This window comes from Mugil cephalus, chromosome 3 (assembly GCF_022458985.1).
Source record: "Mugil cephalus isolate CIBA_MC_2020 chromosome 3, CIBA_Mcephalus_1.1, whole genome shotgun sequence".
Lineage (NCBI taxonomy): Eukaryota > Metazoa > Chordata > Actinopteri > Mugiliformes > Mugilidae > Mugil > Mugil cephalus.
The window spans coordinates 5,357,415-5,477,442 of record NC_061772.1 but is presented as its reverse complement, the minus strand read 5'-3'; the positions used below and the strand labels follow the sequence as shown (position 1 = coordinate 5,477,442).

General features: G+C 40.0%; 2 protein-coding genes across 4 annotated transcripts; one reads left to right on the top strand and one right to left on the bottom strand.

The window, feature by feature from the left end:
• The first annotated feature begins 7,302 nt into the window (after window positions 1-7,302).
• syt7b (synaptotagmin VIIb) lies at window positions 7,303-98,993 on the top strand. 3 transcript variants are annotated; one of them, XM_047581041.1, is made up of 13 exons: window positions 7,304-8,212; window positions 54,476-54,579; window positions 61,013-61,092; window positions 61,983-62,117; window positions 65,800-65,994; window positions 70,158-70,505; window positions 75,024-75,146; window positions 89,396-89,519; window positions 92,471-92,738; window positions 92,851-93,020; window positions 93,331-93,445; window positions 93,643-93,842; window positions 95,478-98,993. In XM_047581041.1, exons 1-13 carry the CDS (start codon window positions 8,164-8,166, stop codon window positions 95,580-95,582), a joined length of 2,016 nt encoding a protein of 671 aa, XP_047436997.1. In that variant the 5' UTR covers window positions 7,304-8,163; the 3' UTR covers window positions 95,583-98,993. The 3 variants fall into 3 exon arrangements, with proteins under 3 accessions (XP_047436998.1, XP_047436997.1, XP_047436999.1); XM_047581042.1 differs by lacking the exon at window positions 75,024-75,146 and having other exon boundaries at window positions 7,303-8,212; XM_047581043.1 differs by lacking the exon at window positions 65,800-65,994 and having other exon boundaries at window positions 7,306-8,212.
• Window positions 98,994-103,515: 4,522 nt separating this feature from the next.
• Window positions 103,516-107,072, bottom strand: sdhaf2 (succinate dehydrogenase complex assembly factor 2). Its single transcript, XM_047581513.1, has 4 exons — window positions 106,904-107,072; window positions 106,222-106,445; window positions 105,365-105,474; window positions 103,516-104,408 (listed from the first exon to the last, which is right to left on the bottom strand). The coding sequence occupies exons 1-4, from the start codon at window positions 106,928-106,930 to the stop codon at window positions 104,278-104,280; spliced, it is 492 nt and encodes a 163-aa protein (XP_047437469.1). The 5' UTR covers window positions 106,931-107,072; the 3' UTR covers window positions 103,516-104,277.
• Between the last annotated feature and the right edge of the window lie 12,956 nt (window positions 107,073-120,028).

Sequence of the window (120,028 nt, the reverse complement as noted above, 5' to 3'; positions counted from 1 at the left end):
TAGAGGCCCCCTCAACCCATAGGACCCAAAGACCCCACTAAGAACATTCTGTTGTCAGACACCACAGGACGCCCTCAGAAGACCCATGTCCATTCTCTGATGAGTCACAACTGTTTTGGAGACACAAGGGAGACCTACACAATATTAGTACGGTGGTCATAATGTTAAGCCTGATTGGTAGCTGGAAGTGATTTCTCTTTGAACTAGTTCTGTATTGTGCAAGAAACATGTTTTGATTGGAAAAATACAAAAATAGACCACCTCTTCTTGTCCTTACCTTCACCTCTCACAGCTTCATTCGTTAGCCTGATTAGACTGTCCTTTGTTTGGCTGCCACACAGCTGAGAAGAACACGTTCATCAGTGAATGCCACTGGTGAATCACATACCTCCGCACGGATAAGATGTATAATCAACCATAACAATAGATAACACATTTGAGTCTTTAAAGAACAAAGAAAACGGGTGTATGAAAATCATTTCAGGTGCTCAGATCACTTACTGTAAATATTATATATATTTTTTTAAATTTCAACAGCAACTTGTTATTCTATTAAAAGTTCATTTTTACAGTTTGTTTTGTAGAAATGAGTCCAAATGATTTTATTGGTTTCATTTTGAGAATAATTGTAATTGCAATCCTTACGCCGATCACAGCTACAAACTTAATCAGCCTCAATAGATATGCATCAAGCTTTGTTGTGTTATCCACGCTAAGATAAAAATGGAAAGAATCCTCAGAAAAATTGATTTTCTACAGAGCCATCTGCTTCAGATTTCAGGCGGAAGCGAGCACTGCCACCAAGTGTCCAAATCTCAGCATTACTGCCGGAGCACTGCCAAGAGCTCAATCACAGATGGGCACGCTGAAATCTGTCACATAAAATAAAATAAAATAAAAATGACATTAAATTAACAGATGCAGTGGAAACCAAGCTTTTATAACTCCAAGCCAGTAAATAGTCCAATATTCCCTAAAATATCACAGAATATGTTGAGATTTCTGAAGGATGGGCCGCCCATATTTGTGGTCAGATGTAAAAAATGTGAGAAACATACACTGAGGACATCCCTCAGTGTATATAAATAAATAATTATTTTTATATAAATAAATATAAAGTTATATGTATATATATATATATATTACTTTTTTGCATGTCAGAAAAATGTATTTGCATTGCATAGAAAAATATTCAAACCTTTATTTTAGTGTTTTACTGAAGCAACTATAGCGAGTCTCACTTGAAACGGTTATATCTAATCACTGCATAGATATTCTATGACAGGACTTTGGCTTTCAAGGATAGCCAGGGATGTACAAAATCCATTCCCGCATTGTCTCGGCTTTATGCTTCAGGTCAATGTCATGCTGAAAGGTCATCTGCAACCCCGGCCTCAATTCTTGTACACTCTAGGTCCATTTGTTTGAAGGGCCTGTGTGTATTTCCCCTCCCTTCTATTCTCTCTATCCTATCCTATAGTATCCCCCGTGTCGCATGATGCTCTCATCATGCTTTATCATAGTAGATTTGACAAATTTGGTTTGGAAATTCTGGTGGGGACATCTTATAATCCAATCCAGACTGGACTGGAACTGGAGACCTTCAAGCTAGGAGGCATCAGTGCTAACCACCATAGCACTGTGCCAACCTACCGTAGGTCAATAGCATCACCATACGACAGTGTTCAAAATCTTGCTTTATCAGATACTCAAAATCAAAAAAATAAAATACACAATGCATGCCGTGAACGGCGCACACCCAACACACAGTAATCAATATACAAAGTCACCACGCACATATGTATGTATACATATATACCACAGCCAAAAAGCCAAAAAGTCAACAGCTCCATGAGGTTGTGTACTCCACACACATGTATTTCCAGTTACATGTAACTGTATGTAAACAACATTATAAATTCCATTTAGATTAAAGATAAATTAGACTCGCTAAGCACCTTTTTGATGAGCTCCCTAATAACCAAGTTTTCTGCTAAAACCACTCCTGGTTGAATGTCACAATTTTGTCTTGATGTTATGTCAATGTGGTCTCAAACCTCCAACTTCTGCTCAAGTGGTAAAGTCCTGAATCTCACACTAGCCAGGGAGTGAAATCCATTTATGATGCAATGAATGAATGAAATGTGAATTAGCTACTGGTATGTTACCTAGTCGTGCTAGCAAGACCTGTGCAGTCCCCACCCCTTACTTCAAATCAGCCAATCAGAAGTGCTCTGTGGCCCTGAACTAAAGGCTCCACTGTCCAAACTGAAGTGTGCGCAGTACACAAGCATTCATGCACAGCAGTTTACCAGTCCACAACACTGCAGGCTAAGGCCATCTCAGCTGTGCCCCACCGAGCGGAAACAGAGGACACAGAGCATCAGGCACAACAAACCATTCCCACACAACTACACTACGAAATGTGTCTACAGAGAAAATGCGTTCATCAAATGAAAACTCCAGACAAGGGTTATCATTTGTTAACTTACACACAACAACATTTTTGAGACATGAAAACAGGAGCACCCTCTGACCGGCCCCTAATGCAAAGATGCCACTGAATAGAAGTAACCACGAGCCCCTTTTTGGAGTTTTTGTGAGTGGTTTCCTGATTGGTGGTGCTGCTGAGATGGCTGTTTTCCTCATTTCTGTTTCGGTCCTCTCCCTGACCATGGAGCTCTTTTTTGGTTACTTACTTGGCGATCAACCAACTTCAGTTTTCAAGGGTCCTAATCATTGTAAAACATCTCTGCTAAGACATAAGACGTCATTTTTTTATCCCACACATGGGAACATGTTTACTTTTAGAAATAGCTTAATCTGTGACCCATCTTAATCTGTGACACATCTCAGTGTTGCTCCAGTGGTCTCAAGAGAGGTCCTTAGATTTCATAACAAGTTGTAACTTGAAGTGTGAACAGTGTTACCTTATATACACGTAGCAATTGAGTGTCTTGTTAAAGTTCCTTTACTTCAGTTTGCTACAGGTGGACTTGACACATTTCATGATAATTAAAGCAAACGAGTCACGTGACCAAGTTATTTCTGGGGGGCTTCTGTGACTTTTATAGGACAAATCAGCAGAGAACTGGATGTGAGAGAAGTGCTGACATGAAGAAAACAGCACAGTCTGTACTCAAACTAGAGCCACTGATTTGAAAAATAGTCAACTCCCACTCAGCTCCTAATTTCTGTTTTCTAATAATCTGCAAATTCATATGTTCATTTAGTCATTATGAGTATTTATCCATTTAATTAAATCTCAATTCAATTTATATAGTGACAGTAACAATTCAAATTGTCTCAAGGTGCTTTACAAAAACCAGAAACCTCCAGGGCAAGTCTGAAGGTAATGGTAGCAAGGAAAAACTCCCTTTAACAGGAAGAAACCTTGAGCAGAACCCAGCTCATATGAAGGGACCCAACTGCCTAAGGCCAGATGGTAGAAGCACAGAAGAGAGGAAAGAAGAGCAGGAGAAACAAGATAAACAAAATTTAAAATTTAATTAATCAGTCATTCAGTATTTGAACAACATGACGGGGTCTGCATAGGTTCTCTTTCTACTGTATGTTTTTCCATTGCATTGCAAGTTGTCATTTGACTTGACATTTCTGAAATAAATGTGCCCTTTTAACAGTAATGTTGACGATTGTGATCTAAGGCTCTAAAATTAACCTGGAATCTGAGGGCTGTCATAGCTTGAAATAAACTAGCGTCCCACAGACTGAGCAAAGTCTGAGGAGTCTTTTTGAAGAAATCTCCCAACATCCATGAAAAGCCCTGAAGGATTAAAGCATGACTTGAGTTGTGTTGATGAATGTGTTGTTTGACTTCAGAGAAGACCTGCGACAGGCTAATAAATATTCATCACAAAGATAGCGGGAGAAAACCTGAAGGTGTGAGGGTGAGGCAGAGAGCTGATGCAATGAGAAGTTTAGAGGAGGAAAAGCTGCATGTGTCTAAAGTCTGATACACATAGGCACCATCTTTTTTTTTATTATCTTTTTTTAAGATATGATTTCATTGGGCATATCCACCAGATTTAATGCAATCCACGTTTCTAACAACTGAGTGGTAGAACGAGGGAATAAAGGTGTAGCAGAGCACTGAAGCAGCATTGAGCTCTTAAAGATATAGACTTATGAGTCACTATCAGTAAGGGCTGTAAAAACTTAAGCTATTAGAGAGTTGCTTAGTGTCATTATAAAATTTAGAATCTAAACGATTAAAAATGGAGAATCTATCATTTAAATTTAATGTTAAACCAATTATTTTTCTTCAAGACATTGCCAGCCAATTTACCAAGATGCTTTCTGAGCTAAATGAGGTGAAGCAAATGTCACGGTACATTCAATTTAAAAAACAAAACAAAAAACAAATTACTAATTTCACCATGAATGTTCGTGGAGCTGGATCAGAGTAACGGAAAGAAGAAGACTTCCCCATTGTGCTGAGGAGCAGTTTGATGAGGCTGAAGCTGCAGTGAAGGAGGAAATAGTCCGTCAAAAAATGGTGAACAAATTTTACACCAAGCTTTCTTATCTATACATTAAAGCTTTTAATCGTTTATGCATTTGCAAGTAATCTTTTAAAGTCATTACATCACATGCATATTTCCAGTTTTTGCCTTTCAAAATTGTATATATTGTTTTTTCTTCTTCTGCTGACTTTTGGTTAATGTTATGTGGTGCTGATACACCTGGTAAAATTCCTGTGTATATTGTACATTTGATTCTGAACATTTATCGTTTGAAATCTAAGGGTATGTAATGTCTGGAATTGTAGCAGTGGAGACGTTGCAATTCATTTTCAATTGGACGTTTATTTGGCAAAAACATATTGGGAAAATAGTCGATCTACAAGTTCAACGTCTCACAATGTGGGATATTTCTTTCTTAGTCAATATTAGACTTTTTTTAAGCCAATGACTGCCAATTTGTTTCATTTCACTGCTCCTTTAGTTTTGATACAGTGATGGTCTCATTTCTTGGATGTAATTGAAGGTCTTAAAATTTATTAAATGTGTACTTTAAAAATGAGCAGTTTAAAGTTTGTTTTGACATAGCACACTGTATACTTCATCACACTAACCATTTTCTCTCTAATATGTTAAGATTGTCCATCTGGCCCTAGTCAGAGGGACCTCCTCTAAGTCTCAATGATCCGGCGAATTCAAGATTCAACAAGATTCAAGGTCACTTTATTGATCCCCACAGAGAAATTGTTTTGTCCAAGAGTCCAAAGATAACAAAGAACATATATGAACCAGACATAAGAATAAGAATAAGAGTTAAATATAATAAAATACAATAAAATGATATTAAAAATAGAATAAGAATGAGATAAGAATTACAAATACAGTCCAATCTAGAGTCCAATTTACATGGGATATACAAGAATTTATGTACAGACATGAGATATACAGACATTTTAAAGTATCTCAGTCCCAAAGTGTCTCAGTGTGAGGTTATAGAAAATGTCTTGTGTGCTGATGCGCAACAGACGGAGCAATCAGCCAAGCCATTAACCATTAGACCACTAACAGTTAGAGTTGTGTATTCTGATGGCTGTGAGGATGAATGACCTCCTGAAGCGCTCCGTCCTGCAGCTCAGTGACAGGAGCCGCAACTGACGACAGCATACAGCACAGCACTCTCAACAACAGTGTGGAACCTGTGGAAATCAATGACCATTTTCTTGGTCTTGGTGGTGTTCAGTTGCAGGTGGTTCACTTGCTGAAGGCCGCTACCAGGTCCCTGTACTCTCCATCAGTCTCTCCAGGTTCTTAATCAGATGGGAGGTGAGGGCCACCGGCCTGTAGTCATTTATCTCAGCTGGCCGCCTAACTTTAGGGAGTGGTACAAGACATGAGGTCTTCCACAGAACTGGTACCCTCCCCAGCTGGAGGCTGGATGATATCCTCTACCATGAATAATCATCTGGCCTGCATCTTTAACTGGGTGAGAAAGGGACCAAAAAGGGCCTTTGTGTACACGCTGTTGCAGGACTGCATGTTTGATGTGAGGCACCTCAAAATACTAGGCTACTTTTAGAATCAGAATGGGTTAACAGCCACATACTTTACAATACAAGGAATTTGCTTTCACGATGTTGTTGCGCAAACGGGAAACAGTAAAATAATGAAATATATAAAATGAGCAGAGAAATATCATTCAGGAACCTGAGAGCAGAAAGGATTTTTTTCTGTGAGACACAGAGCGAGTAGACAGAAATGATGGCATTTGTTATAAGCATTAGTGGATCAATTATATGAAGGCAGGGTTTAAAATAGGTGAAGTGCTCCTTCAAAGCCACTGAAAACCCTAGCACACTAAAAGAGCACACACTGGACATTTAAGTCTCTTTGGATCTGCAGCTTTGTTTTTCTAACAGTATATTGAGTCTGTTTTGGTTTTTCCTTTCTTCAGCGACTGCTTGTCAGTTTGACTAAAATTTGACAGAGCTGCAATATAGTGAATCGGTGCAGAAGTGGCTGCGGTATGCTCCAGAGAGATATGGCAAGAAGAGAAAAGTCAAGTCATTAGAAGGTCAAATGGTGTTGGAGATCTGTCTGCACATGATATTTTGACTTTCAGTTTAAGTCCTGTTGTTTCATCAGTGATTTTACCAATTTGTTTGTGTTTTACAAACTTTTTTAAGTGGTTGTGAGGCTTATTTTTATAGTTTGTCTTATAGCCAGTTGATTTATTTGTTTAAAAAAATAAATAAATACATCTGTAATGGACTCTTTTTTCTGTTCAACGTTGATCATATCATATTGAATCAACGTTAATTCAATCTACAGCCTGACCATATTTCAATGTTGATTCAATGTCTTTTTGCTTTCTGGGACTGCTACATGTGGCAAATCATATTTCTTTAAATTAAATAATCTTTTATTGTTTGTGACCAACCCAAAAAGGTTGTCAATTTATTACATTTAATACATACAGATAAAGGCATATACATAACAGAGACTTGCAAGGTTATGTGGTTGGGCAAAGAATCATTAACACCGTTTATGGAAGACAGCGGTTTCACTTGTTATATTAAGCAAATGTTGAATGATATTAAAACTAAGCCGGACCATAGATTATTTTAAATATCTAATAGAGGAAAGATAGATACTCCTTATCAGCAACCAGACTACCGCCACTGATTGATGTGTAACACTAGAGACCGCCAGTGAGCCATGTTTGTCTCATGGCTCCGGGCGAACGTGAACGGTGAGTAAATGCACTTTACCGACTGTACAGGCCCATTGGCTCTAATGACAGGACGATGATAATGAAAGCGCACCGACTGCTCATGACACCGACACTAATGAAAAGCTTTTTAGAAGCGTAACACGTGAGGAAGAGGTGCAACCTGGACTACAACGTCGACAGGCTGTGCGTAAAAGGCATCTGTATTCTCACTGACTATAGATGCCACAGTGTAACCACCGGTACAAGGAGGACCAGGACCGATTTTCAAAAGCAGCATTTGTTCTGTCTACTACTTCAGCCTTTGTACTCTCACTGAGTGGTGGCAGAGTATAGTAGCCTATACTGATAATTAGAATCGGCTTGTCAGATTAACCACTATTACCAGAAGGAGAACTGATACTAGCCGCACTTCACGACCATGCAGTTGTCTTTGTAAAGACAAGCGATAGTGGCTCATTAAAAATACGAAATATCTCCAGGATTTCAGTTTAATTGGGGTCCAATTCATCCAGGAGGAGGGAAAGCTGTGCTGTGACGGAGACCTCCGATGAAATGGTCAACAGCACTGAGGGCGCACGGATTCCTCGCCTCAGCTCTGAGTAGACGACCTCCTACCGACTTATTTCACGTCACCCCGCCCGTCTGCCTGCCGTCTCCTCCCTAAAACCTTCGCTGCGACCAGCCCTTTGAGCGACTCCGAGGAAATCCAGTCTGAGGAGGGAAAGTGAGAGAGCCAAAACACACATACTCCCAACATCACCTAGACTACCTGCTCCAGCACAACAAGGGGAGGAGGACGCACAAGTGCAGGCGCGTCCATGCGTGCCAGCCGAACAAGACATTAAGCGGGCAGAGGACCACAAATAATAAATTGGAATAATAGTTTACCTTGAGAACTCTTTGGAAAAGCGCACAGCTTTGCTACCAGAACAAGACAGCCTAAATGAGTACATGGTAAGAAGAGTCATGCATCTCAACAGAGAAGAAGATACCAGCAAAGGTGAGTAAAAGATTTAAACTGAGCGTCATTTTAATACGGGCTCCCCAGTTCAACGCTCTCGCGTTGGTTTCCAGATGCCCTTGAGTGTGTAATGTTGATGTCAAGTAATGATGTTGAGGGTCATTCCAAGAAGCTAATGGTAACTGCTGTGATGGTTCTGTCACTGTCTGTCTGCCTTCAAAAGGCAAAGAAAAGCCTGACATGGCTGGAAGGGCTGTTGCATATACACCCAAGGTGGCAATATAGTGACTGTTTGAGAGACGGACACTTGGGCACTTGTTGTGCTCGATTCGTATCCGCTGTGGATGATCGCATCCACGGTGGTTTTTGCACGAGGTGACCCGAGCATGAAAACACAAGGTCATATTGATGGGCAGCCCGCCGTGTCCGTGTAGCTTCGCGGTGCATATGTTTGTATTGTAGTCTGTAATTGAGACGCCACGGATGTATGCCCTCCGTTGTGGTCGGAGGGAAGAATTAGAGAGCAGACGGTGTGTAATGACACGAACCCCTCCATCAGGATAAGTAGCGATGAAGTAAATGGCTTATGGTACCTGTGCCAGAGGCATGCAGGGTAATTTTACTGTCAATCTTTGAGCCGAGGTCGAGGTCACTGACTAACACCTGATGCTGAAGGAGATTTGCCTCTGTCTGTCTGTCGCCGTGACGCAGCCTCTGTGTTAGTATGCATTGTCAAATAAACACCAATAGGACTTGTCTCGTGTCCACCACACCCACGCTGAGTAAGTTAAGCATGATTTTAATGCAAGATATGCAGTACATGCAACATGACTATCAGATGCACTGTTGTCTCAGCAATCTACTGCATGTACGTACCATTACAATACTGCAAATGCAAGTGAGACATCAACAGTGTAGTTCTGTCCCGATGTCATTTTCTTAGTTAAAATATCAAGCGTCCCACCACACTCAAAGTGTTTGAAATCTCTTTATAAAGTCTCGTTTCCTCACATCTGGCAGCCCACTCATGATGATATGATGATGCTGGCAGTGGAATTACAACATTTCATTTCTTATTTGCAAAAGACAAGCTTTATGGGAGGCTTATATCTTTGTTTTTGCCATCTGTAAAGCATGCTGTTTAGTGAGGAGTTCCCCATGTGGTGAGTGGCTCCCTGCACAGTGGCATACTGCATCACCCCTCATCTAAAATGTCTTACGACCTCATTGCCAGATACCATTTCTCCGGGGACAAAAGATGAGTCACCATCTGCAACTAGAAGTGATTTCATGATTACATGACAGGCATGTGTGTATGTGTTCTTGTGTTACTCAGGCTGTGGGGACATAAATTGACTTGCACACTCACAATGTGGGGACCCGTTTCCCTTCCAGAGAGAAAACTGAAGTCCCCACAACTTAAATCGTTCCATTTTAGTAGATACACTTGGTCAGGCTTGGATAGGGTTAGGTTTGGTCACCAGAAAATGTATGCGAGTCAACATTATGTCTTCTGAAGTGATGGCACCATGGCTCTGTGTGTGTGCCTGCCTGTGTGAGACAAAGTGTGTGTGTCTGTGACAGTGTCTGTATATCTGAAAGTGAGAGGGAATGTGTCAGAGAGTTTTGCAAGTCAAAAGGTACTAATGAAAATGCTAAAAATAACAGCAGGGCTTAGCCTGAAAGACAGCAATTTACATATGGAGAAAGCTGGTGTAATACATATTATGAATGCCGTTGCATAACATTGATGATGGCTCTGACTCCACTACTGATATAATAACAAAGCAATTTTAAGACAGAGCAGTCACATAAATCTTAATATAATCCATGCTGAATATATATTGTATAAAAAGTGAATAGTGACAGCTAGTTTGCTGTTTATATATATATGTATTTTGATATTTCTATGGAGATCTAAAAAAGAAAACGTTACCATAACCTGTTTAAATTCAGTTAACAGTATTCATGCTTTCGATCAAACTATCACGCGTTGACAAAGCGCAAATAAAAAACAAATCTTTTTTTTTTTTTTTTTCATTTGTTCAAGGAAACTGTTCATGTGTTACCAAGCTATTCTAATAGTGTACCTTACTCCAGGTGACATATTCTGTCCCGGTTTCTAATGTTTACTGTGACTGGGCCGTTCAACACTTAAACTCTATGCTAAAACAGATGGTGTTTTGTGCTTATAAGCTGCCTGCTGTGTCAAAATGAATCAAATCAATAGCTCAGATTCATTACAAAAAAAGTTATAGCCCAGCCTCCAGCTTTAATTGTCAGGTTGCATTACCTTGAATAGTCTAGACGACACAGAAAAACATTTTTCCTGCAGACAGTCTATTTCAAGTTCAATTTCAGGAAAGTGTCCATTCATTAAAGCATTTGTAATTCATGGTAAAGCAAAAGTGACAGTTCAGTTTATGAAAATATGAATCTGCAAGTCCACAAAGACAACAGTGTAAAGCCATCTCAATATGTCCCTTAGTGAACGTAGAATATGTTATACAGCCAGATCAGTGCATTTGTTTAGGTTTTAAGTGGTGAGCGCAATATTTATTTTGTTGGCATTGCTCCACGCTTTCTTGAAGTGACGCATTCGGAATCGCAAATACATGTCATGCAAATTGAGATAATTAATTAATTAAACACAATCACAGGTAATCATGTGACTATATCACAGAGAATGCAACTACTATGAGATGCAACCATAAGCGTTATTTTCATTAATTTTCATTTCATTTGAATAATTTTTATTTTTTTTTAATGGTAAGGTGAGGTCAAGGTTGTCCATTGTTGCCAGCAGTTCTTTGAAAAGTTCCTGCCTTTGAATCCGCCTTCAAACTGGGGAATGGTTTTGGCATCCCTGCGTGACTTGGTCCAGTTAATTCCTGGAATTAATTGTTTGTGAGAGTCACAAGGAAATGTGAATATGGAAGAACAATTAGCATTCTCTGTGTGTTAGCTCTGTTACAGACTGGTGACCTCTTCAAAGTGTATTCTGCTTCTCACCTCATGTGAGCTTCAGGCTCCAGCTCCCTGCAACCTGGCACAGCGTAAGCAGAATAGAGGACGGCAGTCATGCAAAGTAGTACTGTACTTAATTTGAAAGTACTTGTGCTTTGCAAAAGTCATTCCATAAATACACCAACTATACTACATTGGTTGTTTTTATCTGCTTTGCATTTTGTCATCAAATCACTTTATAAAATATGTTGTAATATTGTTTCACATAACACCTGGCAGTGAATAATAATTGTAGCAGAAGTCTGTGATTATCTTCATAATGGATTAGTCTGTCAATGGCCTCAATTAGTGTCTGAATTGTCTAGTCAATAAACTGTCACAAAAACGCCAGTCACAATTTCACAGTGCCGCTCGCACAATAATACATTAGCAGTGATAATTAAGTAACACAATATGTTACATATAAACACTGACAGCTCCTTCTGGTGCCCAGTAAGTATTTTTGCTGATGATACTATGTATTCTGTTCAAGTCAGATTTTCAACACAGAATTTTTACTTATAAACTTGATTGTATTACTTTAAGACACCTAAATACTTTTTGACCCACTGGAGGATGAATGAGCGTCAATAGTTTGTGATTTATTTTCCTTTTTCTAAGTTTGGGTATATTCTGACAGTCTTACTATTATTCTATTTACTTTACAGTCTTTATACTATAACCTTATTTTAATGATTGAACTAAGTAACCCTGAATTGATCAGCACTCGGGACGTGTTGAAGTTTGTGGTGGGCTGACAGCTTTGCGTAGCTTTTGTAGTTTGTTGAAATCTTTCTGCAGTGTTGTGTTAATTTCACTACACAACAAGGCACATGTAAATGTCAAATATTGGGCCGCTGTCGTGGAAAAGTGTCAAAGAAACTCTTTATTAATCCAGCACGTGGTCAGTTACAGATAACGGCTTCAGTGGTAAATGTTTAATTAATAATAGTGTTCAAAATTAATGAACCAGAATCTTATTAGTGGTTTGAGACAAACTGTGTAAGAGAAGAGAGAGAGACAGAGCAGCAATTAATAGACTTTCAAACAATGGTATTTTTATTCCCTGTTTAACTCTACCAGAGTGTTGGGAGGCAAGCCACTTAGATTTACAGACATAAGAGACCAGACGGCGAAGACATGAAAGAGGAAATATCTCTCTCTTCTTCTTTGCTTCACACATATTTATAACCAAAGAAGAATATAATACAGGACTCCATCAAAACGATGTCTTAATTGAAAAGTCAGACGGAGGAGGGCTTAGAAATATACACAAGCGTTGCAGATAGTCATAGACAGGTTTGTGTGTGGTGACTAGACAAACTGATTTACAGTTAGAAATAAAGGACTTGGAAATAAAGGACCCAGACCTACCTAGGTCTGGGTTCAGGTCCGGCTCCACCCTTTCTGAGTGGAGTTTGCATATTCTCCCTGCGTCTCCAGGTACCCCGGTTTCCTCCCACCCTCCAAAGACATGCTTATTATGTTAATTGGTGATTCTAAATTGCCTATATGTGTCAGTGTGAGTGTGAATAGCTGTTTGTCTGTGTGCTGGCCTGCGATAGACTGGCGACCTGAAAAGGGTGTACGCAGTCTCTCGCCCAGTCACCTGGGATAGACTCCAGCGACCCCCGTGACCCTAGTGACAATAAGCAGTAGTAGAAAATGAGATGAGATGAGATAATGACTACTGTAAGGATAGTGGATTTCATATAACTCCACTGAATTCACACCAAGACAAACATTTTTGTGTTATTAAGGGCATGACAATGACAGGTGGGACTCAGCTTCTGTCACCCTCCACCTCTTTCCCGATTTTTGAATTAGGCAGGAGTTATACTAAGCTCAAATTAACAGTGATTGAGTAGCAAGCTACAATACAATTTCAAAGGAAGCTGACAAAACGCAGAAACAGGCTGACGCTTGACACTTGTTGCGATGTGACCGGGAGTATGTGTGTTGCTGTCAACACTGACAAAATTGCAGCTTTTATTGCTCGTTGCGCAAACTCACCATTAGTTTCACTGCTTTACCACACATGGAATCTTCACATCGTGTCTGCGCGTCTTTAAATACACCCGAACCCTAATCCTTGCTATGTATAAAATTCAATGAAATAACACACTAAAATCACAAAATGTGTTGTGTAAGCATGCATTGTGAGTTGCCGTGTTACTCACAGACTGGTAGATGATACCAGGCTAGTTTATTACATCAGAATTGGTTTCTGGTGACGGTCCATCACCATCATCACTGTCTGGATTTAGCTGGGTACCTCACAATTATTGTTGTAGGCAAAGAATTTGGAATTTGGTTAAGGTTGCATCAAGAACATACCACTGTACCAGCAGTGTGGGTTGAAAATGTTGCTGGCAGATACAGGAGGCTGGTGGAGGAAGACAGAAATAGATAATTGGAGACAGAGGCAGAGAGGATGGGAGAGAGGTGGTGTAGATTTTGAGTGAATATCTATGTTACTCATCCCAGAAGTGAGTACTTCTGAGAAGCAAAAGACAGAAAGAGACATACCCTATGCCTTTAATCAGTGAACTCATTGAAGCAACACTGGTCTCCGAACACTGCAGACAGGAAAGAGGAGGACTTCAGGGGAAAGAATCAAGAATCTGGATGTGCACTATTTTTTGCAGATTTATGGTTACACATTGTGAGACAGAAGATATCCTGTATTTAGTGAAATGCTGAGAACAATAACAGTACATTTAAGTGTCATTTGCATCAGTTTGTTCAACTAAATATAGTCTCTGAGCAGCTGGATTCCTCAGTTAGAATCCTGGGTTCAGACTGAAGGATGCTGGATCTCCGCATGACGCACAACTTTTTTCTGGCTAAAAAAGTTGCATACATGTCCAGGGTATACCCTGCCTCTCGCCCCAATGACAGCTGGGATAGGCTGCCAGTGTAATATAGTGTGTATTTGATGCACATCATTTTCTGTAACTGCTTATCCTCTGTCCGTCTGTGTTTTCTTCTGCGTCTCTGCACTCTCCACACAATGAATGATAAATAAAGTATATCCACGCACACTTTTTCACAGTCTCCACTCCAAGGCATTAATGGAGCCATGCTCCATTGTATTTATGAAAAGGGCAAGTCTTGCTTTCCAATTATGCTTAGGTGCCATGCCATCTCTTGCTGCATTCAATCCAGAGGAAACATTTAGTTTGGATTGAATGAAGTGCAACATTTGTGAAGCACATTGGAGGTGGCAGGTGGTGTTTGCGGTGGATGGCAGGCACACAAAGCCAACAAGTCTCACAGAGCAGACTGTGAGAGCCCAAACTGAGGTAAGCTTTAGGCACCAGACAAAGTGAAATCTCAAGTCACTGTGGACTGTTTTGCTGATATGTTCATCCACCCTCCATACGGGGCTTTGCCAGCTCATATCAATATCAAAACAGCCTCTTTCATTACCATCCTTATTACTGTGGGTTTTGGTGGGCTTTGTCTTTGCATTGAAGCCTATGGCTTGGGGCTCTTGCTGAAGAGACTACTGCTTTTGAGTCTCCTGTAAAAAAATAAATATATATATATATATATATATATATGTATATAATGAAAGAGAAGATTGATATGATTTATCTTATCACCTACAGATCCCACCTAACTCGATAACAGGTGCCCCAATCAGTAGGAGTTGCTTGTGCTGTGACAAAGACGTGACCTGCAAACACTGCCAATTGTTTGTTGGACTGCTGCAGGCGTCGTGCCTTTCTCACAGCTGAATTAACAGTGAGGCTCCTTGAATAAGGGCGAGCTTCTTGCAGGCCCTCTTTTTGATGATCTTTAAGGTACTGAACAATAGGCCAAGCTGCCTAGAAACCCACTGTGAAGTGGTGATTCTTTTAGTTTTGCATCAATGTAGGATAGGACAGATATAGTTTGGGATTCCTGTCTCAACCCACAGTGACCTTGTGTGACTCTGAAAGGCTCTCAGGATGAGTAAGGCAAAGGGACTATTTGTGGTTTGTTCTTCTGCCCAGAATGGAGGCTTGAGTGAGGGAGCCCTATTGCATCAACAGTAAACGTGAAACTTGGCTCTCTCTGTGTTATTGAGCTGCACACAAAATTAATTGTTTAAGTGGAGGATTGAAGCCCAGCTGGATGTTTGGATGGATGGATGGATGGATGGATGGATGACGAAGAATACAAGAATATAAAACGTGTGCACCCCACCTAGAGAGACAGAGAGGCGAACAGGATATTATAAGAAAAGATATCAGCAGTCTAGCCAGGAACAGATGGTGTGACTGAGCTACGCACAGACAGGATCTTCCTGCCAATACAGCGCTGACAGAGAACAGTGTCAGCATGTACATGCAGACACATATAAACACAGTCCTCGACTTGTAAAAGTCTTGATGAGGGATCATCAATGATCTAAAAAGCCGACATTGCTGTCACCGTCACACCCCCAGTCCTTAATTTCCTCTCTCCTCTTTTATTCAGTTTCCTCTCCTTTCTTTCCACTGTTACTGTACCAACCCTCATCTTCTTCCACTAAAACTCTATTGACTCTCCAGAACTAAAATGATAGCATAATGTGACTGAATACTAACAAACCCTGATGCCTGATGATGAAGCAAGCTTTTGGTTGATTCAGTTTTAGGAAACAGTTCCCAGAAAGAAACACTTAGAGTATGTTGGACTCGTACATTATTCATCGCAGGTAGTAGAGATGCAATGTAATTAAATAGGCTAATGCAAAGAGGAGCTTAGGGACTATTAAATGTACCACAAATGTTTAGTTCACAGTTAATTTGATTTATAATTTGTCTGGTGTATATCAGACATCCTAGTAAGTATCGCCCTGGGCTGGAGCAGACATCAGCTCGGGCCCAGGCTGTATGTGGAGTCCTGAGAGTCCTGGAGGCCTGTTTTAGACAAAAGGTGTAGACCAGGCACAGAGAGATGAGATGCAACTCTGATGAACACACACTGACCACAATGGTGGGTATGGCACACTGCTGTAAATGAGTATGGTTTACTTTTCTTGCAAACCTTTACTCAAGTTCTTGTGAGACCTTGCATGTATTTGCTTCTTTTTTTCATTTTCTTTTGAAGGAGAATGTTTACAAAAACGATCGAGACGTTTTCTCCTCAGGTGAAAAGTGAGCATTTACCTTTCTTGCACAAGACTGGAGAAATCACTGGGCGTTCAAAGGTCTTGTTCAGGGTAGCTGTTATGAGAACTCTTAGATTATTCACCAAAACTGGTTTCTCTTAAATCCAGGGTGAAATACAACCCATGTAATTACTGAAACATACCTGACTATACAGTATGAGAGTGAGTCACACCATCACCTAAATCACTACTGCCTTTACACTGCCTGGGTCAGTACATGAAGTCAATGCGATGCAAACTAATCTATAAATATACCTTATATTTGCTATCCATTGTTTTCATTATCAATCTATTGCTTATTTTTTATGTTAGAAAATAGTGACAAATACCCATGATCAGATCTTCAGATTTCTTGTTTTGTCCAAACAACCATCCAAAAATCAGTCCTTCAGTTTTACTAATGTAAAACAGAAAAGCATTACAAATCAGTAAATATTTGACATTTTAAGGAAAACTAATGACTTGGTTGCAGGAATGATAATTGGCTGGTTGGAACTGGTTGGCTTTTCAGTTATATAGTACCTTCTAAAGATCAGCACTGTCGTTGCCAACATGCCAAACTTGGCATGTGTCCCAAAGCACTGCTGTGTCATTAATTGGTGCAGACTCTCAATTTATATGCTTAATTCGTGACATAGATTCTAAAACAAATATGAAAATAGTTGCTGATATATTTCTGCTGAAGAATGCCCAAACCTCCTTCCCCTTTCTTTTTCAAGCAGAAGCCTGACCTGACAATTCCCACTCAGTCATGCAGTTATTATTTTAGTGAGCTAGTTTCCACTGTCAGCCTTCGTCTGCCAGTTTTTCCTCTGCTCTCAGGGCTGGTGATCAGATTTTGGTTTCTCCTCAGTCAATGAAAGTAGCGGTCTGCATTGCTGCACACTGTGGCTTGCACTGGAGCCCCATTACAGCCCTCAGCAACTGGTTATTGTGCTGCCGCTGTGTCCTTCTCGAGGCGGTTGAACAGCAACTGAAGATGTGCAGCAGCGTTCTTCTCCTGAGGCGCTGAGGGCATGGAGGTGACTCAGCCTCACTCCTGAAGTACAGACCTGACAGGCTGTTCCACAGGCAGTGAATTATTTTAAGAAAATTTTGAGCAGGATACTTTCTGTTTTCCCATCTCAGTCTTCAGTTTCCTTGTACATTTTCTTCTGAATACACAGAATATTGCTTTCCCCACTGGTACACAATATGTTTTATTTGTATGATACCAGCATGTGTACTGTACATGTAGTGAATATATCCTTGGTTTGCTGTTGGCTGCAAATATTCTCTCCTCTCCTCACTCATCAGCAATCTCCTCACTCTATATAATGTAATGTATAAATGCATAAATAAAATATAAAGTGCTTTTAAAAGCCTGGCAAGACCTGCACAACCTCCCAATTGAAGCCGCCCTTATTTTCCATTACGACTACAACGCCCACCACCTGCACACTGCCTCTGATGATTACAATTGCCATATTCTTGTTATGAGGTATCTATACAGTGTTCTCTCCCCAGGGGAATGAGATGGAGAAATATGAGTGTGTTTGTTTACAGGTTAGCATAATGGAAGGTCCCATCCGTTTGTAGATGAGGGTGTTTGCTCATGCATACGTGAGCCTGTGTTTGCAATGATGTGCGACGACGTCCACATCAATATTGGTATCAATGTCAATCTGAAGTTCTCCTGCTTTTCCTTCCCTTTGCTCGAAATGGATTGTTTTTATTTTGCCTGCGTACCTAAAAACATCATACATTATATTCCCTAATTTATAGTGATGGAACGTGGCCAAGAATGGAGGTAGGGACATGAGGAGGGTGGAGAGCAGCGCAGAAAGTCAACTGAGGATTTTGGAGCCAGAATAGGGTGGGATATCAAGAGTATGAAGAGATGCACTGAAGAAACTGGGTAGCTCACATAGCTACATTTTTTTAAATCTGAAAATGTTGAAAGGAAAATCAACTCAGACAGACACAGCAATGGCTTTCTGACCAACAAGAGATAACTTTGGTTTCCATTTGAGCAGGTTGGGTTCTACTGGTTCCCGGTAAGAACCAGATTGCAGTCAGACGAGCAAGAGTCACAACATGGGCATAAACTGAATTCCTGAAAACAAACAGGCAAAATGCAGGAGAGCTGTTTTGTCAAGCTGCAGTAAATACACTTGTATCAACAAGGACATTGCAGAAGAAAACTATATTTTGAAAAGCAAAATATATAAACACACGCAAGAGTTGTTGAAATATTGGTTGGGTTTGGGCAAATTAAAAATTGAGTGTAAAGCTGGTGCTGTGGTTGAAATGTGTCAGAAAGTCTGTGGATCAATTGACCTGGAGCAGTTTGGCTGAAAAACAAAGTAAAACTGTGATCAGAGCAGTTACAGTCAACTCGTTATTTCATCATATTAATTACTGGCAGCTTTGGGATGTTCACCTCCACCTTCTGTGCCAATTAATTAACCAGGGCACCCGGATGTTCATTATTGTGTACATATATTACAGCTAGTGTCACTGTTTCATAGAAGGCAGACCCAGTGAATGAGCAGTGAATGACCTGTACACATGCATGTGTAAACTTGTCATGTAATATAAAGTCTGCCTTTACACTGGATGCATTTGAACACAAAGGGGGAAATTAATTTGAGAACAAGAGAGAGACAGCAATACCTGGTAATACCTGAAGCTGAACGCTAATGACAGTATGTGCCTTTCTTACAGAGCCAGTGCCAAAATGCATCTTAGTGTGTTAACATGCAACATTTGCTTAAGTGCAGCCGAAGCATATAGGAATACCATTAGTATTTGGTCATTATACTGTGAGAAATATTTTATACACACACACATGAGTTTGCCCAGCTGTGAACTTCTTCTTAGTGCTGCCTCCCCAGCACACCACAGCTTAGAAGACGGCACTCTTCTAAGCCCTTAGACCTTAGATTGGTGAGGAAATGGAGATGGTCTGATCTTTTTTGTATACTGAGTCTATGTTAGTTGACCAGTCCAGTTTGTGATCCAGATGCAAACCCAGGTACATCTAGGTCTGAACCACCTCTACACATTCCTCATTGATGGTTACAGGCTGCAGGTGAGGCCTGGACTTCTGGAAATCCTCTGCCCTCTCCTTGTATTTACTTGTATTGATGATGGTTCTGTCCACACCATGAGATGACATTTTTCACAGTGTCCTCTGAGGACCTCTGCAGGTGACACAACACGACTGTGTTGTGCCTGAAGTCTGAGATGTAAAAATGCATGTAAATAAGGAAGGAGATGCATAGACAGTCAGATTTATGGTGAGGCACAGAGTAGTAAACAGGACCTTAAAAGAAATCCTGAGGATGGTTGGATATTGTGGTTGTTTACTTGACTACATCGACTGGTGACAGAGTTACAGAAGAGACAACTACACAGCTGGGCCAGTCAGTGTTTATTTATAAATAATAGCTTTGAATAATTTAGAGGAACCATCAAGAGACCATGTGGGTTATTCCCAAGTTGTATGGGCAGAGAATGAAAAACAGTCTTGAATTTCGAGTGAGCTTCATCATGTCCTCAGAAAAGATCCAGGTCTCGTTCCCTCAACAAAATATCTGAACATCTGATGTTAACTACAAATTCAGACACAAACACACTGTCCTTCTAAAATAATTCAAGCCATAAATAAATTAAAAAAAAAAATCTCTCCTTCTCCATGTTGCAATTTCTCTATTCATCAGTTCACATCTGTCTCTTTGTGTCTCACCATGTGTGCGACTGTATTTGCACTGTCTGCTCCTTGTGATGCTGTCCTAGATTGTTGTGGCACTAGGGGCCCAGAATCATAAAACATTGGTGTGCTGCATGGATCACAGGAGCGCAAATCAGACACACAGAGGCAGAGATAAATAGCAAAAAATAGCAAAGGAGAGTATGTGACAGTGAAAGTGTGCCTCTGGATTTGTGTGTATAAGTGGAACAGATGTGTGTGTGTGTGGTGTGTGAGAACGGAGGATAAAGAGGAGACTGGAAACTGAGAGACGGACAAAAGGTAAAGAGGCTGGTGTTTGTTTTCTGCTCCTTTAGATGCACTGCTTCTCATCCATGCTGCCAGATGGATAGAATACAGTTTGTGGCCCTGATTCAATTATGTAGATTTCCAAGGTTAGTAGCAAATGTAATGCTCCACTGTACATCTCTAAGTACTGTTGGGTTCTGAAAACAAAAAGCAAACAAAAAGCATCTTCTACATTGATGCACACTCAGTTCCATATAACTGGCCACCCATAATCTAAAGTTCTTTTTGTTCAGTCCTCTACACCCCCAAAACAACTTACATCTTGTTACATCATCCATCCAGAAGCTTTGATTCACTTGAGTTTCATGCTCATTTATCATATCGTTAGCTTTCAATTCTCATATACACTTGAGAAGTCCCCTGTTGGCTCACAGTATGCTGATACATTAGCAAATTGGTAGAGAGATCTACAGTAGAAGCTCACTTATTTTTGCCCTCTCTGCTGTGGAAAGAGCAATGCACCCATATTCAGTAGTTACGCAGATTAGCATTATAATGTGATGGACGGCACTTGGTAGGCAGATAAAGAATGTTTATTCTACTGTCAAGAATGGAAATAAAAACATTAAATGTTATATTTTCATTATACATTAGTAAAGGCAATTGTCAGGGTTATGTTGACTGGTTTTGTAATGTGCTACCAAACTGAAATTTGGTGATTGTGGACTCAATGCAGAGGTGGGGTTGAGCTCACACACAGAAAGAGTTATGATTACATTTTACTAAAAACAGCAGTTTCAAACTTGCAGAAATGTATTCAAGCATTACTGCTGCAGAGGCTCTTCCATCCACAGCCTGTTTGTTCATGCTAATAGGATAGTGCTATGAACGTGCAATGAATAATTAGCTAATTACATGTGGTTCTTAATTAGCTTTATATACTATGTATTGTATCATATGTAGATTTTAGTAGATTCAAGGATGACAGAATATAAGAAAAATTATGACACGGGGAGCTTAGTCAGTTTCCTAAGTCAGATAGTTTACGGGGAAAAAAAATTGGTTATCAATTATTATATATCACTGTATAACTCTATCTTATTACTTGTGAATATGTTAAAGGCTCCTTTGACCTAATTTTGGTGTTGGATATTGTAACTAACAGGACACAGAGAGTAAGGGTCAACGGGATACTGTCTGACCAACAGTGCTCCTCTACTCGCTCTCCTCAAGGCTGTGTGTTGTCACCACTGCTCATCTTGTACACAAATGTGTGTCAGAGCAGACAGGAAAACAGAGTCATTATAAAGAATGCTAACGATTCAGTAATTTTTAACCTCCTTCAGGATGGTGGGAGCAGCCACGGCCCAGTCATTGAGGATTTTGTTCACTGGTGTGATGACATCTGTTGCTAAACACAACAAACACCAAAGGCATGCTGATTGATATCAGGAGGAAACCTTACAGGCATGACGTCACTTTAATGAAAGGTCAGACAATCGAGTGTGTGCATTCATATAAATATCTTGGGACTGTTGTTGGACACTTGTGAAGTGGTGTATAAAAAGGGGCAACAATGTCTACACTGTCTTAAGAAGTTGGCTCATTGAACAAACCATTATGACCATGTTTTATCATGCTTTTATTGAATCCATTGTGTCTTTTCCTTTAGTGTCATGGTTTGGTCAAACAACTTTAAACAGAGGAAGTCCTTAGACCAGACAGTTAAATGGTCTAGTCATCTGCTTGGGGAGTCTCAGCCATGTCCAACATCCTCTGTACCAGCAAGCAGGTACAGAGGATAACTACATACATTTTAAGGATGTATTCACACCAGGAAAGTCCTATAGTTGAGTTGCTTTGGTCTGAGCCTTTAAAAAATAAAAAACTTGTTTTGGTTATATTGGTTGTATTCACATTGCATTTTTTTCATAAACAGACCAACATTGTAAACAAACCCACATGTGTCCTGTAGCCGCTCACTTACTGGATAAAAATTATCGGGGAGATCTTTGACGAGGTTTTTCACTTTAAGCTTATACTGCGTCAGAGTCCCGTTAAAGCCTGCCTCACACATTCTCTTGGCGATTTGGCCGTAGTCGTCAGTATTTTTGTGTGTCAACCAGATGATAGTCTATATGCTCATCAAATATATATCAAGGAGGCAGCGCATCTCTTCTGTGCTCCACGTTGACCCATGGCTCATTCTTGGTATAAAATAGAAACAAATGAATGAATGAATGAAACGACTGATGACCGATCACAGCATTTTTAGTAACTTTTTTGTTCCTGGTATACCAGTTAGTGATCAATCTACACATTTGATTTTTTTCTTCTTTTTGCGGATGAAACTGTCGCTTATTTTTCCTTTGGACACCTGCGGCGAATGGATTATATTAAGTTTGTTTAACTTTAAACAAACTTAAAATAATTTAAACATTAAACATTTAAGAGTGGGTTGAATGGGGCAAATTTAATTTTTTTTTGTTAGATTTGGAATTATTCTGGATTTACATAATCTAAAAAAGGACATTATTTCTGTTAATTAAATGCAGGACGCCCTACATGTGTCAGACTTTTGTGTGTTGTACTGGTGGTTTCAAAGGCGGGTCAGTTTTTACGTAAGATATTAATGAATTAATTAATATTATTAATTCATTAATCACATTAAAATGGTAAACTGTAGTCCTAAAAATTGAGTTGTTACAAACAGAAGCCCGTTTAATCCAAAAAGGCGCTCAGATGTTGCATTTGGTTAGGAAAAGATTCAGATTACATTCACAGCACAAACGAAGAGTACCAGGATTCGTTACGGACCAAACAAGTGAACTGAGTTCCAGCTGCAGAGGTGGTCTCGGTTCACTTGTTTGGTCGGCACCAGAGTCCGCTGATTTGTATTGACACCTACCCAAAAGGTCCGCACCAGAGAAAAGATCTGTTTCAAGCGGACTAAACGAGCCTGGTGTGAATACGACCTAAAAGATCACTCCCACCCACCACAGGTTTTCAAGCCCAAGGTGTAAAACAAAAACAGCTTTGTCCCTGTTGCTCTCACACAGTTGAATAAGCTGTGATAACTTTTTTTTATCTATTTATATTTTTATTTGTAAAGTCATTACACTTATAAAGGTAGTGATTGGGTTTTTCATTTCTTTTTACTTGTGTTTTAAATTTCTTTTACCACAGCCATTCCTTTACATATTTTATTGATCTTTTATATACTTATTGGTGGATCCTGTGTAATATTTTTTCTAGTCAGGTCGGACTTCATTTCACATTTTATGTTACATGTCTGTGAGCTTTGTATTTGTGTCAGTGTAAAAGGATGTCATCACCTGACTGCAAAACAAATCTACCTACAGGTACATATGAAGTGACCTGAACACACATTTTAATATTTTAATATATATTAAACGTTCATGTTTACTTGCAGCTGGGGCAGGCTTCCGTCCCCTTGTAACCCTCAAGAGGTTAGAAGATGAGAATGAGAGAATCAGTTTACTTGCTGTCAGATTTTGCTATGCTGCTGCATTTGCTGGTGTGTTACCTGTAGATCCATGAAACCACTCTCAGGAATTATATGAAATCAGAGACGTACAATGTCTGTCTCAAACCACACAAGATGCATGTTTCATTTAGTTACCCAGACTAGACTTTCCCAAACAGGGTTTACTTGGAACTCTGAGGATCCACAAACAGATTTCAGGGGGAGAATGGAATTATTTGACAATTTATTTACAAGATGATAAGAAAATATTTGCAGCCCTTTCTTAAGTCCATTATTAAATTCGGTTATTCGGGTGCCACAACTAGTTCCCTCTCTCGAGATATAAACTGTGACACAACATGGCAACACCTGACAAAACAAACAGATAAAGACAACAACTAATGGGCTATACATCCAGAGAAATGTCAGCCAGCTCAATCACTTCTGGTGTCATCAACAGTTTAATGTCCAATAGGCCTGTGTTCTAGGCTGAGTTTAGTATAGAACATATAGTAAGTAGGGGGTCCCTGCTTAATCTCTTCCTCAGTTTGGGGGTCCTTGGCCTGAAAAAATGATGAACCCATAAAACAAACTTCATTAGGAACATAAGGCGCAATATGGACATGGTTGTCTTTGTCTTTAGGTTGTCCATCTGTCTGTAATCGGCAGACGTCCCATTCTTGTGAGTGTGACATGTCGAGGACACCTAATAGATATTTCTTGAAGTTTTGCAGAAGTGTTCACTATGTACTGTTGACTGTAATTTGCTGGTCAAATGTCACTGTGAGGTCACACAACACATTCCGCACAAACACTATTAGATTCATACAAGGTGCATATATTCAATATGCATCTGAGTAGACATGGGAACTTCAATTTCACCAGTACAAACGGTTAAAGGACACAGACATATAGCATCTACATACAGTATAACTCACTAAGCTACTAAAGGAGTTCCAAGAGTTTTTCCATCTGTGGAGCTGTCAGACATTTCAAACTTTTTTGTGGTTCTTTGTTTGCATTCTCATTTGGCAACGACTTCTGGGTCATCATTTATATTCTCTTCCCTCAAACCTTCCTCCGGCTCGTCTTTTTAGGCCTCCGTCGCTTCTCTTTACTCGCTTTCTCTTTATTTCTCGCTATCTCTCCCGGCTCTCTCGTGACTCATTTTGCATGTCTGAGTAATTATACACATCCACAGGCGCACACATACACAACAATACAGACAGAAAATTAGCACACAACATAGACTTATTTATAGTGATGGGAAAAAGGGATCCAAATTGTAAATAGAAGCTGCACGACTATAAGGAGAAGTGTATAAATGTAGAATGCACCAAGGTTGGTGTTTATTCTGAAGAAGGATCACAGTGTGTGCATTAGCCTGCAAAACAGCCCTGAGTTAAAGGGGAAAGTGGGTGCGTTGGTGTGTTATTTCAGGTATAGTGAGACAGTATAAATATGACTCAGGGAGGTTTTGGTAGTACATACATGACTTTGAAGGCTTATTAAATGTCAAAACACAGTGTAGGAGCTCCTAGTGTTTTGAGACAAATTTTCATTAAAGTGGAAAGGTTTCACCGTGAGTCATTTTATCCTCTGTTATGATGATCTCCGGGTTGAAATTTGCCATTCACCTTCTACAGTAATATTCCAGAACTGTACTTGTCTCAGATACAAAATTCAAATTTGCTCTAAATGAAATCTGGTGCCTCTTTGCTGCCCATTTAAAATTTGCATGAAATGAAAACGTGTAAAAGCAGTGCTCTCAGTGATATTATAATAGAGATATTTAATGAATACCTTTTAAACTCCTATACGTCCAATGTCAGTTGTACGGCGTGTCTGAATTCAGCTAACTCTGTCCTTGAATCCTCACCGACACGCCCACAGCTCTAAAGAACAGAAACAATCATACTCATCCAGCAGCTCTGCACGCTTAATGACAAGGTGGATTAGGTTACTCTTGCCATGGCCCCTGGCTGTTGAAAAGTAGAGCTCAGTGAGGAGATCTGGGCATTTCTTTTGAATTAGATATGACATATTAGAGAGACCATTAAATTAATCATGACAAAAGATTCCAGCTCAATTTCAATATTAAAACAGTCTGTCTTTAATAATGACTAATTATTTATGCGGCTGTGACTTTACACAGCCAAAATTTGATGAGCAAGTGGCAAAATGAAACTCTGCTCTGCATTGTGGCTTTGCATTCTGTGCTTTAGAAAACAGACTTTTTGTCTGTAAGACACAATGTTATAAAGCAACTTAACCCCTAAACATGTGGCTTTCCAATTTGTGTCTCCTCCCAAGTTACGTTAAGGTTGTTAGTATCCTATTCCTCTCTCAGTTTCATTTTATAGAATTCTGAATGAGATCGGGAACTTCAGGAAGCATGATGCAGCAAATGAATTACTCAACAGAAATTAAGAAAACAAAGTAATGCACAATTATGTGACTCTCTGGCAAAAAAAAAAAAAAAAAAAAAAAACAGACTGGGGGAAAATAGAAGTTTAAACTCACTCTTGCTATTCCCTAATGAAGACTTGCCATCACAATGACACATACAACATTTTATAATTACACTTCTGCAACAAATGAGGTCAGGGTGGCTGGGCTTGGAGATGAGAAATGAGCGTCTCGCTTCAGCATCAGCATGACTGTCTGGTTCTGTATATAGCCTGATATCCTCTGGGTAACCAGTTGCTTGTAGATCCCTGTCGACAATGAACATGTCGCCACCCCAGTCAATCAGACCACAGTCTGCAGACGGTCGATACACAACAGCGATTCTCACAGAATACATGGCACATTTTTACTTCCTGGTACAGAGTGTAAAATGTGTGCAGCACAAAGTTAAGCAGTCTGTTTGACCACAGTTTTCGTGAAGTTTCGGTAAGCTATCTCAGCTCTGCCATAACCATAACGTCTCTTGCATGATGCATTCACTGACATCAAGGTCAAAAAACACACTAACTGGTAGTGATGCATTTTATATTAACCAGCCACGATTGTTAGGATAGAGCAACCATAGATGTAGACAGAGGTGTGATGGAGAAACAGGAGTTAGGAATCTAAATAGATTTCTATAACTTACTGTCTCTGATGCCAAGTAAAAATAAAAAAGAACCAGTTAAGCATCTAAGAAAAGTGTCTTACGCTCCAGAGAAAAAAGAGGGGTTACACAAGAAACAAGGGGATTGAAGACTGATGGACTGTAAACTGTAGGCACACTTCAACAGTGTCTGTGTAACAGCTGTCACTGCCAGACAAATTTCCCACACTAAAACAACAATGACAAGGTTAAAGATCCCTCAGAAAACAACCAAACAAATTGCTTCAGTTGGAGGCCTGAAAATATTTAATTTGCAGTGACTAAGTCCTCTAGTGGCAGCAATAATTATAAAAGTAGCAAATCAAAATGCCAGGATTAATATATCTCAGTTGGGTGGAGTTTGGAGTGGATTGAATTTTCAATAAAACATTAAACTTTAACATGGGTAACTACTGTTTATTTTCTGTTTCCATCTAGCTATCAGCTTAGTTTTATGTTGTTTTCTCAGAAACCAACCTCTGGTTTATTATTATTGTTAAACCATGATGACAGTGTAGGTAAATTTAATATGAATCCCAGGATGTGCTTAACCTTAAATAAGTCCACACTTATTATATAAGTCCAACACCCCAGTGTTGTCAGTAAATAAGATGACTGTAGCACTAATTCCGAACAGGTTTGGAAATAATACACAAATTATGTCCTACAACAGCTAGAGTCATCAAATCTGGAAACGCTTGTACAGGTCGTGTATTTCCAGATGGTATGGACAAACTGATGCTGTTGCATAACCTGTAGAATGTATTGGTTATGTCTCAAATAGCTTCTCATTGTTTAAGACGACTCCAACAAACAAATTCTAATTAAAGTTTAAAATTGACCTGACTTATAACTTTCAAGATGATGTCACAAGGGGTCTCTCTACATAGCAATATACGATGCTGGTGTTGAGCAGTTCTGTGCACTCAACAATAATTAATGAATGATTAAAGCTTGAACTGTCAAGGTCAGCGCATCAGTATTTCTCTCCAGTGTCCAGTGCCCATGTGGTGCTCGGCAAACAACCCGGACCTACACACAAACGAAACAAAAGAACTGATTATAGACTTCAGGAAGACCAGGGACGACCATCTGCCCCTACTCATTAAAGATGACAGTGTGGAAATCACCCAAAGTCATAAATTCCTCAGCATGCACATCACAAACACACTTTCCTGGGCAATACACACAACTGCTGTTATCAAGAAGGCATTGCAACGCTTTAACTTCACTCTCCATGTCTTAAGGAAAAATCATCACAGCAGAGCAGTGATGGTGGCCTTCTACCATGCAGTCATCATTAACACTTTGACATACGGACTCACAGTCTGTCTAACGTGTATGTATGCTGCTGTGCCACTGTGATGAGCCCCCTGCAATTTCGTTGTATTACTTATACAATGACAATAAAAGCATATTCTATTCAGTGTAAAGTTAATATTAAAATCCATCCCTACTTTCATTCTGTTTCATTACCAGCTTATTAGAGTCCATGCTGGAATACATCTCTCCATGCACCGGGCAAAAGCATTGATACAACTTAAACAGACTGCCAACATAGTCACGGGGCTCACACTAACACATTCACACATTCATATTCACACCTACTGTTTTTGCGGTTTGTGACGTTTCCAGTTCTCCAAGTGACATATACACAGATCAGCAGGTGGGTTAGACCTGTGAATTAATCAAATCATGTAAGTAAAATAGGTAAAAATTCTCACTCACTCAAAACCAAGTGAGTTTGATTATGAAAAAAAAAAAAAAAAAAAAAAATAGAATCACACGGACTCACCGGTTGCCGGGTGGATAATTGAGTGCTGAATCGGTTGATGCAGAACTAACACAGAGCCCCAAAGGGAAGCCCTCATAAACTCTCGGAACGTGGAAACTCTTCACATTTGACTTTTTTTTTTAACCACTGAGCCATTGCAAGCTCTAATACATATTAATCACAAAAACTAATGGGGCCTGTACCTCACTGTATTGTTTGAATTAGCCTAATAGGCAGCTCATGGCGCTTTGTTTCTGCAAAGTGTGGGATAAATGTTCTTGCATTTAGCGTGGAGGTTACTCATAGCAGAAAAAAAAATGTTATCAAGAAGACAGAATGTTAATTATTAAAATGTAGTTACAAGCTGAAAACAATAGAGGAAAACTATGGCTGATGGTCAGCAAATTACATGCTGTCGGCCTGATTAATGAAAAGTGACCACACTGGTGAGCAATTTCTCTTCAATGTGAGCATTCAGTTAACTGGTCTCTCTTAAAGCAGATGGAGATAAATTGAATATGTGTCTCAGTGTGCAAGTTTAAAAAATAAATTACAGGTATAAAATAATAGTGTATGCTTGCTCTGCACTCCCTCTATTGATGTTCCTGTAAAGTTTAAAAATGCTTAAAAGTGTGTATTAGACAGTTTATTTGTAGCAACAATAACATTTTCTTATAAGGAGCTTGACTTTCTTTCTTTGTTAAAGATGTATCTTTTAAACAAGTCAACTGGAAACAACATACAATCAGCCAGGGACAAGTTTTCCAGCCAACTCACTAACATAAGCTTAATTGGTTTTCTGTGTGCTGCTGTTCTTGTAGTCATCACAACAGATAATCAGGGAAAAATGAGGAGCCTCCTCTGACTGAATTTAAAGTGGTAAATCTGCCATTATCATAATCATGCAACAGTGCAAATTTTGACAGATGTAGCAACACTAAATGATTATCCGATCACACAAGTTAAGAGCCAACAACAGGGTAGAGAAGACATAACATGATAGTGTTGGTGTATAACTGCTTAAAATTCAAGACCATCTGACATAATATAACACATCGATGAATTGACAACGACATGGTATCATACAGTATTTAAGAACATCCCCCAACTCGGGATCAACCAAACATGATGTGGTACATTTCATCCTTATAAAAAAAAAGAAAGAAAACAGCCTCGAGCCAGAGTTATGTCACTTAAACTGTTCAAGCCTCTTTGGGGATTAGACAAGATTAAATAAGTTGGTATTGCTCATACATTCAGAGGGCATGTTTGAGGCAACAAGAAACCTATGACTGAGAAGAGTGAAGAGAGCCAGCTGGCTGCAAGGGAAGAGGGAAAGTGGGCAAGAATAAGAAAGATGTTTGGACTGCGGGCATCAAAAGAAGACTTCAGGGAAATTACATTTGCAAACATGAAATTGGTAAACTCCATCTGATGTCTTTTGGTAGTCTGTGAAGTTTCCAAGACTCGTGCAGTGCACCATCCTGTACTGGAAACACCTACTGATTTCCAAAAATACTTTAAGTTGGCAGTTCCAATAAAGCACATCTCAAATTGAACCCTCTTAGATATTTAAAGGGTTGTTTTTGTAAACACGTTCATACATTTCACCAATGATAACGAAACTGTTTCTGTGTAAGCCGACAAAGAAACCTGACTACACTGAAGGTACATAGAGATATATCACAGGGTTATGTATTACAAAAGCGAGCTGCTGCCATCACTAAGGTCACAGTGATTTTAGTCTTCCAACAGCAAACCTTATACCTGTTCTGCAGCACTGATAAGGTGGAATAGCTTCTGCCGGACTGCCACCATACTTATAATCTGTAGCAAGAAACCCCTATTTCTAAAATCAACTAAATTGCTCTCTACAATATTGGAGAAATGGTCGGTGTGACCTGGTGGACTTTAAACATCCCATCTTATACCATAACACACAGTCTGTTGATATGAACTGCATTTTCAGCATTTGGTTGGCTGCATGACGGGTACAAATTTGGAACTGTTAAAGGAAATCCTGAACTATCTTGATTTTATACAAAGGTTGGTACAGATATATACTGTTTTCAGGATATCACCCATTAATTTGTGTGAGTTTCTGATCTTCGGTGGGCTGATGATGGCATTAGTGATTCTTTATTAACAAAATGGTTGTGACAGGCTCTCTCAAACATATTAATTCCACTATAGCTCCTGTGGATAATTTTATATCCATTTTTTGTGTATGTCCCTGTGTCAGGCTGCATCCTGCTGGGGATGGCTGCTGCCATCAAGGAGTGTCATTGCTATGGGTCGGGGATGTCTGGTCTGCTACATGTCATCCACATGAATGCCAGTTCCCAGATGTTTCCCAGCAGAACACTGGATTGTCACAAGCTGGTTAATGCTATTTACTTCTCTGCAGTGGTCTTAATGTTGTGGCTGATTGATTTTGGTTGAATCTTAGTTGTGTTTTTATGACTACTACTTTTTGTTCATGTGTTTGTAAACATTTCTTTATGTATGTGTGTCTTTAAGTATTCTGTTGAATAGTTGCCCATTAAAAACCGTCTGTTGGCATTAATAAACACTATGTTCTGAGTGGGTGTGTGAAAGAGTTGCTTATGAGATTTGGGGTCTTTATTGTTCCTAGAATGTAGCTTGCGGATGAAACAAAGTAGTAGTTGAGCCATTCTTCTAATTTTACAGACCTTTCAGGTTGTCTACTGTCTAGTTTAATACAGTTTAATACACTCAGACAAATTTCCCTGGAGTTGGAGGAACTACATCCCTGTCCTACATGACACATGGCCTTTGGACTGTCATGACATTTACCACTGAAACAAGGAACAAGCTGTTCTTTTCCACTCAACAAAGTCTAACTGTAGGTTTTGGTACACATTTGTATGAAAGAGCATCGTGCTTTCATCTTCATGTTTGAAATTAAAAATATGGCTGTAATGTTTGTTTTCTATAACCTCTTGTCCTCTGGAAGGCTGCAGGGGGGCTGGAGCCTATCCCAGCTGACATTGGGCGAGAGGCGTGTACACCCTGGACAGGTCACTAGTCTATCACAGGGCCAACACAGAGAGACTGACAACCATTCACACTCACACCTAGGGCCAATGTAGAATCACCAATAAACCTAATGAGCATGTCTTTGGATGGTGGGAGGAAAACAGAGTACTGGGAGAGAAGCCACGCAGCCACAGGGAGAACATGCCAACGCCACACAGAAAGGCTTCAGTCGGCCTGGACTCTGACCCAGACCTTCTTGCTGTGAGGCTGTGGTGTACATTAATGCTAACGTATTAATCATGCAGTAGTGCAGTATGGAAGAGAGCCACCAGATCATGTCCACGTTTTCATTTATTTATTTATTTACTTTTTTAATTTACATTGCATTAAAGTTCTACAGTTAAGATAGAGGAATAGTTTGAGATTGAAACAGACAAGGGACTAAATGTTTTTTGTCCTCATCTGGGTTCATCTATCTCAAGCAGCAACGCTGTCTCCTAAATGCCTGCTGGCGTGTCTCCAAGTGGCTTTTAACCAAAGAATATCTCTGTGCAAGGGGGACGCAATAGAAATGCTAAACCTAAATGAAATGCCAGTAGGTGAGTCAACCGTGAAAGAGGTTGTCTGGTGTCTATTAAAATAATAACTTATAGACTTTTTCTACAGAAATAATCTATTCTACTCTGGAGATTAAATATTGAAATATCCGTGCACTATATATAAGAGTCTATTAGTGTATGAAGATTAGAGTTCTGATTATAAGCTACCACCTCAGATGGTGTTTGCTACAGTAAACCAAAAAAAATGGAAAATTATATTTATTTTAAATAAATCTGTGTGATGGACTGATGGCTCTTCTCCATCCTTTAAAAGCAACTTGGATGTGACTCCAGTGTCGTATTGGCACCAGCTTGGTAAAAAATACTCAGGGGAAAAGTGTTGTGAGCCTTTACAGTCGAGCACAGAGCAATTTACATAGCGGGACCGCTTCAAAGTTGATGTGTATCCGATGTTTGCTGAAACGACATGTGGCTTTGCTTCGTTGGCATTGCCTCTGCCTATGTACACAGAAAGAGGAGGATGTCTGAATCTGACTGACATGACAGAGCCATCTACTTACGGCACAAGTGGCTCAAATTTGAAGCAGCTCATTGAAGGACCACTTAAACAAACTGAATGCATGGCACATGCATAGTAAAACTATAGCCACTCAGTTTTCGACAGGAGGAGATAAATCTCCGTTATTAGCTGATATTATAAGCTTAATGACTGGACAAATCATTTTATACACTGAAATCCTGTGAGCTGTCACCTCACTGCCTGGCTGTGAAAACATCCACTTCATAAAACATCAACACCAAAAACCACAATATCACCACATGTCATGAAAATTATAAACTATTGGGGGTGTAGTGGTACATTCACTCCATAAATGCATTGAATAGAAATTACTTTGATTCACCTGCATTAATAGAACATCGATGAATGACACACCCTTCACATACAATCAGTATAAAACCCTTGAATGAAGTTACTCTTGATCCCTAAAAGAGCAGTCCACCATCTATATCGATGAGGACTGTGGGTTGTAGCAAAGCTTGGCTCGATGACTGTACATTTCTTTAGGCCTGCATTACAAACTGGGGCTGTGAAAGAATGAAAAATGTGGATGTTAACCAGGTGGGAAAGGTGTAAAGGAAGATGCTGTCAGGTTGCCTTAAAGTCATTTAGCAAACTTGGGATGAGGGATATCACAAAAACGGATTCTTCAGTATTTGGTCGATAACACTGGGTACGTGGCAGTACAAAAAATACTGTAATGGATATACTGGTCAACATGTGGAATGGTGGTGGTAAAACTAGTTGCAAACCTTTCAAATTAAATGAGGAAACATGTAAACTGAGGCTCAGAGACAACCATCCAGATCTGAGCACAGAATTCAAGAGGGAGTTTCAATTGTTAACAAGATGCTGTCAGATCCTCATATGATGAAATGTTACTGTTAGTGCTTGCAAACTGCAACAGTGTTCACAAGTGCTTGCCTAGTTTGGGCCAGCATGTCTGCTCTGGGCATTAGTAATCAACCTAAAATTAGAGTTTGTTCTTGGTTTGACAAGGACCTTTCAGATCATTGTTAGGATCCTAAACTCCTCGGGGATCTTTTTTTTTGGTGGGGAAAGATAGAAGTGTCTGATGCTATAATTCACAACAACAATACAAATTAAAGACAGCATCTAGGATTTGCTTGTGTGGAGGCATCAACTGTATTGCGATGACCAGAAAAATCTAACGATCCCCTACTGGGCTACTGCTTTGAGGTCTAACACATACTGTACTCTGAGGCGTGTTTACATTTAATTTCTATGAATTTAATGGACTGAACTCTGTTAGGTTAAGGATTTATGTCAGTCCTCCTCCCTGGTGACTCCAGTAGTCAGTATAGGTCCAGTCTTAAGCTCCTGAGTGACATGATTGTGGAGTCTGCCTTTCCATCAAGAGATTATTGCAGAACTGTAGACAAGAACAGTAGACAACAATAAAATACACTACAGTTATGTTAACTTTTGCCGAGGAAGAGTTTTTGTAAACTCTTCTGAGATGACAGAGCATTGGATAGAACTTTGTGGAGTTTTGTCTCTAACTGACAGATCATGTGTAACAGGAGTTATATAATAATTGCCCATTTTCACCAAATGTAAGAACCATTCCGTTTCTTTTTGGCTGCCACCTAAGCTAGTTTTATTTAAATTTTATTTAAACAATAGTTTAAAATACTAGATGTCTTTGGCACTTGGTAGTCTCTATCATTGTCTAATAAGCATGTTACAGCAATAATGATAGAGAGTCAGCACTAAACAATGGTGTAATCCTGTTCTAGTGTCTGATTCGGATCTTGAACTGGTGCCATCTCCAATCAGGACCATCTTTAAATGTGGTCCTGATGTGATGGATGATGAGGGCGTCCTGGGTGCTCGTTAATGGCTGCAGACTAGACCGTATGATGACAGTACAGCCCCTCCATGTGCAACACCTTTTTTGTCAGACAGATGGGACACAATTTGACTGGGGATCTGACTGATCCCAAGGCTGTTTATAGTCCACCACAGTCAGTACATCTAGAAACACATTCATCCAACCATATATCAAGTAGTACAACCCTAAACACTCACACCTACATTGGTTCTGATTACTGTGCTTTCTGCACAACTTATACTAATGTATCACAAGCCAAGTGTCAGCGTTTCTATTTTTCTCTGGCATCTGTCTGTCCTTCTCTTTCTATATGGCCTTCCTCAGTGGATAACAATACAAAAGTAGAGGCAGCCAGAGACTGCAAGTCACACAGGTCGAGGTAAAAAGAGCAGTGAGAGAACCACCTAGTAAGGTCCCACTGAAGAGATGTGGCTGAAGAAGGTGTGTCCATGTGGACTGCCCTGTCAAAGGCATTCAGCTGTGCAGTCCATCATAGTGCTGTGGGGCAGGGTTAACACTGTTCTCAGGTCTAAGTGCCAGTAATGAAGTCATAAAACCCCTCACCCAGGGCCCTGTAAGTGACACTGCCAGACTGTCTGCCATCGCCGGTTGTTATTACTGTAGGACTGAACTGATAAGGCGTCTGCTGCATGTCTTCATGAGGTGACTGGTGCCTTTTATGAACATGTGGTAGTTAAAAGGCTTCATGTGTTTGCATTTCACATGGAAAATCTCCTACGTCCATTGTAGCCATTTCAGATCTCTATCTGCTTATGTTGGCAGTAGGGAACAGGAATAACTTTTATTTATTCTGAAACTGTGTCTCCTTTTGCATCATTTGTCTATCCAAGTGCAGTAATAAATGGGTGACTATGGGTTGTTAATGTCCTCTAAAAAAAAAAACTGTGGAAACTTCCAGGTCTCTGACCTGTGTCGGTTTTGAATATACACAGTGAAAGTGCCACAAACTTCTGAAAGATTTGCAAAAGAAGTTTCTTTCTGTACATACAGTCCATGTGGTGGACTCTTGCAGACCAGTTCAGATGACAACATTTGCGTCACCCTTTCAGTCAATTTTATGAACTAATAATAAAATCAGGCTAATATTTGATCATGTGGTTGCTATAGTTGAATGTATGTAAACCTGAATGATCAGTATTTTCATAACTGTAGACACAAGCCACAACTTAAAGTCCCACACCAAGTGACACTAAAGCTTTTTGACCTGTTCCTTGGTGTCTGGTGTGAATGTTTTTATGCAATTAAGACAAATGTTCCCTCCAAATTACTCCAATGTATCTTTATTCCTAATTCATTTACAAGATTTTCTGAGTCATCCACTGATTTATGCCAAAGAAGGATGCAATCGTAATTTCTTTTCCTTTTGACAGATCTGCCCTCATTTGTTACTTATCTGCGTAGTTATGGAAACTGATGCTTTGGTTGCTAACAACACTGCTGGCAGGTACTAATGCGTGATAACTGCTAAAATTTGTGGTAAAATTCCCCTTGCTTATCTCTTTCATTATTTTTTTATCATTTGTCACCACTTGACTTAATTAACTTTTGCTGCTAGCTTATTAGACCCTAAGAAACACAAGTATCTATTGATGGTTTCATAAACTACTCAGGACGAAATTTATATTTGTCCAACACAAATGTTGTTCTTATTAATCCATATTTATTAGCCCTTTATTCTCCAGACCGATTACTATTTATATTGTTATCAGTTTCAACAGTACAGCATCAGTGAGGTTTTATTGTGTGTTCCCATTACTTAAACCAGCTTGCCTACACGGTTTGTATGACATCAGTCCTTACTCACCTCTACATTCTCCAAATCATAGGCAGAACAAAGAACATATCATGTGTATAATGCAACTTAAGAAAAGATTTTATATATTTTGTGGATTAAACTGTGGTGCAACTATACTTGCTGCTTGTGGGGTTTGTGTGTGAGTCGACTCTGTCTGCCTCTGTTCCTACCTTGTTGTGTTTATTTGATTAAGGTGACAGCTAGAGTGCACGGTTTAAAAATGCCAGTCACACTGCTCTAAGGCACGCGGTTGTAAGTATGCTGCTGAGCAGTTGTTGCTACGTTACCGTTGAAAATAACAGTGGGAGGGTGACACCAAGTTGACAGAGTTAAGCATGCTTTCTTAAGGCCTTTTCCAGCGAGACAACTTCTTAACAGACTTGTAGTGAGTTTAAGAGAGAGGCAGCATCGATCTAATGTACTATATTTATGGTTCGTAGCCTGCCGTTTGTTTTGGAGATGATTTTGGCAGATCTGTGTTGGTGTGCACAAGCCTACGTCAGACATATTTTGCCGTCAAGCTCCTTTTTCGAAGGGTTTTTTGTCATTTAACAACCACAGATGATGGACATGACATGAAATGAGACACCAAAACCATAAAATGTGTCATGAAAGTATGTGACATGACTTGGCATGTTAATCACATGCCATTAGATAATAACAGGCTGCATTAGAAGGTCCACATTTTTTAAATATCCTGTGAGATATTTCAATATCTGTTTGATGAGCATTAATGGTCCCCACTGCATACACTTAATCATAGTACTTTACAAGTTTGGATTTATATCTGCTGCCATCATTTTAATGTTGGGGCTGCAACTTTTCTTCAGTGTATCTGATATATTGTTTCCATAAATATGTCTACTTGTGTGGAATAAACTGACACATCACCATGTCTTTTAAAAATGAGAGTAGTAACTCCATAGAGAAGACCTCTGACTTAACATAGCTGCTTGATATTTTGACTTTGAGGGTATGCATTGACGTCACTGCCACCCGGCGCCATGCATGAACTAGTATGGATTTGGAATAGCGATTTGCCTCAGTTTCAGTTAGTTTTAAGTCATTTTTTAAGTCATTTGCCAATTAACTGTAGAATGAAGTCAACATGTTTCCTACTCAGACCTACACTTCATAAAATGAGCGGTATCAGTGGGTGAAAGTTTTGTACAATTCAGGTTAAAATATGTTATTACAAGAAAATGTTTGACTGGAAGATTACACAAAATAATCACTAGTTTAATGGATCATTTGAAGATAGCACAGCGTGAGAGAATTGTCACTGGTAGCATGATAGAATTTAGCTCAAAGTACCTCTGTGTTATTGATTAGTAGTATTGTGAAGACTCTATCCAGAAACCCATTTTGTTCTTTTGAAATATTGATTTTTTGTGTTTCAGAACCTTTTCTTATACACATAACATGGCAGAGGGAAATTACTCTAAGGCTAAGCTGTTGACTGTACACTGACCTTATTATATGGGCTCATAATGGGGCTGTCTGTGTTTGGAAAGAGAGGGTGTGGAGGGAAGGTGACTCTTCGTAACCTAATAAAAAAATCCACATTGTAACATTTACTGACGATTATTTAGTTAGCCACTGGTGTTGATGGTTGAGGGTGTAGCTTGATCTCTGCAGCCCTCAGCTCTTTGTTTACTGATCTTTTTACATGTGACATGAGGCTCTTTATGGAGATGCTGTCTTGATCTTCAGAATTCGTGTGAAAAGGGAAGTGTGTGGCGCAGGCCTTTTTGTGCATCTGTCTTTGAGAAAGAAGGCAAGATACAGAGAAAGAGACAGATCAGATAGGAAGGGCACAGACATCCGAAGAGCTGAGATGGAAGACTGATCTTATCGCTGCAGTGATGTTACACCGAGAAGATTAGAATTTGATTAGAATTTGAATCCTGGCAAAAGTCCACAGCTCTGAAATTAAGACAGTATATGGGAAAAGCTAATTATACTATATATTGGATTGGAAGATGGAGAAAATGTTTAATCTCAGAAATTTCAAAATGGTATTTTATTGATGTTAATAGTGCCACACATTGTTTCTAGTAATTTGCTGGGAAGTCGTCGATCAAAATAGCTTAAAACCTTTTTTTAACAAAGCAGAAGAGCGTTCTACTGCTGGATGCTCTCACGTCAAGCTGCTCCATCTGCTCTTAGGGATGACTGACAGCACATAGAACCATGTGCAACAATCCCTCAAAAAACAAGAAATCAGATTTATTTCAAGACAAGAAAAATTCAACTGTATTTTACATTCAGCAAGCGTGAGCATTGCGGAAAGATTTTCCAGCTTAACCCAGTGCAAACTCTCACTCTGTCTTTTTTTATTTCTGTGCCACAACCTTTCCCACATAAAGCATTTGTGCCTCAATCAATTTTCAATCTTGAAAATGTGGTGTTGTTGCACATTCTCTCTTGTTTTTGTGTGTGTGTTTTTTTCTTACGCTGTTTTAATCCACACACATAAAAGTTATGGTTATAATGACCAGGTCCAAAGCACATTTAGAAGTTCGGAGTAGTTCAGAGAATCGAGTTGTAGCCAGGATCTTTATCTGCTGTTTAGGTTTAAGTTTTAATCACTGTGTATCATTATCTGAAACAAAGTAATTTAGGACCATCAGTGGGTACGTAATCAAATTTTATTTTCCTTATAAAGCATGATAAACACATTACACAGATATAATATAAAAGAGAATAATTAATATCAGTTTAAAAGTGAAACCAAAATATAACAAAATATAAGTTCATAATACTTCTTTTCAACAACTCCTCCAGTCCTGCAGTGGAAGTTTGTTCCTGAACAGTGGGAACATTTTCTAAGTGGAGGTGTTCTCTCCCTGCGAGACAGTCAAACTCTTTCCATGCTTTTCCTGTGAAACATATTCATGTCTATGTGCCAGTCTCCAGGAACTTTCTCCACACTGGCTGTAACTGGATTTGTATTTTAAAAATGTGACCAAGGTCTGTTAGGTTTCCACAAAAACTGGTCACGGATGCAGACATCGACACAAACACAGGCAGTTAAAGTGTTTAATAATCAAAAAACACAAGATGTGGAAAATAGTTGAAGACTGTAGGTTGTGCACATGGAGCAAATTAAGGCTCAAGCTGCGGACAAAGAAAAGACGGAAAAGAAGGTCAGAAAGGCAGCCGGCAAGAATTAGAAAAACTCTAATGAGTCACAAAGGCTCTGTTGCAAAATCACCACTGAACAAAATGGAAATAACTGTCACAACTGGACTCTGAGAGTAGGTCTTTTATGGAAGCATGATGAGTAGATGAGAAGCAGGTGAGTTCAATCAACCCATGGAGAGGGCTGGAGAGACAATGAGATGCTCAGGGATCAGCTGCTAGAGAGCACAGAGGAGGAAGCAGAAAACGAAACCCTGAAAGGGTCACCTTTTATATCTGGCATGGATGTATACTATATTGTCAAAAGTATTCACTCACCCTTTCTTATAACTGAATTCAGATGTTCTAATTACGTCCATAAAATCAAGCACCTAGACATGCAGACTGCTTCTACAGACATTTGTCTGGCCATATAAAATGACAGACTCGGTAGATGCTGAGGAGCACAGAGGTCACCAACTTTCTACATAGTCAATCACTACAGACCTCCAAACTTCATGTGGCCTTCAGGTTAGCTCAAGAACAGTTACATCTGGAAGAATGGTCAAAGATTCCCATAAACACACTCCTAAACCTTGTGGAAAGCCTTCCCAGAAGAGTTGAAGCTGGTATAGCTGCAAAGGGTGGGCTGATGTCATATTAAACAGAACGGATTAAGAATGGGATGTCACTTAAATTCATATGCGTGTAAAGGCAGGTGAGCAAATACTTGTGGCGTTATAGTGTATTACAGAGTGCACAGAAAGAGTAGGTGGTGCACCTGTTTGCCAGTGGTTACCATGATAGGGGATACCAGTGTTTAATTACGTTTCTTTGTACATAAATGCGCCTTTCTTTAGGTTTTCTCTGTTTGCAACCCATGCAGCTTCACGGTGAGGTGCAAAGGTACTGTGTTGTCACCATGCCATTTTAACTTAAAGCTTGGTAATGGCTTTTTAATCCACAGATCTACAAATGGAAATTTCCTCCCTTGTGCTATCTTTTCCAATGTAGAAACTACTACATTGCTATTTCACAATTTACAGCATTGCCTGTGGTTTTTGCAGTTTCCTCTAGCATTTGTAGTCCAACAGATGGTTATTCACACATGATGTCCCAGTCAGAGAAAGCCTTGTCTGGCTAAAACTCACACCTTGTAAATAAGCCACAGTTACATGGCCTTTGTTGATTTTACAAACCACAAGAAGCGTGTGACCACTCCAGACTGGATTTGGGGAAACAAAAGGCTTCAGACAGTGTAGTGGTTGTATCAAATAGATGAAGTTTCTTGGAGAAATGGGGCAGGTCTAACGTATTCATTCTAGATTTTTCGGGCACCTGAACTGGGACACAGTAGGGGATTAATGAGAGTGAACTGGAGACAGAGGGGGGTGAGAGAAAAATAGATGTTTTGACATTATTGTGTGTTATTCTCTTGAAGTAAATATGCTTCTTTCTGTTCAGTCTAAAATATATTTAGGGAAATATATTTATAGGAAAGACTCACCTGGCTGGTTTTAAAAATCTTGTGAAGATTACAAGGGACATCAATAGTACATTTCATGAAGCTGAGGAGCTAAGTGTGATTTCTACGGGAAGCTTTTTATAGAATGTGGTAGTGTCCATTACAACCCTAATTTGGTGTCTTGTTTACATCAATGAGGACATCAATGAAAGGTTTTAGTGCTGAAACATTTCAACTGTGTTAGTAATTCATGATTTTTTCCTTAAATGAGCCACTATTCTTAAAATGACCACAGTCCATGAGGGTGTTGTTAGACCATTGTGACAATAGGAATTTTCAGAGCGAAGCCGTATGTGTGGAAAACACCCATGGGGCAGCTTTCCTTCATCACAAATGATAAGCTCAAGCTCAGGCTAGCCAAGTAGGTTGTAGCATGCCAGCTCACAAGTCTACATTTAAAAAGCTGGAAGAGTGAAGTCAGTGTCTCTTTCAGGCAAGGGTGCAACTGGGAATTGTACTCACACAAACGGCAGCTGTAGCAGATCAGGCCAGAATGAACAAACAAACAGCAATTCACCAGCCACGACAGTAACATTTACTCTGGGCTGGATGCAGCCAGTGTGACACAGATTCAAACTCACCAAACGGGAGCATGTTGTTGTTAAATGATGTGTGAAAAGGCAAAATTTCACATTACGCCTATTAGTTACAAAATATGGGTGAAAATAGGGCTTACACGGTTTGTAGTAAAATAAAAGGTGATAAAAATGACCTGACAAAAATGAGACGCCATGCTTTTAACATATGCTTTTTTTGTCAGTGTCATGCTGCATTGAGAATTAATTTTGAAAATGAAAGGGGATGTATCCAGGATTATTTTCACAGGATCAGGGGAAATTTTTTTGACTAACAACTGTGGAGATAATGCGGCTATTATCCACATCTTCTGAGTCCATGAAGTCAATCTTACTTATAGTAATTCCTGCTGATTCCAGCTCTACATTTGCATGATATCACAGATTGGAGGCTTGGTTATGTAATAATTTGTATTTATTTATGATTTATTTTTGCTTTAGGGAAGAGCAGTTCATGTACTGACTGTGCTATAGCCAAAAGAAAAAGGTTATGCGTACACAATTGAAATATTTCTCCTTTCCTCTCTGAATAAATAATCCAATAAGAATGCTTTACAGACATCTGTTATAGCCTCATATCTTAAACTCTCTAGTTGTATTGATTCATTTTGTGATTTGTGTTGATTTTGTCTTGCTGTGTGACTCATGGTGGCACAGTCTCAATGTCACATTTACACACTGGTTCACAGCACACAACTGGCAGTGCAGTTTTTTGTTCTTTGGCATGTGGTCCATGTGCTGGCAGGACACTGGTTGGGTCAGTCTGAGCAATACATTTCTATGGGTATGGGGTAGTCTTGAAGTTTCTTTTATTGATCCTGTTAGCTGTTGCAAATGCCAAAAATCTCAACTCCGCTGCCTTGATCGACAGCTGATCACCAGATTCAGAGAGAGGAAGATGAACCGCATCAATGAACTCTCAGTGGAGAGATGCAAGAAAATCAGATAACGTAATTTCAGCGATACTTACACAGCTGAGGTTAGGGCATCAAACAGAGGGGTAGTGGTTTGATAACCAGCACATGGACCTTGATCTCAATAAAGAGATGAATGATAGATGATAAAGAGATCACTACTCTTATATTCAGCGAAAAATGATGAAGATATTTTGCAATGTGCCCAAGTGCCCAAATATAAGGTTTTGAGTTTCTGAAATTTGAGTGAAACTTTTCATCAACTTTTCATCTGTAGTGCAATGGACTTCTAGCAAACTCCTGAAGAAGTAATTATTTCAAAAATAACTTTTGTAAACACTAACTGACTCAACCATTTTTTTGGTTTAGGAACAACTCAAAAAACATGAAGAGCAGTACAAGGTACAAGGGAGACCTACACAATATTAGGAAGGTGGTCATAAAGTTATGATGGTGTAGGTTTTCCAGCGTCCCCTGTTACATGCTCCAAGCTGCTGTTGCAGCATTTTTAAAGGACTTCGGTTGGATTCATCTTGCTTACTGCCTTTTTGACACAGCAGTGCTTATAGACGCACAATCTGGGCACCCACTGACTGTTCTATAATGACGTAGCCCAATGGGACACAGCCAGATATTCAGCTAATGTGTATAACTGCCATGTTTACAGTCAGACCAACTTTAGGTGCAAGAATGAAGTTGATATACAACTTGTATGATCGAACATTCTGTATTTAAAATCTTAAAACCTTACTAGCACAACTATGAACTGGTCAATTTCTGCAAAAATAATTGTCAGAAATGTTTTCATAGAGATTCATTTGCATGTCAGTCCTGTTTAGGTAACACCATAAAACACATCTCAAAGCCCATTATACACTAAAGTTTCCCCATATCTTCCCGGCCCTCCCTGCAACTCAAGGGTGCCTCCAAAGTCTGTAGAATCAGTCCCTGTAGACTTTCATGTGAAAATGCCAAACTTTACAGCAGAAATAAACGTGTTACCAGACTGGTAGAGAAATCAGCCTTGTTCTCTTTAGCTAATATTCCCATTTGTGACAATGGTAAGAACATTTTTATGCAACTCCCTCATTTGAATTATTTCAAAGCTTTAAATTCTAAAACATAATAGTTGATGTCCGTCACCTGCGGAATATTATACAGTCTGTCATCCTGACAGCAGCAGGGTGTAGTGATCTATTCAGTGTAGTTCTTACACAAGTTATTTTGGACATTATACAAAGAGAGTTACTCTGGTGGGACTCGAACACACAACCTTTGAATTACTTCTTTGGAAGTAACTTTATATTTGCTCTATGTCTCCTTACTTGTAAAAGCTGTTTTTGTGGGTGCTTGGCAACTTGCAAAACATCTTGATCTTTTTTCTCTGGATTTAAGCAGTGCTGTTACTTCCATCTCTTTATTGAGATCCTTATTGATTTTTGCTGAAGAACAAGATAGTGCTGAATGCTTGGGTTCACTGTCATGCTGCAAAATTAATTTGAGACCAATCAGACAGCTCCCTGATTGTATTGTGTGATGTATAAGATTCTGAGGATGTTTAAGCAAGTGCCTGAAAACATGCATCATATCAATGTGTGCGGCACCATGTCTGGGTTCATTATAATAAGGGAACATGCCATCGATGATTTAGACAACACTGACATTAGACATCATAATATATTTTGAATGGCAGGGTGTATATGAATGGGTAAATAATAAGAATAAACAGAACTGATTCTACTGTGTATATCCTCTCACTCTCAACTGTTTCAGGCTGGATTTTTCTTTGTGTTTCATACAGTCCTCCACCAGTTTATGAGAGGTTTTAACCCATCCTCTCGTACTCTTCAGCGTTTCTGTGTGGGTCATGATGACACTTCACTCGTGCCCATTCACCCGTAGACTGTCTTGTCGCACACAGTAAACTTCTGGATCCTCCTCATTAGAAACAACACAATACAGTTCTCACTGAAACAGGCTTTGATGGCTCTGCCTGCAGACTGTAACGATGTTTTGCCTGGATAAACGCACCTGCCAGTCAAGTATGTTAGGTTATGAGTCAGTCATGGGTCTGTGGTATCATGGCCCTCTGAGGGGGCAAACAGCAGCCTTCACATGCACTGAAACACAACACATGATGGTGTGTGTTCAGTCACTGTAGCGACTGAGAAAATGTGTGTGTTTTTGTCTGAGGACTCCCTTTGATTGATCACTGTGGTAGTCACACGTCTCTCCGATAGACTCACAGGTTAATAGTGAATTGAAATGAAACAAAAAAAATAAATAAAAAATACAGCTTAAACTGGAAAGTTGCCAGTGTTGTGGTTGCCCATCCCCTGTGGCGCTTGGCTTGGGTAAACAGGCAACGGAGCGAATTTTGCATTTGACGTTTCAGCTGAATGAGTAGCGGGGTTACAGAGTCACAGAGATGGTTTGGCAGGAGCGTAATGAAGTCAGCTGGCTTCCATTAGAGAATATATGGTTTTCTGAAAGAGAGAGCAACAAATAGCAGGTGCAATGGAAGCAGTGATGTACAGTGGAAAATGTGAATACAAGTGGGATTTGTCACACATATGCCTCTTTCCCAAACATGAGAAAAAAAGCTCAAATAGAACATAACACCCTACAGCTACGTTTCACTGTGGTAAGCGAGAAAGGTTGCCACCAGCCCACAGTTTTGTCATTTTCGGGCCACTAATGCCATTTAGATTTGGTCTGTTTTATGTCCAATTTACGTGGGATTGTTTGATTTTTAAGAAAACAGCTGGATATAAAATAACAGAAATTTCAGACTACCGCAACTTTTTCCATGTCGCTCCTCCTCCAACAGGCTCTGTCTCATTTCACCCACTTCTTCTCCTATGGAATAAGGGGGGATATACAAGTAAAGTCTGATTGATTGATTGATTGATTGATTGATTGATTGATTGATTGATTGATTGATTGATTGATTGGTAGTGGGGCAAAATGTGCCTCAAGATGCTCAACTTCATATACAGCTGAAGAAATGCAGCTGATGAGTACGGCTGACAAATGAGCATTTAATGAATGTTTGGCAAAGACAGTTACTTCGCACTTAATCATTTACTAAAATCTACGATATTTGATTATGACTATGTGTGTGTGACAATACTACCGTATAGGTTGAAACACATTAACTACTTTTCTGAAGTTTCTGAAGCAAGTAAAATAAATTTGTTCAAGATGTTTTAAGGTCTTGGAGCACTGTCCATTTGGAACTTTCTGACATAGTGTTGGCCTATTTATCTACCCCACCTCCTCGGTAATACCGTCAGCTGACTTCCGTCTTTGCTCTCATCATTGCAATGGCCGCTTCAGGGCTTTGTCACATAAACTTACTTCAAATGACTGACACCGTCGTTCTTCTCGGGAGGACATTCATTGGACAGTTTTGGTGATTGTCACTGGCACATGTGAAATGTAATTCCTGTGACAACAAGTCATCCTGCGCTTTCGCAAACCCTGTGACTTGGTGTCGCTTTTCAGATGTCTTTAAAAGCTGACATGTTTGAGCATTATTATTTAAGACTATACGCCATATGCCATTACTCATGCTATATGTCACGAGGAAAGAGGTGAAAAGCTAAATGAAAAGAGGCATCTTGTTTGGTGATTACACTGAAGGTCCCATTGTCCGTCATTGTTGAAATTAGGACTTGTTTGGTATGGTGCAGCCACAACGACCATCTTTTTTTTTTTTACATTTTTATGTTTCATAGAAATTCTGCGCATGTTTGCATGCATATGTGTTTCCATGGTTACCAAATTATGCCGCATGAATCCAGAGCGGAGGCTTCATTCCTGATGCAGATCCTTCCTTCACAGTTTATGACCCACAGGGAGAATTAATGTAAGTTTAGTTCTTGGAAAGTAAATGTGTTTTCTATCACAAATTGCTGACATTGGCCCACAGAGTTTTCTTTCATTTTTTAAATGATCTCTGACTGGTTGTTGGGCCTTTGAGAATTTCAATAGATAGATAGATAGATAGATAGATAGATAGATAGATAGATAGATAGATAGATAGATAGATAGATAGATAGATAGATAGATAGATAGATAGATGTAAGTTCCTTTTCTAGCAGTAAGAAGGGAAAGAACAAAGCACAGTGGAAAACAGCAATAAATGGACCAGTGACCTTGTTTAGCAAAGAGTTGCAGGCTGTGTACGGCATTTTGGAGAATATCCAGGATGTGATAAAACACTTACTTGGTGGCTGGTTCACATTTTGCAGTGTATTTGGAGTATGAGCTAATCAATATAAAGCTTTATTCTGGTTTTTCAAATGCACATGTACGTGATGTATTTAATAGTCCAAAGAAAACTGCTTTATCTTTCCCCACTTGTAAAACCCAGATTCTGCTTCACCCATACTTAAAAATGAGGCACACTGAGACTTTAATGTTATTGGGCAAAGTTTTGTAGAATAGCTGAGAACAAGTTCTTTTATAGTCGATGTAACTACAAGGCGAATCAAACTATTGATTTGTATTATTGATTTCATCTAATTGGCCAACCTGTGGTATGCTGGGAATTTGAGTATTTAGCTATTAATAGTAACGATGTCACAAATCTGTCATTGTTTAATGATACATAATTTTACTGACCTTTAAACACCACTCTTACACAGAAAGGTCCAATAAAACTGAATGTTACAATTTACTCATCGCATCTCAATCCGTCCGAGAAGCAGTCAAAAGAAGTGGGAGGCAACGTTTCTGTCTGATACGGTCATAGTCTTGCTTTTTTGTTACATACCTGTTTGGTTTTTCTGTATAATTGGCTGCCTGTCTTCCTCCCAGTGGTCCCCTCTCTTGTGGCACTACGTCTGTTGTGCCAACCATGGGTCACCTCCCTTAGTGGAGGCCCTCTCCGTGTTTTGCTGACCTGCAGCAAGAGATGCTCCTCGGGAGGTCTCCAGTGACTAATAGTGCTGATTCTCTGTGTCGTGCCAGGCTCAAACACCAGGGGCTGAGTGCACAGAGCACAAACAGATAAACACAGCAGGTAGAAGAAAAGGAAATGCAGAGGGAGTAAGGGGCACATTCGACAGAGACAGAGACACACATAGAGAGAGAGAGAGAGAGAGAGATACTGGTGCCCACAAGAGAAGACAGCACAGACAGAATTAGGACAGTGTAGGGGAATGTTTGAGGAAGAGAGAGGCAGAGAGGGTGAAACTCCCCAAACCTTGCCTTACTCCTGTTTATTAAAAGCTGCTATTATTTTCTTATCATTTTAGTCATCCTTTCTCATTGAGTTCAATGTTGGGATCTGGGAACAAAGAAATGTCAAAAACATCAGGAAGATCTTCAAGGAACAGCTCATTGGTTTGACAAACATACACATGAGTTTTCTCTCTGATAGAGTAACGCATATTTTTGCAAACATTTAATTACCATCAGGCTAGGTATTTTAAACTGAAGGTAAAAGGTAGCCTCTCCTCTGCAGGCTCTGTCCTATAACCTTTATTACATTTCTTATATGCAAATGATTACAAACACAAACATAATACCCAATATGTGTGGGATATGTGTGCATATTATCCAGTAAATTGTTTTGGAAAGTAATGAAACTTGCCATGGACTGCCAGTTGATATCTGGCATAATGTTGTCTATTTGCAGCTGAATGTATCCAAAACAAAAGACATGATATTTTAGGTTAGAACCAAAGTTCATTCTCTTAGCATACACACATCAACAGCCAGAATGTGTAGTGTGTATGTATGTATGAACAGTGTGATGTCTTGATATGTGTGATAGAAATATGAGACTACTGTAACATCACAGTGAAGCTGACTTTTGACCTTTTGAGTGTATGTCAAATGCCATCACTTTGTCATTTCATCCTACTTGACATTTATGTGAAATGTCGACATAATTAGATTATGGTTTGTTGAGTTGTGGGCATTAACATATTTTGTGAGGTCACACAGACCTTTGACCAACGTCCTGAAGTTCAAATGTGGAAATGTGTTGGAAGAAATTCCTTTAAGGCCTTCCTCTGATATTGCATTCACAGCAATGTGTGCGATATACAGGCAGCCTGAAAACATACTGCCTCTGGCCATGACTGAAACAGTTTGGAGGGAGGTGATTGGCGGCTGAATTGAGAAAATCAGTGTGACGTGCACCACTATGGTCCACAGCTGTGGAGCCACACTGTCTTACTACAATGAGCACACTCATAGCTACGACTACATGCCCAAATTCAGAGCCAGGTTCAAGTGGACAAAATACTTCTGATATAAACGCTAACAGCTAAGGCTATGCTGATGTGGACAAGGTTTTGGTAAACAATTACTTCCACATCCAGCATCCGGTATCATATCTGACTTGTATTTCTCATGATTCATGTGAGTCCAGTATTTCTTTTGAGTGTTTTTTCTTTACCAAATGCTCTTTAAGTTGAAAGACGTTCAAATTTCGACACCAGCTACTTTCGGTTACATTGCCTTCCTCTGCTTCTGGGCAGGTAGTAAAAATTCTATTTGTAAATGCCACAAGCAAATCTGATAATGCTAAATTCACATTGCTAACATCTATCCAAAACACCCAAGTGTGGCCAGTTGCTCCCAGTGCAACTGGCACAGGTGTGCGAATGTGTGTGTGCTTGTGTGAGCGAATGGGTGGATGTGTCTCTGACTGTAAAAGTGCTTTGAGTACCTTTAAGTAGGTAGAAAAGCGCTATATAAGAGCAAGACCATTTACTATTACATGCATGAATTTGAAATATTTACTGGTGAAACAAATGCATGATTGATTGATGTATTGATGTGTCACTGCTTTGTTTGAGTGTGAGTTGAAGACTTCATATTTCTGGCTTCAGTTGAAAAAGAATTGGATTTGTTGATTTTAAACTATGATGCCTTCATTTTATATTAGTCATCAGTAATTCGATTCATGACATAGCTTAGTTGCTAGCTACCTTACTGGAAGTGCATCATAAAGGTGTTTATAACTGCCAATTGACCCTTTATAGGGTGAGGAACTATATTTGGTAACCTCTTCACTCATTATAAATTTATGTTGAGGAGCATGTGGGTTTCATCCAGCCAAGGAGGAAAGATCAAGGCAACATTCTCAGGTCAAATCAGGGTCAAATGTGGTCTGCAATGTAGATCTCCGCATGAACGCTGAGGATGACTGCTTTATTAGGTACCATAAGGGGAAGGGGAAGAGCTGTTCTAATGTTGCCCAATGTCATAATCATGTTATCATATGTGTATGATGACATAGGAAATTTAGAAAATGAAAGGGATTAAATTAAGCATTTTCAATGAGTGCTGAGGAGTTTCACTCCACTGGTTGTAACTAAGGGCTCGTGGGTCATTTGAAGGCAGGACAAGTTACTTTAGCATGTATCATGTAGAGCGTCCCTCATTTTAAGTTTCATATTATTTTTGTTTTTCCAGTGAGACATTCCTTCCACATAAATGCACAAGAACAAAAACTTTAAGGCCGTTCAAAACGCAGCAAATAGAATGTGATGTGTGCATTAATATGCACACACAAGGCAGTAAAACCTGATGAGAGGGGAAGCAAAAGCAGGTTCATGAAGGCTATTATTTAGATGAGCAGTTCCAATCATTAGTGTAATAAATTCTAATTACCACAAGTAAAAATAATGCAATGTTGACTGAGACACTGCCAGCGGGAAGACGAGACAGGACTAACAATAAGATATTCTAAAGAATCACGGTGCACTGTACACTGTCAGTTTGTCCTTGGATTACATTTAGAAATTATGAGCTCAGACTATTCTGCAGACAAGTATGCAGTCACTTTAAAATACACAACACAGGGAACAAGAGAGGGAGACCTTTAGTTATGTAGTAGCAGACTCCCTTGTTTATACTTGGAGCCATGGGAGGTACCCAGTATGAGACACAAACACAGAACACCAGGTGCTTCGTCTTGAGGTAAATCACATTTGTTGAACCTCCCGTGACCTGATGTTACATCATTACAGCAGCACGGCACGCACTGTTCAAAAACAAGGCTTCAGCACGCTGTTATTTAGGCATACAAGGCCGTCCACCTCTGAAGAGAACACCATGTGAAGTTGTGCCTGTTTGTTGTTTCATTTGATGTGGACTTTCATCCTCCACTTACAGAGCTATTATTACTTGTTCATATCTAAAAATAAATATCAACAGAATGTAAATCTTATATTCTAAGTTTATAGTATAACAAGTGCTTCTTCAATAACCTTTTCTCTGATACACGTTTTGTTTTGTTTTCAGTTGTTGGGTTTGCCTTCTACAGTCATTCTTTCCGAATGTATCCAAATGACTATTGGTCCAACATGGCCCACTCTTCCCGTTAAAGTACTTTAAAATTAGCTTCCTAACAATCATTAGTACATTTTAATTAAGCCAGTTTCTGTAGCAGATGCTCAATAGGTCATTTTGTGAGAGAGGTCACAGTGAATGGTATGTTTTGGAGGGTATGAGCTCATCTCCTTGGCAAAGATCTTGTTCCCAAGTGAGGGTAACAGATATCATACATACTGTGAGTGGGGAGCAGAGGTCTGAGGTAAATAATACAACTGTTGAACTAAAGCGAGAGCTGAAGCACAATGCACTGTGCAACCCTCATTTGTAATCATAAGCCAGAAGAATGAGATCCTAACTGAGGTTTCTATGTAGGGCTGATGTCCTCTTTGTGTGATGGGACATGCACATTATTATCAATGTATTGAGACCATGTATTCTTGCTGCTCACTTGATACCTATTTCACAAAGAGACAACAACACAAAACAAAAACAGGCATCAACACACAATCATCTGTGGCAAATTGTAGAACTGAAGTATTTACTGCAGCTGAATCTGTAGTTACACAACCAGTTAGTCCCTTTACCTGGAGAGAATGCTAGAGGTTGGTCTGTGTTTACAACAGGTACAGCATAAACATCAATACAGGGAGAGACATTGTACCTGATGTCAGTATAATAATCTTTAAAAGAGATTAGAAATGAAAGGTAATGTTTGTGTTGTTTTATTGTGCAATTTCCTTACAAGTCCCATTTAAATGTCTGAAATCATGTAGTCTTTAAAATTGTGCGTCAGGATCAGGGAGATCCAATCATGTGTTACTTTGGAAAACTGTGATGTAAGTTTCATGGACTACCTGACCCTGAGTGGGAAAACACATAACTTTTCACATTTCACATGCTGGTATACAGATCTCAGATCAGTCTGCAGAGGGATGATCATTAGGGTTGGGTGCTCTCCATGGTGCTGAATTCTTGTATTACTGAGTTGTAACTGTTGCAGAAAACATTAGTTAATTATTACTCTCATTACTTTGGTGGTGTACGATCGCTCCAGACGTTCTCCTCTACCGAAAACTTGCAAGCAAAGGACAAGCAGAGGGGAATAATAGAGGGGCGAAATCGTTGTATGGATGTGGTTGACAGTGGGTTGGCAGAACAAAAGAGACGAGCAATCGAGGCGAGAAATCAAAGCCCACAAACAGGCAGGCCATCGAAACTGGGCAGATGATCAGACAGGAGAAATGACTGGAACACTGTAGGACAAATACATCATCGTGGACAGTCTGATGTGGAATGAATGAAAATGGACTGGTATGAGTACTAAGGCAGGTAATGGATGAATGGGGAACAGGTGAGTGGATATGTGGGAATATCGAGAATCGCTGAGAATTAGTGCAGGTTGAAGTGTTGGGGCCATAAATGACAGTGAATTTTAAATAAATGAGGCTGGGTCAACTGCTGTCATGTCCTTTAAGCAGGACCTTTTTACTACCTGGCATTAACATGGAGTCTGTGGCTGGACATGTGGCATTCTAATATTTACATTTATATCTGGTTTTATTAAAGGCTCTGCTTATTTCAATTCCACTCACGGACATAAGATCTGATTATGCAAATGAAGTGGGCATGGCTGGTGAATAAACAGGCGGGTCCCAGGTCCAGGAGGGACGTTACAGTATGGATCTTCTAATTTACTTGTTTTTTTTTTTTTCTCCTTTAATTTGATTTGATCCAGATGTGGTATGGCCAGTCCGGTCACACTGTGATTGCAGTGTGCTTTGCTTATGTTTAATCCTTGACTTAATATGGGGTTATCCCTATCCATAAAAAAACGATATATCCAAGAGTGCATGTTAATTCCAGCTTTTTCATTTGGTATACTTATTAGGAGTAGCACCCATAAAATTAAGTGTTATTACACGCTCCACTAAACACAGCTGAACAGTTTCAGGAAAGAAACCTGGCACACAAGACAGACGCTGGCAGCCGATTATCAAACAGTACATTTTCAATTTTTTCATTATTTTATTATTATTTTATTTTATTTTTTTACACACTCAGGGCTTCGAATATGCCTTAAGCTGCTATCAACAACTTAATGTGCATCAAAACACACTGTTCTCTGTAACAGGATTCATCATTTCATGCTGTTTTAATAATGAACACAGAAGATAATCAGTAATACGGCAACTTATGTGTGTGAATGTACTGGGTGTGATGTTTCTATGTAAATGTCATAAACTTGAAATTATTTTGTACTAAAAAGACAGACTACATTAAGAGCAATGCAATCTGTCAAATAGAGAAGCAAATACAGAATGTAAAGAATAAATGCAATAAAAGTGCTGCATCTTTACTATGGGTACACACATACGCACTGAGTTGGGTGTAATGTGTGGAATTATTTTTTTTATTGTGAGTTCCGAGTCTGGATTCTGTACGACGATCTATCTGCAAAGTCTAGCAGATCAAAAAGGTCATTCCTCTCTCCAGTGGGTTGTGTTTCCTCCAGATTAAGACAGTTTGAGGCACACTGGTAGTTTCTGTGGTGCTACCTCTCTGTGTTGCTTGTAACTGGCATAGAAATTAGACTTTGACTCTGTTCTCTTCCCTGTGAAGCACTGAAACACTTCTGAAGGCGAGCTTACTAAAACACACCCTCCGTTGCATGAGTGGAGGACTCAGAGCATAAAAAAATACAATCCTGCGATCTTCTAATCAAAGACTTAATATCTTATCAAACAGCTGAATAGACTTTAACTTTAATGAGGCTGGTGGGTAAAAAGCAGCTGACATTTTAATAATTGGAGGACCAAGCATAAGGTGCATAATACACCTGAAGGACATGAAGAAAGGAGGAGAGAGGACACATAAGAGTGATTAAGTTGATGTAGCTGGTGCTGGTGCACAAGATTTGGACCCAAATGAAATCAGGGGATCAGGTGAATATCCAGCAGTCTGATTAATTTTTCAGATAGAGGGAGAAACTGTGTGTGGAGGGAAAAGGGATGCAGCGGCTATGAGCTCTTTGTTTGCTGACGCTGTTTTGCCTTTGTGTTGTTGCATTTTGAATAACTTGGCAGAGAGCCGAATGAGCGGCATCGCTGCGAAGCGGTATGAGCAATAGGAAGCTCTGGAGAAACTTCATTCAGCAATAAAGGGAAGAAGGTTGCTGAAGGATTTACAAGATAGAAAAGAGAAAACGGAAGCTGGTAATTGTGCGGCTTCTGGCCTCGTGATATGATCTCTTCCTGACATGTGCGCGTCTCCCATTGATACGTGCAGGGAACATGAGCGTGAAGCTGTTTCAGTGCCTGTACTTCACTTCCTCCTCGCTTCTGTTATATTTCTCTCTCCCTCTGTCTTATTGGTGACAGATGCCAGATGACAAGGATGAATGGGGAAAGAGAGGGAGGATGGCACATTACAAGGCAGTGCTCCAGATTACACCTAAAGTATATGTTCCCTCAGCAGGTTCAACAATAAACTATAAACCCTGGGAAGCTCAACAGGAGAATTGTTGCACTGAACACACTAATGTCCTTTTCTCTAAGTGCCTCTCTCTGTTTTTGTCTCTCTCTCTCTCAGGCTCAGTGTCTCTTAGTGTGTTCCTGGTGTCTGTTGCGTTCCTAGTATGTGCTGTTTGGCTGGTAGCTCTATGTGGCGTTTGCACCTGGTGTCAACGGAAACTGGTAAGTTACTTATTATTCACATTTCAACAAGCATGTGTCAGTATTGACATTTGCTTTAAGTTAATAACCTGTGTTATGGTCATTGTTTCTTTTTGTTGGAAGTTAGTACAGTCAACATAACCTGACGTAGCCAGACTCATCATTAAACATGAGTGACACATTTTGGATTTCATTATGGGGCGTGTTTGAACCAATACAAGCAACAAATACGGAAACATACTGATAAAAGTAGAAGGGATCTTATATCCAGAAGTTCACCTTGAAAAAAAAAAGTTCATACATAAACTTTTCTTGAAGAATTTTTGACCAGATGATTGAACCATACAGACTCAAATAATTGTTCAAACCCCTTGAACTTTGTTCAAATTATTTTGGCAATTTTCTCTAAGTTGAATGAATAATAAAGAGAACAATGATGAGATAAACTCATAATGAGTTACACCAACACGCGGCTTTTTTACTATCTTGATAAAAAAAAAAATGTAGATATGTTTTCCCACAAATTGCTTTATTTTCCAGTTAGTAAAATTTCATATATTATATGTTGTCAAAGATAGTGAGCATAAGTGAAACTAACGTCATCAAGTCCTGTTTGATCAAAAATTAATCAGATGCAATTACTAAATATGATCAGAAAGTTGTTGAGACAGATCCACTAAAAAAGCTGCTGTGCAGTACCGAGCTGTGTGTCTGAAGTGCAAATCTGCCAGGAAAACACTTCCTCCCTCACGACTTCACATTCTACCTTCTATGTTCTTTTCATCATGTCTCTGAATAACGCTATAGAAGAGATGATATATTCCGGTTGTGTGGGCACTGTCGTCTTTTGATGTCGCTGTAAACTGCTTGAAGTGAATGTAAGCATATATGGATTTCTTGCTATGTGTTGTCACTGAATAGTTTTTCCTTCCTTGCTGGCTGAAAGAGAGGCTGCATGTTTTGCCATGACAGCGAACTCAGATCAGAAACCTTAGTGCTCTCTGTAAACCTGGCTTTGTGCGATCTGAGCTTTGTGCATCACTGCTGTTTGCCTCCGGCCTCCAGAACCATGCTAATGATTCATATGTTAATGAGTATCACTCCGAGCTCTTGGCTGCTGGAGCAACTGTAATTCCTCCTATACATTTTTCATCCGCTAGGATTTTTTACACTCTGCTTTCCTCCCTCCTGCTCACGTCTGTGTGTTTGAATAGTGACGGCAGCACAGCAGTTGTCACACAGAAGAAAATCCGCTAAATTAAATTAGATCACATTTAAAAGAGCTCACATCTGACAAACCCATTTCCTATCTTTGTTTACTTTCCAGTTATCTAATTCTCCTTTTTATACAAAATGGTCTGGTTTGTATTCGTCCTTTTGTCACTTTATCTCCACGTCCTTGTCAGAATGTTACTAATTCTTTTTTTCCAGGATCGTCTCTCTGGGTCTTTCTTGCCACTTTGGCTTCCTCCTCCTAGTCATCTCTGGTTTAAATCTTCCAAAACATTGCCTTCAGATTTGGATCTCACACTCCTGAATGTTAAAGTAATGTCTGGAGAAAAAAAAAAAAAAACATCTAGAGGACGTGCGGTTACAGAAAATGAAATGAATGAATGGAAGAAAACAAGATGTTATATTTGCCATCAAGAGACAGAGAACAACATTCACACTTCTCACATTTCAGAAGCTGGAGTTGAAAATGAAGTTAAATTAATTTCTCATCATATCTCCTGGATAGATTTTCTGCATCAACATTTAACTAAAAGCAATGGACTTTCCCCAAAGAGCTATTGCTGCCTAAATGTTTTCCTATACATATATATATATATATATGATTAGAATATGGTTAGTCACATTTTCAAATTTAAATTGAAAAAGATAAGAAAGCATTTTCTCCTCCTGGAATGATAAGGCAGACTGGTCTCATACCATTGGATGTTTAATGGGAGTGGAAAGGGGAGGAGAGTGGGAGGAGGAGGGAAGTGTGAGGCAGAGGCAGAATCAGCCACAGAGGCGTATCCAGACAGAGGCTGTTGGTCGGTGTTGAGCATCCAGGCTTGTGACAAACACGATGACAGCACGACTTCGGAGGACGTTCCAGGGGGAAGCAGAGCCACACTGCTCCAAACAGGGAATCACCCCCTGTCTCCTTCACATCTCCGACTCATCCCATGCTGCGTCTTTATCATCCTCTGCACAGCATCATTATTCAGGATTCTGTTTCAAGCCTCCTCTAGCCTGTCTCTTTCTGTTTCTCACTTGCCCCTCCGCTCTGCCGTCGTACTCGGTTGCTCCTGTTTCTCCCCGTCCTCTGGAGCATCCCTCCTGTTTCTCACATCCACCCACACACTCTCAACATTGTAACTACTCCACCTTCTCCTCTCCAGCCTGCTGAAGATTTCATGATTCTGTTTAATGATAGATGAGCCACACTTGGTAGCATAGTTTTGACTGGTAAAAATCTACCCTTCTCTCAGTCCCAGAATCTAGTATCATTCTGTCCCGCGTTAAAGCCCCGTATGCACCTGTGTTCACAGTATAGCAGCTGTATGGAGGTAGAGATCAGGTCCGGTCCCGGGGCTTCACTTGCCCCTTGAAATGTTTGTGGTGCTGAACTGGACATACGATGTGGCATGATAAATAATACAGTGTGTTGAGAGATAGATCTGGTAGAATACGCAAAGAGGTCACCTGTCTGTACGACACTAAAAGCTGTATTAATATAAACATTCAGCTCGCTCCCGTGCCGGAAAGCCTCCCCCGCCTGCAGGCTGCTTTACATCGTTCATTGAGTACAAGTATTGTTTCATCGTTCATCATCAGAAAGAAAATAAATCTTGTAAACAGTCTGGTGAATGTCAATAATGTAAAGATTTGCATTAGCAGCAGGATGTACACTTGTTTTCCCTTTTCAAGAATCTATTGGTGAAGGGGGAAAGGCAAAAAAAAAAAATCAAAATCTGAAATAATCCCTTTGTCTCAGCATGAGAACACATGCGTGTGTGTGAAAATCTGACAGCACTCTTCAGGAAGATTATTCACTTTCCTAAATAATTGAACGGACACAATTCCATTCAGCTCAGCAAATGGTGACGTCAAACTGGCCTCATTTTGAGACCTTATGTTGTCTCCTATGTGGCTGCAGAGTGGCCTGCCCGTCAGCACTGCCACTCGAAGTCTGTAATCCTGGATGTGATCCAACTGCTCTGCTGGGGCTTTTAAATTTGTGTGCGCTCATTGTATGTGTATGGGCCTCTGCAGTACTTTCCAGCAGTCAGAGGACGTACAGATAAGGTCAGCTGGATAAGTCTGAATTGCAATCAGGTGTTAATATAAAGCAGTCACATACTTGAGGTGCAGGCTCCCCAACCTTCAAGAAAAGTGTAGTAACAGGATGTGCACATTATAATATGTTTACAATGATAAAGGCAGATTTAGGCTTCGGCAAGTACAAGTGTAGCCCCATAGGCAATGGCACAGGGTAGTGACGAAGCCTCAGATGCACCTCCCCAGAAATGTAACCACAAATTTCAGTAGCATAGGCCACAATGACTGTGACTGGTCAGAAATGCATTTCTGTGTCCATGGTTCTCAGTGACCAGACAAACACAGAACATTCCGCTTCATTCTGCCTTCTACTGCCCATCTATTCAGACACATTAATTTCTTTCTCCTTTGCACTGATTTCCATGGAGCCATGGACTTCCATGGAATCGTTGACACAGTTTCTGTAACTCTGCAGTGGGTGAGCGTCAAAATATTACAATGTGTGTTTGTTCTGATGCAGAAAAACAGAGCTCATTCAAAAAATGGAAAAAAAGAAAAAGAAAACAAAGTTCCCCTTCAGCATACAATTATTATGGATTTATGAAATAAATGTTGTTACCAGTGGGTGTCAACACTTGAAGTAATATTTTTATTGTTAGGAAGGTCATAGGAGGATTAAATTACAGTATGTATGTTATGTTATACATAAGACTACCGTATTTAAAGCTCAGTCTAACTAATAAGTCAGATAAATAATTATTAACATGAATGGTTATTTATTTTTAAATGGGATGAAATCCAATTGTTCTTCTACTTTTTAGAGAAAAAAAAAAACTTGCAAATAGCATAGCTAATTTTGAACAGGTTCTGTCTGATTGGTGAACATTTTATGCCATATATGTGGTTCATGTCCTTGTTGTGAGGTACAATGCAAAAACATTATGTAATAGCAGAGGGTCTGTGTGACTCAGCGGGAAAGAGCACAGTGTTATCACCCTCAAGAGTTCAATAAATATGGAGTTCAATAAAACAAAGAGGTCAATAACTGCAACTACTGCATATTGCTCTGTGGAAAGCACCATCCATTAAGTGGTAAAAACTGCACAGAGCACATAAAGTAGGAACTCTGTAACGTATTAAAAATGAAATTCATGTATTTTGCTGCCTTTTGTCAGATGTCATATGTTTCTCCCCAAAAGCAACTCAGATTATAGACACTTGTCTAGTTTGAGAAGACTGAGTATCATTGATGTTCTGCTGTGAAACTTCTGGACCTGGCTTTGGATACACAAAAACAACTCAAAAAAGCATGAAGAACAGCAAAAAGTGTTGACCTGACCTCCAAATTCCCTAGGTTCAGTGAGTGCAAGGCCCCCACTAAGAACATTCTGTTACCAGACACCACAGGACACCCTCAAAAGACCCATGTTCATTCTCACAATATTAGGAAGGTGGTCATAATGTTATGCCTGATCAGTGTATATAAGAACTGTACATTTCAAACTCATGAAAGAAATGGTCATAATGTTACGCTTGATCGATGCATACACAGTAGGGGTATAACGATTTGTTTTAATGATTCGATACATTCACAATTCGTGGTTGCCGATACGATTCAAGGACGATTTTGGTTCATTTTGAAGATACGATCCGAAACGATTCAGTGACTTGAAATCGATTCAGTAACTTTTTAGCCAAAAATTAGTGTTACTGAAATAAATATCTACTCAGTGTTTCCTCTACATTCATTTAGGAGTGGCGGGCCGCCAACAGATAACTATCTTGCTCAGTATCTACTCTTTGGGGTTCTTAATCTACCGGTTACCTTCACCTTTTAAACTTCCTCAAGTGTCTCTATCTGCTGGACAGCGCTCGGTTTATCAATAAAGAGGAGGTTATTATGGCTCAGAAGTTTAACACCACGTGTCCGTTTCTGTTTATTATCTCTTCTTTTAAGCGCTGATGTTCTCATTACATGTTAGTCTGTTGACAATATCACATGATGGTGGTGACCGACGCTGCACGTTAAATTATCAGACGTTTCACGCGGCGGAGAAGCAAGGAGACGTGAAGGCGAATGTTAGCAGTAGCATATAAGTTCATTTTGCCATTGATGTTGAAAAATGGCAATGTTAACGCATATTTGTATAACGGTGTTTTCGATATATAAAACTAATTTGTAAATTTTGTTTGTCCAATTTTACAGTGTTTCTCAAGTAAATACACTAAGAGGATCCTCTGACGTGCTTAATCCAATGCGTTATTTCCTATCGATACAATTGACTGATTGCCTTTTAAATCGATATCAGATTGATGTATGTCGCCCGGAAGGCCAACTTGCCGAGCACAGATCAATGTAGCTGGATCGTAAGAAAATGAATCGATTCACCATTCATTAGTGGATGAATCGTTACACCCCTAATACACAACAAACTAAATGGGAAACTAATAGAAAGAAACAGGGATGACAATCTTTTCCAAGTAAAACACAAAGACAGTCGAACAGAATAAACCTTCTCAATAATAACAGAAACACATATAGCTAGAACCATAACATCAGAACATTTCAGCTTCTTTCAACCTATTTAATGTGATCTTCATTCATTCATCCTGGATCTGTTGTAGCCCCAACTTGTGGCTTTTGAAAAGGAGTCCATCACTACCTAGAAACTGTGTTAATGGTGATAATCCCTTAGCACACAAGTATGAATACAGCTTTCAGTGTAATGAGCCCTGCTATGGCAGCTCCGCAGGGTTTCATAGATGTTTAGTTTTACACAACTTCCTGCCTTGAATTCTCACATTTACCGTGTAGACATGTATCACATTCCCTTACCGTCTTAACGATTTCATTGCGAGTCTTTTGTTTGTGTGTAAAGACACGTTTGTGAATGTTTCATGCATGTGAGAGTGTGTTTTTGCATCTCATTGCAGTTAAGTGGCCCCTCATCATGTCTAAATCCTCAGAAGCCAGCTGCAGTCCTGGCATCAAACCAAATTGTTCCTCTTCCCTCATTTATCAAATTTTACAGCATGTGTTGAAACATGGCGCTGTTCTAGTGAATATACAGTAATAATATCACTTCACTTGCGAAAAACTGCTTTTGTAAACAACACTGAAGGGACCGCTCTGGGACCTGTCTCCGTGCTGCTCCTCTCCATCTCTTTCTCTCTCGTGTCTTTGCAGGGCAAGAGGAATAAACCGGGGGTGGAAGCTGCCAACTCTCCAGATTCTGTGAGAGGTCGAGGGGAAAATAAAGCCATCAAGTAGGTGTCAGGGAGAGTAGATGGAACCACATGGAAATGATCTATGATGTGGTGATAGTATCGCATTTTTTACAGCCATTTCCTGATTGCAAGGCTAATCTACTAGCTTCCTGCATGGTCTGAAATGTCCACCCTGAGACGATGCCCTCGAGATAGTGTTGTATGGGTGTACTTCTATTTCATTCTTTCATCAGTGAGGTGAATTTTACGATCTCTTAGGAACACACTGTAAGAGAGTTACTAGTATATTCGGTTTGTATAAATCAAAGTTTGAGTTATGGTTTCATTTTCTTTTTTAGATTGTTTCCATATTTTTTTATACATCATAACAGTCTAATGTCAGTTTGATCTGCATAAGTACATGTAGGACTCCAAGCTATAACTACCTTTTTAAAATTGCATTGTTATGTCTTTTTTTTTAGTGAAATATTAATATTAAGAACCTCAATTTCATACATGCAACATTTATTCTTGTAAATCATTCTTTACTACATTACTTTTAGCTTCCCAAATGTTATTGTTCTCAACGCATAACGAACATGTGTTTATTCAGTCGCCAGTTGCCTTTAATTTTAGAGTTTTTCTTCTGTTTTCTCACCCCTGATAGATGTCTTTATGCATAATGTCATGCTGTCAGGTTTTTGGACAGTTAACTGACTGTTAAATGAACGTTAAACTCAGCCGACTTCTTCTTTTTGTTTAAAGAATTGCATGCGTGTGTCCTATTTATTAACTGTCTTTCTCTCCCTTTAGATTTATGACAGGTTTAATTTTAACTTCTCTCTTTTTCTTATGTTTTCTCTGCCTTGTTTCTCCACACTTTCTCTCTCCTGTCATGATTTGGTTCTTGTTGATTGTCTCGTGTCTCACCTTTCACTCTCTCTCTGCAGTGATTTAGACAGAGACTTTTGGAATAACAATGACAGCAGCAATGTGCAACAGAGGTGGAGCTCCTACCCCCCCAAGGAGTTCCTGTTAAACATGTCTCCATATGCTCCCTATGGAGACCCTCGCCTCACGCCCAAGTGAGTCTCAGTCGTGGCTGGTAAGGGACCCCTCTATCTGGGCAGGGCTGTATTGAACAGGGGCTTGTGTACACCTTGGGCAACTCCTAGTAGTAACACTGGAGATTATAAGATTGAGTATCTGACAAATAACACAAGAATACTCCAAACCAAAGGCAAAGGCTGATCAATACATCACTCTGAGCAGTGAAAGGGTTATATTTAATTTCCTAAAGGGGGCAGAAATCTTCACTCTGTAAAACTGTCTGGCTACATATCGTTTAACAGAGGTCTCCTCTCATCCCTGGTAATCCTCATGCTTTTGCATTCAGGCATGTCCACAGCGAGGTGGTGTTTAGTATGCACTGCTGGCCATGCCGCACCTGATAGAGATGTGCAGCACCATCCCTTAATATTGCTGTGATTCCTGGGACTGGCCTGACATTGACAGAAATTACAACCATTTTCCAAACGATTGCTTTTAGATAGAAGACTGTGTTTCTTTCTGCCAAAGGCCATTCAGATTTAATATATAAATTTGACAACAATAAAATCAGGCTTTATATGTAAGTGTTTGTGATATAGTCCCAGAGACAATCTAAATGATGAGAACAATAAACTGGGAAAGTAACATTTTATTCTTCTGTTGCTCAGTGTACAAGGTGTACAAATGAATATGTTTGATAGCCCCATTGCCTACAGCCCTGCTAGCCTCACCAGGCCCTCTTTGCCTCTCACCTGCAGCCCATGGATTGTTACCATGGAGACGGACAACCCTCAGAGAGCAGATCTCACTGTTTTACATGGTCTCAACTCAAAGTATTCAAATCTGCTTCTCTGAATATTGTATCAGACTTAAATATAAAAGTGAATGTAAGCTGTTTAGGTTTTCCCACCGAGGGTTGACTGTTGAGGATTTTTTCAAAAGTGTGTTTAATCTTTGACTGCGTTGCTTGGGAAGAATAGTTTGACATCCAGTGAAGTGTGCTTATTTGCTTTCTGGCAGTTAGATGAAACGATCAACACTGCTCTCATGCCACATGTTTTATTAAATATGAGGCCTCATCCTAAATGGTTAGAATATCTTAGCATTAATCCTCTGCAGACTGGCTAGCCTGGCGCCATGCAAAGATATCAGCACCTCTAAAGCGCTCCAATTAAATTTTAATATTTTGTTGCAAAAGTGTGAAAGCATCTATTTGTTTTAAGGGAGTTTGATGCTGGACCACTTCTTGCCAGAGCCTCGAAACATTTTTGCACATAAACCACTCCTTAAATCAGTAACGTGTTGTTTTTATACTTTGTTTTTTGTTTTTGTAGAAAATGCAACGTGATAATTATTGAGTTTAAGAGGTGTTGGTAGATGGGTTTTGTGAACACTAAGTACTGACTTTCATTGGCAGCTGGCCATATCTTCATACTGTATTCAGCAGGTACAGGGACGCCAGTTTTCTGCAAATAAACAGCCCAATCAGATTTAAAATGATGCAATCTAACTCAATCACAAGGACTTTTCACATGGATTGAGAAGAGTTGCAGTCAGGTGTTGCCGAACTCAATTGTTATCACAACGTTAGTCTTGCAACAAGCCAGTTAGATTTTATCATGGGGCGTGTTTAAACCGTTACAGAGGAAACGTGCAGTTAAGTAGTCTAACAACCAATCAGCATAAAACTTGCCCAAATATTTGAACTGATGGGAGCATAATCAGTTCTCAACAGAGAGACCACATACCTACTTTCCTCTAAAACAAAGTTGTGGTCCAAATTAGTTTTGGTCAGGCTCAAACAACAGGAAAACCTAATGACCATGTAGATGCTTTATAAAGCATCTACTATGCTCATTTCTTTCTTTGTGGAAAGGATAACTTGCTTACTTCACCTGGGGTAAATTTTAGGTGATGTCACAATTGAAGTGAGTTAAACCGACGTCATCAGTAAAGCTGAGGACACAAATTGTTCCGTTATTTGTTCAGCTGATTTGATGCTTCACAGTGGGTAGAACCACTCCACCAAAAAAGTATATTCCGATTGACGGCTTGGGACATGTTAAACCGTGGAATATTTCAGTCGGGTTGCAGTAACATTGACCATTTAACCGTAGCCACTGATCCAAGAGTTGTATTTTATCTAACACTCCACTAGAAAACAAATGCATACCCTTCTCAAAATGTCAAACTTCTTCCCCCTTTCATGGGGTGGGCTTTACTCCGTTTTTTCCACTGTTTTGTTTTTGTGTGTGTTTTGTATGGGTATGAAGTTATTATGTGTTTTTACTCCTCTCACCTTATGCTCCATTCACTCTATGTTTTCTGTTTGTCATCATGACACCTGTTCTCAGTCATAGCAGTAATAGTACTTTAGGCTGCCTGATAGTCCTCTTGAGTGTAGTCTACCGCATTCCAATAATAACGACAATGTATGTGCTGTGCACAGTTCAGCAACTACGCAGGTGTTTGGATGGTGAAACGTCTGTTTCATATCATTCAGCATCATTCCATCATTTGGATGCATCTTACACAATCCCTGAGGCATTAAGAGAACCTGATCATTCTTGTCCTCGCTAATTACAACTCACTTGACTCTTTGAAAACCACAGAGTGATCAATTACTCTGTATCTGTGCAGTGAGATTATTGTATATTCACTGAGCAGCAGTGATTACAGCTTTTGTTGTGATTGCGTTGCATTATGTCATTGACATAATTACTCAGTTTTGAGTGGCACTCATTCAGCTGACAACAGTGGTATTGGTGAAATATGTGATAGCAGCAAATCAGTTACAAAGTGACAGGGTTTTGTTTCTTTATAGAGCACCTTTCAAAGTTTTAGGGGCAAATTAAATTACCATTTAAAAAAAGCTAAAATGAAATTACAATGTTATGAAATGTTAGAGCATTGAGGATACTGTTTAAGATAAAAGCACAAACTATACAGTTGTTAAATGAAAAAATAACACATTTCCAGCCTACACTTGTCTAAATGTTGTCGACGCCCTCCTGTTGGGCGGCTGTGTGGTTTGTCCTCACTCAGAAGGTCCTGCACTGAAGTCAGCGTTCTGTCTGTACTCGTCTTTGTGCGTCTGCGTCTAGGTCAGCCGGGGTGGGTTTGAGGCATGCTGAAGAAATAATGGAGGACTTGTACTGAAATGTCTTTTCTTGCAGTGAATATTTTCAAATTGTCTGTAGTATTGTACACAAGCACATTAGATGAACGTTCTGCAGGAGAGCTGTGAGGTTAGAGACATTCAGTGGTAAGATTTCAATTAAATAAATCAACTTCAGAAACTAATCTGACCTTTACTGCATATATTGTATTCACACATCTCATTTTGTTAGTAGTTTTGAAGCAGCTGTAAGTAGAACTATTGTCTTATATTGTATTTTTTTTTCAGTCGAGTGTTGACAGAGCAAGACGAACAGTGCTCTCAAGTTTTACCCAGTTAATTTCAGCTCAGACGTCTTCTGCTTATTTACAGCTGCTCTCTCACATTTTCTTATTTGATGGACACATGTGGCCCAACTGGGCGCCCATGAAGTGTCTTACTCACCGGTTTGACTACCTTTCATGATGATGAATCCTTTTGCTCTCCGGCTTTGTGCGTCTGTGCGTCTGTCTCTCGTCTATCTCTCTTTCCTCTTTTGGTTCCTTCTTCCTGTCTGTCCGTGTTTCTCTGTTTACGGTCCCCCCCACTGTTCCTTCCAGTGGGGCCGTGGATAAGGGTGGGCAGGGCGGTGCTGGACCCTCACCGGGGGCCAGTGACAGCGGGGGTGGTGCTTGCTCTGGGGCAGGGCCAAGTCGCAGTGACAGCGTCCGGAGCATGGTGACAGGGGGCAGCAAGGCCGGGCGCTGGCAGACGGTCCAGAGCCACATGCATGCCGGAGGCCTGCGGTTTGGCAAGTGAGTGGCGCATGGTGACGTGGGGCACGCATGAGGGGCTACAATGGGCACAACAACAGCATGGTGTGGATATCAAGGAAGTGAGTCTGTAAAAGCAACATAATGAAAAACAAGCCAAGGCTAAAGAAGGTATGAAAGAGAAGCCAGCTGCTCTGCAGAATGCACCTGTGACGCAGGAGTCACTACTGAAAGCCTCTTGAAGACAGAGAGCTCCCGCACTCATAAACAAATACCATTTTTATGTCAGCTGCCACCCTGCTGATGTCTCACACAAAACAAATCCACACAGTCATGCTGCTCCTCTACAGGCTCCAATTTACCGAAAACGGTGACAGTTTGAAGAATTTCAAAAGAAACAGATGCTCTCTGAAGATCTTCAAAAACCAGTGTGTTTGTTCGTCGGAAGTAGCAGCATTTTTAAACTCTGAGTGGATTACTTCATAAACAGCAGGAGAGCAGTTTAATCAGGACAAACGAGAAAAAAAAATAATTCTGCCGTTAAATGAATCTTAAATTTAACCCAAGTTCACTTCCTATCTCCCTTTAAGTCTCCAGTCAAATTGGCAGCAGTAATCATACAGAGCCGGTTTCTACCGGATGAACACAAGAAAGTGTCAGTGTTACAACATCCTGCTGTAACCGGGCGGTGCTCATTTCGTACAAGACCAGCAGCACATCGAAGAGACTAATAATCAATAACATTTCTGACTTTATAGCTTACATAATCTAATATTCATTTAGAAAAGTTCATACAGTGAATCAAGAAAAAAAATGCTGTAAATTAAATAGAGTAGCTTCACAGTCAAAGTCATTCATTCATACACCATTCGCCAATTCTTTATTGAAAATACTGTGTCCTTATACAACAGTAGATTGCGTGGAAACAGCAAGTATTTCAATATTGATATTTTCCTTTTCAACATTATAAATGACTCAACTTACTTCAGCGCGCAATCTAAGAAAACCCCAACTTTCAGAATTTAGGATTGATCAGATACTCCTATGTTTCAATTTCTACTGTGGAATTAGTTTCTATTTTTGGGCCTTTACCCGTCTCATGCCTTTCTCTGATCTCTCCAGTGCACCCTCTCATTCTTCTCCATTTTTTTTCTCCCTCCCCTTGTTTTTTACTCTGCTCAATTTCCCTTAATTGCAAAATCATTCAAGGTTTATAGTCATCTTAATTGACTTTCAAGCAAGAAGAAATGTGAAAATAACCTCCAAGTCAGTTTTAGGATAGAGCAGATAAGGAGGACTCTGGGCACATGAATGACTATGGCTTGTGCTTGTACAGAGGACAGTAAAGATATACCTGGAAGGAAAGGGGAAGGACAAGGAGAAGTTTTCAAATGACATATTCAATGCCAAATTTGTGACACTCAGCAGACGGGTAAAACGTATTAGCACATGGATTGGCTCCCAGATGTCTGGCCTAATGTCACCATCAATCCTGCGTGATGTATTGATTTATTATGATGTCAGTAACATGATGAGTGAAGCCAGTCTAATATGGAGCTTTTTATTCATTACATCTAACCGTATTTTTTTATTCCTCTCGTATACCTTACCACAGCAGTGGTCTTCAGTTGACATGTCCAGATACACACACAACAAGAGCATCCTTGCCTGCACGTGTTCTTACACGTTTATGATTTCTTTATGTTTTTACATTTTATTTCACCTATGGCACATGGCAAATCTCATCAAGAGGAAACGCCTGACCCTGTCATGTTACTCTGTAAAAATGCTTGTTGCTAGATAAATTCAAAAATTCAAACATATGCATATGCAAACTGATAGGTTTGTTACTGTGAACTGAGCTTTTGACTTTTTTTTCTAGGACTAAAGTTTCTGAATAACATTGGTCAAATTTTGCACCAGAGAAGTGTTGCACTAACATTTTCTAAAGCTGTATGTGCAGGAAATGAATAAATAATTGGATGTTTACTTCTAGAACCCAGATGTGTCTAAATATAAAGCGGTTCGTTCGTTGGCCGTTGCCTTGTAGCTGACAGTTGGTCAGACATTCCAGGCTTTGGTTGCCTAGGTAACCCTCTTGCATAATTCCCACTCCGAATGTTTCCAAATGAAACAAGCAGGACATAAAAATACCGCTATTGTAAGGAGCTAGCTATTGTTGCCGTCACCATTCTTACTGTCAGTGATGTCGCTCCATCTGGGTTTAACCGACACTCCAGTTCCACTATCAGCATGGTGATCTTGATGGTAGAAACCAAAGTTGTGGTTTCCTTCTGGTAAATGATCAGGGATCTTCATACTTGTGTCACATGTCAATAAAATTTATCCACGCTGGTCACTGCCAAGTTGATTAGTTCTACTTACTTTTGAGATGGGTTTTTCTGTTTTTCTGACAATTGCCGCACCAACTGGACGAATTTCAGCAACTTTTCCTCATGTTTTCTAGACAGATTGCTCTCATCCTCTGTCGACTCCCACTTAAGAATGAAAATCACAATATGATTTATGCTGTGTATGCTCACACATACAATTAATTTGTCTTGGTGTTTGGTGCAACAAACATTTTTAGAAACAATTAAGAAACAATGTAAAATCTACAAAATGTACGAGAATACACAGAGCAGCCACAACATTAAAACCACTGACAGGAGAAGTATTGTGACAATACAATGTTCTGCTGGGAAATGTTTGGACCTGGCATTCATGTGGATATTACATACACATGTATCACCCACCTAGACCAGACCAGACAACCCCCACCCCACAGCAAAGCCACTCCTTGATGTCAGTAGCCATCCCCAGCAGGATGCAGCCTGACACAGACACACACACAAAAACACTTTAGGACCAACTCAAAACACATAAAGAACAGCACAAGGTGTTGACCCTACCTCCAAATTCACTAGATTGCAAACTGATCAAGTATCTGTGGGATGATCCACAGAGACCCCTCCCCTCAACCCATAGGACCCAAAGGCCCCCACTAACAACATTCTATTACCAGACACCACAGGACACCCTCAGAAGACCCATGTCCATTCTCAATTCGCATTAATTCAGTTTGAATGTTAGGCACCAATAAACAAACACCCATCAAAGTGTATCCTCAGGAAGGACCTAATAGTTTGCTTTATCTGTGTGTGTGTGTGAGAGAGAGAAAAAGTGTGCATGCTTCAGTGCATGTATATGAGCTCTGTCTTGTATTTACTTGATCCAGCATTGCTGTGCTCCTCAGGGAGCTTGTCTCCTGGCTCTCCAGCAGAGTTAGAGCTGAGTTAATACCACAGAGCGCCGCTAACACAACTCAAGTCCAGGCAGTAAATCCTCCCTCACAGCATTAGCTCCAGACAGAGCTGTTTAGCACAAGCTTACAGTCATCAGGCAGGGCAATGATTGAGGGGAGGATAAGGGGTGAAGCACTATTACATGGCAGTAAGAGTAGCGGATCGGTAATTAGAGTGCAGACTTAAAGAACTGTGATTGAATGTATCGTGTAGATAGTAATGTTATAGCTGAGGGTGGAGAAAAAGATGAATGGATGCTGTAGATACTGAGCAGTAGAGGTAAAACGTAAGAGGAAGAGTGGGAAGGCAAAACATTGCAGCAACAGACAGGACCTTAGAGAAAAGCCGGTGGAAGCAAAAGGCACGAAGGTAGAAGTAGGTCATGGCTAATTAGGGAGAGATAACGTTCAGAAACAGTTTAGCGCTGCAGGTGGAGAACAGAGACTCAAGTTAAGTGATAGTAATACTTTTACTTCGGCTTCCAAAGAAGGTGGTTTGTTTTGCGACAGGTATGGAGAAGCATAGTTCAATGTTTATACATCTCATGCCAGCCCATATACAAAGACTCATATGCTGTCGTGCAGTCTAAATTCAACAAAGCAGCCCTCAGTAATTCAAAGCTTTTTGACTCTATTTTCTTTTCTTCCATTGATCTTTTTTGTTTCTTGCTTGATTTTCCCTTGATTGGATATTTATTGCAAACGCTGTTTTCCGACATTTTGGCATCAGTGCAGTCTTTGTTTTTTTTAAGCCATCTTTATCTTCTCTGACTTCCTTTTGATATCAATATCGTATGTGTTTTATCATATTTTTATACTTTCATCTTTTAAACTTTCATCTTACAATTATCTGCCTTGTTTTAGCCATCTCTTTCCTCTGTGCTCCCATGTGTCCGCATAGCTTCGGGGACGCTTCCCTGTCTTCTGCTTCCACCCTGGAGCACATCCCATCCTCAGCCGTGGCACGCCCTCGGCCCCTGGTCCGGCAGCAGAGCCTCCAACAGCCCCTCACTCACCAGCCCCCTCCGGGTCCCAACGACCCTCCAGTCACTTCACAGAGCCTGGGCCAGCTGCACACGGGGCCAGGGGGCGGGGGCCCCCGTGGGGGTCCGAGGGGGGTCCGGGGGAGTCCGGCTGGAGCCTCCCGGTACAGAGGAACAGGGGCAGGTCGGTCGAGGTCAAATCCAGGCAGCTGGGACCACATGGTGGAGCAGATCCGCCACAGAGGGCTGGACGTCAAGTCGTTCTTGTAAGTGTCATGAAATTCTCTCCTCTGTAAAATGTTGCATCAAGGAATATATGAGGATGATAAAGTGAGATAAAATAATCCAGCATGATATTACAGTAACAGGACAACTAAGAGACCTTCAACTATGTTGATCACTGTGGGGTCTGTTTGCCATGCTTAAAGAACAAGCAGTTTATATGCTTGTAACAATTTATAAAATTTAAATGAAGTAAATATTTAGTAAAATGTAAAATCAATAGTAGTCCATCTTTAACATAGAGGAGTATGAGTATAAAATAAAAGCAACCACATAAAACCAACAAAAAATTTAGGTTCTCGAGGACGTACCTTAATATTGCTTTTAACTACTAGTCTGGAGTGGTAACACACCATCTGGACTTCGCTATGAGGTGTCTTTCAGTCTATAGACCCTATCATGGTTTGTAAGAATGTGACGTTTTTTGAGGGGCGGGGCTTAACTGGATGCAACACATCTCAAACGCAAATGGACTGTTTTGGCAAGAATGAACGAGGAAAGTACATTTTAGAGAAAATACTAATACACTCACTCCCCGAGACCATGACTGTTATTTTCAAAAGTTGACTCTGACTGATGGGACTATATTCACTGGATGGACGATTTGACCAAATGAGGACACAGAGGGGACGAAGTCTGGTCTGTCTTTATCAAGTGAAGCCTCTCCAACAAAGAAATTACAAGAAGTAAGTGGAACCACCATGGAGGGTAACGTAGTAAATGTAATAGTAAACAGCAGCTAACGTTGTGTTACCCAGCGGTTAGCATTAGCGTTAACGTGTAACAAGAATCCTCTAAACATTAACTTAACGTAATTTCATTCACAATTTATTCCCCATAAATTTTCCAGGCTAAAACTGATGATGCATTACATATCCTTTCTTTTAATCACCAAAGTCAAACCAAAGTTGTCTACGACTGGCAGTGGCTGGTATGTGATAAAACTTCACGTTAGTGTTTTTTATTTTGTGATTTTGGCACCAAAACATGCAGCAAGACGACATTTTCATGGTTGGAAGTGACAGTGTTCACCTCAAGCTTCCCTCTGTTTTGCCTCCAGTTAACATTGTGGCGCCACAGTGATGTAGGCCATGAAGGGGTTTATATACTGAAAAAAAATATCTCTGCATGTGATAAGACAGTCTTATAACCATCAAAGTGATTTTGTTCTGAAGATATTAACTCTGCCATGCTCAAATGACTACGTCAGTTATTCTTCCATCCATCACTACATAAAGGCCACCCAAACCACTTGACTGGTCCAGCAGATCTATGCTCTGGCATAATCAGTTCCCAACAGAGTGACTCCAGAGAAACTTTCCCACCCAAAGTTTAACACAAGTTTAACACAATCCTTTAAAATAAATTCGCTGTTGCATAAAATGTAGAGACTGTCATTCAAATCAGCTGCTGGATCTGGATAGATGCATGTATGTGTTTGAAGCCATCCGTGCCATGAGTGACAGAGTTTACTACATTTATTATTTTTTACATTATTATATACATTATTATTTACTGCAGTATGCACATTAATGGCCAGTCATGTAAACATGTACAGCATCAGTATGTGATGTTATCTTCTTTAAAGCTTCTTATAATATCTGTGAGAATGCTGCATGGTGGCCGTTGTGTCCTTATTTAAAATTTGTTTGTTTGTCTTTCTGTGTTGATGTATGTGCTTGTTTGGTTACATTAACACAAACTGATAGTGGAGGAGTGGGATATAACGGATATAACTGAACTTGTGTAATGTATATAATAAAGATCCAACAACTTCACTAGATCTTGTTTTTAACATGTCCAATATGCGTTTATGACTTTATCTAGGTGGATGTTAACGGTTTCTACTGTCACAGTATGCACACATGAACTACACATTTTCAGTAAAATGTGGATATTTTGTATTCCCCTCGATGTTCATGTAATTCCTAAATTTGTGGTAATAATAGTATTACATTTACAGTTGTGGAAGTATAAAAAATTTCAATACAGCTAGGTAGCATTGGAAAATCATTAAAACATACTCTGAGAGTAAAAATGTATTATGCATAACTGTTAAAGAAATGTTCCATCAGACATAAACTGAAAGACTTGATCCATGTAGGCTGAAGAGCAATATGATAAGGTAACAGTCACCTTGACTTAGCCAGGAGCCAGGGTTACAACTAAACATTCACCAGTCGGTTAGCAAAGCTCATTACAGGTTTTACAACACCGGCTATTTGCCAACTCATCCACTACAGCTGCAAGTGTGCGGGGACAAGCAATAGTTTGAGATACCGAGCTCTCCTCCTCTGCCTGACTTCAGTGATAGATTATAGATGATGTGCTCTACAAAGCAGCCGCACATACACGCCTCCCTCCTTGCCTGACCATAAACATAGACTCTCACACACATCTATACATGCAGCCCTTCGCCTGTTCCCATACTGGGAAAGACGTGTTTTTTTTTTTTTTTTGTCTTTCCATTAAAAGTGTCTCCAGGCCAGTGACCTCCCTGCCTATGTGAATCATCATTCAAATAAGGTTGAGCACAAATGCAGTGAGGTGGCATCAGCCATTGTCCCTGTCCTTGTAAATCTCACTAGACATGTCTGCTGTTGACCCTGGGGATGGAGTGACGTGCAGTGGGGGTAATATCAGTGAGTGATTAGTGGCATATAAACAAACACATGGAGCAGTTTTACTTCCACGTGTGTCCATGTCAGTCACACGGTGTGGCAATGGAGCTGCTGCCCTTTCAGTTCCAATCAATAGACCTGGTGTAGGTGGTAATGATTTCAGGGTCCTCCGGCTGGAGTGCGCGTGTCTTTTTTGGCCATCTATACAAACCCATTCACTTTATCGATGAGCGTCATGTTGGTGCTGTTTACACGTCCCCAGTGGGCCACTGTCTCTTAAGTGCTAATGTTGCCAATACAGCGTCTTGTTAAGGGGGTAATGCTCTGCAAAAAGCACATACATGCTAAAAATAATAGAAGTGTGGGCAAAAGATAGGGGAGGAAGAACAGCTGAGAAGTAAGGAGAAAATAAAGAAAAGCAAAAAGTGTTTATTTGAGCCCAGTGATGTTTATCTACACTTTTGGCTGTGTGATTATACATAGGTATCCAGGGCTGCCATAGTGACAGGTTCAGGATTTAAACTGACAGAATATGAGAGACATTTTTATTATTGTTTCACGTTGACACTCATATTGTTTCTAGGACAAATAAAAGCCATTTCCTGTAAAATAAGACATTTGTGCTCTGTTCTTTCATTAGGACTCACATTCTGTCATTAATAACAGGTTAAAGTTCAAAAGCTGCAAAAAAAAGGTTCTGAGTGTTTTAGATTTAAAACAGTTAGTCGGGTAAAGTTCAGGAATGAAAGAAAGAAATAATAATTTTAAAAAAGGAGTCTGAATCACCCTTATAATACTACTGTAATGTTTAAATAAAAAGTCGTCCTTGGATTAGTACGCTATGTAAGAGGCTGCATAAGAAAAGAAAAGAGCACGGCAGAGTGAAGTTTTCGAAGTTAGAATGGTGAACAATATGTGTGGGTTGTTATTAGCAACTGTGACTGACAAGATTAGTTCGGGGCAAAAGTTCATTTTTTAATGGCAACGTTTGCATGGCCTCTTGGATTCACTGTGCAGCACACTTAAATAAATCTGAGTGACTCAATGCCTGTTTGGAGGGCTGGAAAATCAACACGATGCAGTATGTTTCTTTGTTGCCAACCTTCATTTTCATGGATTTCTTTTATTGGCTTTTATCTTTTCCCTTTCTGCATATCATGCTTTGCCTCTCGCTTTGTTCTTTTCCTGAAACAATCCAATCCTTTCTTTTGACGTTCTATTTTTACATGTTTTTTTTGTTTGTTTTTTTTGCTCAAGGTAACTCGTAGCTGAAGACAACAAAGCCACAGTGGCAGCAGTAATTTTAAATCTGTCAGATGAGGACGCTTATTTCAGTGAAACATATTTCTGTCATACAGTATTTACAGTAGACTTGGGGAAAGCACTGCATATGTGTGCTTGTAACAACATAACTGTTCACTGAGGCATTATATAACTGCATATATTGGAATGGTGAATCATACTGAAAAAAAAAAAAAATATATATATATATATGTAAGTTGCCTTGAGGCTTTTGCTGTGCATAAAATATTTCAATTGAAGCTGCTACAAGAAAATAAACTTTAATATGTGAATTGGAGAAAAAAAACATGTTGGGTTATTAAAGTGTAAGGTTAATGTGTGTATTGCAGTCTCACTCCATACTCCAGGAGAAGCATTGTAAAGTATGGACTGAAGCATTTGTTGAAATACTCTAGTGTCCTCACAGCAGTCTACCACCTCTCTCCCACTCTCTCCTTTTGAAATGAATGTGTGCTGTGTGTGTTGCTGCGTTTCTGTCACTGCGTGTTTGTGTGTCCTGCGCCGCTGTTTGTGCGTCCTTGCGCCTGTGCGTCTCCTTGCCTGTGTGGTTTTGTGATGTCTTGCTTTCTGTGTGTCCAGTGAGGGGAAGATGGTTGTTCTGTCTCTAGCAATCGGGCTGGCTGAACAGGATGACTTTGCCAACCTCCCAGATCTACAGGAAGCACCAGCCAGCAAAGAAAATGATACCACGCCAGAAAAAAGGTAATGAGAGAGAGAGGAGTGTGAGGAATGCGTAAAGATAAAATGAGTAGCCGGGGCAGCTGTTTGTCATACAGAGGAGAGGTAATGAAACTGAAAGTGTTGCAAGACGGTGTTGATGTAGTGGATTAAATAAACACTAGGGTGATGTAAAAGATCAACAGTTCATTCAAGGCAGAAAGAAGTTGATTTGACAGTTAAAATATAAAGAAATTAAAATTTTCCCAGTCAACATGGACATTACTCTTGATACGAGCACTGCAGCCAGGAGTTTACACCCACCTTTCTCACATGACACTCACCAACGCAGCCTTTGATCCTTTGACTTCACAAAATGACTAGCAATGTAATTCTCATTCAGAAATCCAATCAGTCCAATTTAAATACATCAGTGAAATAGTCAAACCCCCATGTGTGGTTCCCTAATTGATTCTGCAACAACAAAACAAAGCCAACTATGCCGTCCAAGTGTAAGTGTGATGGCCAGTGATGGAAAACTTAATACAAACAAAACACACGCTGCAAATTCACGCTATTGAATATAGAAATGCGATGCAAATACTGACACTGAGACACAATAAATAAACAGAATAACTGTAGCAAGGTCTCCAAGATGCTACAAACAGCCTACCTGCCGAATACTTCGAATACCAAAAACCACAGGAGAACAGGCTGTTTGAAAACCAAAGTAGCCACCTTACATACAAATAACGTGGCCTTGCTGTTCTCAGTGTTATACAGCCCAGTTTGTGGTTTTAGTTGTCTTCCTCTACCTCTAATTATCAGTCTGTCCAATGCCTTCCACCTCTAAACTGAAGTGCTCGTCTGTGCTCACAATCTTCAATCATTTTTACTTTGCATATTACCATTCTTTCCTGTTCTGGGTCACTTTTCTCTCGGTTTTTATGTCCTCAGTGTTCTTCCTCCAGACCTGTATGTGTCTTCAGCTCCACTCTGCTGATTTGATCTTTGAGTCGCAGGCAGGGGAGAAGGGCACCCTCATTATTTAGGAGTAAGATGCCTCACATGAAACAGTCTTCTAAAAATATGCTAACCTCTCATCTCCAAGTGATCTCACAGCAGCCGTCAGAGACTAACACAGTCTCTCAGCTGGTGAACAAAAGACTGAACAGGCTGCTCTTATCACACCGATGTTTGAGGGCTAATTTGCTTAGCCTTTCTGTTTTGCCTCCACTTGCTGCGATTCAGTGTAACCCTACATTTTTTTTTAATGAAAAATGCTCTTTTTCATCCCATTACTTTTCTTAAAAGTTTTCTCAAAACATTCCTGCAGAGCATCCAAGTGTGCTGTTCTAACTAGGTCATCTGTGAATTTGTGACTTATGAAAAATAGAAATCCAACATGGAGGAAAAGAATATGATTTTTCTGTCGCTGCTGCAACAGTTATGGCCTTTTTACGCCTTTTAGATTTAATTTACAGTATCAAAGGGTCAGTCAGGGGTTGAGGACAAGCTCACCTCTTGTCTCCAAATCATGCTCTCATCCTCATACTGTCTGGAGGTCTGTCAAGTACCTAACTCTAATCACAGCCAGCCAGCTAGCCTCTTGCCAGAGGGCTCGCGTGGGCCAAGTTGTCTAGTGTCCTTCCACAACTAATAACAGCTCTCCATCATCATCTCTGTCTGTCTTCCTCGTCTCTCTGTCTCTGTAGTTACCTCGTAAGCTCCCTGCACCAGTCTGCTGGCTTGCTCCCGGCCCTTTTTCATGGAGCCCAGCCGACTGAGAAGGAAGGAGCAGAATGAGCCCGCCAAGATTATATGTGACAAGACAAGACGCTGTCAGAAAGTGAAAGAGAGACAGAAATAGTGGAAAACCTTTGCTCCTAGCTTTCTAGACAAAATGTGCTGGGAGACAAAAATACACACATCCATTGAGGTTTGGGGTTCTCTTGGTTTATTAATGAAAATCAAATACAGCTCGGAGCACAAATATCTACAAACATATCAGACAGTAGAGAACAGAAGCAAAGCTGTGCCGTCTGTGTATTGGGTCAAGTGTATATTTGTTCAGACAGTGCTTCTACACGTGGACAGTAAATGTGGCTGGGGTTTTTTTACACAGCCACACAATCACCACTGGACTCATGGTTTGGTCCAGTGGACAGGTGTAAAATCTCCTTTTAGCTCTGTTTGTGTCTCCACCATCCAAAACAGAATTAAAAGAGGTAAAAAAGAAACAAGAAACAAGAGCTCAGAGGAATTGCAGAGATTGAGGGATCATTTTTTCCCAGTTCATTAAGATGGATCGTTCACGGCACACAGTCACTTGATCCATATTAACATATTTGTGCAGCATTAATGTGTGTTTTGGATTCAGTCAGTAGTCATTAGTCTGCAACGCGGCTGCAAAGTAACTCATTGGCATGAATCATCTCTCATAAAACAGACTTTTTCTCCCTCATTCAATATGCTTACATTAATCACAAGATTTGCGTCTATTCTATGGGAGCATATTACTGTGAAGAAAAAAACTGTTGTTACAAATCACATCACTTTATCTCACTATAAATTCTCATTTAACATTTGTAAACATTTGTTATCACAGGATAAGCTGATATTATGACAAGAAACCTCCCTATGGTGTTAAAATAATAAATACAGATTGGTTCGTCGTGGTTTGAAGAGTAGCGCTGTGAATGAATGATGATCTCAGCATCTGGTTTGAAAATACTGAATTGACCCTGACATTGATATAAAATAATAATAATACTAGAGTATGATAGCTACAGTTGAGACCCTTTTCTCTTTTGGATCACTATTTACAATGTGAAACATATCAAACATATCAACTTACTGCTATTATGGGAAAACTATTGTCCTTGGGACAAAGTGATATGTTTTATGATCCATGCAGAAATGGGATCAGGAGATTTTGATTTCATAATGGAAAAAAAAATGTCTTAGTAATGTAATATTTGAAAAGGATATTGTAGTAATGAGAAACATTTTCATTATCACTGAGTAAACACACCACACAGACTGAGTGACAAGGGATATACAGGTACTTTAATGATGTGTGCTGAGAGCTGTGAACAGACTGTGACTCAATTAAAATATTTTAGTGTTAAAAAAAATGTTTAACATATATAAACATTTGCAGACTGGTCTGTATTGTTGATTACATCCCTAGAAAGAAAAGTATCCTGTAGCAGTGTATCTTGTCTTTTATTATGTTTTCGAGATCATGGGTTGAACTCAAGCAACGTCCTCCACGGCCAGAGAAATGGTGCTAATGTGAATGTTGGAAGTCATGTTGGTGATAGTGCAGTGTCTCGATTGGTCACTTTAAACTGGCTCCAAAAGCGAGTCAGTCCACACTGACCTCCATGCTCAATGCCCAACAGAAACAAACATGTTTACATCCCAGCACATGAATCTTACTATAAAATTTTGACTATAAATGTAACATATTCTTTAAATTGTATTAAAGTTGTGCATAGATAATGGTGTGGCTACTTCCATCGCCCATCTCTTTACCCATTTTTGAATTTGCCGACCGGAGCAACCACACTGAATATAACACTCTTCAGGAACCTCTCAGTCTGGGTAACAGTCTTGCAGCCAAAGATATTCTGGGGGACAAGATGACAGTATGAGTTTATGCTTATAGTGTTTGTCAGTGGAAAACATATGCTGCCAGTAGATTACAACCATGATTGCTAAAAAAAAAAAAAAAAGTTGGCCTATTTTCCTTAGCAATGAGCAGATACACATTCTTACCCTCCTCTTATTGTATTTTCACACATAAAAACATTTGGCTTATATTTCTTCTGACATATTGTACAGTCTTCAAACATGATGTTGTGCTAAAGTTTATGAAGACCAAGTTGCTCTGTGTGGCTTTGAATAACCTTTCCAGATATCTGAAATCTCGCACTTGGAAGCCGCCTGAAGACAACCAAGCTGGGTTTACAATTAATCACATTAATGTCAAAAGGCACCTTCTTGCTGATCTTTTGTCTGCAGGAAAAGGCTGGTGTTCTTCCCTCTTTTGGTTAAGTGAAAGGTCCTCTAATCTCTGCGCAAGTCAGTTTCGGTCACTGTAGTCGAGCAGCCAAAGCCCTGCAGCGGGCTGGACATAATCACCCACCTGCAGATAACTATGATGGAAGCTCTGAAGCTGTTTGTATTATTATCATCTCAGAAAGCCGTTGTTGCGTGGCAGAGCTGCATCATAATGAGCTCAGAGATTCACCACACACAGCGATGCAACAGGGAAATAAAAATGAAAAGGCCCAAAAGAGCTAGACAAGCTCCCTTCTGAACGTTGAGTTTGTAAAAGCTGTAAAACGTGAAACGCTTTCTGAAAGGTAGCATATCAAAGTGTGCTTTCATTCAATGCAAGCCAAGAATTTGTTCTACCCACACTGGCTTCCAGTGATGGGGCATTCAAATCAAACGTGGGTCATTTTGCAGAATTTGCAACATAATGGTGCACGGTTGATTGTGGCTATTCCTGTTTGGCATTCACAAGAAAGACTTGCTTCACCGAGAGCGAATAATTTCAGCTTTTGCTGCAAGTCATGATGTGGTTTATTAAGAGCCTTTCTAGTGTGGCTTTCCATTTTCAGCCTGCTTGTGTTTCTGCTTATCTTCTCATTAATAATTTACCATGTGTTCAATGTGTTAGTTCAATGTGTTAAGTGATCTTTGACTTGATCCTTAACATTTAGCACCAAAAGAAGAAGTTAGGAACTAAGGAACCTGACTGAGCACTTGAAGAGGCAGTGGGAGGAGACTAAAGCAGAGCAAACAGGAGAGTGAAAAATGCTATGTACTGGATCTCTGATGGATCTTTAAATAGACTGTAGTGTGTATTGATGTATTTGCAGCAATTTTATTTGATCATCAATTTTTTATTTGATGATAAACATACCCCGACCAGGCTGCCCAACACTACATGACATGATGGGTGTTTGCATGTTTGTACAGGCCTCAACGGGAATCAAAGTTCTGATCTGACTAATGTTGTCCTGAGTTGCACAGTGCCAGACTGTACAATATTAATCAAGCAGGAAGTTGTTGTCATCCTTTATCAGCTGGTATATCCGACTCTTTCAATCATGTGTCTGAGCCAGCGATCACAGTGAGTCAAGGCTCCTAATGACTCTCCAGGCTGGCCACTGGTCCCTGTGGCAGCCCCTGGAGCCTGCAGTGGCCCAGGAGGAAAGATGATTGGAAAGAAAAAGCGATGTAGGTCAGCACAAACGGGGCGTCGTTTTACAAAAGCTGTCAGAACTACGTCTGGAGCTCATTCACCATTTCCCCGGGTTGCCGTGTGGTGCTTTGATCAGGGAGCTGATTTAAGAGAGCCCATGAAAGGGAAGCGAAGGGGGAATCACAGAGAAGGTGACAGTGATCAGCAAAAGGCAAAAAAAAAAAAAAAAAAACACATTCAATAATGATTTTATCCCTAGTTTGGGAATGGATAATACATCAGCAATGGGATTTTCCACTTTTCTTTTAAAAATAGCTTCACCCACTGGAATCATCTGAAGAACAAGGCATCAGAAGAATTCAAAAAGCATCATGCTAATCCAACACTGTAGACGGCTCCATTAGTTGCATTAGCCTGTGTTCTGAGGGGGGCGGTGGCCGAGTGATTTGTCCCTGTTGGTGGGGAGCGCTGAGTGGGCTGACATCGGAGCCTGGGCCTCATCCATCATGGGACATGAGACCTATATTGTATTTTATGGTCTCCTAGGGCTAGTGTATGATCAGCAAGACCCAGATGCAGCATGTTTATGGAGACACACTTTGTATCCAGGCCCTGCTGGTAACGCTCATTCCTTATGTTCTGACCCTTCCTTCCACATTCCCTTTTCTTGTCCTCTGTGTCCCAATTCTTTCCCATCCCCTCAATTCCCACTTTACCGAAAGCAGCCTTTATTTCTCCTCATCATCTGCATCTCTCTCTATTTGTCTTCCATGATTTGGTTAATTGCACCAGTTGCGACTTTGGCATGCCGGTTTGCTATATGTTCTTTTTCCTGTCCCGTTCCACTATTTGTTTTTCACCTAATCCCCCTTTTCCTGCGGGCGTTGACTGGTGTTGCAATGGGTTGATGTCGCATCACTGCTTCTCTGTCAGTTTAGATGACTGTCAGCTTGGGTAGACTGATAAATCTGCTTCATTGCTTAAGGTCAGAAAAAAGGACTGAGATTCTTCTGAGGACGGTTTTCCTGTGTTAACGTACAAGTCAGTGTGTTACCATTACAATTTGAGTCCAAATGTCAGGTTGTAAATACAGTTTCATACTCACTCAGTCCCACCTCCATGTCTTTAACTTCATACCGTTTTCTCCACATGAAACTGCGTATAAAAGGAAATGCAATAAATCTTGGTCATTTTATAACTCATTTTTATCTCATATCCCAAAGCAGGTAATTATTTTTGACATGACTTCTGGAGATTGATAATGAAAACTGTAAAAGGTAAAATACCAACATTGTTCAAGTCCCCTCTTCGATCCATTTTCTCTTAGAAGCTGAGCACTTCTTTGAGTGATCAGTATTTAGCTCAGACACAGTGGACAGGAAGATTGCAAGATTTTCTTTTTAATATCACGATGAATCTTTTGATTCTGCTCTGTATTAGATACTGTACTGCTAATTTGTTTCACCAGTTAGACTATTCACCAAAACCTTTTTCTTGACGATCTTATGTCAGACAAATATCTATAAAAGTGGGGTATTTTTCAATTTTAAAAGCATGGCTGGCTGAACAGTTACATAAAACCTCAAGGATGTGTCCACTGCAGCTACCCTTGAAAAAAAAAAAATGAAAGAAAATGATTAGTTACAAGGACAATATGTAAAAAGGATGTAAAAGAAATATGGTGAAAGGAAGAGAACGAAGCAGCAAAGCAATTATTTGCTCTGTGTTTGAAAATATGTACAATCAAACATGTGGGTTGTTCTTGGTCGTCTTTTCCTGTTGAATGAATTCGGTGATGTCAATGAAGTTCGTCAGTGTTTACACCCATCAGCCACAGTATTATGACAATACAATGTTCTGCTGGGAAACCTTTGGACCTGTCATTCATGTGGACGTTACTTAGACATGTAGCACCCACCTAGATCAGACCAGACACCTTCACCTAATAGTGATGCCACTCCATGGTGGCAGCAGTCATCCCCAAAAGGATGCACACAGGAACCCCTCAGAAGGCTCATGTCGATTCTCTTAAGTTAATCTTATTGGCTGTAAAAGGAGATCAGATAAAATCAAAATATTGAGACTGATGCTGTCATTAACAAATGAAATGCAGTGCATCATTTCTAAGAAACTGGGTTGTTTCAAAGGTCAAGAGGTTAAATGTCAGGGTACTAATAAAAGCTGATTTATTCCGTTAACATGTAACTGGGGCACAACCTAAATACAATAATCAATTTGAAGTGGCACATATTTCTGTAGTGAAGTCTTTAAATGGACACGTTGAGGACATAAATAATTTCATAGCTTGGCTGAATGTTCTATTGCTTAACATTTGATATAGTTTTTTCTTCCAATAAGTCCTCAACGCTGACTTTTCACTGTGTTTTTCACTCTTTCAAAAACAGAAGCTTGTGTGCGTACAGATGTGCAGCCTCTAATCACATGTGCAGCACCGTTTTTCAGCTGTGAGTAGCTATGGTGCAGGAGGTGATACGATTACGGAGTACAGATTTGACACATGTGGAAAATAAAGCGCCAATGTTGCCGAGTCTCTCCTCCAACAATTACTTCCATGATACACCTTTATCAAGCCTGAATGAATGAAGCATGTTCCTTTCATCTATTCAGACCTTCTTAATCAACGCTAGGCACGCTCACCCACAGCCATGTGACACAGGAGGAGATAAGATGTGGCTGCATTGTCCCCTGGGATGTAATGACCTGCTTTGTCCAATTACAAAGAAGATGGCTTTCGACTCAGATGAGGCCACGAGGTCAAAAGTCGGGTTTTGACTTTCACTGCGTCAGATCGAAGTGGTCATTCTCCAGGGACATCGCTCTCGACCTCTGAGAGAGTTGCATGCGTGTGCGCTCATTTGCTCTGTTTCGCGGACTTGCCGTTACTTAATTTGCATTTCTCTACTGGAGAAAAAACTGAAGAGTGGCACTAGAGAAGCGCTTGTTTCAGTCTTGCGATCTCGATAAGGGGGCCAAGGTAACTCCACTGTTGAACATTCCCGTCTTTGCCTCTTGTTTTGCGTGTCTTGGCCGGAGGTTATTCTGCACTTCTTTTTGGCATTTATAAATCAGCCGTTTTCAGCATGAGCTCACACGTACACAGGGGTATGCGCTGAGGTGTTTTTCACAGGGTCATGGCAGTTGAATAAGTGTGGGTTTAAGGAAGTCAAAGAGTGTGTTTCAAAGGCTTACTAAATGTGTTTCCCCTTCGCCCTGGGGCTTTTTTGCTATTTTTAATATATGCCCCTCTCTGTTGAACTTACTTGTATTTTACTGCCCACTTTTGAATGCTCCTGTTACCATGGTTACTGTAACCCTGTTTAAAATACATGGTGGTAGTGAGTACAACCTTAAGTGGGTGCACACGTTTCAGTAGCCATGGTTACAACAACCTCTGAAGGATGAATTATGTAACTGGTGTTGTGTTTGAGACGAGGTAGTCAGTAGCAGGCAGAAAGTGCCAACCTACAGCTGAAAATAATTGTCTGTCTGTCTTTCTGTTAAGGCAAATTCCAAAGTTGATCACCATGACAAGATGCATTGTCGCTCTCTAATAACTACAAAAAAAAAAAAAAAAAATTGTCATATCATTGAATCAAGATGAAATTCAGTGGGAGCAATTGTGGCGAATTAACTGACTTGAAAGATTATTCTTTCTCTTCTTTCCTCAGTGTTATCATTTTCTTTAGATCTAACTAATTTGAGGATGTTATCGTGTCTGTTTGAAATATTATGCAGCACCAGTAGTACCCTGGTGCAGGCTGTGTGTGTCTGCCTAAGCAGCTGTGCGTGCCTTTGACGATGGGTAAATATGTATATTTACACACATGGATGAACTCACCTCACCACCACACCCAAACGCTTCACGTCCCTCAGGCCGTTACCGTGTCAACACTCGAGATTCGAGGACACTCCGTGCAGGCAGCAGGTCTTCATTTGCCTTTCATGTCACAATATGTTAATCTGTGTGTGGTGACTACACCAAGCAGGCACCACAACTGCACTCCTATGGCCTTTATAGAATATTATCACGCTGACTTGACTCTGTTGAATGTCCAACGTCAGCGTCAATACTGAAGTAAGAAGAAAAGAAAAAGAAAGAAAGAATCTGCTAATGATTTGATCGTTTGGGGAACTTTTATTGGATGTCAAATGATGACACATGATGACACATGACCTTCATCAGAGTGAGCTCCATTTAAATGACACATCATGGACATGAAGTAACATTTAAAATTATTGCACAACTACACCTGCAAGAAAATAAGAAAAATGCATTGAATTAGAAAGAAAGAAAGAAAGAAAGAAAGAAAGAAAGAAAGAAAGAAAGAAAGAAAGAAAGAAAGAAAGAAAGAAAGAAAGAGAACTTCATGAAATGATTGCCATCACAAATGTAGAGCACATTAGCTCAAACTTCAAATATGATGTTGTAATTTGTCATTTTCATATTTGCAGTCTAATATTTCATCATTTTAATCTACTTGCCTAATTTCACTGCCTAGTCAGTCAAAGTACCACATGTTCAAAAGAGACATGGCAGCTGTGTAATTAACAATGATACACTCTTCGTTTGATAAATTAGTCAGTCAACCTGACTTTTGTTTCATCTCCTTCCTATTACTCTGATAAAACCTTCTGTTTAGCTTTCGTGTCTTGCTTTTGACAGATGTCGTCTTTATCTTTTCCACCCGGTTAACTACTGTTTCGAACGCGCACAGTCTCCAAATACAGATTCTCGTTCATTTATCTGTCCACCTCCTCAATCAGCACCCCACTGTGTGTCCCAAGTTCGACGGGAAACCCCTCAGTCTCTGCTCTGTTCATTTTTTTGTCCAACCCCTTGCTTACTTATAGGAACGTGTTGAACTTATCAGATTTATGCAAATCCGCAAAAGGGCTCGCCGCTCCATTAGGCTGGAGCAGATAGGACACTGAATATATTGGCCATTGGGAAAGAAAAACAAAACAGCGTAATATATTATATGCAGGCATGCCTTTACTATAGCCATTTTATATGTTGCATGTTAAGGTATTGCATGTGCACTGCATGGCTTACATAATTTATTACCAAGCAATCACAGTAGCGCAGGAGAACTTCCAGACTGTTCCATGTGGTCACTGGCTTGTGTGTAGGGTGTTGATTTAGTAGAGCTCAATGTGCTGTCACTGAGCCTCCTACAAGTAGCTTTTATAGACTCTTTGGTTAAAGACCCACTGACAAGTATATATTATGTGCTCTGTAGTCAAAGGGAGGAATACGTGTAAACAGTCCTCTGGGTAGATGAGCTACAACTGAGCTGTTGAAGGAAGTAGGTGATAACTATCCTCCTTTTCAGGGCCTCTGAACTTATGTCTCTGTCTGAGCTGAAAAAAAATTGTCCTGGAGTATAAACAACTGTGCTGCTAAGATATTAGCATCAGCAAATTACACTCACACAAGTGCTCTCACACACTGAAGACATATGCTTGAAAGCAACAAAATAGTGATGGATCACAAAATGTATTTTAAGGATCCGTTCTTTGTGGAGATTGTCAGTCATCCAAAAAAAAAGCAAAGCTAAGACAAAAGCAGCTGGACTAAGATGAAGAACTCAACTAATGTCGAGGGCGTTACATCCGAGAAACTTCTTCATCTCTAAATGGCTGGTTAGGGAGTTTAGGTTTTTATTCTGAACATCTGTGGGTGGTGCGCTCTTGATTCTCTAATGTTAATGACCCAACACTCACATTCAATTAGAGGAATTTGTTCAGATTAACCTGGTTGGTGTCCTGTTTTTTTTGACAGTGGGTGGTTCTCTAATGACCAAACCTCATCATGAGATCTGCAAATGATTTGATCTTGATTTAGTCATTTTCTCATTTTAGTTTAGTTCAGAGGAAATGTTGTGATTATATGACAGTTCTTTGTAGATATTATCCGTATCCTCCAGTCCCTACAAAGTAAAATGAATCCCTCAGAGATCCTGTCAGAAAAGAGAAAAAGAGAAGAGAAACCTGTTTGTTCCTCTGTTGCTATGGTCAAGTCAAAACGTTTCTGTTGTTCCACACCGCTGTGCCCCATTTCCCAAAAGCATCATGCGACTAAAGCTCCATACATATAAGGTTATTCATTTGTCGCTAACTGCACAGGAGCTGGTTGACATTCAAGGCTCTGGTTGCCAAAGAAAACCTCCTGCGTATTTTCCACCCCAAGTGTGAAAAAACATGTGCGACTGCATCATAAATAAATGGGTACACTCGAAGGAGATCCAGAAATGCCCACCAAGTCATCAGTTATACATTAGATATACAGTTTGGCCTTGGTTGAGGCTGCAGTGATGAGCTGCACAACTTGGTATACGTTGCAGCACCCAGTACTGTGATGTTTCCTTGTGGTAAATGTGTACATACTCAGCCTAGTGCTTATAAATATACAATACCATTTTACATTAAATATGAAGCTTTTTAAATAATGGTTTAAATATAATTTTTTAAGGTGGCTGTGCAACTGCCATAAAAATAAACATCCCTAAGTGGTAACAAACATAGCTAAATGTAGTAGGGACAGTGGATCACCAAGCCATTTTGTCCTCAGTAGTTGACTGATGGGAGCGAGCTGCACTGTTAGCGTCTCTTCTGCTAATACTGCAGCGTGCTTCTGGGATTTCACCTGGGGACTGAATAAGCTCTCGGCCAATTGCGGCGAACCTGACAGAGTCAGGGTGTAATATGTAGCCTCCTGATTGGCTCAGCAGCGAGACGAGTGTGGCCTACTGTGCACAGGAGACTTTGATTGACAGGTCTGTGGCGCTCTGTGTGAAACGATTCGCTGTTGAGACAGCCCCTGTATCGCTGAATGAGTGAAGCGCTGACTGAAAGATAACATCTTCTGCCTCCATTTAACCCTTTACCAAAATATGCTGGTTTCATGTTACTGTGTATTTAAATAAATTTAAATTTGTGGTATTGTATTAAAAATATATATATAAAAATGTCTAATTAACCAGTACCTCCGCAGACCCCCTGTTCAAGAGCTATGGTTTATGGTACCAATATAAATATAAAAGGAGGTTAATATAAAACTGATGCATCCTCAAGTGTCCACTTTTCTGACATGTTTCATTTTAGTTGTTTAGTAGCTTATGTAACTGGTGGAGGTGGAGCAGAGCACAGTATTAATTAAACACAAGTGAGTCTGGCAGAGTTTAGTTAGGTAATTGGCTCTGTGTCTTACACAAGACGGCGCCGCCTATAAAGCCGGGAAAACAGCAGCTGTTTGACCAATACAAGCAGGTGGGGAGCTTCCATATTTATATACAGTCAATGGTTTACAGAGGCATATGCCACCATAGCATTTGTTCCCTGTTGTCATAATAGTGTCTCAAGTAAATGGTCACCTTACTTCCGTAAAGGAAACTTTGCCCATCATTGCTCCAATCAAATGTAATTAATATTACATGGTCTCTGATAGGCAATCTTAACTTAGAGGCAATTATATGTAGTAATTCAATGCAGGTGGCCTACTTATGTAAAAACTGAACCCTCCAAACAATTTAGGTCATAGAAGTACAAAATAAGTATCACAGAGTAACAACAAACTCTTTGCAACACAATCAATTAAAAATGCAGAGTTGACATGCTTTTAGTGAAACCGCAGAAGTGGGTGAATTGCAGAGCGCCACAGTGCCGGTGAGAGTCAAGACAGTGGCACAGCGAGACCACCAGGTGTTATATATGTGTGACTGCCACGTGTTATTTAATTATTTAAGGCAGCACATTTCTCCTTGAAGTGTGTTAGGTTTTGATATTAGAAGCTGTAACTGAGCAGCTTTAGCTTGCTGGAGAAATGTTAATGCTTCAGATGTCTTCATTTGTGGACACATTAAACTCAAAGCTAAGCTGTGCCTGGCAAGCCTGTGAAACAGGAACCATTACAGTCTGAATTGAGCTGCATTGTCGGTGTTCTGACCTGCAGATCACAGGAAATAAACGTAGAGTGACGAATCAATTCTCTTTTCTTCCGCACTGCATCCTTTTTTTTCCCCTGTTCACTGTCGCTCCACTTCTGCTTGTCTCTTTGCGGCGTAACCCCTGTCTGTCTCTCACCCTTCCTTCTGCAGCCTCCCGTGATTTTGCTTGCCAGTGTAACATGTCAGTTCCTCTCTCTGCTCTGAAGTCTTCACTTAAACCAAATCTGGTCTGTTTTCTTCCTTTTATCCCATCTCCCTTTCTTCTCTTGTCCATTTCTCCTTCGGCTGATGCCCGCGAGTCTCAGTCTCTCATTAACTTCAGTCAGTAACCTTACTTTGTTCATCCCATTAATCCTTTTGAGTTTTAACAAAAACAAATCTCTCCTTCAGTTTTTCTCAGCCTCTAGTGCAAAGGTACGTCTTCCAATTCATCTCACCTCTCGGATCATCTTTCCCACAAAACCTCCTAATCTCTTCCTGCTTTTACCTTTAAGGTTTAACTCACATTCTATCTCTCCTTGACTCTTTTTCACACTGTCTCTGTTTTTTTTGTCTGTTTTATTTTGTTTTGGGTTTTTTCCTCGTGTCTCCCTCATAAATTCTCATTAGCCTCTTTTGTCAATATGCCTAAGCTTGTATCAGATCTATGTATTTTCTCAGCCTACCAAATTGTTATATAATAGGATCCGAAAGCAATTTTAAATATTTTCTGTTTGTATCCTTTTGTGTAAAAGATTATCAGTCAGATGGTAATTGCTTACAAATGTATTATAATGTCAATTTGGTTTTGTTTAATGGCATATTTTTCTTTAAGGATATTCCTCGGTGTGTGGGATGGTGGCCTGTTTTCAACAGTTAAACTCAAATATAGCAATTAACAGATTCTAGATGACTGTTTTATGGACTATTTAATTCAGTACAATACATTTAATTAAGGGCCAGGTCAGCCTTTGTTGCTTCAGAGACTTACACTACATGGTCAAAGTTACGTGGACTAAAACTCTTTGATCTACTGTAAACTGATAGACAAAAAGGTGTGATGGCCATTTAATCTACACCAGTCATCATATGTGACAGTATGTGTGTGTCTGTGTCTACCTGAACAGAACTCCAGGAAACAAACCTGGCAGCAGCCCCAGAGGTCAGACCCCGGATGAGACCGGCCGCCGCCATGATGCCAACTCTTCTGTCTCTGACTTGGCCAACTCAGTCACCAGTGACATGCTCATGGTAACGCACGCTACCGTCACCCTGTACTGCTTCCACCGCAACATGAGACATGTTTCAGCGATACACTGCTAACTCATCTGTGGTCTGTTTTTTTCTGCTTTGTTGAACTCATTATTTAGAGCATGAGTGCTGCTGTCAGCAAAACCTTTTAAATCAAAATAAATGAGACAGAGAGACTTGGAGGCTGGTGCCTTTCCTGTCCTAAGATAAAAGTGACATGTAAGTCTTGAGACAAGGAACTAGAAGATATATGAGCTAAAGTGACACGCCCATAAAGCAGTTAGATTGTCAATGATAAAGGAAAGATACCGGCAGCTTTGAGCTTTTTTTCGTATATTTGAAAGCAATAATGATAGCACCATGCTTAACAAATAAATATGAGGTCTGAAAAAACACACAGAGTCTGACAGCCCTGTCTTTTTTTTTTTTTTTGTTTAACTCAATAAAATGGAAAATAAAAAAAGCTTCTGATTTAACTTTCGGCCATATCATAAATTTGAGTTTCCTTTGAAATTTGATAGAAATCTTGGCCAATGTTGCAATTAAAGTTATTTTCCATGAGGCTTTTACGTTTATTTTCCTTTTAGTTTTCACTTTTTAGTTCAGGAGGAGACACAAAAACAGCCTACGCACTTCACTTCAGTTGAATTGTGTGAGAGGTGTTTCGTCCTCCCAAGTCTTTTATCGCTCCGAAAGTACCGTCTCCATCCCACTCAGCTCACCCACCTGTAGAGCGTCCGTTACTTCCATACGGTACCTCAGCAAACTGAAACACGCTGTAATCATTACCATGAAAGGGGACGTGCAGAGGGGAGGGGAGCCTTACTCAGCGAGGTTCGGTAATTAGCTGTGAAAGAACATGCGGTGCTGTGGGTGCTGTGCGAATATGGCATAGATGGCTATGAGCAGCGTGTAATTATGTGGGTTCCATGGTGTGTCTGAGGAATTCACAGTGGTGGTGCTTAATGATAATACTCATTCTGGGCAGTTTTGCCAAAGGCGTCTATATATTACACAACGCTCCTTTTCATGCTGAAAATACCCATCCTGCACTTTTCAGCCACTTGCGCCGCTGTGTGAAAAGCAATGGCAGCATACAGACTTTATTCCACAGGCTGTACTGATGGGGAGAGGGTGAAATGACGCTGAACGTCAGAGTATATATACATCCGGCCCTCTCAAGCGTCTCAGGTGATAGCGGCTGGGGGAGGATGGATTGGGGTCTTGTCAGCATCAGCAAGGTTCTTATCAAGGATGTTCTCTGATACTGCTTTCATTTTGTATGATGCTCACACTGCCATGGATAGTGTGAATAGTGCGGTGTTAAAGTGTCTCTGCCTCTTTATCATCGCACATCCACACATTTGCAGGTGTTAAGATATATGCTTTATTTTTGTGAAGTATAATGAGAGCAATATTCTGTTTCTTTGTGTTATTGTTAAGAAATCGCATGAAAATACAAAAAAAAAAAAAAATACTAATCTTTCAAAACACCCTGCCCTGCAGTATAATCTAAATTTAAAATATCTTCAGGGGAATATATAAAATATATATATAAAGAAAATAGTAAATCAAATTCATTGGTTAGGGACTAATTTTAGCTGCAGATTACTACACATGTGCAGTATTTAATAAAAATGAATGTTTTTCTGTTTTCCATGCAATGAATGTGGGTATACGCTACATGTGCAATATTTCACGTAAAGGTTTACTCATTCTAAGGAAAACAGAAAAACATTCATTTGTATTTCAAACTGTTTTAAACTGTGACTAAGGAATAAACTATGCCAAGATCTCCAACAGTGTTTTTTTTTACATTTTTTAAGAATTTTTTTTTATTTATTTATACAAAATCAGCCAAATTTATCCTTTGGACAAACCTGTATTGTATACTCAAGAGAATTTACATCTACTTCATGCGAAATGAGAGTCGAGAATCTAAAAACTGAATAATAAGGGTGGACTCTGGGAAAAAGAGTGTCCCAGTGCAAAAAAAAATGGGGAAAAGCAATTTAGGCCAGCTGTTGGGTGGAGGGCTGCGTAATGAAAAGTGATCATATTCAGCATGGAGAATGAGGCCAAGCAGCACCATCAGAAATGTGTGTGAGAATACGGAATTGGATATTAAATGTCTGGAACGGCTCCTTGAGTAATGCCTCGAGCTCGTCCCCAGTAAGATAGTGCGTTTTAAACTGGATTTCTCTCCCTCCCTCCAGGCCACACCACCATCAGTCAGTGGGTCTGCCCACTGACAGATAATCTCCCTCTCATCTCCACGCAGCCATGCACGCTTGTCTGCCCTTATCACGCAGCAGACACCGACCGACCTTGTGACATAACATTATGCCATTTGGATAATGCCAGTTGGAAGGTGTGGTTTTTATGTTGAAGTGCAGAGTTAGTGCCCCCTGTTGAGTGGAGTCCAGGGCTCTTATTTATTGTGTGAAACCAACTGTGTTTAATCTGTGTGTGGACATGCTGTGAATATTGCAGCGTTTGACCCTTTGTACAGACAGTGCTACATCTTAATGCCGAGAATTGTGGCTCTTTGAAGGGAGTCGGATCTTACGACTCCTCTCCAAAAGCATTTCAGAAGAGCAGCTCGTGGGGTGAAAAGATTGTTTGCTGACCCTGATTTAAATTATATTTTCTATTTGCAAGATTGCAAACCACTTTATGAACGCTTTTACTGCTCAGACTCTAAATACCGGTGTGTTGGACTGTATCAACATAAAATAACTGGGTTACACTCTCCATCTCCAAACCTCACGAGTCGACCACCACAAGTTCATTCTCAGGATGTGAAAACACTTGAGTGAAATTACATCAAAAGAGAGAGAAATAAATCAATAAATAAACTTTCATTAGAATACAGATCAAATGCATCAGCCAACCAGAATAGTTCAGAAAATAGCGTGATGTTAACTTTTCCGTCCTCCTTCATGTCACAGTTGTCACCAGGCTCGGAGGAAGAGGAACATGAGGGTCCGGTGTGTGAGAAGCTGGGTCGTATTCAGTTCAGCGTTGGATACAGTTTCCAAGACTCCACCCTCACTGTCAAAATTCTCAAGGGCCAGGATTTGCCTGCTAAGGACTTTTCCGGCACCTCTGATCCATTCGTCAAACTCTACCTGCTGCCAGACAAGAAGCACAAACTGGAGACCAAAGTCAAGAGGAAGAATCTGAACCCCCACTGGAACGAGACATTCCTGTTTGAAGGTATGACGAACTTAATATTCACTGCACACGAGGACACTTTTAAGCTGTGTCAAACTTATCTGTGTGCATCGCCACGGCATTTCAGACCGCACTGTGTGAATGTCTTTGTCAGGGTTCCCCTATGAGAAGGTGGTCCAGAGGACGCTATACCTGCAGGTTCTTGACTACGATCGCTTCAGCAGGAATGACCCTATCGGGGAGGTGTCCATCCCCCTCAACAAACTGGACCTAGCCAACATGCAGACTTTCTGGAAGGAGCTGAAACCTTGTAGCGATGGCAGCGTAAGTAATATGGAGAGGGGGAAAGAGGAAAATAGGGAGCAGAGGGAGGAGGGATGGAGATCGGGAGCATGAGAAGATGGGACAGAATGTAACGGGTGATGTCATTCCTGGCTGCCATAATGCCCCCAGGGAAGATGTGCTTGTGGGAGCAGGGATAGGAGGGAGTATGGAGAGGCTGACAGGTAGACTGAGAATCCGCAGACAGCCAGACGAAGAAACAGAGATACACAGCAAGAGACAGAGAGGAGAGCAGCGTGCAAAGGGGGCTAGAAAGCAAACAATTTGCCGCTGTTGTGTGTAATTTCTCTAGGGAAGTCGAGGGGATCTGCTGGTGTCTCTGTGCTACAACCCCACAGCCAACACCATCACTGTGAGCATCATCAAAGCCCGCAACCTCAAAGCCATGGACATTGGAGGCACTTCTGGTATGGATGCTCCTTCATCTTCTGTGTCCTTTTATTGATGCCCTTCTACATCACTGCTGCCTCCAAATGAAAATGAGAAACTACTGGGAAATGACATTAGCTCTGTGACATCACACATGTATCGCATGCAGTATTCATGCAGTGTGGTAAACAGGAATGAGATGTTAAAGCATACAAATTGGCTCATTTCTCCTCAGACCCCTATGTAAAAGTGTGGTTGATGCATAAGGACAAACGTGTGGAGAAGAAGAAGACAGTGGTAATGAAGCGCTGTCTGAACCCTGTTTTCAACGAGTCCTTCCCCTTCGACGTGCCTGCCCACGTGCTGAGGGAGACCACCATAATTATCACCGTCATGGACAAGGACAGACTCAGTCGCAATGATGTCATTGGAAAGGTATCTCCTTCTCTCTTCTTCGCCTCTTCCCTCTTCTTGTCCTCCTCCTCTGTTTTGTTTTGTTTTGTTTTTTTTTGACTCTGTGACAGACCATCAGCAGCTGATTATTAAGTCAGTCTCTACTGACCCCTGCTGGAACACATGGCCCAATCTCCTGCGCTGTCATTTGCTAAATATACACCAAAGGAGAATGTGATTGCAGGAGCTATATTTAGATTTACAACAAAAGAATGACATGCAGATGTACCATGCTTGTCTAATAATTTCAGTTGAATTATTGTGTCTAGTAAAATTATGTGTATTTCTCTAATGAGAGGTTTGGATAGCTGTGATTTCTCAATCATTTCCTAAATATTTCTCACAAAACGGTGTAAGATTGTGCTGATATAGCAGAATATAAAGACAGAATTTGTCTTAGCTTCAATATATTTCAGAATTTTCTTGAAGCATCATTTTACACAAATGCATTCAGTCATTATGTCTGTGGAGGTTCCCAATCATCCAGGTCATGGTAACCCAGAGCACTTGAGTAGAAGACTTCCCTTTGGTTCTTAATGACATTTTACCTCACATCCCAGATGTTTGCTCAGCCCTGACTGAGGGAGTTCCACATTTTATGACCGTCTGTCTGTGGCTAAACACCCAAAACTCACACGACTAAAGCGATCATTATGCCATCTTTATTCAAGAACCAAAAAGAAGACCAGATGCCCTCAAATTCTTTAGATCCATTCATAATCTCATCTACAAATGGAAAAGTAATCCTACATATATAACTGCACTGTTGCCTGTGGACAAAGTCACATTTCTGCTGTGCATTGACCCAAAATAGTCTTGGTTACAGCAACACTACACTACACTAGCAACCACTAATTTGAATCAATTCACTGGACCAGTTTAACGCAGTTTCTGCTTCGGCTGCAACTATAATCCTTGCCAAATTGCATTGTTTGTTTGTTTTTGTTTTTTTCTCTGGAAACCTCAGGAAATTATTAGGAATTCAGAAGCCCATAAAATAAAGCATTGTCTTAGTTCATTTCATCTGCTTCAATTTTGCCCCATTATTCCACACAGTCCTGACTCCCTGCACATGCTGCGTGTTGTGATTATTTAAAAAAAAAAAAAAAAAAAAAAACTTATCTGTAAGTATTGATGTAATGGAGAGTGGGTTTAGAAATGTTTCATTTCTGTCTCATTCAGGCTATAGAGGAATAATCTCTAAGCTGTGTACAGCATGAAGGAGCTGTTAGCCTCCTTGTCTTTAATGCACATCTACAGTAATTGCAGGTGCTATACTTGTTGCTGCCTCATATGTATTACCTGTCTACACGTAGGTTGCCTATTATACGTCTCTTCTCTATTAACCTGTCAAAGGACATTGGAAATGTCATCAGTATTTCATGTACAGATTTGAAGTTTCTATTTTTTGCAATGGAATCACTTGAAGACGCTGTGTTTGATTAGTGACGCGTTAGCACCTTCAGGTAATAAAGTCTCTTCTTATCATGGATCTTAGTTTGCCCTGGATTTGAGTTAGATTAGGTTTAGTGGTAAAAGAATGGCTGTTTTTTTCTCAACTTCAGGGTGTTTTCTGTGAATGCACTTTGTAAATAACTCTGTCTCCATTTCTTGTAGATTTATCTTTCATGGAAGAGTGGCCCTGCTGAGGTAAAACACTGGAAAGACATGATGGGCCATCCTCGCACTACCGTGGCCCAGTGGCATGCTCTCAAGGCCTGAGGGACCCAGCTAACCAACCTGCCTACAGTGTTTTCTCTCTCCACAACTCAGCATCAGCCTCTCAGCCTCTGTTCTCAGCACATATTCCCTGCTCTCTAAATGCAGCGTTGTGCTGCAGACCATCTCCATCCGTGTCGTCTCTTTGTTCTCAGGCTTCTTTGATATTCCTTGCCCTCAGTCCTCGTGACACCGTCCTTAAATTTCACTGTTGTCAAATTCTGATTCCCACTAGACCCCAACATCCCTCACCTCTCATCCGTTTGTCTGAACTTAAAAATGTCTTTGATGTCTTTCCTTACTTCCTACTTGTGTCCTCTTTCTGTGAGATGTTTTCTTTTTTTTTTCATCATCTTGTCAACTCTTCGCAGTGTCCAACATCAGAGCAGGACCTCTTGCCGACCTTGAACACCAACCAAAAATGGATCAAACTCAAATTCCAGCCATCCGCTGCGGTGGCAAGACGAGCTGCGTTCAAACATACACCTGAGTGTGAAAGTCACTGACCTGAGAAACACCATCCACCACCCACACCCGGTGATGCAGTGAGGAACCCTCCACTCTGCTCCTCGCCTTCTTCTCCGAGTCCTCCTTTCCTGTCCCCGTCCCTCCGTACCCTCCAAATGCCTGAAAAATCAGGAAAACCGACAGGCAATGGAAGAGTGATGGGCTGTATTTAGAAATTACTAGCACCGGACTCTCACTCAACTCATGTTTGATCTTTTTCACTTTTCACTCTTACTCTGGTACCACTGTAATAATTCTCCCTTTGGCTGGAACCCTTTGTCGTCTGTGCGTGCTGTGGGTGATGTGCTGTAACCCCGAATGAAGTTCTCCAACAAAAAAGTAAAAGAAAAAAGGATACGAACACGAACATTTAACGCTGGTCTGATAGGCCATGTGTAAAAAAACATACTTTCCTATTTTCTTGGAAAAGAAACCCAGATGGACAGAAAAAAACAGTAAAGTGATTAATGTGGTGTTTTATTTTTTGGTTTGAAAACAACTTAGAGAATCAACCTGTTCTTCCAGACACTGAAAATAAGCAAAAAGCAGCTTCCATACGTGTGGAAGTGTGGAATAATGTGTGTGTATGTGTGTTTGTTGTGTGTGTGCATGAGGGAGTATTGTGGACTTGCACAGCTAAGTTAGAGATATTGTTGAAAATAAAAATTTGCCCTTGATAGTGTTGGTAGAATAGCTAGAATCTGTGGTGTTGATGTTAGGTGAACATGTGGGAGAAGGTCAACGAAGTTAAAGGGTCAGTACGTCCAGATCACAGACAGTGCTTTCTAACATACCCTTACTAGTATCGACTAGGACAGACAGTTAATATGTATAGGTTACCGCTTTCCTTTTGACACGGATTTCTGAAATAACAGGAAGATGTCATTCATACTGCCTTTCTCAGAAGTGTCACCGATGGTAAGGTGGCGCGGTCTTATCAGCTGATGTTACCGAGGAAACAGATATGATCTTTTGTAATAGCTGCTGCTGCCCCAACTTTAATGGAGATCAATAGGTTTTCATTGTGATTTGGAAGCTCCACAAACCCCACAGTGTGTGGTTTTCTGTGGCACTAGAGCAATCTTTCCTCAGTAACCAAGTATTTGCGTATACTGCGTGCGAAAGACAGACAACGTGCAATATTATCGTTTCTACGGTTGAATGAAGATCTGCACTTAATTTTGTGATTTGGGTGAACTGACAGTTTACTAATTCAGGCAGTAAAGGATCAACTTCATCTAAATTACGCTATCACCCCCGTTAGAATGTGTCTCTCTTGATCTGTGTATTAAACATTTAATAAGCATTCCAAGATTGTTTTTAAATTTAATTTACACCAGAGCACTTTTAGTATGAAGCCAGTATTTGGTGGTTTGAATTCCGTACAGGTCAGTCTTCCAGTTGCTTCACTGCCTGAATGTGACCCTTCTCATGTCCTGTATAGATGCTTGCTGACTGGGTGAATGGAAACTAACGAGAGTAATAATATCTGGGGGGAAAGTCTTTTTACATTCCACTGTTTGTTATTTATTTTTTTTTAATTAATTAATTTATTTATTTATTTGTCTATTGGATGTGTGTATGTGCGTTTGCGTCGTGGGTGAGTGTCAATATTTGAAGTTTAGTTGTGTGATTGTATTTCCTGTGAGTCCCCCTGTGTATATCTGCACTAAGTTCTATTTTGCCAGTTTAATACAGAACAGCATTGTTTACTGTTTTTATTCTGTATGAACCAGATGTACAAAGAAATATGTTTTTTTAAAAGCTGTCTTTAAGGATCACTGCACTTGTTGACAACGATGCTGGAACAAACCTCTCTTCATAGCAGAGTTAGCTTAACGGGGATGTTTGGTTTGGGAGTAGGGAAATCTCTTGTATGTGAGCCGAGAGTCAAGGTCATAGGAAAAATGTCACAAGCAACCTTTACACGAGATAAAATCATTTTTATTTGACCATCATGCACCAGATCTTTAGTTCAGACCGAAGCAGCTAGCAACATTTTGTCCTTAATGTTCTCTCTGTCCTTCCTATCTGGTCAGATCTGATTCACCGGGGCCAAAAAAGAACGAAGGGCGGCTCCTTAACATCACAGCTGACGCTTCCACAAAACACCCCCGCTGTGCACACATGCTTTCTGGCACAAAGTGTTCTGTGTGTGCCTTATAAACCCCGCCACGCCTTGTTCTTCACCATATGCGCTCCCTCTCCAAGTGTCAGGGAGCGGGGAGGAAAAAAAGGTGAGACAGGAGATAATCGTCACCTCTTTGCATCACCTTTAGCTACGTCTCAGGTCAGAACAGAGCATCGAGCGGCCCAAAATAACCAGGAACATAGTCATCCGTCTGTCCTGATGGCCCTGTGTGTTAAACAAGGGGGTTCTTTCCAATGCTGCTGACAAAGCATTACATTCCAGAGGCTTAGTGAAAGTCAAATCGATGCAACTTAAATATTGGTTAAAGTTAAGTCAGGGTTTGGTATATTTTTTTAAGAAATCGAGCTAAAATCGTCTTTCTACACTCCTCACTGGCCAAATACCACACACTGGTAAAGTTTACTGTACGAGCTCGCATTTCTGTTTTAGGGCATTCTCTTAAGGGACTGCTTGAGTCAAAGAGAGGTTAACCAGCAACATTTTCATTTAATACTGTACAAATGATTGTGAAGTGTCCCGTATGAAAAAAAAAAAAGACAGAAAAAAATAATTAGTATTTACTGGGGTTGTCGATATCTGTCTGTTGTTGGTATCACTAACCCCTCTCCCTCTTACTTTCACTCCCTTTTCTCTTTGTAGTTACACATCCGTGGGGTGCACAATGTTAAATATCAACCATTTATTTTTTTGAACTCTGTACAGTGTATATAGTAATATAAATGTGTATATAAAACAAAGATTCTTCTGGTCTGGTATTGTTTTGAATTTTTCAGCAGAAGGTTGTTTCTTCTGATTTATCTAGGCCATATTGCTACATAAGGGAAGCGCAGTGGACGAGCACAAAGGTGTCGTTTCTATCTTAAATGCTAGCAGTGCCCTCCAACAATGTAACTATATTCTCTTACAAGACGCACATTTAAATAAAACTATTAAAGTATTGCCATATAAATACACTTAAACTATGACAAGAAAGTACATCAATCAGCCACAACATTATGACAAGTGACAAGTAAATAACATTGACCATCTTGTGACAATACAATGTTCTGCTGGGAACCTTTTCGACCTGGAATTCTTATGGATGCTACTTAGACATGTACCATCCACATAGACCAAACCAGGTACCCCCACCCGCATAGCAATGACACTTGGTGATGGCAGCAGCCATCAACACAGACACACATACAAAAACAAACACTCACTCAAAAAAAAAAAATAAATAAAAATAATATGAAGAACTGCACAAGGTGTTGACCTGGCCTCCAAATTCACTAGATCCCAAACTGATCAAGTATCTGTGGGATGATCCACAGAGGCCCCTCCCCTCAACTCACAGGACCCAAAGACCCCCACTAACAACATCCTGTTACCAGACACCACAGGACACCATCAGAAGACCCATGTCCATTCTCTAATCAGTCACAACTGTTTTGGAGGCACAAAGGAGACCTGACAGTATTAGGAAGGTGGTCATAATGTTATGCCTGAACATATTAATACTCATGCAATGGTGTCAAGCAGCATACTGTTGTAGTCTGTACAGTTGGGAGTACTGCAACTCTGTTTACACAAGGTAAATCAGAGGGTTCATGACATGATGAACCAGATAGAATTTATTGATCAAAAATAGTGCAATGAAGTGCATTTTGCACAACTTGACAAATGATCATTTGAACTTTTTTCTTTTTTGCAAACTGATCTAATTGTGAACAGGTGTTTTTTTTTTGTCCAGTTTTCCTCTAGAGAGATGCACATTAATCACTGTCTGATTTTATGTGTTAATATCATTCATTGAACTTTAATTGCAAACACATGGCTCAGCTGATAACGGCACATTTCTTATATTCACTGCTGAAAATACATAGCCATGTTTGCTTTCCATTTTCCACTAACTGCCTGAGCAAAAATAGGAACTTAAGGGTTTTAAGGGTAATTAACATGGTTCTTTAGAATCAGTGCTGATCTCTAGAATTAAGCAAATCGCCTGCTCTGCCTCCTACACACAAAGTTTAACAGCATCTTCAAACACACCATTGGAGAGATACATAAACTCTGTGTATGTAATGTTGACAGGGGGTGTTTAATTTATCAACTTATCCAACACCTCCAAACCTTAAAATTACACTCTGCAACCCTCCTCTCTCAAAAGGGGGAGCAGTTTTCTTAAGCGCATCGCTCTCTAGCAGACATGGGAAGACCAGAGGCAGGTTATGTGCCACTGCTCATGGTGGTGGTGGAGGAAAAAGAGAACGAAAGCACATGAGGCTGAAATTCCAAGGGAACAGAGGATGATGGTGGGGCTGAGGATAAAACAGAGAGCTGTCACGACACAGGAAGCAGCAGTGGAGGATGACAGGAACGCTGGGCTACAGATAGGCACAGTGGGTGTGTGTGGGCAGCTGATGAATATATACTCTAAACAAGCCTCAGAGCAATAAAGGCATGAATTGTGCTCCCCCTGCATGTGGGATCTTAAGGTGGAACCCATTCCACCATATTTAACTATTCATTAGATAATAAAGTGTGACAGATATATTGCATCATACTGTTACAGACATTGCTAAAAGCTGGCCTAGTCCCTGCATGTGTAAGCTGTATTTTACTGTTGCAGCAGGTCAATTTATACAAAGTTAGTAGTGCTAGGGTACATGAGGAAAGGGACAGGCCCCTCCATAAACTTCACCCACGACTGCAGATATATGCATGGATCCAACTCCATCATCAAGTTTGCAGATGACACCGCAGTGATTGGTCTCACCAGCAACAACGATGAAACAGTCTACAGGGAAGAGGTACAGCACCTGACCACATGGTGCGCTGATTAAAACCTGCTCCTTAACACCAGTAAAACCAAGGAGCTCACTGTGGACTTCAGGAAGGAGAGAAGAAGCACGCATGACCCCATCAACATCAACAGAATGGTCGTTGAGCGAGTCGCTTCAAGTTCCTGAGGACTCCTATGTTTGAGGTCCTGTCCTGAACCACCAACATGGCCAGTCTAGTAAAGAAGTCTCACCAGTGTCTGTTCTTCCTGAGGACACTGCAGAAGAACCATTTGTCTTCAGCCATCCTGATGAACTTTTACCAATGTGTGATTGAGAGCATCCTAACCAACTGTGTCAGTCTACTCTGTCACAGAGTGCAAGGGACTGCAGCGGACAGTGAAAACTGCCCAGTGCATCATAGGAACTCATGCACTATTTTCCCTCCTGCCCTCAGGCAGGTGCTTCAGAAGCCTCCGGGCAAGGACCAGCAGACTGAGGAATAACTTTTCCCCCAGAACTGTGACTGACCTCTGCCCCCCGGTGACCCCTACACACCAATCCACTCACACCCTTCCACTCTTCACTCCCTCTCTGACTAAAGACTGTTACACAATCACCACTGCACTACTGGACTATTCTACACACGCACACTTTAAACATAGTACTGTTTACACAATACTATATACCAAATATTGCAGAAATATTAGGGACCTACTGCTTATTATTTATGCACTCTTTGATGCTCACTTTCTGTATTTTGTATCACCTAATTTATCATCTGCCATTTCCTCTAGTATAAGAGATGTTATAGTTCCTGTTAATAGTCTACTCACATTTAACTCACAAATCCATCTGTATAATATGCTCAATCATTCTGTATATCTTGCTCACTCACCTGTACATGGCCTCACCTGTGCATAGGTTTCCATCTGTAAATATTGTCCATATACTATAAAATACTAGTTGTACCATACCAATGATATACCACACTATTTACGCTACATGTACTTACTGCTTATTGCACTTGGGGTAAGATAAACTAAACTGCATTAGCAGTACCTCTGTTCATGTGTAATGACAATAAATCTAATCTAATCTAATACTTTAGGGGTCTGGTGATAAATGAAGTGATAAATTAGCTAGCAGTGGCTCAGATATGAAAAGAAGTGAGGGTTCCAAATTGACTGTAAATAGTGGTTTAAAGACCATTTTCTCAAAATTAATGTATCATCATAGTATGCGAGCCAGAAATCTCCACTTCAGTAGGACTTATGTATATGAACCAAATATGACCTCAAACAATAATCTTTTTAAGGGGAAATCATAATAGAACTATTAATAAAAACCAAATCAAAGGGTCTCCAATAGTCATTGCTCTTTCTGTAAGTGAGGAGCCAAAAAGGTGGGATTGTCAATTGATTTAATCTTTAGTGATTCATAATAAGCCTAGCATGTTTATTAATTTAAAACATGACAGTAACTAAATACTGTTAAATCACATGAATCATTATGCTGAAGGGTTTAAACACAGGTTTGTGTATCATTCATACCCTGAAGTATAACAGTTTACTCCTGATTACTTGAGAATTTAATATTATTTCCACCTCACATTTAGATAAATGATGAGACAGATGGCGGAAGAGCGAAGCACACACAGAGGGGAACCCTTCTGACATCATCTCAGGCTATTTTGAGAGAAACTGAAAACACACAAAGAAATAAGATCATCCTTCTTACTTAACATGTTCCGCTGTCTAAATAAATGAGCCACAGAATGAAAATAAACATTTGTCTTGTCTATGACACAGCCATGGCTGCAGCTGATGCGAACATTGTGATTCCATGGACGTACACAAGCAGACTTGTCATCTGTTTAGAGATTCTGTGCACATCTCCTGACCAGAGGGCACTTCCCTTCTGCACTCAGTACAAGGTTCCACTGAATCGACATGACACACAACCGGACAAAAAAAATGTTCCACCAGAGTCAGCACGTGCTGCTCCCGTGCTGGAGAGGACAAATAACCTTGTTTACATGGTTTTATGCAACAATGTATGGTTTAATTGGAAACCCAGCATGCCATTGTTACATTATCTAAAAAAAGCTATAAAGACATACAGCCTATATCACTAATATTTATCCAAATGAAGTCATTTTATAACAATGAGCACATTATCATTTGTAAGCACCTTACAACTCGCTTTTCCCAATTTCTCACATAAAGAAATGCAGATAAAATTAAAATAAATATAGCAGCTAAAAAATGATTATTGAAAATAAGGTTAATAGGATATATGTGATATCAGATGAGCGATTTGCCACAGACAAGACAAGATCAGCAGGTGCTTGATTTTAAAAGGAAACGAAGGTGATGTGCTGCCATCTGGTGTCTGTTACCAGACACTGCAGGCAGTACAACCTTCATTATGTAACATATTCTCTTCCAACCATCAGTCATGGCATCCTTCAGCCATGTGATACGATCCTGTGGTAAAGGGTGACAACCACGAATCAAACAGCAAAGACATTTATTAAGCAACCCATAATGTCATTGATAGGCACAGTGATGTCATTGTACACATCAGATTCTCACATACTGAGAAGTTGAATCATATACTCACTTGTTCAGTTCATGAGGTACCAGTGAAAATAAATGCATTCAAATAAAAGTCCTGCACTAAATCTTAGCTTCATGAAGGGTATGACATAAAATCATTTTATTTAATATTTTAGAACTGCATTGTGTTGCACTGATGTGAAACTTAGTCAATGGACTAGGCCAAATATCATATAATATTCAATCCAGTTAAACGACACCACAAATGACATCCTCCAAAATGATCATACAGTTAAACTTCCACCGTCCTTCCCTGTTCCAACAAAAACTGAACATTCGAAGGGTCGTGGACGGGGATTTAGCGCAGGACTGTTATACATTCAATATTATTATATTACAAAGCATACATGTTTACTGGGGTACCTAATGTTTTGACAAGTGGGTATATTTATAATACACTTAACACAATTTTCAGAACACCTTCCATGCGGTGCTGTTGAATTGCATCAATGTCCATGAATCTCTGCCCTATGATAACCACGCACATGCTTCAGTATTTAAGATATTAATAGACAGCAGTGTATTCCAAATATTTTGGAGTCCACAATATTTGTACATGTACAGGTGTAGCAACACCTCCAACAGGAGGCTGATCTCTGATTCCTTCAAGGCGCCCCTTTAATGAGTCTCTGAGAAGGTCGGTAGGGTCAAGGACCTCACTGGCTTTCTTTTTCCAGGTACTCCAAGCTTGGCGCATCCAGCCTCTGTTCCTGGTTACGGTTCTTAGTAAACTCCTTCAACATATCCATGACCTCTCCTTGGTAGACCTCAGGAGTGGGCTGAGCTTCTGTAAGAGAAAAAAAGGGAACAGGTTTAACAATAATCCAGTGTAGCCTCTTTAAAATCCCAATTGGAGAAAAAGCAAACTGCAGAACGATGAAAGGAGCCCTTCAGACATCACCTTGGTTTATTTCAACCTGAGAATGTTTCACTGCAAGGGTGACGTAGGTTAGTTCAACACATTACCTCTAAGATATTAGATTCTTGATTTCAACAGCTTTTTGTCTATTAAACAGGACAGACCTATAAGTAAGAGACAAAATGTGTGACCTTAAAAGGTTACTTTATCAATTAGAAATAATTTCAATGAAAAAGTAAAAGCACCGTAATTGTGTGCTCAGTATCAGCCAGAAACTATTTTCTTTCATTTGTCCTGAGTTTCTCCCAAATGGATGTTTTATTCTCACGCCAATTCAGTTTACCAGAAAAACAACTGAATCAAATTAAGAGTAAATTAGAAAAAGTATAGGTGAATTAACCTGGAGCAGCGAATGAGCTCCCAGGGTGAAGTGCCACAGGCCAAAGAAAGAGGAAACAAAAAACAGCAACAGAATTGAAGTTAATTTGTAAGCGGAGCTGTTCAATATTTTAGCATCAACAGATAAACAAGGTTGAATAATAATTATTCCTACTGGAGTTTTCCACATTTTCTTGTTACCCGCTGGATATAAAATGAGCACGTCTGATTTCTTTGTTGCTGTTGACCCAAAATAAGTCAGTTATATTATTTGCAATACGCATAAATAAAGAACATTTTAAATCTCCCAACACTTTGCAGTGTGACTCATACATATTCAAATTCCTCTTAACGATGTAAGTAATATGTGAGAAACATAGTATTAGTAGCTCTAGAATAATAAGAGTTGGAGGTAAGGTGTTTAAGGCTTTGCAAAACCTACAAAAACCCACTGCCAGCACTACACATCGAAGGAGAAACTCACACACGAAGAACTATTCTCTCACCTGTCGCCCAGTAGTAGATGTCCCAGTCGTTGCTTGGTTCATTAATCAGTCTGTCATACTGCTGCAGCTGATTCTCGCTCATTGTGTTCAAGTATCGCTTTGCAAAAAGGCTACAAGGGATAAGGAGAATTCATTAGAGTCCAGGTCCTCTCTCTAAATGGAAAGTTCCAGGTAATTATCTGAGTCGCTTGTGTATGGACTACACAAAAAAGACTTCTGCTACAGCTTACAACATGTTCATCTGCTCTAAAGCGCTTAAAAGACGGGTTGACATTTTCTTTAAGTCTGTTTTTTAAAACACTTAAATGTGATTGTGACTGCCTTCAATGTAAGAACAGATCGCATTTGTTTGTTTTTTAAATTATTATTACACAAACTCTGTGACTCTTTGACTCTTTGGACGACAGCTGAAGCTCAAAAAATTATGCACAGAAATAAGATTATGATTGTTGTGGCCCATCACCTACACAGACATTGCTTCAAGTTAGCACCAATTCCTAACTTATCCACCAAGGTCTGCACTGTCGGTCATAAAGGTTGTTCATAAAATGATTTGTAAGAGGACAGTTGGATGGATGGATGTTATTTGCACTAAAACAAATGGACAAAGTGGATTATTATTATTATTATTACTTTTTTTTTAACACGGCATTATGCTGTTACATTACTGATCCAATGTTGCGATCAAATTGGGTTATATGTGGCCCCCTGCACTAAAATGACTGACATTTCCTGATGGACTCTGTTGACTTGAAAGAAGAAGTAAAACTACAGTTGTTATAAATGTAAGGTGACAAAAAATCAACAGTGTGGTTGGGCGGCCAGCAGGCAAGACAGAAAGAGTCCAGCTTCCCAACCTGAGCAATATGCAGTTCTCCAACATGCCCCTCTTGCGACTCTCATATAGAAGTCGGCGTCTCTTGATGTCAGTAGGCTCTCCCGGCTTCTCCTCCCAGGGAGGCAGAGGGATCTCAATCATGTCCGCCTTGGTGTCATCAGGAGAGTCTCCACGGTAACCACGAGATGAAACCAGCCCTGCGCTCGCTGGCCTCCATGCTGCCTGGCACAGTCCTGTTACCAGCTGGGTGACAAACACACACACTTCAGATTAGCACTGGTGCCTTATCACACAAGACATGCCATGAGTCAAAGAATTCGTTGTTTTAATTTGCAGTGAACCAAACTATGTAGCATACGTCTTGCTATGACTAAAGAATATCCAAGTGTTTTGCTTCGCCGAGGGAAGTTGCGTAACATCACACGCCGGCCTGTTGTACAACTGTTTGGGTTGTACAACTGTCCTCCAACAGGAGAGACGCAATGTCTGCTCCTACCAGACCTTGTTAAGCTAACGCTGACCCAATCATAAAACACAACTGTCACGTTACAATACAAATTACTTGTTTTTGCCGCATTCTATTATTACACTAAACGATTTAAATTAGCGTTAAATCCCTTAAAAGTCGACGGTGAGCTATGGGATTACTACAGCTTCAGATAACATCCAAAAATGTACACAGCCTTAACTGGATAACTTACTCTTCTTGCAGCAGCAGAAGACAACATTTTAATTTTTAACCTTCTTCCTTGCGGCGTTCACACAGACTCACAACAGAGCTTTATCACCGGAAACGTTTTGACAGCGACCTCCACCGGTTTTGGGACCGATACACGTTGAGTTAGCACCGCCCACCGGAAACAGCACCGCCGTGGACGCATTGACTGTATGTGGACGCGCTTCCAAAGAAATGCTCGTACCACAGGGGTTGTAAGGAGAGCCACGAGGACCAAAAATGTTGCCGTAAGCGTTTTTCTTTGTTATTATTATATTATATTATTTTATTTTTTGGGAGTAGTTCTTTTGTAGAAGAAAATTGCGATTCTGACGGTTTGGATTATTTTTGAATATACATTTGAATGATGTATGACCTAAACCCACTTTGCATTTTTCCAGTTGTTGTTAACACAACTGAAATAACTATATCATGTTCCAATATGTGATTAATGGAGAGATGTTATAGAGTATAATGTTATAGTAGCCACCTTCAAACTGCAGCCACGAAGAGGCTTTGTAGAAGCATTTCTGGAGTTGGAAAATGCATTAAATCTCACCCTGAACTGTGTATAAATGTGACATTTCAAAGTTTGGAGAATGGGTTAGAATTACCAACAGTCTCTTCTGATCTTGACTTCTGTTTAAGGTCAAATATTGGGGTGTGCAGGTTGACGAAAGGGTGGTGCAGAGGGGTGTAACATGTCTTTATTTTCAATTACAAAATGTCAAATCAATTTGCTGCATGAACGTATATTCTGCAGGTAACAATTGTATATCCCTCATTCTTGTCTGTTCTGCATGATGAGGGTTTGTCAAGCTAGATGCCTCCTTAAATGTTTGTGCAGGTAAAACCTAAGATGAATGAGTTTGTATGATGAGCTTGATCCCCATCTTGATCTGTAATACTGACACGATACAAAAGAAAGTATATGAATACTTCCCCACTGTTACAATGAGTAGGTTACTGTCAATGATAAGAAAGTGTGAAACAATCAATCATTTAGATGTTAAATGATAATATAATTTTAAGAAGCATAAGACAGCTTTTATTGTCTTATGTGTGCTATAAAATCACATATTAATTGACTGGGTACTGTCCAACTACAATACTTGCAAGAAAAAACTAGAGGAGTACTGTTTCTACAGCTTGCTTCAATAGTAAGGTCAGATACCTGGCATGTCGTGTTGGAGAAGCAAAGCTTTTTTATTATTGCTATAGTGCCCCCTGGTGAAAACAGAGGTCACTGCATGTTCTTCTACTTAATATTATTCCATATCTATATTCTTATTATGTCAGACAAAAGCAACAATAAACAAATTAATAAATTAAGTTTGCCTCACCTTGAGGCAGTGCCAACTCCACAAGGGGGCAGTAGGTGGCAGTGTCCACCTACTTCACTCATAGTGCCCTCTCACCTCAGTGACATAATGCATGTCATAGTTTTTATCAAAGGACGAGGTGTGTCCAAATACAGCTCCTTCGTTTGCAGGCTGCATGCTCTTCTAAAATGTATTTTCTATTGAAATGAACTTAAATGCAACACTCAAATGACAGACGACTGATTAACAATGTAATATTGTGCATACTGTGCTACATACTGTGGTAGATCTTCACTCTGTATCATCCAGAAAAATTTGTTGTGTTATTATTTAAATAATTTTAAATAATATTGAATGCACTCGATAGTAAATATGCAAGGTGTTCTTTGGTAGCACTAAGTCACTCATTTTCTTTATGTATGTATCTTTATGTCAAATTATTTGGATTCTTTGTCTTTGTTCTCACTTTTTGTTATGGTTTCTTTGTGTAAAGGATCACTGTCACTGTGAAATGTCCATGCACTTATCTATGGTTGGATGATTTCTCCTTTGATTTTTAGTCAGATTATTATCAGGAAAGGTGACAAGAATATACTGTTATACTTGATACTTACTATCAGTAATTGGTGTCCCCCTGTTATAATCCATATTTCTTCTAGTGCCAGCACCTGTCCACAAGTTAAGCTACGTCCTACCTGATGTAAGTGTGTTTATCTGCAAAAATAATAAAATATAATATATTATTATCATTGTATTGCAGAAAACTTTTGAGGCTATTAGGTGTTTTTAGATTTCTTAAAATTTACTTCATGTGGTGTAATTATCTATAGAAATGTGTATTCCACCTCTCTTACAATACATAGGCGATTCTTGAATTTCAGAAATATCCCTGATGTGGCTCATTTATTGCACGGTAGAGTAGTAGTTTTTGTAGTACCGCATTTCACCACCAGATGGCAATACTTGCAGAGTTTAAAAGGCCATATATAGTTGTATGTGATTTAGCGTATAATATCCCCAAATCTCATAAAACTTTATATGGCTTTTTAAACTCTGCCTGGATGTCTAAAGTTTAATCCTGAATTGATCCAAGTGCTTTGATAAAGGTTTTTCATCAGGCACATTAAGTGTGGGAGCAATCTTCTAAAGAAAGGCAGTAATCTTCTAATGCAATAAGCTCATGAAACCAAACTAATGCTGATTGTGCGCTTTCAGCTGATAGAAGTGCATGGGGTTGACATTTTAATTTATCCTGGAATATTCAGGTATTTTCCATCCTAATGCTGTTTAAAATGTTCTGTGGGCAGAAACATCTTACACATGAAAAGCTTTATTGGGTTTTCCCTGGTTCCCCACTTGCATTACACAGTTACACAGTAACATAATGTTACACAGTAACATAATGAGGTGTGCGTTGCCTTGAAGATATTGAACAGCAGCATGTAGACATCAGCGCCTCTGCTTTATGTCCTATAACCTCCTCTGTGGGGTTGTCTGCAGGTCAGGCGCTCCTTACCGTCACACAGCCACACACGGAGCCTGTTGAGCTGTCTGTTTATGAAGCCCAGTAATGTCATGTAACCTTGTGTTTTATAACAGTGGCTGCCTATTAAGGCAGATATTGCTGCACAGCACTATTGCCACATCGCTGCTGGTATAACTGATGGGTGATGCTCGCTTGAACTCCGAGGAGCAAGAGAGGCTATCACTCCGTCACTTGGAATAGGTTTTATCCCAAGCTATTACTGGGCTGCACATAAGAAGCGCATGGAAAGCCACTGATCACTGGCTCGTCCATGTATAGCCACTCAGCTCTGTACTTTGTAATGGCACATCAGGCGTGACATGCATGCACAGTGGTACAGACTCTGCCCGTGACAGTATATTTGAAACGCTTAACAAACAGGCATTCATGATGGCATGCTGCCTGCACATATAGCTCACTGATATTGGCGAGTTTCTCATCTCCACCCAGTGACTGGCGGAGGTGGTTCAAAGAAGTGATAACTCTGTTGCCATGACAACAGTGAAGCCACACCCTGTTTGTTCATTCCCAACCCCCCAACACGCTCGCTTCAGAACAATACGCTGGAACAAGGAGTGGTACATGCACTGAGGTTTCACCGGAGCAGAGGCACAGGGGACAAATAACATGTTTATTGATCGACCTTATCAATAGCCAACTGCTACTTTAATAGTGGGATGATAACGGTTACTGTATTGTTTGTCTTGAGGAAAACAACTTTATCTTGTGGCTGGAATATAGATTTGAATCTGTGTGGAAATCAATCACCGGATTTCCACTCAATGGCTGAAACAAGTTGTCAGATAATTGATTAGTGGAACTGACATAAAATAAATCCACAACAGTATCGATGAATGGTTAAATTGGCATTTTTTTTAAGTAAAATGTCAAATTTTGGACCCAGTCATTTATGTCATGTGAATTGCATCACATAGCTATTGTCAGCTGAATTAAAAGGGAATATATTATTGGTTAGAATTATTTTTATACTGAATTAAGATGGCGTTGGCTTGATCTGGTCCTTTTTTCATTTTATAAGGATTTAAATATCTCTGGGTTGAGGATGATGGACTTGCCACTCAAACTGAGGATGTTACCTTAGACTCTTGACACATATGCTTAAAAATGTGCTAAATACATATTAAATGTTTATGCTGTGAGCAAGGATGTGTTATCATAGTGAATTCATCCATCTGTACACATTACATTTTGCATATCTTTTGCTCTTTTCGGTGTCCGTGTTTCCTGTGTGTTATATAAAAACCACAGGATCTGTCCTCCTTCTCCCCCGCGTTGTCCGTTGCGCTTATTTTGTCCCTTTAGTTTCGCTGCTGCTGGACAGAGAAATTGGCCGGTAGAGGCAGAGCAGGCTGCCCTGGGCTCGACCATCCCTCCTCTGTCCCTTATGATGTTGTGCCATTGTGTGGTAGCCTAGATTGCTGGATTGTTTGAGTATTATCGTCAGCTATTGTTGATTGCTATTCATCTGACAGTCCTTTTCTTTGTTGAATGAATGATCGTTTCATGTATTAACCATCAGAAAACAGTGACTAATTCCCTATCCACAAGTGACGTCATTATACTACCGGCCTTGTTCAGACAAATATAATACAGTTTGCTTAAAAATGATTTCAATTATTAGTCATTTGGCAAATTTGGACCTATTTTGACTTTGGTCATAAATTAATAGGTTTTCCTTTGTTTTGGACTCATGGAATTTGCTACATCTTCAAAGGGGGTGATATACCGAGAGGTACTGGTATAAATTGGTCCGTTTTTATTCACAGGGCATTGATAGGGTAATTTAAGAGTGTACACTGACTCCTCAATATAATCTTTACTGAAGCCCGTTTGCCACAAAGCATAAATAATAAGCAGCATAATTAAACATCAGAAGCAATAGCTAAAAGCACAATTATTAATGATGTCCTTGCAACAGCGCCTGAGGAGGCTTTTTTGTGTTGTGGGGGGTCCGTTCAGCGTGAGGACGTCTGGATCAAGGAGGGATGTGTATAAAATAACGTTCCAAGCCGCCAGAAAAAAACTTAGTGTCTTTATGAATTGCTGCTGGTTTTGAATTTTATATATCACAGCTTCCAGACACCACTAGATAACCAGTCAGCAGTTGCCTCCAGTGCTTCATCAGCGAGATGGAGCGGCGCGTCTTACTGGAGTTATATAATCGAACAGTTACAGAAACGTTCATTTGCTCTCCGTGCACATTTCTCACACTAACGTTCGGCTTAGTCCTGTGTTCGATGAGCAGCCTATTACCCGCCCATTTCTCTCTCGCCATATCAAGTCTCTTTCTCTCCAGCTGATCCAACAACATCAAAGGAGTGTGCTTCAAATCGCAGGTGTTGAAGGATTAAGGCCACCGCAGGATGGGGTTTTATTCTCAGCTTCATCTTTGATGTAGTGCCTCTTTCACTCACTTGTGTCTTTAACCTGTAGCATGGATTAGTTGCGTGGAGTGACCACTGCTCTACTCTATGGGGTGTCTTCATTCTCACATAGAAACAGCATACTGTACATTAAGTGGGTTAAAATAGGCTGCCACCAGGAACTGGTAAATATTTTCTGATAAAACAGGGACATAGAGATTATCAGACGGTATGAATGTGTCTGTTCTCGTACATTTTTCAGCGCTGACCGTCCCTTTAACCTTTCTTTATGAATTAGTTAATGTTAGCTCTTGTTAAACAGTGATCCAGAGACCTCTGGGATTTTTTGAACAACAACCTAAGTGAAAACTGGACCTCAGTCGGATCTGAACAGGAATCCAAGAGAAATTTGGGTCATCTTATTTATATTCATTATCAAACTTACATGTAACATGTGTCATCTATATCTTATACTCTATCTTTTTCTGTCTCAGTCGGCTGGTATCATGCCTTAGTGCTTACAGGATTTTGAGACTATACTACCTGCAGAACTTGTTGGTGAGTTGACAAAGGCTTTTAGCAAAGGTTTAGGAGCCTACCAACTGGAGCATGGAACTGGTGCCGCGATCAAAACGTGTCATTGCTTCAGACCGATTGTTTCTCTCTTAATACAAACTGGTCCAAGAACAAGAACCAAACCAGTTCTCTGTATGATGGCACAGCTCATTTGTTGGTACACTGAGCCTCTGCTTTGGTTCATGCTTTAATGTCTCATTAACTGTGAGATGGCACCCATAAAATGTTGTACAAACATTAATGATGTCCGGAAAATGAACCCTAATGATTTTTCGTCATGCTTCCAATTTTAATCTTATGCTGACATTCATTTGTATTTCAGTAATATGGCTCCACTTTACATCATCGCATCGTTAATATCAGCATGTTATCATTGTCTTTCTTAATATACTGTATTAGGATGCTGCATTTGCATTTAGCTCAAGGTATAGGTGCAGCTACCATGACTGTCTGATCTTGCGTTGCACATATTCAATGTTTGCCATCACGATAATAATAATATTATAATGATATTATATTATATAATAATATTAATGTGTTTTTAATTGATAATGCAACAGCAGCATTATTAATTAAGAGAACATTAATATTATTATATAATGTAATTCATAGTGTTGTGTTTGATTAGAAATTAAGCTGTAGGAAGGCAGCTGTTGCACAGAGTTAACTACACAGACGTGTTGGCAGCCTGGCCTGCAGACGAAGAGTTATTAATATTTAGGCCAGGCACTTTTAAAGCAGCCTCTTTGAGTCACATACACACTTTGTGCAATAAACAATCCTTTCACCCAACCCGACTGTTTTCAGATTCAGACTACAATGAACACTCCAAGCTGAAGCCCACAATGCTGCCATGTAATAACGTGAAAACTCACTGTGTCAGTATGGTGTTTAAAAACAACAGAGAGGTTTCCTATTCCCCAACTTTGTAAACTCGCTTTTGAATATCAGTAAAAGTGGAGAGGGGACAAGGAAACTTTTTCAGAGTGACCATTCTGGTACTAGCTGTGGGCTCTACGCTGACCTTTGACCCTAGTTGGTTCATCAGGATGTGTTGGTGAACTGAGGAGGGACAGGACGGTACATTGCTCCCCAGACCGTTAAGAAGCTGCATAGACAACAGCTGAGCGGCGTCTGACAGGGTGAGAGGAGATGTCGTGGGCTCCAAAGGCCGTCCTTTAGGGCGACAGGCTCACTCTTGGGCAGGGCATGTACTGTACACTCACACATGCATCACGTTCATGTGCACACACGTCCATGTGTTTATAAGTTGGGGAGAGTGCACAGAGGTACCAGTTAGGCAACACATGGGGTGAAAGACGCATTTGAACAGAGGACACCTGCGAGACAAAAGCTGCCAACCGAATGAAAGTTTTGACTGACTGCAGCCAAGTTTGTGCCTCACCAAGGACCGGGTGCTGCTTTGCCAGACCATGTGTGAATGTAATTTGCCCTGTTAGTTACTTGGGTCCACGATGACTCATCTTTTGGAGTCTGGCGGATGGCATCACTACGAAATGACTGCTCCCTGGGGGTAACACCACGCTGAGCACCAGCCATCTAGATTAATGACCTAACTTTCCTTTCTTTCTTCGCTTTACTCCCATCCTCTTCTCTGACTGTCCTCCCTGACTTTGCCCCTTGAATTTATGAATCTACATGTCATCTCTTGGAAAAAGAAGTTGCTGTTCAAATGAATCTCAACACAGGCTCTTCTAACTCTAGATCTTTTGACTTCAAATGATGAGTTGAATTACGTATTTAAAGACAGAAAAATCTTTGTATGCATAGCAAGAAACCCCAAACTCTTCAGAGGCCAGTCAGATATTATGGAAACTTGTATCTATCTATTTATTTGATATAAAATGAATAAATGGCAAGAACAAATGATCAGACTGCACTGCACATTTAAGCAATCTTAAAACGTGACTTGAATATAATAGGGTAACACGGGGCAAAGGATGTAAACAAAACAGAGATTGAGTTGCAACAACTTGCAGTAAATATAAAGATTCATGCTCCAGTCTGATAGGAGGCAGTATTGCACCTGCAAGCTGGTTTGCCAACTCAAACCAAGAAGAAGACGAAAGGGCCTTGGTGTGTCTTCACATTAAAAAACTAAACTGGAGGCTTCTACAGAGTGTCTACAGCAAGAGCTGGAGGTGAGATTTAAACCATTAAATATCTGTCTACATAGCATTCTAGCTAACATTGGCCTGAAAAGCTAGAATCACAAGTTTTTAAAGTTATCTGACAACACAGTGTGGTGTGTTCATACAGACACATTTCTCAAAATAGTTATTGTGAAAGTACGTTCATAATAATCCAGGTTTGATATTAACTGCAGTACCCCTGCAGAAAATAAAATAAATACATAAATAAATGAAACAAGACAGAGCTAGGGAGACCACCAGCCAAAATTCAGAAAAGTTTTCCACTGGATGTAAAATTAGTATTCGCTCTGGAGTGCAGTATGAGTCATCCACATTTGAATAGGCTAGTTTTTGTCAATGCTAGGACAGACGCTAGCTAACACTTTAAAATTAAATTTGAGAGCTTAGATCCTAATTTTGGGCTCCAATTTTGGAGTAAACTACATCACATACACGTAATAGTCATCCTCTTTAATAAAGTGCAGTATTAAGTAGTAAAAAAAAAAAAATTGGATTTCACAAAGAAGGCACGTGAGATCATATCATTGGTTTTTCAGAAAGACTTTAACATCGCCCCTAGGAAATTTGTTGCATGAGACTAGTGACTACTGCTCATGACTAATAGCCACTTAAATGTTTAAAAAGTTTTCTTCTCACGGTCACAAAGTTTATATACAACATCAGTGAAACCTAAGTGTCAGCTTTTTCCATTTATCACAAACCAATGCAAACAAAGAACAGCTGAGAATAACCTAAAGATATTAATGGGCGTCTGGCTTCTTTCTTCGCCGCTGAGACGCTGTGATCTCGAGACCAGGATGCCCCTGTCTAAACAACGGCTCCATCCTCTTCTTATGACAACTTGTTCTTTGGCAGTCTCTCTCAAGCTTACTTCTGTTTTCTGTAACCTGCTGTCACAGAAAAAAAATGAACAAGTCTAAACTGTATCTCTTCAGTAATAAGCCTCCACCACGTCAGTTGTCGGCTAAATGATTGTTGAGAGTAACACTAAGACACCGCCATTAACCAACGGCCATTAGCTGTGTTATGAAAGAGGAATACCAGAAGCTAAATGTTGATATGAATAGTTTGGAAATATGCTCTGGTTTGTATAATAGAGCTTATTTTATTTAGTTTTTTTTTTTTTCTTTTTCTTTTTCTTGCTTGCCAAGGCCAAATAGCAGTGAGGCTGAGGCTTTCATTATTGTGGCAATTTCTAAACTGTTGAGACTTATCTGCCAGTTTGTGTTACTGCTGTAGATCTTCCCTAAGAGGCAGCAAATGCAGGGGACAAACTGACTGGAGTTTTACACACAGGAGCGCCTTTCTGTTAAAGTGTTTCTGACTGTTGCTCTGCATGCCTCCTCAGGGCAGGAAAATACAACGTGAGTCATTCTGCAGTCAAAATCCCCGGTGAAACGGCCCACTAATTTACCTGGGGTTATTCATGGTTTCATCAGCAGCCTCCATCTCCAAAACTTTTAACTTTCATTCGCACGCCTGTGATAGTAGAACAGCTGGTTTAAGTAAGGACAACTCTAGTTTTGTGGTCAGATTGATATTGGCCAAACACATTTAGGTTGAATGCAGGTTAACAGTCAGATGGAGATCAAATGAGACTAAATATCCTTTTTGCCCTGTTGGCAAGCAAGCTAACATGTTGTAGGGCAAATAACACAAATAAAGCCTTTGTAGTAGTTATAAACTTTAGGACAAGTATAAACTTGCAAGTTGCAAGTTGGACTGTAACCAGCGACACAGGACACAGGAAATCTTTGCCTTTTTTAATTACCTAAGAAGCCTAATAAGATGCCCCCAGAAGTGAAGCTGGCTGTAGCCTGAGAATTGACTCGAGCTAATTAGAATGAGATCACATACGGAGGTAGAGAGGAACCTGTCGAGCATGACGTGTTACTGGACACTGCACTTAGGAATGAACTTGGCTGGCTCGGTGGCGTCAGACCAACTGTAGCAGCCTGAGTTTAAATGCTTGGAGGCTTGTTGAATGCCAATACATTCTCTCCAGATCTGTGAAATTCAAATAATTTACAGAAAGTATGGAGAAAGCATGATTAATGAAGGCCTGTCACGTTTCAAAAGCCACATAAAGCCTTCTGGTATCGCCTCACTTTGATAAAATGACCATAAAAGTAAATCGCTTGTATGTGGAGGTTTTGTTATAAACAGAATCTCATAAATGAATTACTTGTTAGTATTAGTACATTTACAGTGATATTCTGCTGTGTACTGTATAGTCCATTATTTTGATCGATGCTTCTACTTTGCCACAGACCAGAAGTCATTGTTTTTATGTTGTTTACATCAGTCTGAGATTAATTGAAAATAACGATTTAGAACGCTGTGTAAATGAAAATAGTTATGCCTCTCTGCTTTGTATGATTCCTCCCGTGCATGTTGCATGTGTTGCATGTGCATGTTTCCCCTGATCTGACGTTCACACTATTGCAAGGGCAAACATTTTTCATTTCACACCCAGGCTGGAGATGTGACTGCTCTCTTGTGTTGCAGTGTTGGTTCAGGTTACCTCTGCCTCTGGCGGGAAGAAAGCCTGCTGTGACCTTGACCTTGGCCCTGCAAAACTGCTCAGTGCAGCAAAATCGCTTCCCCGTTGTCTCCCACATTTGCTTTCATACCAATGTACACACACTGAGGCCTCATTTTGTCTCCAGTGTTTGTGCATATTTTAGGCCTTTGTTTGACATTTGTTGTTATTAAGTGGGGCATCGAGCCCAAGCGTAACTTGGAATATAAAAAACTACGTTATGAATGTTGGAATTAAATGTGGTTAAATATGGAATAGTAAATATCAAAGTAATTGATTCAAAGAGCTAAATGCCATCTCTGTGTATGTAGAGTCGCAGCTTCCGGGGCTATAAGCCAATGTACTTTGTCACAAACTGCAGTTCCTCTAACGACCATTTGAGTCACTACAAAAATGGATTTAGTTTTTATGTAGATTGCCATATCAGCAGTTTGAATGATATGAAGGTTTAAAGTGGGTTCAGCTCTTCACCCCTGAACTTTAGCCAGGAGTTAGGTAGCCAAGATGGAGATGGCCAGAGACACGGGTCAAGTTGAAAACCTCCCTTTACGAATCGTGTGGGTTCGCCCACTTTTTCAATGACATTTTTTGCAATATTATTAATCTTCAGAGTATCTAACTTAAACATCATCAAAACTGAAAATAAACAGCAGTCAGTCTTTGTCAGGTCACGTCACACTCGCAAAGCCACAGTGCATTTTGAGTCATTAGCACCATTTTGATGGGTAAACAACAGGATGAAGCAGGGTTTTGTGTTTTTGTTGCAATGTCTGAGTGAGCAGTGTTATTGCATTTGAACCTGTTTTAACACAGGAAAAGTAAGATTTAGAGAACAACAAACTACATATGATAGTAATGCAAACTGAAAATTATGCCGTGATCATTACAGTATCATTACGATAATCAGCATCAACTTTTGTGACTTGTTTTATTTTTCTTTTCGCCGGAACTTGGATGCTGTGTCAGTGGGTTCACGTATTTTCACATCCGGCTGTTTGCCTCAGGTCAAACCTATCGATATTATTTATAATGAGCAACTTGGCCAAATACCTGTCCCTGGCATCTTTGCTGAGTTTGTCTCGGTATCTGCTCGTTTTTTGTCTGTTTTTCCATTTTTCATCTTCAGTTTAACCTCCCCTGTCGTCTGCTCCTATTTTGTTTATACTCCGGTAACCGTTCAAAATGGCGACGGTGGGCGTCATTCATGTGACTGACAAAGACCAATAGCCACCCATTCCTCAGCTTTACAAGGGTGCTATGATAAACCCCTTAAATACTCATACACAGAGGACAGCAGATCAGTAATTTACTCGTTTTATATAGATTTCATTCGAAATACCTGTATTCAACCCAGTGAGTATAGGCAAAATGTAGAATCACTGTTGTTATCTATACAAAACTAACATTTGAGGTAAGTGTGGCTGTAGCTCTAGAGAGGAGCAGACTGCCTCCAGTATAGATACTGTATGAAGTGGCTTCTTGTTTGGAACTTTGCCAAAGGATGTTTATATCATAAGTGCAGGAAAACTCTATTTTTCAAAATGGTGCCCTTGTCAAAGACTCCATTCATCTATCAATATCGAGCTCCAGACATCCTAGTAAATGACTGATGATGTAACAGGCCATTAGGTTCTTGTGGGAAAGTGTTCTCCTACTGGATGCCTTAGCTCGAGACAGCTCCTGAAGCAGTGTTTCCACTCAATGCTGTATCAGCTATGTGTATTAGGGAGCAGATTTTAAAGTTTGTTATGTAAGAAATGCATTTCAAAGTGGCGCAGCCACAGCAATAAAAGCCCAAGGACTCTTCTACAGCATGTATATAGAAGTTTTCACACTCAAATCACATCGCTGTCGGATCCATGCTTTATTTTTGGTGTGCAAGCTGACTGGCCCCACTGTGGTTAATTGTGTGACAAACCACAGAAAACCATAGAAAACTTCCTGAGAATTTGATGCATTACTTGTACACTGCATGTCACTTGAGTCTCTGTGCTCTAAAAAAAGACAAAACAGTGCACAGTGATATGGAGAAGTATGGGGCGTGTGCAGTTCTGAAAAAAAGTCCTATTTACGCATTAATTAAATTCACAATGCTGCTAAAAATATTTGGAGAAAATGACACATTAATATTAAAAGAGACATACAGAGACAAAAAGGCACAAACCCACACTGACCTTTAATCTTGCAGTGAGTCAACACCCATTGTTTCTATAGTAGTGTTACTAAGTTTAGGGGAAGACAATGCCACAGTGCTTTTACCAGTATTCAAATATAAATGAAGTGCCAGCATCTACCAAACATGTAATGCCTCCAAAATAAGATGTGAAACTTTATTTTACTTTATCCATTTATTTATTTATGTATTTAGAAAAGCATGCTTTAAACTGTGTACTTTTTGAGGCTTGTCTATGGGAGACCTTCTTCAACTATATAAGGTCTTAAAGATGCTTGAAAACGTCCATGTGACCATTTTCAAAAATGTATGACGTTTAATCTCAGCACCATTATCTTCAACAATACTTTAGTTGTTGGCAGTAATCCAGAGAGGTTAGGGTAGAATATCTGTCCATTTACACTGGAACCTTTGC

Bases quoted from the DNA above. Each gene is read 5' to 3' on its own strand.
- syt7b (XM_047581041.1), top strand. From the start codon at position 8,164: ATGGTAAGAAGAGTCATGCATCTCAACAGAGAAGAAGATACCAGCAAA. The intron at 89,520-92,470 runs GTAACGCACGCT...TTCATGTCACAG, and splicing joins TCACCAGTGACATGCTCATG to TTGTCACCAGGCTCGGAGGA. The intron at 93,021-93,330 runs GTAAGTAATATG...TAATTTCTCTAG, and splicing joins AACCTTGTAGCGATGGCAGC to GGAAGTCGAGGGGATCTGCT.
- sdhaf2 (XM_047581513.1), bottom strand. From the start codon at position 106,930: ATGTTGTCTTCTGCTGCTGCAAGAAGA. The intron at 106,446-106,903 runs GTAAGTTATCCA...TTTGTCACCCAG, and splicing joins CTTCTGCTGCTGCAAGAAGA to CTGGTAACAGGACTGTGCCA. The intron at 105,475-106,221 runs GTTGGGAAGCTG...TATCCCTTGTAG, and splicing joins GAGAACTGCATATTGCTCAG to CCTTTTTGCAAAGCGATACT.